This window comes from Chelon labrosus (genome assembly GCF_963514085.1).
Source record: "Chelon labrosus genome assembly, chromosome: 10".
NCBI classification, from domain to species: Eukaryota; Metazoa; Chordata; class Actinopteri; order Mugiliformes; family Mugilidae; genus Chelon; species Chelon labrosus.
In genome coordinates this window covers 15,941,520-16,075,493 of record NC_140360.1, presented here as the reverse complement: position 1 = coordinate 16,075,493, position 133,974 = coordinate 15,941,520, and the positions used below count along the sequence as shown (strand labels likewise).

Below are 133,974 nucleotides of genomic sequence, written 5' to 3'. Positions count from 1 at the left end.
AAAAAATAATTACTCTAACGGGGTAAATCAAGTAAGCATTGTCAGTGCACCCAGTTATTTAAATCTGTTAATGATGGTAATCATTACAGTCTAAGACGTTAGACATTTATATGATTTTAGTAGGCTTGCAACTAACAGTTATTTCTGTTGTCAGACATTTTTAAACCACAGTATGCTTGTTTTGTCTGTCCAACAGTCTAAAACACATAAAAAATGAAACCAGCAAATCTGTGCTACTGAGAGACAGGTGGGACCAAATGTCATTTTTGCTTAAAAATCTGATTGCAGATGAATTCTCTGTCCATCAACTAACTAAATAATTGACAAAAAACTTTCAGCTTGAATTTATTAATTTCATGTACACTGCAGATGTAGACCATGAATATTAATTTGGGAATCACTTCAGCAGTGGGTGATAAATAGTCTGCACTGCAAATATTTTAATTATGTGCAATCACGTGTAGATCAACAGCTGCAATTTATTTGTATTTCCAGTGATTCTGGCAATTATTATTATTATTTCAATGAAATTCTCACCGTTTAATGTCACAGGAAATGCACATCAGTGTTTTTTCCAAAATTGCCCAAAACCAAAAGACATTTCCCACTGATATAAAACAGATAAATGCAGCAAATCCTCCAGTTGGAGCATCTGGAATCTGCTTAACATGGACTAAAACATTTAATGGTTCATCGGAATAGTTGCAGATTAATTTTCAGTCAGTAGTCAGTTCATTAGCTAATCATTGCAGCTTTGAGCAGATTTTTTTCCTCCATATTTGTAAATGAAACATATTAAATGATCTTGTCAGTTTAGCCAGTTTAAAAACGATGTTGGGAGAAATGTGGATTTCAGTCAGGACGTAGTTCTACATATTATATTTACCGTTAGTTCCTGATAATGTGCAGCATTCTGTTTGTGCATGCACACAAGGAGGTTAAATACCCCACCCCCGTCGCCCTCTCGCCCACCCCCACCCCCCATCAGTACCCCTCCACTCATCTGTTCCAGCTCTCCCCAGCTTCACAAGGCTCACATCTCCAGCACCACCAGATCTCCCCTTTTTTCCTGCTCGCTCTTCACTAAAGTTTGGCTGTCAATCAGCAGTGGCCTCAGGCAACAGGCACTGATGAAAAGACCCCTGAGACAAGGAGACCCAAATTAGATTTCAATAAGGATGTTGAATATTCATATCAGGGAAACATCTAAAGGTAAATGCTTTTTGATCTCCTCGCACAAATATCACTTGTGTGCATTCCCAGGTCCTGGCGCTCTGGTTCTACAGTGTTTTCTCCCCCAGCCTGGTCCGGCCCCGGCCCCGGCCCCGGCTCTGTCTCGCTCCTCGGGGGATGCGGTGGAATAATGATGATGGAGCTACAAAGGAGAAAAAAAAGCCATAATGAATGTTTATACTAAAGGGACCCAATAGAAAGGGCATTCGTACTAAGTATTCAGTAATTAGTATTTAGCAGAAGTTGATCGCCGAGTGCACACATTCAAACACAGACACACACATTTAACGCACGCATATCCGGGGCAGAATCACTGAGGCATAATCATTTACTGTGTAAACTTTAGACAGGGGGAACCTCCCCTGACAGCAGCAGTCAAAACACAGTTTCATTTCTCCTGTCAACATGTTTACTTTATTTTTATAACTGACTCACTGGCTATTTCTCCCTAAAACGTCTGAAGAATTCACAATGTGCTCGTATATTTACCTGAGCATACCTGTGCTCTGTTGCTCATCTGCTCTGCCCAGAATTATAATTATCACCTTAACGCATTGCAGATGAATGTGTCTCCTAACCTCAGCGCTTTAAATGTCTTTTTGTCTTGTATTGATGTTAAACTGCAAAAAGGGGGCCAGCGTCCTTATAATACCCTGAAGAAATTGCCATCACTTCCATCTTAGTGGAGATGGAAATGTGTGATGGTGGGAGATGTGGGCCGATGCTTTGTTTGGGAGCGGGGGGGTGGGGGGGCACCGCCTTAGGCTATTTTCCCCCCATAGAGAGTCCGCTCGGCTCTGGAACAAACTAAGCGAGTCCTGAATAAGACCAAACGATGGATGCACCATCTCTTCTTGACGCAGGACCGTCCAGCTAATAGTCCCCGTCAACTTCTATCTTCAATAATCCTTCAAGAGCGGGCGCGATGGTTGCACGGGACGCAGCTCATGATGCAGGAAGACAAGCCAACTCATAACTCCGACTTTCAGCAAGGCGACTAAAAAGACATGCATTCTCATCTTACATTATACTTTTTTCTCTTGTCATTTCTCTCACTCCGTGTTCCTCTCAACCTCCCCCGCCCCTTCCTTACGACATGATGGTCAGTCCATTGCCAGGCAATCTGGTCTGTGATGTTGTTCACACCTCCATCGAGCCAAAAAGCAGAGAAAAAAAATATATTTGACAAGATATGATGACTTGCCCAGGTGGTGTGTTTCACTGGTCTCTCGGTCTTATGGGTGAGGGCAGCCAACCAAGGTATGTGTGTGTGTGTGTCTCTGCCTACAGTATATGATGGTGTGTTTACCCCAGGCCCTGTGCTGTGGTGCTGTGATGCCGAGTGTCACCCTGCTCCGGCCTGAGCCCCGCAGCCAGAGAAACCAGCTGTGAAACTGACAGGTTTGTCTTCTGCACTCACCTACACTCTTTCTTCCCCTGGTCACACACACACAAACTGATCCTTACACATGCAACCACACACACACACACACAAGATGAGGCACACACACAGACATGCACACTTTCATGGCCTGAGGTTTAAGTACACATGCATACACAAGCCCCCCCACCCCCCCACATCCACACATATCCACAGACCATCACACAAGCTGCGGGCAGTCTCTCTCATGCCAGCTACAAACACAGTGCAAAAGGAATATGCTTACAGAGCTCTGATATATATATTTATATATATATAGCGTCGACTCAGTGAACACATTCTTACAATTTGATAAAAATGGGCAAACAAAAGATACGGAACAACCGAGAGAAGCAACATCCCTCGTCGTTACAAGAGCTGTACATGTATTTTTTAGCATCATAAGGATGTGAGTTTGACTCAAGAAGACAAACAGCAATTACATTTTGATCAACTGAATCATGACCAAAGCAGTTTCAGGTGTAAATTCAGTCCAACTCAGTCCTGTTCACAAAGTCTGTTTCACACTGGTTTAATTTGCAGGGGAAAAACAGTGGAAAGTTTTCTTACAATACATTTTATTGCATAAATACAGAGATTTTTAGGTTGCAACCCTGAAAATAAATCTGAGAACATCCAGGACCTCTTTTTACAACCTTGTTAAGTCTAATAAGTGCATAAAGCTGTTGTCTTTTGCACTTTTGAGTTTCAGTGATTTGCTCTCTGGGAGTTTAGGTGACTTTAGCAACAAAACAAAAAAAAATCAAGCAAACTGCGCAAACACTGACAAAGCTTTGCATGATCCAGCGCGACTTCTTTCTCCCAAGTGACTCCATGAATCTTGCAGTTTACACATGTAGTCATGCATGTAGGTATGTAGCACATACATGTCGGTGAGTTTTCTGTATCATGTAGGTCAGTGAGGACACGCAACATAGCCACAAGCGTCTGAACTTGTGGTCCATCCAGGAAAAGCTACCCTCAGGAGATGCTGCCTTCTATGGCACCTTCCCCCACACCTAATGCACACCTAGCTTGCACACAAACCCTCTCTTGCTCTCTCTCGCTCTCTCTCTCTCACACACACACACATGGACTTTGACACACAGTAGTGAAGGATGCCATGTGTATCCAGGTGTCTGGCTGTGCAGTAGCGCCCTTCAGATGTCACAACGACAGAAATCAGTGTTCTGACCAGAAAGTCTGCAGGCGGCATGCTTGTGTTGCCGTGGCACGTTTGTGTACGTAAGCGTGTGTGTATTTGTGCATCTGTGCATGTATTTGCATGAGTGTAGTCCTGTGCGTGCTCGTGGTTGCCCATTCCTAGAGGGTGGGGGTGAGAAAAACAAGTGAGAAAACAGCAAAACAAGTTAAGAGACAATGAAGAAAGCAACACTGGCACCTGTTTCCCCTGGTGTGGAGGGCGAAGAAACAGCATCAGAAACTACACTGAGTGGTCTTTCGTCGTTGTCTGCCTCTAATAATACCACTGATAATTGTATTTGTAGATATTTCAGTTCGGTAGCATGCACTCCGCCACCTTTATCTCTCCCTCAAACCCTCCATAAACACGCTCTCTTCCCAACACACACTTTTTTTTGGTTCAGTTATGTGGCCAGATGTCCAAGTTGACATAGCGCTTAAGGCGTTTGACTGGATGAAACAGTGCATTGGCTGCGGGTAAAGAGGGATTAAAACAAGGCCTGAGGCACTTGTGTTATATTGAAAACATCCTGGGCTGCTTTGTATGGAGATTTGCATACATTGGGGTCTGTGCAGCGATGGCCCATCTGCTGAAGTGCATTGTCCCCAAACAACAAAGTGTGTTTAAATATTTCACATCTCCATCTACTGGGACAGGGGTACACAGAGAAGAACGGCGAGCGAGTGAGAGAAATAGAGGGAGATGGAAGGGGGGGGTGAAAAAAAAAAAAAAAAAAGCCAAAAAAAGGAACGAGTAGATTGGCACAGCTTTGAATTTGAACTGCTCCCAAATGTGCCTCAGTCAGAGCCACAGTAAATAACACTATTGCCGGCCAGAATCCGGGAAAATGAGGAGAATCTAAATATAATATTTAGTAAATCTGAAATCTACCGGAGAACGTAGCTGTCTGAATGCAGAAATGATTGATGATGCGTCTTGTCTGCGTGTTATTGAACAGACAATTTAACCTGATATTAATAAATTTGTTGTATAATGTATGCAGTGTTGTTAACCACGAAAGACACTGACGATGTTGGCAGATCAAAACTGGCAGAAATCCGTAGTGGACAGTTTGTTACAGATCGGTCCAGTGGTAAGTTATCATCCCTCTGGCCCAAAACCTCTTTATTGTATTAATGCCATAACTCTGAAATTCTGTGACATTTAATAGCACTGTAAAATTAGATAATTACTGTAATATATCTGTGTACTCATGCCCGTTTCCGAGGTCAGAAGCATAAAAATTAATAAGGAACAAGTAGGAGAAAGGGGGACGCGGAGAGAGATTAAATGAGAGAGTGCAAGGGGACTGGGGGTAGTTAAAGTGGCAAAGATGGCAAAAGTTAGTTTTATTAATGCAAAGAGAACGCAGCCCTGAGTTACTTTGACGTGCAACGCTTCAGCATCCTCTCTCTGCACCTTTGCATTTTTATTTTCGCTCTCCTCTCCCCGTGTGTCTTTCATTTCCAACCAAAACACACATCAAATGAAAAACATGCTCAGGGCAGTGGATGGTGGATGGAACAGTAAGGTGATTTAACGACGGGACGGTTTGTGTGTAGGCTGGACAGCCTGGTGCAGCCTCCGTCTTCACAACCCGCACACACACGAACCCGTGTGCACATTTACACGTACACACACACACACACAAGCGCGCTCGCAGACAGACAGAGACACACACACACACACACACACGCTGACACCAAATATCTGAAGAAGAAAAAAAAAAAAAAACAGCCAAGATGGACGTGAGGAACATGTTGCTTGCACGGGGGAGGATTTTGGAAAGAAGAGCGTGGTCAATCTGTTTGTTTCTCTGCCACATCCAAGAAGAGTGATAATTTCATTTTCTTTCATTATTTTCTCCCTTTTATTTTACTCCTAATGTCAGATTTTGAAAGCTGCTGAGGTTTATGTTCAAGAGAGGAGCATACCAGACAATGGGCTTTATTTATTTTGCAATCAAAAGCCTCTCTTTTGATGCCACATTAAGATAGCAATCGAGACGAGGCCACTGGTGCTACCTGAACCTTATACCTCTGCCTTGTCTTGCTGCATCGCCCTCTGTCTAATTACGCCTCATAAGCCGGTTCGTTTATGCAAACTATTTAGCAGCAGAAGGTCACGGTTGGAGAGTCTGTGAAAAAGTTCAACAGACACACATTAACCCCCATTTAATCAGGATTACAGAGAACAACCGAGCATTATTTAACACACATCACAGAGCATGACAGCAGTAGATAAATATGGGCCACGCACACATACACACGCACAAACACAAATCCAGCACAATCAATCTAATGGTGTGCATTAGTTAACTGCCAAATGTTGGGCTTTTTATGGCAGGATCACCCGTCCCTTGAAAAGATAAATACGGTGCACAGATCCCAGTAATTACAGCAATCCCCTTACAGCACACAGAGACTGTCCCCACTCAGCAGCCTCTCTGGAGGACTGTTGCCCTGTAGATTAAGTCATTTAGGACAGTTTTAGGGCACCGGGCTGACTGACAGAAAAGGAGCTGGATGGAGAGGAGACAAAGGGAGGGAAAGGAGTGCCTTTTAATCTGTGTTGTGGTGGGGTGTGAGAGAATTTGGGGGGAGGGGTTGTATTTGAAAAATAATATACAGGGGAGTAGCAGACAAAATGAATAGCAGCTGGCCGAGACAGTCGAATGCATGGTGACACACCTGTTGTACACAGGCAAACACATGAAATCCGAAAACTTATCCCTTATTTCAGGTTTATGTCAACCATATCTATAAGCTATAAAAAAATAAAGCAAACTAACATCTTATGCAGCTGTCTACGAAGGCGACACATGCCAAAGTGTGTCTTCATTGTTCTCTAACTATGCCGCTAGTCAAGCACTTTCTCCTTGCACTCAAAACAATGGCAATTTGAAAAACTTGAACACACTTAAACAAGTTTACTTTAATAAAAGTTGAACTTAAAATGTTAAATGATGGGTCGCTTTTACTGAAATCACTCCAGCGAGCAAAAAAAACAAACAAAAAAAAGAGAAGATGACTGAGTTTGTATGAGCCAGAAGAAGGGAGACTTTTCTGCGCTCGTCCGGCCACTGAGAAACGTGGACGAGGAAATGCCTAATTGGACCGATCGCAGTTGCTGTGGTCTGTGTCGCCGCGACGTGTAGTCAAATTTCTGGGAAGGCGCCCGTTGCGTTAAGGTGGAGGATACAGAGCGATGCCATGCCCGCGGCGCACGTCTGAGGCAGAGGCCTAAATGTAGCTCTATACCCCCATCTGACCCACCTTAAACAACTGCAAGGTAGAAACCAGAGCTCCTCTCAGACAACAGGATAGTAAATAAACTACAGACATTTTACACATATAAATAAATCTGTAGTTGATAATTAAATAAAACAATTGGAAACTCCTAAAATGTTACTGCAAAATTTTATAAAAACATAAATTGGTATTATAAAACATGCATAATTAAAAGGATCAGTGTTGGTCGGCAGAGTAGCTGAAATAAGTGTAAGTATCGTGTGCTTTCCTTGTATGTACGCTACACGGTTAAAACATTCCTCCCTTAGTGGTCAAAAACTCCACAGAGTACCTTAAAGCAGTAGATTCTTTACAGCTGTCCGTGCTGGTGTGCCCAGCCCTCGTATTTAGCGAAAGCAGAGTTCTACCACCTGCTTTCCTGGAGGAGCTGTGGTGATGCACTTCCTTCTGATATAGACCGCAAAAGGTTTGAACGGGATGCCTCGGCCGTGTCTGTGCTTGTGAGTGTACGTGGGTTAAGGTCAGCGATGTGCGCGGTTTAGCAAAGGGAACTGAGTAAAGCCTCCGAGCCTTTCAGGGCAATTGATGTCCAGCGGGTGGCTGAGGAACACTAACTCACACTGCAGCTAAAACTCTCATTAGTTTAAGTGTGTGAGAGTTCTCTGCCTCTGCACCCTTTAGACTACACAGAGCTGAAGAGGGCCTAAACCTCCTCGGATGCCTTTCACCACGGGGAAGACTTGCGTGGAGGCAAATATGCATTTATACAAAAATACATGTCTGTACACAAATTTAGTTTCTCTGCCTCTTCTCTCGTCCTTTGTTTCTTCTTTTCTTGCAGCATGCATGCATGCACATAGCCATGCAGCTTAACAGCAGGGCCCAAATGAGGTCTGAAATATGAGCGGTAAACATTTGTATGGACAGATGTGGATTAATGTTCATCTTTTCTTCAAGCCAGAGATTAAACCTGATTTACAGGTTCTATTTTTGTTCCATTTTATTTCACAGAGATAGAAAAGGAGAGCCGATGTCAATGAGGCGGACAGAGAAACAAAGGAAGAAAGCAGAGTGGTTGTGTCTCTTACTTGTGGGGAAGTTGCCAGAAGAAGCCAGACAGTGAAACTGGAAGGAACAAAGAAAAAAAAAAAAAGATGGATTGGATGGAAGGGAGGCAGAGGGAATCGTCAGATGCTCCTCAGTCCTGTTGTGGGTTGCTGAAGTGAAGGAGGAGAAATTTGAGTCATGAGGATGGAATCAGAAATGTCAACAGATTGAGTCAGAGCAGACCTGGGACCGTCTGGAAGGAGAGAGTATCAACACTGACTGAGGGGCACGCAAGATTTTGGGACCATCACTGAGCTAATGGCAAAATTATTGGACATTAAGTGTGTGCATGTGTGTGTGTGGATGTGTGTGTACGTGTTGCATGGGGGCGGATGTGGGATTGGCTTAGTCTGCTGTCTATAATGAATGGTTAATGTTAGTCGGGGAAAAAACGAATACGGTCACCATCTGCTCGATCTAAGTCTGCGTTCTGTGCATGTGTGCGTGTGTTCACATTTGTGTGTATGACAATCATGCAGACGCACACTCGCAGCACACACACACACACACACACACGCACACACACAATGTGCTCTTGGAGAGGGATTTGGAAATATGGAATGGAAGAAAAAGGAGGGAGGAAGAAAGACAGGAGGGAGCAGCTAACAGAGGAGACACATGCAACAAAAACCTGCACCGGCGCTAAGAAGGAGACAATGAAAGTGAAAGAAAAAGATTGTGTTCATGTGAGCAAGCATCACACGTGTTTTGAGGCGGCAGAGACGCAGATACAGGTGAGCACAAATAGGACACAAGTCACGGTTTCTCAAGCACATGTAGCCTGTGGCTGCAAACACACGCACATAAGCAGAAACATTTCCCAGGACACTATAAAGAAATACTGTAAGCTAAATATTAGCGTTACATGCACATACTCACTGGTAGAAGAACTACGCAGATACTTCACTTAAATAGCAATTAGATGACATAAAAAAAGGCTTTAAAAGGTGTGGAAGTGCAGGAATATTATCAGTAATTAAAGTATTATAGTAAATGTAATAATTATACAGAATGGTCTATAACACTGGATTGTAATCTTTCAGGCTATAAGAAGAATTTTAATATCATACATGTTTGATGAGCCTAAATATTCATAGTTACTACAGCTTTTAACCGTGCAATATTTACATCTAACATGGAATGAAGTGTAGGTATGTACCCTTTAAATATTTACTTTTTATTAGTCATTTAAATGATCTATGTCATGGATGATGTTTAGGCAGTGCTGAGTTATGAAAAATCCAATTAATAGTTTTAAAGGGTAGGCAGAGAAGAAATTTCACGACACAATAAGAAATAGTAGTTTAAATATCATAACTGAATATAGGACCTGTGTGCAGCTATCTATTACCGGACCACAGTTTGAATGCATAGTAACAGTATTTAAAGCTTTGGGGAGATTACAAGTGCCGAGGACACCGGAACAGTATCATACCCGCCTGGGCTCAAACACACGCTCTCTCTCGCCCACTCGCACACCAACACGAAACAAATCCATGATTTTTTTTCTTTTCTTTTTTCTTTGTCTGTGAACACATCGCACTTTCGTCCAAAGTTTGAAACATGAAAACCCTGCACTTTTCATGCATCATCATGCTCTTGGGGCGCTACGACAGAGAAAAAACTGCAGCACAGATAAAACATTTGTGATACATCTCTGAACACTGGGCTGATAAGTAAATACAGCCTACATCAATAATCCTCATGTCACTATGCACTCTGTATTATGCAGAGAGTCGTGCACACACACACGCACTTGTGCGCGCACACACACACACACACTTACGCACGCACACACTGCCAGGTTGTGATTAAATTCTCTGTGGCCTATGATCCGCCTCTAAATCTTTGCAATTTTCATTTTATGCAGCTTTAATATGGATCATAGTTGCTCTCAGAGTGCCCCATCTCCTAATCTGGAGCAATCTGAGCTGAGCCTGGCTGGGCCAACAGCTGACGCTAAGCCAAGCAGTCACACTCAACCAGCCAGCAAGTCAGCCTCGAAGCCTCCACGCAGCCAAGAGGCCCGAAATGCTGAGAGATGGAACAAGTTTGAGATATTTTAGAGGAAGTTTGGTGAGATAGCTCTGCAGATATGCAGACTAGGAAAGCTAAGACATACAAATAATCAAAGAGCAAAAGGCAATATGCAGAAAAGGGAGATGTTTGTGAATACATGTGAAAAAATATCAATGTTTAAAGATGCTACTCTAGTCGTGGCTGCTTTAATAATAATAATAAAAAAAAAATGTTCACATGCATTGATATAAATCCTGATCTGGTTATGATGTGATGGGCCTGGTGGGGTATTTGTAGAGGGGCTGACAGGAGGAGGAGGAGGAGGGAGGGAGGGGCTGAATAGTAAGGTTTGTTGAGGTCACGGAGCTGCGGTGTGTTTGGGTGGAGCTCCGTGTCTGCATCGGGGCATGTTTGAGTCACATGCAGCAAATATTCACATGATATTCCTTTCGTATACAAGCACATACAGCAAACACACACCCACACACACACACACAGACAGACACACGATGACCCTGTTTTTCAGATCACTGCAGGACCCATTAAGAGGATTAAGTAATTAAGGGTACACTGTTAAAAAATGCATATTAATATTGTAATGCTTAGATCCTGGAAATGCAACGCACAATCTCTGTTGAAATCAAGTGTCATTTGTTTCAGCAAAATTGTAAAAGGACACATTTATGCTATAAGATAAGTAGTGATTCGGATCTAGGTATCATGCATCTTTAATTAAACTGTCATGTCAGAATAGCACAGAGTAACCAGCTGACATGCCGTACCAGAAGAAGGCACCCTGCTGGGACTCATGTAAATAATACTGCTGCTGATGGAGTAAAGCCCACAAACTGAGCAAAGATAAAGCTAGGCTTAACTCTCTCTCTCTCTCTGCCTCTCTCTCTCTCTCACACACACACACACGCACACACTGTGGCACGATGCATTATATTTAAAGTTTGCTTTCCCAAATCTCTGCAACACCACAATTACGGTAAATACATTTGTTTTTATTGAGTGATAATTATCTTGCTGGTGTTAATGAGGAGCCCAGAGTGAAAATCTAAGAGGGAGAGTGAACATCAGGAGAAGGGGATCACGCCCCCCCCCCCCACCTCAGCTTTGTTAATCCTCCCAGTGGCAGACGGTAAGACCGGTTAGATATCAGGGAACCCTTATGGACATATTTAGAACACTGGTGTCATATGCACACATCGGTGGCCAAGCTTGACGCTTGACATTAATATGGTGACGAACGACTGAAGTAGAAAAATTAAATAGCATTCAACATTTTAGACAAACACGTACACCCATTATTCATTATTTTTGATTATATGACATGTCAGCGGCCGCTTAATTTAATCTTTGGTGCATTGTTCATGACACAGTTTATCCCCATGACAGTTGCTTAACCATAATCTGTCTATTATCTGTCCAGGGATACTCCAACTAATCCATCTTCACAAGCATCCTGTGTCACATTAAAATGTGAAAGGTCCCCCACCCATCCCCTCCCCAAACACCAAACCCTGCCCTCCCACCCAACTAAACATCCAATCCTCTGAACTCCTGCACTTTCTCTTGAACCAGTGCATCCGTGGCAGCAGCAGAAACTTAAAGTCCTGTAGAAGTCCTGGGCCACAAATCAAAATTGTCAAAAACAGTTAAAAGCAAGTTGCACCATTGCGCTGGGCAACATATACCTGCCATTACAATAAGTGTGATTAATTCGAGTTAATTCCACATCTTCTGCTGTAAATTTTCACTTGCGCGCTATATCTGCAGCTCCAAATAACCCTCCACAAATGCACCATTTATTTGTGCCGGATTAACATGTCCTAACAACGGCCAAGTCTTAAATAAGTGCACTGTCACAAGGACATGCACATTACATCACATCGTGAAAAGAACGGCACAAACTCGTCCCGTCGTAAACCATGTTTCTACAGTGCTGTGTGACATGCAGCAACAGAACGGGGTTAATACCAACAAACTTGTCCCCGTCTGTGCCGAGATATTAAGACCATTTTCTGCCTGTCAGGAAGTGGATGAGCGCAGGTTCACCTCAGTGAACATGATTAAATCACACAATAACCTCCTTCGCCTTATCAAATCCTCTTAAGCAGGCTGTATTACATATCTGCCAAACAAAGAAAACTCAATCAGAACAATCAACCAAGCCAGGCCAAGCCCGCCCCACCAGCTTGTCTGATCCCATTGTCGTGATTAAAATGAAAATGGAGCCGGGACATTACCAGAAATCCCATGTTCACCTTATAAGGAAGATCAGAAATTTGTGTGTGTGTGTGTGTGTGTGTGTAGGTGCGTTGTGGGGACCTAAATCCATTCACAAAGTCACATTGTGAGGACCCAGCTTTCGTTTGTGGTACAAAAATGTCCGAAATGTAATTTAATAAACTTTAATATGAAGAGCTGGTCTAAGGTCAGGAGAATGGCTAGAATTAGGCACTTAATTATTGTTAGATTCACAATAGGTATAAAGCAAGTTAGTGTGAGTCAATGTAATGTCCTCTGAAGTGAGGGAAATAGGACCGTGTGTGTGTGTGTGTGTGTGTGTGGGTGGGTGGGTGCATAAAAGGGGGATAATATAAATGTGTGCTGTGTAATTCCCCGGCTTGGATCGCAATTTTTATTGTTTTTATTGTCTGCAATATTAATAGAAGAGAGATTACGATTGATGGGATTGGATTAGAAACATTTAGAGTTTCTGTTCCCAAGCAGTAACAAATTAATTTGTTTGTGCGCAGCACGTTTGGAGGAAAAACATGTTTGTAACATGAGGTACGGCGGTGGCGGCGGCGGCACGGAGGCACCTGTGTGGACACACATACAAACTCAAAACAACGTGTGCTGCTGGATTTTTAGATTATGGCTTTTGTAAAATGCCAGTAAAAAAATAAATAAAGTAGTAGTTTTAAAGGCTGCTACTGGATTAATCTGCTTATTGTTTTGTAGGTTAATCAGAAAAGTTAAGGTACAAAATCATTTAGTCTATGACAAATACCCTCTCAGACGCAGACAAGAATAGAAAACAACTTTGAATGTTTGGTCTATTCATTTTGTTCTAGATATGTACCCATTTAATTAAATGATCAGTCATTCATCCTATATGATGAAAATCAATTTACAGACACTTATTTAGACACATATCATTCATTTAGCTTTACTTTTACCCAGACAATAACAATACGTTAACAAAAATATGAATCAAAAGCAGAGAAAGTTTGTAGAGCATTGAAAAATGACTGCCAAGAAAGTTGAAACGGTTGGAAATTATCAACAATATTTGAGGTTTTAAATATCTGATCACTAGCTGTAATGCAGAAATTGATGTGTATAATTTGTAGTTTACCGCCAAAATCAGGCAGCACCAGAACCAGCTGATACGTGACACTGATCATTAAACTATGCAGGTTTTTTTGTGTGTGTGTGTAGGGGGAAGGCCTGTCTTCTTCAAAAAACAGTGTGTGTGTGTGTGTCCGTGTGTGTGAACAACTCCTGGGCGGGCTTACAGTAAGAGGCACACTTCACATTACTGTTGCTCCAATTCACTTCCTGGGATAATCCTTAACACAACAGAGGGAACGGCAGGTGACCTGGACCAACAGAGATACAGTATGGGGCTCCATTAACAAACACACACACACAAACATATAAGTATACACATACTCGCGCACACGGAGGCATCCATTCATAAATAATATCAGTATGACCCTCCCTTCACCCTTCACTCTTTCCCTCTGCTTTATCGCGACTCCCCTCTCAGATTTCTCTGCCTTTCCCTCCCTCTTCAACTCTTAGCGAAACATATTGTATCGCCGCAGCCTGAGATGACGGAGTGTCATTCACGCACGGCCCCAAAGTCATCTCCTCCATTAACACCACTGTCTAATTAAACCTGTAAATGACAAACACATTGACACAAATACAGCCTCTAATGGCCCTCTGTAGAGGGAGACTGATGGGCAGCTGTCTCTTGTCCATTCTCTGTGCATATCAACCTTGAGACGGGAGACCTGGGGGACGAGAATTGGACCGCCGAGATAACACTGGAAGGTTAGCGGAGCATTGATAATTAATTTCCATACAGTAGCACTGCTCTTAGATAAGTTAATTGAGTCATTAGTTGAGAACAATATTGTCTTTTAACAAGGTGTTTTGTGTGTGGTGTTTGGTGTATCTCGCTCAGGATTTTGTCTCCTTCCAGATATCCAGACACAAACAGCAGGGGATACCGTGGGAACAAACAAGAGGTGTTTTTCTGTTGTTTGACTCAGGATCGAAAACAAATGGAAACAATAACTCTCTCTCTGGGATCATATCCGTCGTTATTATCCTCTTATTTGTATTCTATAAAAAAGGAATAACAAGGTAGACGAGCTGTGGCTTATCTAGAGCTCTTGTATTAACCACTATGGCATTAGCATTAGCAGCCAGACACTAACATCTTCACGTGGAAGGTGACAAAAATCAAAAGCCTTGAAAGGTGCTGTTTCTTACAGAGATGGGTTTATTGCATCTGATTTATAACATCTCTGCTGAAAGCGCCCCACTCAGTACAACACAGAGCCGTTTTGTCCCCGTCTCTCTTTTTCAATCACTAAAATCTGTCTATCGCAGTGTCCTAAAGAAACCCAAGCATAAAAACAAAACAAAAATCCATTTCTATATTAGTATGAAAATGTTAGAAAATATCAGAGGAATTATCCCTTCCACAAAACAGAATAAAAGCCCTCTTATTCCGACTAATCCTTTAAAGACTCTGATATCACCTGATAGGATGCTGCAGAGAGTGAATACTATCAACAAGACATGCTGAAAATAATGTAAGCAGGTCCCCATTGTGAAGATTACAGTGAGCCTGTCTCTCCACCAATTTATCTCTCCCCGAAATGCAAGGCCTCGTTTTCCTTGGATTTGACCCGCTCTCCCTGCTTGGTTGCTTCTGCTGTCACGCACCTTATAAAGCAGAAGTCATTCACGATTTGTCCGGGGGGAAAAGTCTCAGTCAGTGGAGAAATGCTAGTAAGAGGTAAATGATGAGAGAGTAATGGGAAGAAAATGTTAAAAGTAATATTTAATTTACTTTAATTTACCCTTTTCCAGGAAAATACCATTATACCTTAAAATAGCTTCGATATAACTCCATACATTTGCCTTATTATTATTAGGCACAGATGTATAATGCAATTTGGCCTCAGCTCCACATATTCCCCCACTGCTTGCTCAAGTCCCAAACATACCTCTCTCATCTTGACTTGTTCAAACAATGTAAAACTGCTTTCACTAAACTGTGGCAAGTTGTATTATAGCCACACATGATCGAACCACTGACTGTAGATGGATCGAAGATGACATCAGTCATATTTATTTTGCACATCAGTGTGGTGACTTCCAGTTGAAGCCATCTGGCCGGTGCCTGACTCCACCTATCTCCCAGCTAATTCAAAAACGGTGTGGAAAAAGGTGGCATGTGAGTGGTGGTGATTTGGGCAGATGATGCCAAGGAACATCATCAAAAAAATCACCAAATGTATACAAGTGTATAGATGAAAGGTAATATATCTTGGCTCTCTCTATATAATGGTTGAAGCATAACAGTGATAGAAAATACAACCCTTCAACTTGACTACATTGTGAACCAGCTAATAATATGTGTTTGCTAATGTTGGATAAAGCTTGTTTCCAAGTTATTTACCTAATAAAGATAAACACTAGGGACACTCTCCCATGGCACTGATTGCTTTTTGTGTTTTGTTAAAACACCATAGACTAGAGGTCTTCAACAGGGGGTCCGAGGAGGTACTGCAGGGGGGGTCGCAATTTTTTTTTTCCATAAATTTAAATGTCTTTAGATACACATATACATAAGTAGGGGGTCCCTGCTTCTTCTCTCCATCAGTTTGGGGGTCCTTGGCCTGGAAAAGGTTGAAGACCCCTGACGTAGACACATTAACAAGGTTGAAAATCAATCAACTCGTCATCATTTCTTTCTGTGAAAGTAAAACTCTTCCTCTTGCCTGCGCACCTTGTCCCAAATTGTTCCAAATTGTTCCAAAGTAAAATAAAATGAAGTAAATTAACTGAAAGTAATCACCTGCATGGAGGCTCAAAACTCTGACTGATGTACATGGAAACTTGTCACAGTGCAACAAAGCAGACACATGTTTTAGAGCAAAGAGCTCCAGCTGCCTGCATGTGGTAATTGGTCCTAGAGAGAGGAAAATCCCAGACTCTGAGCCGTAGGAAACTCAAAGCCCCTCAAGTCCAGCTCTTTCCTGCTCTATACATATTGAACAGTGGAGTCAGGGGGCTAAGAAGATTATCACAATGGGATGAAGAGACTCTAAGAGCCTTTGTAGCCTCTGTGTTGTGGGAGGGTTAGAAGTGCACAATGAAAGTTGTGACAGCGCTCTCAAGCCCTTAAACTGCTTGACCTTAAAAGCTATGTTTATGAGCTTTCAAAGAAAAAGCTGTGAGGAGGGAATAATAATAATAAAAAAACACAATGCACAAAAACAAAACAAAATAAAAATGGCAAAACACATTGCTGTTAATTCTGTGTGGCAGCGTTACACAAAGAACGGGGAGTCGCGTGTCAGCCGGATCACCTGAAGCGAAAGTGTCTTATGTTAACTTAAAATGTAAAAATCCTTGATGTACCTTCCTGTGTTCAGCACAGGATTATTTTGTGTGTGTGTGTGTGTGAGTGTGTGCGTACGGTGAGAGCGACTGAAGCATTGAAATGACATGAAGAGTTATTTGGGCCGTAATGAAGCTGCTTAATGAAATCAGTGCCCTTGAAAGTTCTTCATCAATTCCAGCTCCCTTGCTCACTTGCTCACACTCCACTATTCCGGCCTGTCAGCTAATCCACGTGCGCGACACAATATTAATTAAACACAGCGTTTCCTGAAGTACTTAAGTGAAGCGCTATCATTGATAATGAGCAGGTTTAAAGGAGTCACATCCCTCCAAAATTACTTTTTAAACCGGCCTTATTAAGCAGAAAATGAGGCCCAAATCAGCCTACAAGCTCCTCATTAAAAGCCACTGATCCTTGGCCACGCGCATGTTCCAATGGTTTTAATTAGGCTAGTGCAAGATCGTCGGCGACAGGAAGTGCCATTAATCTTGTCTTTTCATCCAGAGATGGGGGGGTTGGGGGGAAGGGAAGGGGAGCGGGTGGGGTGCAGCATGTTGCCGCCTGGTGCTCCAGCATGTACCCAGCGGAGCCTCAGACAGCCCAACAAAATGAGAATAAGAAAAATCAAGCGGCACACTTTTGAATTGTTCTTCATTTGAGCAGGCTGAAACACGCGGCGTCACACATCCCTCTGTATCGTTTTGTAATTACAATCCAGCCTTGCTCTTCAAGTGCAGAGCCAGACACGCACACACACACACACACACACACACACACACACACACACACACACACACAAACATGCTGAAGTGTGTCTTCATTTTCTCCCCGTGTGTTTATGAGTTGCACTCGCTGTAAAGGATGGTCCCGGCCCTGCCTGTCACACCGTCTCCGCATGGAGGATTATGGATGGCCAATTACATCGCTTTTGTCATTAATTAATGAGGATAACGAGCTCCCCCTGCTCCCCACAAAACCACGGTGCTCCTCAGCTGGTACTGAACGGGGAGAGGGGTGCTGGGCTCTGTGTGTGTGTGTGTCCATACTTGCATAACTTATATTGTGGGGACACTGGCAAATCTGTAAATGCAGTCGTATTGTAAGCAAACGTCAAATTCAAGCGTGAGGTTTAAGGTTAAAGTAAAGGTCGGCGTTAGGGCAGGAGCGGTTAAGATGAGGAAAGGCATTCAAGAAATGAATGTAAGTCCTCTGAGGTGATGGAAAGAGGGCACTGTGTGTTTGTGTGACAGGGTGGGATACCGTGAGTGAGTGGTCTGTGTATGTGAGTGAAAGAGGTTATTGCATGTACCAAAGGCTCAGTGCAGAGATGATTGTTGACCCCGGGGCTCTGCATGTACGTCCAGCGAGCTGAGGTGCGTTTGTGTATGTCTGTGCATGTGTGAGTGTTTGCTCACCACCAGTCCTGTATCTGTGGGGCCATTACAGAGATTAGGCAGTGGTACAATAACGGATGCCCCCGTTTGTCAGCTCATATCCTCTGTCAAAGACAACAAGCTAAAAGAGAAAGAGATGAGCACAGTGATAGGGAAGGGGGAGGGACCGTGGGAGGAGGAGGAGGAGGAGAAGACGAAGAAGAAGAAGAAGAAACACAGGGGTATGATGGAAGGAGAAAAGAGGAGGAGAAAAGAGATGTTTAACAAAGTGGAAGGGAAGTCTCGCAGCAGAGCTGGCCCCTTGAGAAGGCATGAGATCTCTGCAGCCATGTGAGCTTCATCCTCTCAAAAAGAGCACCTGTGTGGGCTAACTGCAGCCCTGAGTAGGACATCATATTAAACAATGGCTCAGACTGTTGTCATCCAGTGCTGCCTATCCCTCCTCCGTCTCCGCTCCCTCCCACCAGGCCCAATTTGGCCCCTGCCACACTGTCTGGGTCTACCATGCGTGGTGTCAGGTGCCTTGTGGCGATAGGCAAAACGCTTTGCATGGCTGCCATGTTTCGAGGCTTTTCAGCCATATGAGCACAAAACGCAGGCGCAGGCACACACGCACACACTCGGCGTACAAAAAAAAAACAACACAGACACATACAAACAGACATCCCCTCTTCACCCCCCCTTTGGACGTCTGATTAACGAATGAAGGGCCCCGGCCCATCCCGCTGCACTTGCAGCAACGTCGCCCCGAATCACATGGCTCCTCGGAACCAACTGACTCACCCGCTCATCCCTTCCGACAAGGCGGGGCTGGGAGGTACGATGGAGTGTGATGTCACGGTGAAGTCGGGGGACTGCATGGTGGGGCTTCCTTACAGTGCCACCGCTGGCCCCTCTTCCCTTCATCCTGTGCCCTCTTTCTACCACCTCAGACACCGACGAGCCTCTTACACACACACACACACTTGTCTTGGTCTATTGTTTATCTCACATCTTCACCCCTTCCCCCTCATGAACCTGCTCCAAAAAAAAATAACTAAGACTCCTATGCCACTTCACATCTAAAGCCCTTCTGTGAGCAAATTTTAATGCAGGGAAACCTCTAATGTTTCATAAACCCCTCGGTCCCACCACTGTAAGCATAATCAGAGCTGAAGCATGTTCATTTTCCTTCAAGGCCCCAGTTGCAAGTACAGTCTGCGCGTAGGGATGTATGTGTGTGGAGCGGAGTGCTACAATGTGCATCAGACACATGAGCTTGCACATGGAGAGAACTTAATTAGAGAAAACAGCGCTGTCAGATGCATTAGGCAGAGGTACACACTTAAGGGCATATGGTTTTAGTACTATACCATCGGGTTGGAGAAAAGCACACAAACATACCTCAAAGCTCCCAGCCATGCTAATGAAATCACTCCCTTTCTATCCCACTGAGAGCAAACACAAATGTTTACAGACATCACACAGTCTGTCCGTACTCCTGCACCACACTGGGCTGTCGTGACAGTGGTAGAGCAGTGACTGTATAGCGCCGTGTGTTTGTTTGAATGAAGACGCTGTCAACAAGAGACAATAGAACAGGCGGCGAGGTGTCCGTCTATAATGGTCTGTAATGTCTGTAATAGGATTGCAAGAATTCATCCTGTCAAATGTATGCTGCGTTTGAGTCTCATGTTAATATTCTTTTAACAGTGTGCAGGCATTATAATTAATAAAAGTCCCAAAAAACAATATAATTAGAAGACAAAATCATAATTATAGATGTAATTATGATCCCGTGCAATACTCTTTCGTGCAGTGCTGATGCAGGTTTTCAATGTGTCTATATTTCTGTGCTCGGCGTTGCCCTTCTGCCGCGATAAAGCAGATTATTTAGATGCGACTGAAATACAGTTATTGTGTATTTTAAGTAGCATTCACAGCTGTTAATAATAATTTTATAAATTGTTTCATTATGGAGACCTTCTCAGGTTTTTCGGAAAGCTTGGGTAGTGTTTTTATTGTTTTTGTTTTTGCATCTTGACACACATGCAGAATTTCTGCTTTGCCCAGGGCATATTTAGGAATTGATCTGGTTTCTGTGTTGCATACAGAAATTAAGATTTTGTATAGTTAATTATAGCTGTTTTACTAAACAAAAAGAAGAAAAATATCCTCTTTTATTATTTATTTATTACAACTTATTTACTGTATTTTCTAAACACAATTTATTAAGTTTCTGACAAGTTTCATTCATGAAAACAGCAAATTATATTAATCTGATATTGGACAATGATGCAAATCCTACAAGTGACATTGTCTATTCACTAAAAATAAAACAATATTGAACACTATGAGCCTTTCTCTACCAGCAGATTCACTGAGCAAGCAACAAGCACAATAAGGCAACTGTGCGTTACCCCTTAATTAATCTTCAAATACAAGTTTAAACATAAGAGAATGTGAAAAACATAAACAAAAGTCTTCTTGGGAAAGCCTAATTTACAAAATCATCCTCATTATGAAGAGAGACAAAGGTAACTGGTGATATTGTACCATTACTGGCCGGGTAAAGTGCCAAATCACAAATCAGTCTTAATGTATAGATGATGTAAATGACACGCTGCCACCATGCACACTGACAGCCATTAAGATAATAAGGTGACACAATACAACATATATCTGAGCTGCCCGACTTCAGCGACCTATAGGCGGGAAAAGTGACCACCCAGCTACCCGCGTCTCATTTGTGGCAATTAGGCTGTACACAGAGTGATGGAGCGCAGGGCCCGAGCCCTCACATCACTGGCAGCATTTGTCACATTTCATCCCCCCCTGCCCTCGACCGTCTCGTGGGGCCTCAGACAAGGCATGTGTCATCAGAGGGCCAATTTAAGATGCCATGGGTGGCCTGGTGTTGTGACATGTATCTAAATTGTAAGGGAGAGACCGCAGATCACTTAGTCAGCCTCTGACAAGCACAAAGAGACTGGCCTAATGTAAATGTCTGATCTAATGTATTCTGAACCATGTTCGTGGAGAATAAACACGAATGTCAAGTTAATGTGATATGTTGATGAACGAAAAACACCTGTGAGATTTAAAGTAAGGATTTCTTTTGTTATTTAAAGATGGGTTAAACTTTTCAGACTGGTGGCGATGGAAGAAAGACTGTTTACTGCTCCGTTTGAGAAAACAATAAATGTAATCCCAGTGTAAATTAATTCAACACTGAGTGGATTACATTGGAAAATAACTCCCATCTCTCTGGTGTAAGTTTGTAGGCTACAGATGCACAAACATTATCTTATTTATAAGTGTTTTATTTGCACAAAAAAAGCCCAAATTGAAATCTAACGTTATACAAAACCAGCTTTAATGTGCCACCAATATGAGTGTTGCACTAAAGACTACGGTTGACTAAGTGTCATTTTACAGGTGAAGTTGCTTGCTGTCAGACACATGAAGACCAAGACAAAGGAAACACACACACACACAAACTGGTTTTCAGGAATAAAGGTACCACTGCACTGTGGCCACATCCAAAATAAACCACAAATTCGTAAACGCTTCTCTCTAGATTCATTCTGCTCAACCTGCAAAAGGAAACTGGCCCTGTAACGTTCACTGAATTAAGTCTACTAAAGAGACAGGGGCAGAAATCGCGTTAATAGCCGTCCAGGCTATAAGAGCCCGCCAAGGAAGTCTGCAATCACCCAAATACCCAGAGACAGGTCCTGGGCGCCCCGGGCGTCTCTTTGCGCCCTTCCCCTCAGCGCCACCGACCCCACTGCGTGCCAAACGGGCCCCACCAGCCCCACTGAGCTCGTTTAGACCTATCTCTTCATGTCAGGGGCATGCAAGAAAAGAAAAGTTGCCAACTCATTTTTTTAAGAGAGGCACTCAGAGGCTGAGGAGATCGTTTTAGCAGACTACAATTCACAGTCCATTTCCATGTTTTCCTTATTTTTACCCGCTCGATCCGCTTTTGGCGTTTTGTAAACTACAAAACCTCATGTCTAGAACTTAATTACAAAGAAAAATAAATGTATTTGAAATAATTATTTTAAATAAAACAACTCATACAGCCTTATCTTCCGTGCGCAACTGTGGCTGGCATTTTAAGCCACCCAATTAAACGTGTGTTTAGTATGAAAATGTGTTGGAGCAATGAAACCGAAATGAAGCAAACCGGGTCCGAGCATAGATATGTGTTTTAATTATAAAGACATATAAACAATATATGAAATCCATGTTGCAACACAACCAAAAACGCTTCTTCAGTTTTATATAGGCTGTAGTCATATAACCATTAGTATAACCGGGGTTTGAAGCAAGTGACTTTTCAACAATACAATCATGAGAGATGTGCAATAAAATAAAAATTTAAAAAAACAAACACATCGTATCAGAAAATATATCAGCCAACATCACATCAGATTTTTTCCCTCTACATAGCATCACACTCATAGTCAAGGGGAAGTCGTTTCATGATTGCTTGTGTTAAATCTAAAAGTCGAGATTAGGTCACATTTCTTGGCATTTTTTTCTTTTAACGTTTTCGTGTTGTTGTCGTTGAATGTTGCATAGATCACAAATGAGAGCTGACAGCAGACGCTTTCCTAAAAATTTTACCCAAACTCATAATTTGGACATGGCCTGTACGAGCGACAAAATGACAGGGACGTCATCCTACAAGAAGGCCTAAACAGTTTATTTTCTATGTAGCGTTTGTTAAATCTGGATGAAACACTGCAGTATAATTACTTAACCATATCTTAAGATTATGCATTAGACTAAAATCGTTTTTTCTTTTTTTTTCCACAGAATGATTTAAAAATAACTAGAGTGGGAGAGAGACCGACATGGGCGCAGAATAGGTAAAAGTTCGGGAGAGAGAGTGAAAAAAAAAACAAATCAAGGCTTGTCGTTACAGTGTTTGAAGAGGGTCGACGGTGCCCCGGAATAAGTAGTGCACTTTTCGGCACAGGTAGCGAGCGCGGAACCCGAGAAGGGATAGACGGCAGCCTGTCCAAAGGGCGCCAGGGCGGTGGGCATTGGCGAAGTTATGGTCTGTCCTTGGTTCAGATACGCCACCAGCCGCCTCATCTCCTCCAGAGCCTGAGCCTGCATGAGGATATAGTTCTTGGCCAGGAGGAGAGTGGCTATTTTGGAGAGTTTTCTCACCGAGGGGCTGTGGGCGTAGGGGATGACGGCTCGCAGGCCGTCCAGCGCGTCGTTCAGGTCGTGCATCCTCCGTCTCTCCCGGGCGTTGATGCTGAGCCGCAGGGACCGCTGCTCCTTGGACTTCTTGGCTAGGGGCCCCCCGGGCTTGTCGTCCCCAAACGCAGAGCCCCTCTTCCGGGACTCCAGCGAGTCGAAGCCGTCCTCGTCGTCGCTTGTGTGCTCCCCGCCGCTCTCGTTGGACTTCGCGGTCTGCCCGGAGAGAAAGTCGGTGGCTGGTGTGAGCTGGAACCGGCCGGGACTTCCAGCACCATGGCCAGCTCCAAACCCGAAGGCAGACTGGCCGTAGCGCTGCGTCAGGTCGAGGAGCGCGTCGTTGCTGATGGACTTAAGCAGGTTCTCTTCGCTGACATTCATTTTCTCTTCCAGAGCAGATTCTGACCAGGAAAAGTCTACTCTTCCGATTTTCCTTTATCCTATCTTTTGCTTTGAAGGCTGTGGCTCGTACTCACGTTCTCTCCAAGAGTTGCTGTTTTCTAGGAGTTCCTCTCTTCCTTCACTCCTTTCCTCTGTCAGTGCAGTGACTCTTCAAGAAGGAGGCTGTGGATCTGAAGCCGAGCCTCTACAAGCATTCACCTCCTCTGTACACTGCGCTCCCCCCTTGTTGCGCGCATAGCCCACGTTCAACAACACTTCTCTAATTGTGCTCGGTGAGACCGGAGCGCTCGCGTCCCCTTCGTACACTCGATTTCCTCTCGCGCGTCTTTCGTGCCCTCCCTCGCCTTGGGCAGATTGTGACTGGCGCTCTGCCCTGCGCGCAAGTTAGTAGGAGCACGCGGCCCGTCGGGATTATCCGCCCGTCCAATCAGGGGGGCGTTTTAATTAACTCGGGAAGAGCGCAGGTCTGATCCCAATTTCAATCACAAAGTGATAACTGAGACGCAAACTGACGCGCGGGCCAGACGCGTCTGTCGCCGTAGCCACTGTCCACACAGGGACCACTTTCTGAGGAATTTAAATGAAAATGAAAAGAGAGATATTTAAAAGTCTTTGTGCTATGAAACATAAAACAAACAGGTCGCTGGAAGAACAGAATATAAGCTCAGCACAAGCCAGAAAACAGCAGTGACAGACAGGTAGGCTAAAGGTCAGTGGGGGGGAAAGTACTCACCTGTCACCTGGAGACTCGATCACGAACAGAGAGAGACATCAGGCAGGGGTGCAGGAGGACGCTGACAGGACATAAGGCTGGTGAGAGGTTTGGGAATGTGACCATCAGCATCCCTTTGGTCTTAACTAATGTTTCTGGGCTGGATCACTGGACCAACTGTGACAGACGAGATGGCAGGACAGAGACAGTTTTAGTTGTGGGTTCTGCTCTGGACAGACTCTCTAGTACCAAAAAAGGCTAAGTCCATCTGACTGGTCAGGCTGCAGGCCAAATAGATTTTTTTGTTTGTTTCAGTAAAAAATACTACTCATGGGGTCAACTCTCACAAAAACTGTAGACAATTATTAATCTATTTTATCGGCCAGTTTGTAGGTTTTAACACTAAAGTGTCAATCACTATTTACATCCTACAGTTATTATAGGATATCCAAAAAGTAAAACATCACTATAAACGCACTGCTTATAGTGAGTATAACACACACAGGAAATATAATAAAAGTCTGTACAGGTGTCCTGACTGTAACCAACTCGATAGTGAATGTAATGGTGCCACTCTGTGTCAAATATGGAGCATTACACGACAATTGTCCCTGTAAGGAACTACAACTCGACTTTCCAAACAACTTTCTCCAGTCACAGTCCCCGTTGCGTAGGGTAAATTCACGTTTGTGTAATGACGCCCCCTCGTGGGAGAAGATAAAAATTACAGCTCCAAGTGAATGTTAACTTGGCGAGGTTGTCCATGGTTTATGGAGAGAATTTCAGAGGTTTGGACTCTGGCGGCCATCTGTAGTGTTGACTGCTGTTTAAGTCCAACTTCACAAATAAGAAATATGTTTTATAACAGAATGACATATTTAGAGAGTTTGGAGCTAGATGCTTGTTTTTTTTGGCTTAAATCTGTCTTTAATGTGTCCGATTGTGATCACATGTAAATGCATTAATTCATCATGTGGCTGAATGTTGATAACTGTTGCTATGGTTTACAGCAAGATGTTCAGATATTTTTAATTTAATTGAATTGATTTTCACGTATTCAATGCAATTCATGTTTGTTTGTGGTTTTATCAGTGGTACAAACCCCAACAGATTAGTTGGCGGTAAGAAAAGACCATGCAAAATCAAACCATGACAGGATTCATTCATAAAAACTGGTCAAAGGTTAGACGATGACAATGGTGTGAATAAAACAGCTGGTCACAACCACCATCATGGTGTAAAAACACACACAAACTGACCTGTTAAAGATGGAGAGTTTGGTTAAATGTGCAGAAAATGTGGAATCATAGGCTAGATACTGGAAAAGAAATAGATTATACACAAACCACAACAACAACGGAAGACAGTAGGTCCGTCTCACAGCATAAGCGTAGTTTATAATATCAGTGTAAACTAGTGAGACATTATAGTGTGACAGGGAGCCATCATGCAAAATACTAGAAGCCTGGAAATTAAGCGGATAAATAAAATTCAGCCAATTTTATTATTTAGTTTTGTACTTTACCTGCGTTGACAAGTTAAATGTGTCTAGTGAAAAGAGCCTAGATTCATTCATTCATTCATCTTCTGTAACCGCTTGTTCCTGTGAAGGGTCGCGGGGTCTGCTGGAGCCTATCCCAGCTGTCATCGGGCGAGAGGCGGGGTACACCCTGTACAAGTCGCCAGTCTATCGCAGGGCTAACACAGAGCGATAGACAACCATTCACACTCACATTCACACCTACGGCCAGTTTAGAATCACCAGTGAACCTAACGGGCATGTCTTTGGACGGTGGGAGGAAGCCGGAGTACCTGGAGAGAATCCACACAGAGAGCCTACAGATGTAAACAGAAAAAAAAATCACAAGCTTAAAAAGCTGCAGGCTGGAGCTACATACATAAGCCGTTCATAAAACACAGGTCTTGCGTTTGCTGAGTAAAAGTAACAAAAAACTACACAACATCCATGCAAATGTAAATGCACCCACAACTGATCACTACTGCACTGCTGTTTAGGGGTTAAACACTTGGGCCAGCTGCACATTAGGCTGTTTTGTTTTTGACCACTGATGGAAAAAAAGATCAATCCCCAGTTATGTCTGTCTGTATAAGTTTAATCTTCACACAAAGAACTTAATCAAGTCCTCAGCACCATGTGTGATGGTTGCCAAGCTGATACTCAAATAGGAATATACTACACTTTGTCCAGTAGATGGCAGAAAAGTCCATGACTTGAAAAAAATGTCTTTGAAGACAGTTTTTTGTCATTTTTTTGGTGATTTAAATCGGTTAATTCTGTCCAGTGTATATTTATTTGTATTAATCAAACTTTGACACCATTTAACAACACATTTGTTAACAAGATGTTCATAAAACAAAAGGCGTTGAACACTTGTAAAAAAAAAAATAAGACAAAATTAAAGAACCTTATGCAACATCACTTTTAAACTACCATCTATCATTAAAATTAAAAAATCTAACACGTGTACACATAAGGACACACTGTTATCTCTCATCCAGGTGAGATCAGATCCCCTAGTGTTCAGCTGACAGCACTACACACACTTTTCTTTTTTCTTTTTTTTTTTTCTTCCAGCAGGACCGAGAACTAAAAGCCCTTGATTCACGGAGAATGGAAGAAAAGCAAAAGTGTCAACACACCAACTAATAATACATGATGTTTTTAAAGCCTGTGCTGCAGCTCCGTGTCGTCATGGCAACTGCGGGCTCAGCTGCCTGCCGATTGCTGTGGTGGCATACCACATTGCGACTGTGCTGCGCGCTGAGAGGCTTTCAGCTGCAGTGAGAGAAGAAGACCACCATGGGGCAGGAAAGTATTTTCTATCGCTCTGAATCGGGCGGCAGTCGTATCTAACAGGAACAATGCGTGTGTGTGCGCATACGCATGCACACGTGTGTGTATACGTGTGCACACGCATGCATTGTGCAGACATGTAGTTGCAAGCATCCATGCTGCACGTGTGCTGTGTCAACTTTACACTGTCATGCGTGCATGTGTTGTTTTCTTGCTGTTTGTTGAATGAAGTAGGATAAAAACAGTTTGGAAGAACATGTTTTAGTGTAAGGTGGTGCTAAAAATTTAAAGTTCGACCAGATTTTTATTATTATTGCTGCCATGTAATATATCAAGCACCATCAGGATCCACACATGATCTTCTCTTCAGGCTGTCTCTTATATCCTAATTTCCAGCCCTTCTCCCACTGTCTGACTCTATCTCTCTCTCTCCCTCTCTCTCTCTCAGACACACACACTCATACACACACAAATGCACACATCAAAGTGCTGCTCTGAGTAAAGATGGAACAGGCTCCTTTGATCTCTCCCTGCCGACTCTGATTAATGTGTGGATTTGCAGTGCAGACCTACAGGGACCTGGCAGCCATGACACCCCTCCGCTGCACTGGAATCCAGTTTTCTTTGCAAATAATTACAACCCTTTATTTTATTCATCGCTCCAATCAGGATGCTTTCAGAACTGGCACTCGTGAAGCAAGCCGAAGCCTCGCACTCACACAGCCCAGAGTCTCCAAAAATCCCACCGCTCTGTCGAATGTGAGGGCGCTCGCATACCTGTCCAATCAGAGAGATTTCAGAAAGTTTCTGCTTCGCAAAGCCCTTCCACCACTTTGCTGCTTCGACAGGAAGTCAGTTAGCACGAGAGAGCTGTGATCGGTGTGGTAAATGTTTAATTCAGCCGGTCTTGGCAGCGCGTGGAAATGGTGGGAACAGTGTTGGTGTTTGGTGGGAGGTTTGCTGACAACGGCGGAGCAAATGTTGGGAAAGAAATGTTGCATCGAGCATAAAAGGAAGCGTTTGGAGAGCACACATTGCACATTGTACTCTGTGCACCGCCTGCTGCACCTACGTTTTATCACGAGCCAAGCCAAATTAAGTAAACACAGCACCCGCTCTTGACTTTATCTTGGCTCTTTCTACCCCAAAATTTACTCCTCTCACTCCGTATTTATTCCCCTCTCCATTTTGTCTCCCCTCACTGCAGTGCGATGCAGATTTTTCACAGGGTGGAGGTATGGTAGAGATAGGCGGGGTCCCATGAATAATTGTTGAAGATATTTTTACTCTGACCCACTTTGGAGTCCCTTTCGCCGCCCTTAAAGGTGCCGCAGCTCTGCTCTGTATTAAGTCAACATAGGATGTTTAAATGAGCGGGACAAAGAACTGAACCACTTCGCAAGTGAGTTGGGTGGTCTCAGGTGTCAAATGCATCTTCACAGCCATCTAAGAACCTACATTAAGACTGAGTCCAATTAACAGTAATGTTGCATAGCCTACTCACAGCTTTACTGAAGTGTTTTCTAAAAAAAACACAAGAAGTGGCCCTTCAGCCTCACTGTGAACTGTTTAAAGTATTAATGAATTTTTGGCATTAAATCCTTGCACTGATAATTTAATGACTGTTATGTTGCCAATAGGTTACATGAAGCTGACAGACAGGAGGAGCAAATCTGGCCACAATCTGCAGGCAGTGAGGATTTGTATCCCGAGGCTAACAGACACCAAATCCACTGTCTGGTACATGGACAAGCCCCAAAGCTCTCAAGCGGTCTTTTTAGTATTCTTCGGCGTATAGGCTGCAGTTGGGCATGTTGTACTGAGGGTACTGGGTACATACAAGAGCTTGTAGCAGCTGATTTGAGATGGGTCAAGTCGTGTATATTTGCAGTGCTGAGTGATCTCATCAGCAGGCACATGCGGCTACGGCAAAGTCAGAGGTGAAAACGTGATTCGGTCGGTGACTAAACACACAGCACACAAGTTAGTTTGTAAGAGGGCTCAAGGTGGCAATGCTTCCATTTTAATGCTGGCAACTCATTTGGTCACATATAAAAGCTTAGCAGACAAGGTCTGCAGCGCATGCATGTGGGTATTGCCATGAAACTAAAATGTGAATGTTTCTATTTTAGATTTAGGTTTCTTGTCTTGCAAGTACATATGTTAAATATCATTGCTGTGCACCAGAAAAACAAGACTAATTTGTAGTAAGTGTTAACTTACTCTGCAATAAAACAGTGTTTTGATTCCGTCTGTCTCCACTGATGTTTGATTTTGTTTCTGCTTAAATGCGAGCTGCTCGGTTTTGGTGATTTGCCAAAAAACAAACAACAGAAGCAGAATCCTGATAATTGCAATTATAAAAAAAAAAAATAAATAAATAAGGAAACCTGGCATTCTGAGATTTTAAACCTGCAGAAGATGGAAAAGACAGTCAGAATCAATGCATACTGTTGCAGCAGTATGAAAGGACATGCATTGCTTACCAATGCATATTCTCAAATGCGTTTGAGTGGAGATGCAGCATGAGAACCAATGGTATAACTACAAAACTCTCATCTAAAGAAAACAGTACAAACCAGCAAAGGAAACCGAAGCTCAGCAGTGACATCCGATGTGTTACTTACTCACCTGGTTAAAAGCTTGCAGAATATAGCTGTTAACTTAATTTACTAAATGGTGCATTTACAAGCATTTTGCATACTGAAATATTCACAGACTAAATTTCTAACTGGAATAACAATTTGTCATAAACAGTTCCTTAATGATGATTCATTACTGATTTCACATTCATCTACACCTCAGTGGCAATGGTAACTGTGTTTGTGAGGACTGATACGCCTGCGGAGGGTGACTTTGTTGTTTCAGAAGTTCAGTCTCTTGTGGTGATAATGACATTTGAGAAATAGCTATTTCCAACATCTTTCCAACAAGGCACCTTGACATTATTCCATAGAAACAAGTGCACAACACACAGTCGAAACAACTCAGAGCAGGCTGATGCACCAAGACAGACGTGTGCAACAAACTATTGTCATTTTGGTTAAAGGAATTCAAATTATTTGAGCTGAAGAATTGATTTGTTAAGAGAATGTGGACAAAATAAATGATTATCTCAACATCCATCTTGTGGAATGAGACTTCCACAACTAACCAGCAATCAGCTGGGCACTAATGTCAGATTTGCTGCATATAGATTTGACAGATAGTTTTAAAGACATAATATATACCTTTATATATAGGATAATAACCAATATTGTGTGAATGTTGCTTGTTGCTGATGGGATCTTAAGTTGTGCAACTGCTGTCAACATAAAAATTTGTCTCTTCACAAGCGACCCAGGGCTTTTTCTCAACAGACTATGCTGTTTTTATAGTTACAGGATGAACAGTGGTTGGCCTCAAACTTCCCGGAGTGCTGTCGTCACAATATTTGTTGCCAAGACTTGGAAATCCTTGCACATGGAGAGAAACCGTTCGTCCCGTAAAACTAATCTGCGAGCATGTTTTCACTGCCGGCTGACCGCTACTGGCTGTGTTTGCTTAAAAAAAATCACAATTTTTTTTTAATTCCCTAATGTCTGTAAGGCAATTAGAATACTGAAAACATTTTTTTTTTTCAGGGAAAAAAGTTTTTATTTTTAAGATTTCATATAACTGATGGACGACACTTTCCTTAATGAGAAAGAGGAAGGACCCAAAGCCCCACCACTTTACATTTGGTATCAATGAAAAGCCCTAAATGTCCTCTATAGATAGCAAAAGGAGTTAATTCAGTAGTATGCAGTGGGTGGGGGATATTCAGTTTTACGAATGTCCTCCACAGTCGACAAATTTCAACTACTGGTAGTCAGGAGGATATAGTTATGAACAGAGTGCAGTGACTGGGTTTGAAAACGTTGTGTCATGTAACCGTCCTCACCTTGCAGGCCAGACCTGGAGATATCAGTGGGGTAGTTGACCTCTGTGTCCTACTGCTGGGTCTGTCCCCTCTGGCCGCTGGCTGAAAGTAATTAACATAATTTGCTGTTATATTGTCATGTTAAAATAAATAAATAAATGACATGGCTGCAAAATATAACTAGCAACCAATACGTGAGTCCCGTGAGGACATCGGCAGATATTCTACAGATAAAGAAGCAAAACACTGATGAAGATGTTGTCATGAAAAAATGGCTAAAACTATAGAACATGCAGAGGCTTACCGGAAGGCTGCAGCACAATCAGCATGTTACGTTCTTGTGTGCTGAATTCATTTTGTCAGAGTAGTTCATTTTTTGGACGGATCATGTATAATTAATCTGCTTCTTCACTGATTTGAATGGGCTGTGTTTTATTGCTTTAAGAACGCCTCTTAAAAATGCACATTTATTAAGTTATTTAATATTATGTGTTAAACGCCAAAAGGCCGACTCGTTATCATCTCAAATATTAGCTTCAGGTAGCTCCATTTAAAATGTGAACTAATAATTAGTGTTTTGGGCCTCTGCATCACTACTGGCCTTGCAGTGGCAGCGCAAGTGTCCTTGGCTGGTGCATCTATCCATCTATTACCCCAACCAGCCATGCTGTACTAACTAGCTATGACTTTTAGTTATTTTTACTGCAGTTATGCAGTATATCTGTAAGGCTGTGAGCAGCAGCCCCATCCCCAAAATTGGAATGGTCTCATCATTAAAGGTCTCTCCATATCAAGCATTTAAAAATAATAAATTTCTTTCCTTTCCTTTTGCAGTCCGTTTAGATGTCATCAAAGTATAAGCATGCCCCCAGCTGGTTCAAACATGTATGGCTGAGCTGTGTTTTTGTTTCCAGCCATATTGGTTCTCCTGCCTGTGATTTTGCCATGGCAGACATGACACAGGGGCGTCGGCAGCAAAAGCTAATTTGCATTTAAAGCTATAGACACTGAAACAGGCTGTTTGGGACAGGGCTAAAACCAGTGGTATACAGACAATAATATAATGAACTATGCGTCTTGTATTTTGAGCTAAAACTTAAAACACACCTTTTGCGGACACATGAGACTTATATTAACTTGTTTAAAAAGGGTATACTACGGGACCTTTAACCATTAGTAGCTATAGGCTGATCCCTGAATGGATTAAGTAAAAATGTCTAATTTTGCTTTATATCCAAAATCAAATAATTCCAGTTTTGTACACGGTCAGTAGTGTCAAACAGGATGTACCCAAATTTAGTGGAATTTCTAGAGAAAGTCACAATGATAAGCGGGATAAGCTCTAAGAAGACTTGACACTTGAACTTGTATTTGAAGCGTCTCTGTGTGAAAAGGGCTCAGAGAGGTGACATATTCACTTTTAACACCACTCTGTTTGTACACAAACCCAACTGTTCATAACAAATGATTTATTCATAATGCATCATTGAAGTGAACTCAGTGTTGCAGTCAAAGCAGTTCTGGCAGAGGCTTTGAAAAAAAAATAAAAAATAATACAATGGAAGCTATCAAATTTGAACATTTCTTACAAATTTCCGAAGAAAAGTCTTTAGTCTTTGAAAACTGACGTGATCACAGAGCTGCACTCATTTGCTTACCATAGCTGCTTCCCACAGCATCTTCATCTTATTCTATTCTTAAATCTTCGCCTCTGCAATGATTTTGTGACGTTTCTTTTTTTTATCTCAATTTTGAATAAAGAAAATGATGCAAAAAAAGAGCACACTATGAATGCAAAACTGACCCGATGAGTGCTCTGCGCAAATTTAGAGAGGCCTGACAGGTCGGCGCCAATTTCCACCTCACTGCTCATCTTATCTCGCCTTGCTTATCCCTTTTTTTTTTTCACCAGCTCTGCTATATATTTCTGCCCTTGTCTCTCTGAGCAGTAGTTTCTCTTTCTGCCTCAGTCTCCCATGAATGCCCACCTCTCAACCCCCCGCACTCTTCCCCATATTTCACCATATGAAAAGTCACCCAGAGTTTTCCTTCTAGGGTTTTTTTTTTTTTTTTTTTTTTTGCGCACAGGAAGTCCATATTTAATGAAGTGACTCTCTTGTTAAAATGCTTTTAAGTGCTCCTGTGCAGGGCTTCGGGCTGGAGGGGAGAGGAGGGGAGGGGAGGAGGTTGGGGCTGAGGCTTTTATTTATTCATTGGGCGGTTCAGTGCCTCTTCCCTGCTCCGGCTCTGTGAAGAAGGGAGAGGATTAGAGGAACGAATCCCCCCTCCCCAACACACGCACTCACACACACACCCTTCCTCCCTTGCTGGCCATGTTCCCTCCCTCGGGGGACACCCCTGCGTCAGTCCACATTAACATCCATCAGAGCACGGTGCTCTGGAGAGGGACGAGCCGCTATCCCACTGAGTCTCACATACATGCATGAATACGTGTAAGCTCACTCAGACTCACGCACAGCCACATCCGCAACTGTGCACGGCAAGGCGCGTGCACAGAGCGGCCGCAGGCACGTTCTCGAACCGACAGTCCCAGAACCCAAAGTGCCTCCTTCACCCTGGTGCAGTTCCCACCTTGAGCCACGCTCAAAATGCAGTTTTGTTTATACACTACATTCAAATTGGACTTGTTTCCAGAGAGCCCTCCAACATTTGAGTTACACAAGTGCAGCTGTCCCCTACTTGATCAGTGGGCGTATTTGAACAAGTTTGAACAAGCATCTGAAGACTGTCGGGGAAACAGACGGAGGAGATAGAAGGCAAGGAAGAAGAGAAAGTTTCTCAGAGTGATGGCTGGGATCGTGCGTTGCGCTGATTCCTCTCCTCCTCTTTGTGTGAAGTTTGGGGCTGTCTGCTCCCTCGTTATCTCTCTCGCTTGCAGTATAGGAGGGGAGCCGAGACTCGGGCTGGATGAGAGAGGCATATCATTAACCAAGAGTGTTTCTACAACAAAGCGCAGACTCCATCAAATCCCACTCATTCCCACACACTGGTGTCATTCTCATGCACTGAACTCCCGTGTGAAAAAAAAAATGCCCTCATTTGTCGTAGACACACATCATTTTTTATTTTTTTTTTGTCAGCAGGCCTAATAGAAATTCCTTTAATATTTTCCTGCCTCAAATCTTTGAGAATTTTTGAGAAAATCGTGCTCATATCTAAAATTGGATTATATTTGTTGGTGTTATCTTGACTGATGTGTGTGTAAGTGTGTGTTGGTGTGTGTGGGTGTTGTGTGCATACACATGGATCCTCATTGGAGGGCTTCGCTGTAGTCATGCAGAGGGATGCAGATTGTTTCTAATTCACTACGTTGACCTAGATTCCAAAATCAGGCGCATGAAACGGGAGATGAAGGCCCGTGTCAGCGCGCTCACACACCAACATTAGAAGACGACAAAAAGAAGAAAAAAAAACACATTAACCTATGTCTCACCCTAATGTGTTACAAGATCCCCTCATTTCCATTTGTCACTTCTTACCTTGTAAGATCCAACTGCTGATTTGATCCATTCACACCAAATTGCACATCTGTAATCCCCCCCTCCCCCCCACACCCACATTTCTCATTTCAGAGCCTCTCCTCCTTTTCTCTCATCTTGGAATCTAACATCAAAACGAAATGTTAAAATGCAAATTCATTTTCCCTGCCAGCTCAGTTCACAGAAACTTATAATTGGATTCTGCCTATTAATATAAAAGCTTTCTTCATCCTCATCATTGGATCTCGTATTAGTCTTACCACAATACACAAGAACCGTCCTCATTCCACGATAAGTCGGGGAGAGGAAGACGGAGAGGCAGAGGAGGACAGTCGTCTCATTAGCATGGAAAAGTTTCTCCCTCAGTCATGGGGTAAGCTGAAACCAAGGAACACAGCGAGTTAGGGATTAATCCGAGACGCAGCGAAGGTGTGCACATCTGTCTGGTTAACATGCGGTCAGTGATTTTCCTCTTAACACTCGGTCACATTAACTCTCTTGTTTTTTCTGTTTCCCTCCGAGCAGATGCTGCGTCAAAGCCAACCTGCACATATTTTTGTGGGGGATGAGAGACGTGAAGCTCAGTGAGGCAGAGGGAGTAAAGCTGCTCGCTCCGACCCGGGCTAACTAGTATGCGCAGGTTAAGAAACAGTGATAACCACAGAAAGAGGCAGAAGCAGAAAATCAGCGCGTAATGGTCGGGAAAGAGACAGACGGCCTGAGAGAGAGCACCAGATGCTGTGTGGGAGGGTTATTTAATTGATGATATCACACCTCTCTTTCCCTCTTTCTCTCCCTCTTGTTCTCCCGCTTTTTCTCCCTCTAACACACACATGCGCGTTCAGCACAGACACGCACATTGACACTCATGCACACTGTATTTGCCCTGTCACCTCCGTATCCTTGCATGACACGCCGCCCACGCTTCTACCCAGCTCCATCCTGCCCACCTTGGGCTCCCCAGAGATTTGCAAGGCCCGCGGCTTGCGTGAATCCGCAAAAACAAAAATTGAATGAGTGCCTTATGCCATAAGAGCAATGTTGTGATGGCGCCCTGTCCAAGGTAATGAGAGCTAGTTATCGATTTCTTTGCAAGCTGTTGCAGATAACACACAAAGCCAAAAACATCTCAATTAGAGGTTTTGTCTACTCTCTGCATTAAGTCATTTGACTAATACAGTGTGTAACAACATGAGTTCAGGAGGTATTTTCAAGAGTGCAAACAAACAACTCTCCAAGTCACAGTTTGTGCTTCCTTGCCCTCTTTTTTACTTCTTCTCCTCCGCCGTGCAGGTAGAAACTGTTCCTTGTGTTTCCTGCCAAACTAGAAAACCCCCAGAAAATGAGTCTCATTAATTAGCTTCTCATTTGTAAATGCAAATGAGCTTAATTAAAAAATAGACTCTCCTTTTGCGGGCTTCAAAGGGAGACAGTGAGGCCTAATCAGGAGGTTTGTTCAGCTGTGGCACTAATGAGACATATTTGGCCTAACGAGGGAGCGATGCCCTAATTTGTTTATGCTAATGATATGAAACAGTGCTTGTCCTTTTGGTGTATCTGGGAAGGGATCAGTCACACACACGCCTCTGTGTGATGTACCTTCAGGGTTTCGTTCTGCATTGGCGAGGTGGTGCAGTGGCCTCGCTGAATTGTTTCACTAGGTTAATTGGCTTAATTAGCCTAATAGAGATCATTGGGGCGATGACTCAATGTCAAGGCATATGTGGTTTTCTGAGGCATTTTCCGTGCAAAGGCTGCGAAGTGGAGACGAACGAAGAACACGCGTCTCTTCTTGCAGTGGCGGAGTTGTAACGTGCAGTGTTTTAACTATAAATATCCTTAAACGGTAAACAAAGCAGGTCCAGGTCAAGTCTCAGGTCTACAGCTTCAGAGATAATTGTGCTTTAATAAAGCCCAGGGTTTTTCATTGTTGTCGTTAGTTTTTTATCAGTAACAATAAGCTGATGCTCATTGTTATTTGCTGCAAACTGGGAATGTGGCCACATCACTTTAAAAGAAGTTCAACTAAGCAGAAAAACAACCTCGACGTGGTAAACGAGTTTTAGTGGAAGATTTATTTTAGATATAATTATTTTAGCCGCACTAGCAGCGTAGCTTCAGGGTGTGAATTGTAGAATTGTGATAAATCCTCTCAACAACTACTAGATGTATTACCAGGATATTTTGTAGAGATGTGCATGGTAGCCAGAGGATGAATCCTCTTGAGTGTTTTTTGGATTTTTTTGTGAATCTGAACAATTAACACTACTGAAATGAATGCAGGATTTTATTCAGCACCAACACCAGATCCACACTCATTTATTCATCAGACACTTTTGTTTACGCATCTCCAATCAAATCAACATGTTGGCAATCAAAACTAATGCTAATTACAAACAGTTTGCATGCCAAGATTCAAAGCTAAGATGGTGAACGTCGTGGATGTTACATTTTCAGCAAACAAAACTAAACAATAAAAACTTGCCCTTCACCAAAAGCTGTCATCGTTAGCAAGTAGCTGATGAAAACGTTAATGGAGACCAAAAACAGAGCTAAGACGATAGTGATATTGTCTCGAAAGAAAATCTCAAATGAGTGAAAATGTTGTTGAATCATTTGCACGCAATTACAAGCCACTCCTAACAGGTTTGCAACAAAACATATCTAAGTTGCGCTTTCAGATTGTTTTGTTGCCTCTAAGTGTAAAATGATTACCTCAACCAGAGGTGTCAAACATACGGCTCGCGGGCAAAAAATCCACCCCCCAGAGGGTCCAAACGGGCCCGCGCGATGAATTTGCAAAGTGCCCAAATTACATAGAAGACATTAACTGCAACGTTTAAATAAAACTGACACCTCTCCCTAATGTGTCCACTAAGGTTTGCGCTGTTTTAGCAAAAGTTGCGGACATAACGCAACACCGAGACCCAGAACTAAACAGCAGATGGCAGCAATGCGCTGAAGTTGCACTTAAGTTTCTTAAAAAATATAATTTGTAAAAGGATAGCTCATTAAATGTAAACACATTCATAATGTACATGTTTGCACTATAACAATATGAAATATCTGGAGTTAATTATAGGTTACTATGCTATTATGTTACTGGTCTGGCCCGCTTGAGATCAAACTGAGCTGCATGACGCCCCTGAACTAAAATGAGTTTGACGCCCCTGAACTAAAATGAGTTTGACACCCCTGACCTAGACTGTCCGTTTTGTATTTTATCACCGCTTACAGACAGACTCTCAGATTCTTCTTTGACCTACGTTACATCAAGGTGTCATTGTTTGCTCACTTGCTGTTTTCGATGATCTTGCTACCTCGCCAGTATGACCTTGTACAATGCTTTCACATCCCCGGAGCTCAACATTTACTGTGGCAATTAAAGCGCTATAACAGCCATAACCACAAAGACCCAAGCAGTAGCTAACAGGAATTATTCCTCAAGGCAATGTGACTTTAACTTTGTGAAGATGAATTCAGAAATGATGAAAGTGTGAGCGTGCTGTGTTAGAATTTTCACATCTAACCTGTGTTCATATTTAGGTGTATTTATTAGAACATGTGCTTTTGTGAATACTGTATGCCGTGTGCGTGTGTGTGTGTGTGTGTGTGACTGACAGGTTTCTCTCTGCTATTTAGTTCACCGTTGACTGAGTGTGAGGCCGAGTGAGACGGCAGCATGGCTGGCCCTCACTGATAACTAGGCACAAGCAGAGCTCTGTGCTCTGTGCTTCTATTCAAAACACACATGCACACCCGCACATACGCGTTAATTAATCCAAAAACGGAATGGAAATCAAAAAAAGGAAAAAAGAAAGAAAAAAAACACAGTCTCCACTTTTAATTGGACTGAATGTCGTCCAACCATAAAGAGAAAACAAGCTCAATCATTCTCCTCCATCTTGTCGCTTGTTGAATTATTGATAGACAGAGCACACTGCACTAGAAAATGAAAAGGGGGAAGGAGTACTGGGCTCGAGTGTGTTTGAATGTAGTGATAAAATTTGATTATTCATGTGTGATGCATGCTGTGCGGATGCTTGTAACAGAATGAGGAGGAGTACTGAGTTTCTCCATAGTGACTGTTGAGAAGCTGCATGTGCCAGACCAGCCAGCTGGTATCTTGTTGTCCAAGTACACAATGCTCCAGCAGAAAAAAAAAAAAAAAAAGAAAAGAAAAATAACTGATGTACATGAGTGCTCAGATAGTACTCAGTTAGCAGGCATTCATCATTCAGTCATATTTGAACTTCTACTGAAACGAGTGCACATTGCCTTTCAGGACGTTTTTCTCCTCTTTTGACCATTTGCCCCCGTATAAACTCTCTGACTATACTGTAATGATCTCTCCATTCTTACCCCTTGTCCTGAATTAGCTCGTCGTGCTGAATTGTGGATAAATTATATCAGATTGGCTTTTTTCCAAAGAAGATTTTGTGAGCTTCCTATTTGTCAAGATATTTGCTCTCTCGTAACTCAGCGTGACAGGAACCAGTAGGGTCTTTCTCATATTTAACTGAACTGTTACGCCTCTTCGAAATTAAAATACCCCGGAAAAAGCCCTTTAGAGCTGGCTACAAATTATACAGGTGATATTTAACGTGGCACATTAGACATACCATTAAATTCCCATTATTGACAATAATAGCCACATAAAACCCAGTAGCGTACTGTTTTATGGACTTTTTACCGTGTACGACTTTAATAGAAAGATTATTACATTTTTTTTTTGACCTCGATTTGTTTTGATTCCTCCGCCAGGTAACGAGAACGGGGAAATCCCTGAATAGGCGCCGGTGCTCTGACAGTGACAAAACATGTTCGACTTAAACTTCTAGAGGCCAAATAGAGACCTTGAAATATTCCCCTCATCAATTAATCTCCATTCAGTGACACACTGCTTTACTTAGCCAACCATTCAGCCTCCTCTGACTGCTATAATTGTCCCAGTTAATTGCTTTTCAACTCTCTTTGATTACAAGGTCGGATCTGAATGGCTGGTGTACATGGCTCAAAGTTGGGTGCTGCTCACTCCTCCATCAGCCCTCCTCCTTTTTCCATCCATCTCCTTGCCTCCTCTGCTCTCCTTCCTGCTTTCTGTGGCCCCTCAGCGCAAGGTATCGGCGCTGTCAGTGATTTTCACGAACCTATTCAATCAGGGCAACGTGCGTAGGGAATGCTGTCCCTTAACTTTGACACACTGATGCACAATAAACTCACTTCAAAGATGCGCAGCGCAGGAACCAAATGAACCTTTGTTGTGGCCGACTTAGAGATTCATGAAATATGTAATAAAATCTCCTGCAAGCTCAAGAAAATGTAGAGAAATGCATAATCTGCAAACAGAATTGTGCTGGCTTCGTGCACTGCTCTGCTCACCAAAAAAAAGAGTGTATTACTGAAAACAACAAATTCTAAGTTCTCCATAAAATGGCACAAAGGGGGAAATTGAAAATAGTACGCAGGGAAAGGTGGAGAAATAAATGTTAATCTATAGTCGAGCTTAAAAAGAGCACTGCTCCACCACTGGCCCTGGATTTATGCACCGTTCAGGCTGTTAAAGAAGCCCATGATTGCAAAATAGACGGGGGCTGGTATGTGTGCGTTTGTGTGTGTGTGTTGCTCCTGCGTCTTTCTCCTCTCCCTCCACAGCTCACACGGAGGCGACAGAGTCCCTCTCATTACTAAACAGTACAGCCCCCAAACAAAGGCTCACACACACACCGGCGGTGGCGCGTGTTCAATACCGATAACTAGTGTGGCCTCTCATCTGAATTAGCACGCCGCATAGGTCCTGACACATATTCACACCAATACACACACACAACAGTACACACATACGCACAAAGGCATGCATTCGTGTCTGAACAGACAAAAAAAAAACAAAAAAAAACACCACATACAGTACATGCAGACGTGTTCAGAGGTCCAACCTCATATGTAGTTATTGACACAGCTCTCACACACACACATACACAGGCACAAACACACACTCTTCCTCCAAACTCTTGTTTAGAACAGATAGCGATTAGCGGATTATTCTGCGGCAGCAACTCGAAAATGCGTTCAAGCTCTGCGTTGTCAGCACTGGCTTTTGTTCTCCGCGTGGAGAAGAGCCACACAAAGCCTTCCTGAAATCAAAGACACAGAACACAGATAGCAAATTGCAAAATACTAACTGTGGTTCCAAGGAACGCCGCCGGGACGCCGCACAGACAAACCATGCAAATAAGCAACGCGGCGTTATGCATGCTCCGCTTGAATGTAGTTTTTTCCTCATCTGGCCTTCTCTGCGTTTCACACCTGGCTGGTTAAATGTGCCACTGGGCCTGGAGATGTGTGCTAAAGGGTTGGTTGGGGGGAGGGAGGGGGACAGCGGGGAGTCAGTGAACGCACATGCACTTACCAGGTTGACCTTTTACTCTTTAAAGATCATTTTAGGTTGGGTTGTTGTGTTGCAAAGCACAGTAAAGGGGGTGTAAGATCGTCAGACAATAGTATTTATTTAACAGTATTTTAAAATAAGTAGCTTGTTGCTTTCAAAAACAGAAAAAAATACTGTTCTCCTTTTGTGGAGACCATGTGTGAAAGCAGTATAGAGATATGTTGCCTAATATCTGCAATCCCCTTGTCTCCCTCTCAAACCCAGTCACAATGCCTTGTGTATCTTGTCATATGTCTTTGATGCTTTGCTGCATTCGGTTGTGATTGGGCAAATAATCCCTACATACAGTGAGACAAAATAACAGCAGGGAGCAAAATGGAGGAATTTAAAAACGCTTTATGCTCCTGCACATGCAACCATACACATCAGTGATTGCACATTTCTGGCGAGCGCGGAGGATTTCGCCCCTGTTCGCCGCGCTATCTATATTTCAAAGGACACTTCAAGGCAGGAGGGAGTGGCCCGGTTTGCAAATGAGTTTGGGGCTGAGGGCATATTTACCGAACAGGTAGATAGCGTGTCATTTCTCAGGCTGATAATGAGGTGGGAAATGTGAGGGAGGCAAACATGGAAGAGGAGGAGTGGAGGAAGAGGAGTGACGAGAGGTGGGGTGCAGGAAGGGGAGCCTAAAATATGCGTGTCATCGTATGGATGACTGATAGGTCTCTGTGAACGCTCCTCTTGATGGGCGCGTACGAGGCGGGCCTCTAATTGAGCTCTGCTGCCAATCACAAGAGCTCGCAGTGTGTGTGCGAGCGTGTGTGTGTGTGTGTGTTCGAGTGTGTTTTTGTTTGCAGTGTCACATTCCCCCACTGAAGCACTGAGCAAACACACAGAACTCTGTGTTTGATCATCTGAGTGAGACTGTTCTCTCCATGCTGTAATTAGCTTGGTGTTAAATGTGAGAGAGGAGGACGACCAAGAAGGGAACTGAACAGATGATCAGCGAGATCACAGAGAGGATTAAACTATCACCCTATAAACTATTGATACCGGTCTGTTGTGGTGACCATCTAGTACCACTTACAAGTGATAGTCAAAGATAATGGTATATTTTCAGCCGTTTCTGGCTCTCATTGCATATTCTGTTATTAAATCTTACATTTTGGCACTGCTAAATTCAATATACAGGCAGAGACGTGTGTCTTTCTGTTTTTACATCAGAGCGCAACGTACCATCACTGCAGAATGACCACTATGTCGACTTGTCAAGCAAGCACACTGAGTTGCTTCAGATGGAAGAAGCTGATTTGACTTGAAACTAAAAGCTCTTGAAATACTCTCAATGTGTGCACTGAAGTCCAAACAAAGGTCACGGATGTAACGAGTGAAGTAAAAATACCTACAGATAAGTGCTGGGGATAACAGAAACAGGCTTTCCACATTTCCACATGCACCTGCAGGCCTCCCCGTTTTCCTCCCAGCTCTTCCTCCCTCTGCTGGTCCAAAGTCTCCGCACATATAGACCCGGGCAGCTCACAGAGGAGTAATATCAGTGTCTCCCACCTCCCCACCGTCCTTTATTACCCCTCTTTTTCCGTCTCTCCCTCATGAATAAACATCCCTTACATTCACTCAGTGCTGGCATGAAATGGCCACACAGCCCCTGGCACACGCAGGAGTAATGCCGCAATCATTATTCCACTGCAGTGGTCCCACACAAGCATATTTCACCAATCATGTGGCTCTCTCCCCTGGCTTTTGTTTGGATGACTTAAACAAATGATGTGGCAGTGAGGAGGGCCCGCGTACCACAGCTCCCCCTGTTAACACGGCAACCGTTGACACAGACACAGCAAAATTTGCATAAGAGTACGCTTGAGTGGTACTGGCAATTCCAACAGGGGTCCACGGATTTTTCCCTCTCTTTCTGGGAGAGGGTGGGGTTGAGGTTGGGGGTGTAAACGGAGGGGTGGTGTGTTATTTTTAGTCCTCTCGCTTTTCTCCTTCCTTTCATCCTCTCCTCCCTCTCTACCGTTCTCCCTAACTGCCAACTCCTCTTTTCTCTGGGGTTTAGTGTTGAATTGGAAGTAATGAAAGATGCACACATGCCATGAGACCAATTGGGCTTTCAGCAATAGAGATGGAGGAAGTCTATTTGGCAGAGCTCTTAAACACACACACACACACACACAAGACAATGGTGGCATCTAAGATTCAGCCCAGTCACAAGTAACTTATACTTATACGCTGAGTGACCAGATATGCACACGCAGAAGAACTGTGTGTACATTGCGTAAGGAAAAAATAATTGCTTTTTAATTACTGCTATGCTTATTTTTGGCTTAGCGGCAATCGCTGGGGCATTTCAGCGCAATACAGTCGCCCTGAGATGCCCCGGTAAAAATGCGTGGGACGTTTAGCGCAGTCTGAGATTTTGAAGAAGAGAGATGGCAACTGTTTTGTCTATTAGGGCAATTACACACTTAACAAGAAAGGTGCTGCTGACGAAGGTGAGGAAGAGGAGGACAATCTTGATAATGCTTATTTGTCGTTTTGGCTGATTTTTTTTGTCGGTGTTAATATCTGGAAATAGAACTAGGAGAGCTGCATTCAGAGAAGTTAATCAAGCAGCTTGAAGGGCCACTGCTCTGTCCTTTTATGTGCCTATCTCTCCCTACAGTTCTCCTATCTCTATCGCTTTTCATTCGCCTTATCTCGCCCTTCTTTAATCACGGCATATCATTGTGACTGATGCATCTAAGAGATCTATTTGCGTGCTGTTCACTTTGCGAGGAAAGTTCCGTTTGAATTCCATGATATTGCTCTCGCTTGACTTTCAGACGTCTCACGGCGAGGCGGCCGCTCGCAGGAATGCAGAACAATAAAAACAAGCAACTATGTCTTCCCAAGCGCTTACGCAAAAGGAGCTCGCCGATGGTGTGTGTGTGTGTGTGCTTCAACGCGTGTGCAGACGCACCAGTGACTCTGCTGAGTCCTTAGGGTGGGTGTGGCACGCCGCTGTTCAAAGGTTGTCTCCATGGTGATAGATGTGGGGTCATCTCCATGACGATGGATTGGAGTCGATGTTGGCCGCCAAGGTCGCGGACCAAGGACAAGGCGAGAGTGATTGCAGCCACCCAGACAGGAAATCGAAGAGGAGCACTCCAAGGGGGGGTCGAGGAAAAAGGTGCAATTTCACAAGCCAAATTACTTCTGGGATGGAGGAGAGAAAAATATCACAGCAATAACGGCACCAGGGATGAGAGGAGGCAAGGAGAAGGAGGAGGTGGGGGCAGCAGAGAGGAGGAGGGAGGCCCCAAACAAAAGCTCAATTATCACAGTCATCAAACGTGTGTGCTTAGACAAGCAAATAGACGGACACCCCCATTACCTTAATGCCAAACAAACTTCTCCCATCAGTGTGAGGAAAATTTCAGAAGTGTATCCGTCAGAGTTCGGCTGGGACTGTCCATGTGGTTTATCAAGCTTGCTTTATTTCTGAGACTGATGCCGGCTGTGACTAGAAAATATTGATTGGATTGTGCAACGTGTTTCGCTGCAGCTCCACTGACTTCTTTTTTTTTTTCTCTCTCCTCTGTTCTCTCTCTTTGCTCCTCCTCTGCTCTCTGGCGATTCCACAACATTAGTATGTGGAACAACAGCACATCAGTAAATTGTTAACGAGAACAGGCAGATTGAATAAATGACTACGACAACTTAAAATTTCTGCCTCGCTGCCTTGTCCTCTCCCTGCTCTGGGTTTCCCCCGTGCATTTTCTGTCTCTCTGAGTGTGCCCTCTATTTTCTGTGTGTGTGTGTGTGTGCGTGTGTGAATCGGCAGACTGAGTGCATTGAATCATTAAGTCCACAGTGCCACTGTGCCCATTGCCTCATTGCACCTAATTAAGCTCCTTTTGTTTCCTATCAATTAACATTGTAATTAAAACTAGTCGTGCTTCTGTTTACCCAGAGTCTGCTGATTCAGGAGAAATGAGACACAAGCAGTGACATGCAGGAATTTGGCTAATAAACACATGCGCGCACACACACTCACACACAAGTTACATACAGGTACAGTGCACATCACTACAAATATGAATGTGCTTGCGATACAGTACATGCGCACACATTCTCGCTCACACTTTTGCAACTTCGAAGCTCGCCTGGGCCTCTCGGTTCGTTCACGAGTGTGATAGAACAAGGGGTGCTGATGGAGCTGGGAAATGAGAGCAGGATGCTTCGGTGCGTGCGTGTGTGTGTGTGCGAATGTGTGGATGTCTTAAGTGGAAACCGCTGTTGAGTCGTTAGCAGAACCAAGGGATTCACCTCCCGATAATCTCACGCTAATCACCTAATCCTCTGTCCCTCAGGTGAGCTGACAGGAAAGGAGTACTTGACAAAAATGGAGGCTCGACAACATGAAACCCACGCGCGCACACGTATACATTACATAGTTATGCGCGTGTACATACAAGATGACAAATGAATAAGTCAAACATATGAGGCGCTACTCCACCCTGCCTCAGTCGGGGCCCCTCTTCCTCGACACGCAAATGTACATTTCACCAAAAAATATACACCCTTTTCGCTTGTTTCCATGGCAACTGACTGTAGAGCTGTGGGTATGTGAGGCAGCAGGCGGCAGGCGAAATCACTGGAGTGAGAGGCGTACCGGTCTGTCACCTCAGCCTCCCCAGAGAAACAACACCTCATACTGTACTACTGTACTCTCTCCTCTTTCTCTGCATCTATTGCTCTAATCTATAAGAATACACAGACATATGCAGAGAATTCGTCTCTACACACACACACACACACCCTCCACGTCGCCTCCTGTGCTGTATGCAGAGCGGGGCAGACAGAGCAACGATGTGTGTAAAACATGTGTGATCTTCACATTAAAGCATACTCATGACCCACACATGCCAACCGTCCCCGTTTCCTTTACTGCCGGGGTCGACCGCTCCTGCTGGTGGTGGTGGTGGAGGCCAACCTGTCCTTGGGTGCAGTAAAGGATTATGGCAGCATGCACCATGTGACCTTAATTCCCCCCTGCCTGCTTCTGCTGTGCTCAGCCAATCAGGATTAGGGATGAGCTGGGCATGTATGTTGTGCATATTTGTGTGTCTTTACATGGAGACCGCCATGTTTGTCAAGAGCGTTGGTCCCAAGCGTTCATGCCCCAATAGATGGATTAAGTAAGATATAAAGGGTAATGCCGCAGGGTTCGATTGTGTGCGTGCGTGCATGCGTGTGTGTTTGTGCCAGCTTGTGTTTTTTTTGAAGAGGGGGTTGATAGTATGAATCAGCAGCAGGAGCAGCCGTCGCCCCGGCACGTGTCACACATTCAGACGACCTCATTCATCCCCAGCAACCCCAAAATCCCTCTGCTCCTTCCCCTCACCCACAAACAGCTCTCAACCCCGACACAGCCGCCGCCGTCAGCAGGCTCAGCTGGTGGCTGGGAGAGGAAAGGGGGGGGTTGAGCTGAGAGATGAGGCAATGGATGGATGGATAAAAAAGGGGGGAGGGCAGGTAGCAGGAAGGCCATTTAGTGAGCAGCATTTTATTTCTCATTGGCTGTGTTGTGTTTTTTTTTGTTTTTTTTTAAAGATGGAGCACTAGAAGAGAACATTAAAAAAAAAAAGAAATGATGGAGGGTTTAAGAGGACAGTTTAGAAGGAGGCAGGGATGAAAGTCTGAAAATGAGATGGTAATGAGCGTGTGTAGTGGGGGTAGAGGTCAGAGTGTGTGTTGTGGGGGTTGACAATTAGATATGGAGATCAGACAGAATAAGCAGCAGTTTAAACATGAGCATTACATCAGGGGGAGACGTCTGGCTGTTACGTCGTCAGATAAGGCCCGCGAAGCTTTGTGTGCGCTCTTTGTGTCTGTGACGCGGCAGACGTAACAGACGCAGCACCTTGCCTCGTAAGACACCCGCTGTTGTTGGCGACCTTTGACCTTAACCAAACCTTGACCCCAGCAGAAGGCATCTGATTTACCCCGAAGTCCCCCTAAAAAAAAAAAAAAAAATGACAGATGACACGGTGGAGCCCGAAGCCGGCGCTAAACTCTGACCCCCAGGCCTCCAGTCCTGACCCAAACTCCATCTGAAGCCAAACACAACCCGCCCCACCGACACACGCGCGCACACATTCAGATAATGAAGCAGGGCCGATGCTGCACTCATCCATCAAAGTGGCAGAAAACCAATACCATCAAATACCATACATATGCAAGGGAAGCAATTATTGTTATGCTAAATAGGTCTGTTTGTTCATTGTTTGCAACTGAAATAAGTTTTTTTTTTTTCATATTTAAATATATATATATGTAAAAAAGAAAAGGCATTGTAATCTGAAGTACTGAAATTGCATAAATTGCATCATCATTTTCCAAAGATGTGAAATGTTATTTGAAGCAACACAATTTGGCAATTTAGGAGTTTTGGCTGATGTAAATGAGCAACAGTACAAAGTCACATTGTTTCATTTATCATCCATCTCACGTCACGGCGTGTCTGATCTTGTTTGTTTTACATAAAATCAATCTAAAACATATTCCTAGAGGTTTTCTCTCGCAGAGTGTCTGTTACTGATGCGTTTTAAGGATCTATGCGTTCTTGCCGGCAATTTTAAGACTCGACTGACAAACCCCTCGCAATCATTCGTCCCTTCGGAAAAAATGCAAAGCGGAAAAAGTTAAAAAAAGGAATGGAACATGTAGAATATGAGCGAAATGACATTGAGAATAAGAGCTCGTTGTGCAACAATTCATTCGAACAAATAATCTAATGCAGACCCTTTGATCCAAAAGCAGATTTATGTTATTTATAAAGTAAGTGGTCATGCTTATTAACTGCATATGGTACGTGGATGTGTTTCTGTCTGAGTCATGCGAAGTAAATGTCTGGCCCCTGAACTGCATGTGTGTCCATGACAGATGGTGTGTGTGTGTCTGTGTGTGTGTGTGTTTCCTACAAAGTCTGGCAGGAGCACCTTGTCTCTCCGTGATGCATCATGCCAACTGCTTTCGGCCCTAGCTTCCAGTCAGACCTGTTTTTCCGTTCATTCCAACACCTCCTGCATCATCTTCTTTTGACCTGTCCTGCAACGATGAGAAAGCTTTAATTAGGTGAATTTGGTGCAGCATACGGTTTTGGTATCTAGATGGTGAGGGAGCTGCTGGTGTTTCTCTGCCATTAGTTTGTCTGTTTTATTTTGTGCCTTCGGTGCGTTTAACATGTTAGTTTGGAGGCAAATTCGTATGATGAGACACTAAAGACACAGTGGTGACTTAGATGTTCCAAATTCTTCACACAATAGTTAATCACACATCCAAAAACATTTATAGCAAACACTTCCAGTGAAGCAGTACACAACTATATACACTTATAGGATAGCAACAGCCAACCCTTTGACATTAGCTATAAGTAAGTTGTCCTTGCAGCTTTTATCTCATCTATCTAAATATCACGTAAAAAACTAATCCTGATCCAGACCTGCATCCGTCTGCTGACATGTCCAGACATTCAGCATGCATTGCCTCCAAGAAGGACATCAGATCACATGGATGTGTTCCTTCCACCTTCATGAGGAAAACAATTCATCTACAGGGTCCAGAAAAAGAACATTGCAACGTGGTGATAAGCCATTAAGTGCTCACGGTCCCAAACAACAATAAAACGTTCTGGATTCTCCCAGTTTTCTTCACCAGGCATGAGTCTTATGAAGGCACTGGTTTAATATAATAGATAAACACGTGCAAAATGAAGCGTAAATACATAGAGTTTTGGTTGCCGCCGCCGCTGGTCATCGCTTTTGAGCAAGAAAACGGGCGAAATGTAAGACGTGGCCACTGAACGCACGCTGCGCCGAAGCAGTGAGAGGTTGTTCCACAGTTTAGACCGTGCTGACAGCTTGTTGTGCCGTAAAGGCTCCCTTCAGACGACTGATACGCATCTACCGCAAACACATTTGAAAGATACGAACCTGACGGTATCACCCGCGCTGCAGCTCAATGCGTAATGACAGGGAAAATGATATTGTCTGATCCTTTGTTGCACTTGTTCTGTGATATTTAATAACTGTCCTAAATGGGCTTGTAGAAATGACACAAGAGGTTTGACATTTCCAGATACATTTACACGGGCACGGAGGGAGAGGAAGAAAAATAAATATAAAAGATAGATAGATAGACAGATTGACAGATAGACAGATAGATAGATAGATAGATAGATAGATAGATAGTAATCTTTAGCAGATTTTGCTTAAAATTTGTTTCAGTTAACTTTGGGGATTCAATGAAAATGTGAGTGAAATCACAAAAATGAGGGCGATGAAAGGGGCCACGCAAGGAAGATCCATTCCTGCCTCTGAAAATCTATGAAAGCATTTTAAAATTCATGAGTGTTTCTTGGGGAAGACGCGCACGCAGATTTCATTTCATGAAAGCAGAAGATGCAGTACCCAGATGACGAGCCGCGGCGCTACCGAATTCCTTTTGGCAACGCTTTGGTACCATCAAGAGCCGACTACAAACAGCAAAGCAACGCTGATTTGACACGTGTCATGGGTGTTTTGTAAATACTTTGGATATTTTCCTCCCCCAACATTAGACTTTTACTGCCTCCTGCCAGTGTGCCGCCGCCGCAGTGACAAACACGCCAAAGCATCCTTTCTCACAGGTCAAACAAAAAAAAAAACATTTTCATGGTTTAATGTGGGGGGAGGAATTTTACATGGATTAATGAAATCTGGACGGATGAGCTTGTGGACTTCCACCGTACATACTTGAGCATTTCAGCTTCCCCACCTCCGTCTCTTCTGTCTTCTGTATGCAGACTCTGTCTCAAGGTCCTCATGCCGCGTTGCTACTCCTGCTGCTCAGGGAGGCAGAAGTAGGCATGGGCTGGGAGCAGCGGGGTGGGTGACAGGGCAGCATCCATGAGCAGACAGACCCAACGTCTCCTGGGTTGATGCTACCAACGTTCCTTGTTTCTGGAGACACACACAAATGAGCCCTGTCTGGAAACGCTACATTAGCCTCAGAGTGTCTGTGTCACAGTCATGGTGTGTGTGTGTGTTTGCTGTCAAAAGCAGAAAGTAATTAAGTACATTTACGCATGCATAGTACTTAACCGTCACATTTGACACGTGACGTCTTGAATGTTTTTAAATCATTCAAGACGATGATGAAATTTGTATATGAATGTTGTTTTACTGCCCACGAATTCTGAAAACAAAAGTGTACAATATATAGTCATTTGTTGAGAAGTAGTTGGCTAGCAATATGTAACACAGAATTAGGTGATACATTTTAATTTAGGCTTCATAAATAGTGAAACAGATCGGGCATTTTTGACCAGGGAGGACAAAAGGTGCATCTCCGACAGGCAGATTATTATTATGTTTGCAGTATAACGTTTGCCTATTATCTTGTGTAATTTTCTATATGAGAAAAGTTTTCAATTGTTCTATACCATATTGGTAAATGTAACACAAGTAGAGTGCTTTCTTTTTGTGCAGCTTATTACTTCTGCTATGCTGTTTTTCAGAGTGAAATGTACTTCTTGCTCAAGTACATTTATTTATGAGTAGCGGCGCTCTGTTTGTACAGTTTCCCATATCATCCGTGAATGAAATTTGATGTATTTCACATTTCTTATAGAAAGTATTTGCTACCTTGACACTGGTCAACAGATGAAATTGTTCAAATTCTAAGTGCTCTACAAAATGCTCTTAAACAACAATATATCATAAAATAAAAAATGACATGGTTGGATAACTGTTTAACCCTGGACACTGCTGAATCATCGCTCCTGCAGCCGGTTTATTTTAAAGGTCACATAGTTTGAAAAAGCACTCATTTACTGTATAAGTCCTATAAACAAACGTTTCTGTCTTGAAAGTCTCATTTTTGTTTCGGGGAGTGTCGTGGAAATATCTGCGTGCAACTCATTCCTCATGGAAAGGTACAAGTTGCATGCATTTACACTTTGCATTAAAGAGGAATCTTGTATTGTATATCTGTCTTGTAATTGGTATTTGTCCTGAATATATATATATATATAAAAAATCCACACTGAATCTACTTTGATTCAATTATCTGATAGAATAAACTTATACGATTGTACGTTTTACAGTGCTATTTTCTGAAAAAGACATGCACCCCTCCCATAGGTTACAGTGTTTGTGAACATACTGTCACTTCTAGTATGTTCACAAACACTGTAACCTATGCCTACTAGCTCTGGAAAGTCAAGAAGTATTAATCTGCAAAATTTCAAGACAATAATCCATTATTTAGGTTGAGAATATGTAATGGCTACATAGCCTACAAATATCTTACATATACCAACCTATGTACGAGCAGCATAGTTGGCACTGTGTCTTTTTTTTTTTTTGTGCTGTCGCCGTAGCTATGGCGTCAAATTGATGCAGAAGCCTAAACCACCCATTAGGCAACGTTGGTGTCCATTCTCCTAATTCCACACCAAAAGCCATACCAGTGATAATCCAGGCTGGTTGTTGTCGTCACACTCTTTCTGTATCATCTGGAGCATGCTTCCTTTGTTTTTCCACCACAGTCTTTGCCATCCTCTGAGTCGCTGTAGCCAACTCTGTTAACTGGCCCCAGCTCTGGCAAACTCATCGTTGCTGGAAAATACAGAGAGACTGACGTGATGCTGATTATCAGAATTAGTAAAGTGTGAACTTGTTTGGAAAGGACAGTAATGTAACAAACTTCATTTACATTTAAAAGTCCTGGACTCCTAGAATTAATCTAAATATATTATCATAACCCCATAGAGGCATAATTAGAAGCTTTTCTTTTGATTTCAGATAACTTAAATTATTTAATTTTTGTCAACTGCTACAACTTCTACTAAACCAAAGGATCTGAGTATTATTTCCACCACAAGCATTTACATATAAACTATGCAACAGTATATACTGCACCCTGACTAGCTACAACACAAAGCGATTGGTGGGGATTCATTCTTGACCTTGGAGACAAACAGTGTTTGTTCCACTGAAATCCTGTTAACATTAATAATAACAAATACACACGAATCAGCTGCATACTGCACAGTTTGATACTACGCTTTGTGGCTGAAACCTCGATGCATTTTGAATGTTATTGCTACTTTCGCTTAAGTAAAATATGTGTTCCTACAGCTGTGTCAAAACAGAGCACTCGGCCAAGGCATCTGTCTAAAAGAGTCTGTTTTTAAAGATAATCAACCCCTGCAGTACATCACCAGTGAATGAACTGTGGAGCTGTAGGTGAGGTGGTGGCGGCGAATAGCAAAAGACGGGAGGACGGCAGGGTCACTGGGAGGAAAGAAACGATGGATACAATGCCGCGGGGTCCTGGCATCGCCTCCTTTTAATGACATTACAGTGGAAAGAACAAGCGGCAATGAGCGACACCGTCATTAACCTCTGGCTGGGCTATAAATCAACAGCAGTTCACGCAAATTAGACCAATTCCCCTCGATCTGCCTCCAAAGGCCCTTGCTAGAACTATGCCATTATAAATCAAAGGGGTGGAGGAGACACAGACACACACACACACACACACACACAAATAAGCACAGACAGATACATGGAGAGAGCAAGCAGACACTTTTATTGGTAGTGTTTTACTGTGAGTCATATAAGCTAAAAGAATGAAATTTCTCAGGCTTGCCCTTGGTGATTCATACATATTTTCATCAGGCCTGCTTATTACAGATAGCTTTCGATTCTGTCTAGAGGCTCAAAGAAATTAACGTTATATGTACCCGTGTTATAGAAGAAGAGAAACTTTCAGAATAAGGATGACATAGGTTATGAAATTTCACAATATTATTCTGCACAGAGGAGCCCTGGGGACTGATTTGATGTAAATTTGAGAGCATACAACGAAGAATGATTTCAGCATAAACCAAAACACTGGCTACCAACAAAATACTCTAATTTACCCCAAATACGTCCATTTTATTATTTTCACAGTGATATGATTTTCGCATATCACTTACCTAAATATTCTGTATGGAAATTTCCAGCCGCATTTGGTTTTGGCTGTTGGTGAACTGCGCGTTTGCGTCCACGCAGGGCAGTGCGGGGAGAGGGATGGACAGCTGCCGTCTCTCCGTGGTCGTCTGCAGGAAAGAGTACATATTGCACGTCACTCGGAAAGGTAACAAATATGGCAGTATGTCCCTGCCATCTGTCACTTGAGCTTCACACATCCACACAGACAAAGGAGAGCCAGGCTGCCGAGACGGCAACAAGGCCCCAGCCCGCTATTGTCCTTCAGGCTCGTGAGTGAATGTAGGGCCCCTCATGGTCGGGCCTCGTCGCAGTGACGTATCCTTTTCTAATGGCAGCATTGTTCATCACACACGCATGCAGCCTAAATCCCAAGGAGACTAGGAATATGCATATGTTTAAACTCTAACAGTAACGACAAATCGATTCTTTTTTTAAAAATTTAAAAATCAGTTTTGCCCATTTTGATTTGTTGTCCCCAATTTCAACATTTGCTGTTTTTATCTCTTGAACAACACCCCAGATGCACACACCCATGTGAACACACACTTCCATCCAGTGCACACTCCAGCAGATAAGGTCCCAGGCTTAGTGGACAGGGTCGATTTTCCATTATGGAATTTTATAATAAAGATAAACTGTCACAGCAATCAAAGCATCACTTAAGGCAAAGCCAGGACCTCTGTTTTATCCCCACCCCCATCCCCCCCATCCACCAAAATAATCATCCTCAATCCTCCCAAACACAGCAGACCCTCCAAGAGTTCCATCTTTTCTTTTATCTCCCCCTCCGACGAAAGAAAAAAAGGAAAGATGAGGAAGGTCAACGATCTGTCAGCAGCAGATAAAGAAGGATAGACGAAAGAAGAGATCGATGGAGAAATTTCAAAAACTTTGCCGTTCTATATATGTGTTGTGCTCTGGAAAGAAAACAGAAAGGTAAAATGCTGTCAGACTGCAGACATTATCAAGTTTCTGCTTCTTTTTGTTCACTCGTTGGAGAAGGAAGTAAGCCTGAGCATTTTTTTTTTGTTTAGTGTTTGTCTTTTAAAGGAAATTGTCTCAGCAGTGTACTGTTAAGTCTGTGCATGATCTGTGTGCTTCTGTGTGTAAAATGTGTTCTTTGTGCCTGAGTGCAAAACTGTGGAAAAAAGCTGCACTTGTTCCTTTTTTTTTTTTTTTTGGACTGCATCACAGAGCAACGTGCAAGATTACACCAACTAATCCCTGTGTAATCTCTGTGTTCATGCTCCTCTGCTGGAAGTTTGCTCGGAAAGAAGGTCTAATGGCCTCGCAAATCAGCTCTTAGGATACTGTATGTTCTTAACAAATCAGGGCGGACTGGTATTGTGTGTTGTTGCAGGAAGATTAAAACCCCAAATGGGCCCTGACATTTTTTTTTTTAACCTTGAAATGTTGAAGATTAAATACACAACGCTCAACTTCCATCAGGGCTCTGCGAGTGTGATTAGAACAAAACTAACACAACTGTCCTCGGATATTAATTCAAACACAGTTTCATTTAAAAGTTTAGAACACAGGAAAACAGATCTGCTTTTCTAAATGAGATCCACTGAAGAAGCTACTTAGATGAGAGGCAAAGTGTCTTCAAGAAACTCTCCAATCCCGTTGCCCTTATTTCAGTTAGTTTTTTGGATTTCCATTAACAGTATTTTTTTTTTCTCCAACCTGATTGAAGTCATTTTGATTATCAATTCCAATTTAACTGTTTATCTGCACATTAAATACAATTACCCAATGAGATGTATGCATTTACCAGGATCCAGATATCTGTATCCAGAAACTCGTCACCTCACTTAATGTTTACCACTAACACAGCAACCATGCAAAGGAAGTATGTATTTGTTCCAACCAGAAACTATTGAATTAAGCTTTTAAATGCCTAAAACAAAGCTAAAACAATGGCAAATGTTTGATTTTGTTGCCTTAGCTTTATTGTAGACATACCTGGATAACTATGAATCCTCACAGATGAATATATACACATAGTTATTAGCTGCTTATATTTTACTACTGAATGGATAATCTAATTTGGCCACTCTGTTATGATTGAGATGGTTAGAGGATAATAGTGTCTGTGTAAATGCAGCAACTGAGAGGAGCATAGACAAAAATCTTTGGTTACCTGAAATAACCCAAAGTATACAAATTTTGGCCCAATATTTTGATCATAGTAGGCAAAGGTCATCTAGCTTTGGCAGCTTTAAAACTGCTGTGACTGCACAACCAGACCGGTATAGCTGAAGGGAACCAGCACATTGTGGAGGTCACGCCTCAAACCCCTCAGAACCCTTCTCCCTGTGTGCAAGGGCGGTTCCTTCATGCTTTGAACTTAGGGTTTCCAATCAGACAGATTGGTGTTGGGGCCCCATTTGACACAAGGGCCAAGCGTTGCTTCAAATCCTGGCGGGCCAACTGGCAGCCTCTCAGGGAAACGTATTTCAATTACCGTAAGAGCCTTGGCTTGTTTCCATTCATCCTATTCTTTAATGGGCTATGTATGTAACATCTTATGCAAATCACCTATAGCAAGGTCTTTTTTTAGTGGCGTTTCTTTTCACAAGGTTCCCTCAGTACGTGCCTCTCCTTGTGTGTCCATAGACGTACTAGTGTTTGCTTAACTATAAAAGATATCAGCTATTATCACTGACACATCTCTGACCCTGTGGCTGCAGTGTTTTCAGAAATTTGATGAAAACAAAAAGTTCAAAACCACATCATTTCTGAGACAGTCTGTTGACATTACACGAACGGGAGTGATAGCTGTAAACCAGCCAGAGCGTGCATTAAAAGCTGGAGATCAGACACAAGTCATAGCTGCCTGCAGATGACGAGGACAGCATGAGAGAGAAGTAGAAGAGCCAGGGGGGAGGATAAATATCAATCAAAGGAAGAGAGACTGGCAGAAGTTATACCGCAAATGATAATTTGCTTGCTTATGTTTGGTGGAGTGTTTAACAGATGAGTATGAGTCTGGCCATCGTCCAGTGTCGTTGCTGATCCTGCCTCTTCCTTCTTCAGGCTATAAATGCTTGTGCGTGTCTTATCTTAAATGCAACACATAATAAGCCTTGTAGCACAATGACACCATAGGTCTGCTGTTCAGGAGACATTTTGACTCACGGGTTTTATTAATGGCCCCGTTCTACTCAAGTATTTCAGTTACCAAAAACAGCGTGACAGAATCCATAATACCAGGACCTTTAACAGGCGGCTGTGCAGGGAGGTTTATTTGACGCCGGGCAAATGGAAATTAAGCTAAATGCTAAAGATAATATGCTCACAATAATGCTGTCAACATGTTGTTAGCATGTACAGTATGCTTACTGTGTTCATTATTTTATCTAAGTGTCATTAGTATGGCAGGTAGCTTGCCAGACCACGCAATCCAATAGTACTACAAACCACAGCCTCCAAAATGACAACACAATTGAATCAACAACACTCTCGGTTATTTTAAACAAATGCTGAATACCGTAACCTTCATGAAGCTAAAATTAGCTTCATGAAGGTTAGCCACGACACCCGTTAAACTATTTTACATGTCACACTGTGCAAGTTATTACTAATAAAATCAGTATTAATTCGAGACATGTCAGACTGTGTGACAAAATACCTTTTTTAAAATTAGGCTACAGTGTAAGACAAATATTTTTGTTGCCACAGTTTCATTGCTTTCATTCCCATTGGTTTTGGTTTGTGAGTTTTTTCTTTCCTTGAACGTTAAATATGGTATTGTTTTGTATGACATCAAAACGATATGAGTCCCTTCCTGTTGCTTTCTGATTGGTTGATGTCTTGCAGCAGTCGGACTATGAGAATTTGGTCGTACATTTCTGACGTTTAGATTACAGTTTTCCAACAGGCTTCCTTTAGATGCTAACGCTCCAAACTGTCCATCTGTCAAAGTGTCTTGTTCTGTAGTTTGATCTTTTTTGCAGCATTTCTCACACGATCATGTCAACTTTTACCTCTGAAAGACATAAAATATATGCTGTAAATGGTCCTTAAGACTCATAAGAGTACACCGTGGTAATTCTGTCGAACCGAACATGACAGCGCATTATACTAGAGGAGAAAAATAGAGATTAGCAATGTCTCAGTCACTCAGATTAATAAACCAGCCAGGCTCAATTCTCCGCAAAGGTAATGAAAGCGACGGAACACACATTAAAACAAACTAATAATTAATTATGTCTATGTCTTAACCAAATGTGCAATGAAGGCAAATTCTTGTTACATGTCTTGTACAGAAGCAGATGACTGATGGCTTGGTCGAAGTCTTTAATCTTTCCACACTACACAAAAGTGAAGTGAGAACAAACCTGAGAGCAGCAGCTCTGGACTTGTATATGAGATCCAATTACGAGGTGAACAGGAGCTTCGTGCACTCTCCAGTCCTCTCCCCAGGATGAGAGTTCACCTGCTGGTGTTGATGCGTGGGATTACCAGGCCATGGGACTGGTTTCCAGGCCACGGGAAAAGTCTATTAGTGCCTGGGTAATCTTCCTGGTTAAAATAGGCAAAGAACAGCACGCCAGAACAGAGTGCCTACTCAGGGCATTTTGGTGTTTATGGGTGTGTGTCCATCCAGTATTTCTGATTAGTATTCTTGGCCTATGAGGCTACTCTGACAGTGGGGCCTCTGAGAGCAGCAGCGCCATGAATTCTTTAGCATGAGGCTGCGTGTACCCTTGCTCTCATCACGCCTGAGAGGACAAGTCCAGTCAACAAGAGACAAGGAGACACACACAAAAATATACTTACATGCAAGTGCACACACGCGCAAAGAAACTTTAATTTGGGGCGTACATCTATGCCTGTGAGCCTACTCTGAGCTAACTGAAGGTCCCTCTGGCCTACATGCAAACACAGGCTGCATTTAACCATCTCATCAGCACACTCAACACATTTCCTTCTGACTCACGCCAAACATACCCGTGTACAACACACACACACACACAGACAAACGCGCACACACACACAAAAATCTGAGTAGGAATTTTCAATCTCTTCTTCTCCCTTTCTCTCTCCCTCTGCCTGTGGAGAACACTGGCAGGAATCAGGGAGAAGAGCGGGGTTGCTAGGCGACAGGTTGTGGTTGCCATGGTGAATTTAAGTGGAACAGCTGGTCCAATCAGCATAAAGTGCGGGCAGGCGGGGGCAGAGCCAGGGAGGCTCATGCCAGCACAGACAGACAGGAAGGAGAGGCTGCTGAGGCATGCAGGATGCACAGGAGAGGAGAGGAGAGAAGAAGAGGAAAGGAGGAGAGGAGGAGGAGAAAGTAGGCTAATGGGCAAAAAAAATGGAGAGATGAGAAAAATAAGTAGGAGGTCAGAAAGACAGGAATGAGCTTGATGAGAAACACCCTGGCTGGTCAGATGAACAGATTTAAGCCGAAAGAAGAAGAAGAAGAAAATATGAAGACGAGAGGAAGACAGAAATAGCTCAAACATTAGTCCTCCCATCAGGCCAAGAACAAACACGGCACCACATTTATGTCATGATATGCGCGTTGCGTTGAAGACACCTAATGCAGCAGCGACGGCAGCGGCAGCAGCCACATTGATCAGACCCTGAAACTATTTAAAGGCACAACACAGGCAAGAAAACAACGCAGACGCCATCACAGTTAGATACGGCTAATGACAAAGTGGTGATAAGATGGTGATAATGATAATGGGCTGGGAAAATGTGTGGATGTGGGGATCGGGGGATTTGTGATTAATGGAGCGTGTTTAAAAATGTCTCAAATGAGGGCGATAGGTTTAAGTCTGTCGGCTGTTAAAGTTTTCAGCCAAGTGCAAAGAAACCATGCCACGAGGGAGTGTTGGAAGTACGGAGAGTTTATACTGATGTTTGCGTGTATGTGATCCCGTTGTCGTAGCGGTGTCACCTCGTCTTCACTGTTGAATGTTGTGAGAAGTACTCTGCTTTGAGTTGCTTTTTGGCAGCACGAAAGGTGCAGGATTCTTTAACATCCTGATTATTTTTAATTAAGAAAAGCGAGAAGACAAGTACGTGCAAAGCTCCGCGCAAACTGAAAGTGCACCGGGAGTTAAACTCACATATCAGTAAGCCCTGACAGTTGCTCCATGGAGTCAGTTATTTCTGATTTTGCTTATCTGGTCAGTGTTCAGGAAAAGGTCCATTTCCAGGTCCTCACTGGACAGCGCTGCCTGATGTCTGATACTTTATCAGTTATTGGTTTCGCTCTTTATCGGGCTTCTGAGACTGAACCCTGCACACACACACACACGCACACACACACACAAAACGATTTGAAATTTAAGAGTAGATTGTGTTGATCTCAGCGCAGACACTTCAAAAGTTATTCACACATGTATTCTTTTGCAAACTACTGCATGAGATGTCTTTTGATGAAGCGCCCTTACACACAATGCGCGCACACACACACACACACACACAAAAACAAAACATGAACACACGCATAAAACGGTACGTAGACACAATGTGTTTCAAGGCTACTGTAAGTGTTGCACTTGTTCTGAGACGAAAGCCTGCTTGTGCGCTCTGGTGACATTCAAGGGGACACACATGTCTTCTCCTAGCAGGACACACTCTCGGAGTGTCTCGCATGAGCAAGCACAGAGGGGAGTGAGATGAACACAGGCTGCCACTGCTGTAACCAATCATGGCAGCCACTTATCCTGCTCATTCTCCTCAACGGCAAAATTATGTTGCAGCTATTGTCACAGAAAATTTGCACGTCTTATCCCCGAGAATGAGAATTTGAGCACGAGAAGAACAAGATAATTACAGCATATCTTTAAGGCTTTGGGTTCGCCTTGAACAGAGCGATGCAGCGGATTGACAGCATAAACTGTGGTTAAAAGTAACAATATTGCCTTCGGAATGTGAAAACACGAGGAGGAAACAGTGGGCGCTGCTGATGAATAGAACAGGCTTTAGCTGCTTGTCCGGCTCACAAGATGTCCATTCACACAAAGCTCTCACTCTGTCACACCTTCCTCCTGTCACTCACACAAAGCATGCTGGGAGGCATGGTTTCCAGGGCGACCGAGAGGCACCTTTCCTTGACGACAGTTCAGAATGCGGAGATGGAGGACATTAGCTTGCACCTCAGGTGTGGCAATATTGGCGCCTATGGCTCGACCAAGAGCAGAACAAAGCAACCGTGACCACTTTGCTCGAGAGGAGAAACACACAATCTGACATGAAGCAGGGAAAGAAAACACAACAGAGTAGAAAGGTGGGGACTGGTGTAACCTAAAAGCAATTGAAGAACTTTGCAGTTTTTGGTTTTGCAGCTAGTTAGGATCCTCCCGAGCTTGGTGTGACAGAGGACCTACTGGGAGTTGAAACAGCTCTCTGGGTATCTCCTCTCAGTGATAAATGAAGTAAGCCGCTTCACACTTATAGTGTGAATTAAAATTTCACACACACATACTCCCTCAAAAGACCCTCACACACTGTCCTAAATATGCAATAACACAGTCCAGAATCCCCCTCTAGGCTCCAAAATACATCTTCAAAGAAACTCTCAATCTGCTTAACACATTTTACACACTCCACGCACACATGGACAGTCATAGCTGCACACGTGCACGCACAAAGGAGCGGACCCACAGATCAATGCAAGGAATGGGCAGACTCTGTGATATTGTGTTGCTTTCAGCGAAGGCCAAACCCATGAAATTCATGAAGAGGGGACAGAGGCAGAGACGGGTGCGTCGTGTGAACGAAAAACACACTGCACGCTGAGAGGAGACAACACACGGTCGCTCGCACACCTCAAGAGAAGCACATGGCGCGGGGAAAGCAAGAGGGAAAAGGAGAAAACGGCTGGGTGTGTTTGTAGGTGTATGTGTTTGTGCGAGTGAGTGAGAAGGAGACTGAGTGCATAGAGAATTGAGTGCAGTTAGTAGTGTTTCCCCCTCGGCTGAGGCATTAACAAGCCTATAATGGACCCTCTTAAAAAGCCGACTAGGATCTCCTCCAAAACTAACTGATTTAGAGTGGCCAGGGCCCCCATGGGCAGTGGCCAAGTCCCCCTCTGTCCCTCCCCAGCACAGCCACAGCCAGCCCCGGTGGCAGGCGGCACAGACACACATTGTGTTTGTCTACTGAACCACAAGCAATAGCAGTTTATAACACAATAAAACACCATGAGGAGGCATTAATTGGATATAATAGCCAGGGAATGATTTAGATGATTTAACACCTTTTTTCCAAGACGAGTACATAAAAGAGGGAGAAAAGGAAGAGGGGAATAAAAGGGAATTAGAAATGGACTTACACCCCGTTTCCAACTTTGATTTCAAATGGCAGACCGCTTCAGGTCCACCCACACACAGAGAACGCGAATGCAGATGTAAACACTGGCTCACATACCGGTGCACATATCTCGCAGTTGCTACGTATTCATTTAAATTTGTAATCAGACATCATTTAAAATAAGTTTATATGCCATTAATGCACACATGGAGGAAAGTAATGGGTAAACCTAACAAGTGAATGAACCCTCTGCAACATCCATCTGTAATTTACTAACCTCTGAACTGATCACAATAATCAGCCCATCACAGATGCGGCTGATGTTGATAAGATATGACAGGCCTGCGGGTGGAAAAGAAAACCAGGCGCGTGGCCTCTTTATCACTCATCGATGCTTCAATGTCGGCGCTTTATTGACAATAAGAGGATCGGGGAAAATAACCGACACCTTATTCTTGCGGCAAATTATCCTCAAGACCCCGCTCGCCAACCCTTCAAGATATTCCTTCACCTTATCTCTCCTCCCTCTCCTCTTCCTCACCTCCCCGTCTTTTCGCTCCACATAGAGCTGAAAAGGAGCGGGGCCTTGCATGTATGTACGTAATTGGCACTTTACTGTCATATCAAATTCATATCAGCGCAGGGTCTTGGGCTGGGAAGAACAATGAGGGCCGGACAAAAGCGCGGCTCCGTGCTCCGAGAGTCGCCCTGATAACCGCAGCATAGGCCGGTCAATAAAACCAATCATCTCTAATCTTCTTATGGGGGACTAAACAGTTCCCCATAAGAACTCCACAATGCCCACTAGACACAATGCGCGCCGCACTGTAGCAGTATGAGGACTGCATCATCCGGGGGTAAAACAATGGCTGAATCGCAACCCCAGTGTACGACCTCATCAGTTTTATCTGCAGCAGCACTGGTGCCATCTAAGTTCTTTAGGATCAGGTAAAGTTTATAGGATACATAGCAAGATTTAGAACGTATATGTAAATATATATACATTTAATTCAGCTTGTGATGTGCAATTTTGAAAATCTAATATCCATAAACAATGTTTCAAGCACAGTGCACGGAGATGTTTAATAATATGCAAGTGTGCAGCAGACTTTTAAAACCACCGCTGATATAATTTCAGTGTGTTTTGTGTATATCCTCATATCCTTTGAGCTACAGTCTTGAGGAACGTGTAAATATACACTGTCGTCCCCTTCGTTTTGCTTTGTTTGGAGTCAGATGCCCAAAAAAACACACATCAGAGATGATTAAAGGTCAGCACCTCATCCTTTTAGCATTTAGCTTCTGCTGTTTCATCGAAGACCACCCTTCAGATATTCAGCGTCGGAGAAATTCGACCACGCGCGATGTTTATTTTGATGACAGCTGCAACAAATTGATGTATTAAATTATCTGAAATGGTATGTTTGACCCCCCCCCCTTTTTTTTTTTTTTTTTTTTAAATCTCCAATGTATCCGTTCGACAGCCTGTCAGCGAACTTGAATACAGCTGTATGCAAAATCTCCCTGGTGCTCCAACGCCCAAACCTCTCTACAGAGGCCTACCCAATCTGAAAAAAAAAAGTGGGGGATGGGAGAGGTCATGGGGCGATGCTATATGGTTAGTGTAGCTCAATTATTCACAATCCATTTCTGAAAAAGATACATATACTGCCGTGCATTCAGAAAAGCATAAGATTTATGTGTGAACATTAAGAATTTAGAAACTAAAACTTCCTCTGGTGATATGCTTGTTTTTTATGGTTAAATCTGCCACATATTGATGTCACTAATGCATGTCATTTTATCTATCGTTCTTCTTCTTCTCCTCTCTCTCTAATGATGTTTGGCTGAGGTGCGGGTTAATTGCAGGGTTAACTGACAGCGTAAGAGGAGCAGTGTGCTGCGAATATGAGACGAAAGTGAGGTTTTAGTCACAGTGTGCAGATGGGGGAGTGGGGGGCTGTGCATAAGTTTATTGAATTGTTGCAGGTTTGCATGCTGTGTGTGTATGTGTATGTGTGTGTGTGTGTGTGCGTGTGTCATCCGCTGGGCATGAATGAGCATCAGTAAGAGCAACGCTTTGAAGGGAGGTTAAGCGTGTGCCTTTGTTTTCATGTGAACGGCTGACATGCAAGATTTGTGTAAAACTCACCTCGGCACCGGCGTCACCTCTGCTCTCTATCTCTGTCGAATACAAAGAAAGAAAAAAAAGTCTGTGATGCCAGTGTGTTACGTTCATTGGAATTTGACTTGTTTTACAACAGTAATAAGGAGCTATGGAGGCAGTTAATGTTCAGGAGTCCATGTCCTCTCCAGCTGAAGCTGCAGTACATGACCGGGCAGCAGTGATGTACAGGCTAATTGCAATATGTATGAATAGAGGGCATACATGTATGAACATAGACACACAATCAAATAAAATTTTGCCCCACTAATTGTATACTGTAGTACCTCAATATGTGCCACTCACAATGAAGAACATTATCAGCACCCCAATCCACATATAGTACAGACTATATATATATAACTACAGACACTAAAGCTTAGAGATGTCGCTTCAAAGCTATGTGTTCAGTGAGTACACACGCATACGCATGTGGGTGCAGACATGAATATGTATGCAAACGCACATATGCAAGGGAGATCTGAGATTCAACAACCTTTCAAACATGCAATAAATGTATAGAAACAGACAGGATAATGATCCTTTTCTACTGGCTGTGTGACAAACAGATCAATGCAAACAGCTCATGACATTTATCAGATAGAGTCAAGGACCTCCACATTAGTGCTGATGCTCACCGCGCTATAGTCAAGTGGCCCAGCATTATTGATATGGAGTCCACAAAGCAAAGGACATAAGTAATTCATTCATCTATAAAACATGATAATTTGAGGAACTTTTTGTCTTTGCAACATGACAACGTGAGTGTGTGTCTTGTGTGTGTGTGTGTGTGTGCGCGTGAGAGTCATTGTTCTGAGAGGCACAAATGACAGGCCATCGCCAACAAATGTACAGTGTCATTTTTGTCATTGTGAAATGATAAATACTGACAACCGTCCACCTCAAGAGTTGATCTCGAGAGTAATGCGCGGAAATTACATTTAGGGCAACTTTGAATGCAAACACACACACACACACACACACACACACACACACACACACACCACTCTTTGCTCTTGCATTTTATCCAAGTTTGCAAATGTACTTCTGCTTGCGTACAAAATAAATGAGGTGTTACAGCATCGTTTTTTTTTTATTGCAAGAAAATCTAAATTAAATTAAACTAAATTAAATCAACTTAAATTAAATTAAATTAAATTAGCAAACACTGGATTTTTTGTTACACAAGAAATGTTAGCAAGTTATGAATAATTCAAAATAATTCATTTTGAAAAAAAAAAAAATATTGAAGAGCAACTGAAGCAATAACACATTGTTAGCTAAACCTTAACGTGTTATCTTATATTATTTTAGGCTACCTCGCGAATAAAAACACCTTCGGTAACAGGATAAGCCTGTCGTGTAAATTAACTTAAACCATATTTAATTTCCTAAGAGCAGAACTAGGTTGCATGTTAGAATTTAAATATATATATAAATAACTGAAGGCAATATTTCTGCATCGATATAAGCTTACCTGTGACCACGTGGTCCACAGTAGCGTTACTGAGGCTCTACGAGATACAGAGCAGGTGTAACATCCTGCATCCAAAAGTACAGTAAAGTTTCAAACTTCCAGCGTTCACCTTGTCCCTCTGTCTGTCTACTGTGCGTGTGCTTGTGCGTGTGTACAGGACTTGGCAATAGCTGCCCCGCATGCTTTAATATAGGCTAGTGTTTGTAGCATCTCGCCATATATTACCATTTCTCCTTGGAGGGGCCCCTTGCATTCAAATCAGCGGCCGGCTGCCTGATCGCGGAGGACAGCTTACTAGGCCCCTTGAATTGTTCACTAGGAACAATGGATTCCTTTGTCAACGTGTTTCTCTTTCTCTCCCTGGACAATACTAGAGGGTCCTTCTGGCTCTCTGCACTTAAGAAATGTTTGCAAAATTACACCTCTTTATATGCCTCTCAAAACAAGTAGCAGTGCCAGTATAAAAGTGTGGGAGGTTTAGAGGAAAAATGCACCGGAGATTCGTTTCTTTGCTCTTTGATAAACTTCAGCCACTGTTTTAAAGGAAATTTCCTGTTTAAGAATGGCTCAGCATCTCGAGGTTTTTTTTTTTTTGTCCTCTCTCCTGGAGCCCTTCGCTAATTTGAAATGTTTACGTCTGCTATAAGCTAAAGTAAAATAATAGAGAAAGGTACAAAAAAATAAATGCAAAGGCGAGATAAATAGAATATTTATATTATACAAGAAGGCGAGAAAGGAAAAATAAAATAATAAAAAATAATAATACAAGATTTCAAAATAAAATATTTTACAAGATATTAGGTTACCTCTATAAATGATTGTGAGATAACTGATCAGTTAAACGAGGGGGTTTATTTTAAACTTGACGTGTCTCCCTCCCTGTGTTAAACCGGAGTCCTGTTTAAAACTATAAGCTGTGTATCTGCATAACGAGCTTATACTGCGGAGCTGCCCACCGGGCTGCAGTGCTGACCTCTCCCTCCTCCTCATGAATAGGCCCATAAGCAGATGCCCAGCTGTGCCTATTCGGGCCTTCAACAGCATTTCGGAAATCGGTATGATTTCCCTGGGAAAGCTGTCTCCTCAGATCGGGACAATTTCTTCACTTTTGCAGCCTGGCTCCAATGCTTAACGATTTATTATTATTACTATTATTATTATTATTATTATTATTAGTATTACTATTATTATTAATAATTATTATTATTATGTGCAATGTGACCGATAATATTTATCATTTCAGAAATTATTTCTTATAGCTATAAATACAGAAATGGCTGAAAAAAGAATGCATTCCAATGAGAAGCTGACGTCTTCGCTTGCCTGGCGTTTACAGGTCAATAAGTCAGGACACATGCTGCAGAGCAGCGTTTAAAAAATTCACGATTGCTATGGCACAAATATTTTAATTCCTCGTGTTGCTGTTTGGGCTGCAGGCTCCACTGATTGGACGTTTGTTTTTGCGCAATTTGATCTAAAAGCACTATGTTTGCCAAAGCCTTGCTTTAAATGAAACTCTACAATATATTTATGTTGTGATTCTGCACAGAGAATGGGCTGTGCTGGTGTATGCTTGCGCCTGCAGCCTACTGCACTGTGCGCACGGTCGCATGTTACACGCGTCCGTTTGCGCCAACTTTGCGATACATAAGATGGTGCACGTTTATTGTCACTTGCACGCTGCAATTAAATGTTTTTTGCGCGTTACATCACACCTGATTTGAACCTTAACGGGCAACCTAGCTGCACCTGCTGCAGAGAGGCTCTGAACCTCACAGACACAGGCATGGAGGAATTATAAACAGCATACAGCAAGTTTATTTTGAAATGCTGCAAATGGTAAATTCAAGCTAAACTCCACCGCGGCACGTTTCCTAATGTAATTCAAATGCACAGGAATATTTTCCCAGCATACCTCAAAAGTCCAGGGGCCGCCGCTCGCACAACTGGGGCCGACTCTCCTCTCTCTTTTGTTGGGGCTATTGTGGGGGACTGCGTGTTGGGATTGGGGGTGTAATGAGGGGGCTGCGACCCCCCGATGGGGGTGCATTTGCTGTCCAAAGACCGTTAGACAGTGGCTGAATGAATGGGGCCTGAATGTCATTGTAATGCACAGGGACAACTCCCCCTTCATTCAGCTTAAGATGTGGAGGCCGCTCAGCTCGGCAGAGGGAGAGACGAAGAGAGAAAAAGCAACTGCAATTCAATTCACAATCTCGCTCTCTGTGCTTCGTCGTGCATGTGGAGAGACGCGGAAGGCATTTTTTGCTAAAGTTTAGGCGTTATGCTGCTGCACTCGCATGCATTTTTTATTTATTTATTTTTGCCCAGATGAAAAACTGCGGCTGCACAAAATGGAGAGAAGATGTGATGGAGCCACAGTATGGTGCATAGCTGGAGGATGCCAGCAACGACGAGAGTAAGGCACTGAACAAAGGATTTTGAGTCCAAACCGGCGTGGATTTATCATATAGGCTATATTTGGACAGAGGACACATCTTCTGTAGCAGGTGGCCGCTATGCAGTATGGGTTATGGCGTTTTTTTCTCTCTTCTTTTGGCAGCAGGAAGCATCAGATTTACAGGCCTAACAAACGAGCTGAATTAGTGTATTGACTTGCATTAATGTTAATGGAGGGAGCTCGTTTTGAGATGCAGATTGCGACGGGGGTAGCGATAAGGCAATATACATGCCAGTTAAAATAGTTAATAATTGTATTTGTTTGAGAAAGACCACATTTGCGATTCTATAGGCTCAGTTATCGAGAGTAAAGGGCAGCTGTTACATCCTAAACACCGCTGACGGTTCCTCCTCTCCATCTCTTTGTTCAGCCAACAGTGGGAGGTAGACACAAGCTACGGAAGAAGGGAGAAACATTTGAAAAAGCAATGACATTTTCTTCCGGTAGAGAAATCAATGTATTCCAGACGGGTTTCACCGGAACGGCGTTAAAATGCGTAATATGCGTAATATCAATACATGTAGATATATGGCGGTGTTAAGAGAACCTGCCTGTTTAAGGAAAATGTCATTTAAACAATTAAATTAGTCCAGACTAAAAGATTAACATAGCAGCTACAAATGTAGGCATAATCTTCTTAATTTGACCCGGGGTAATTGGAGAATATTTTAAACAATCTCGAAACAGAAACTGAAATATGGACAGTGAACATGGAAGCAAAGGAAAAAAAAAATATCTGCTTAAAAAACTTAAACCACAATCATTAAGTTAGCTGAAAACTATGCACCTAAATGTCACAGCCTGTCAGGTCAAGACCTCTGAAATTAACAAAATAATTAAATAGTCACTGCCACAAGAAAACCACTAAATTTGTAACAACGTGATCAGTTACAGTATGAAGAATGTTTTCCAATGGTGCATGCCATACAATAGGCTGCAAAATATATCCACATTCAAGTACCACACTGTATAACTTCAATTTGTGTTTTCTATATTCACTTGTTAGGCAAAACTACAAAGTAATACATGCTGAAGCAGAAAGTGATGGTGGTCCTGATCACCTTGGGTCATAGGCCACAGGCCTTAAAAGACTAACCGTGAACGCTCTTTTTCAGATTGGCAAGGATGCAGTTGATGTGGATGTTACATAAAATGTTTAGTCCCAGAAGGAAAAGAACTGCAAGCTGATGTGGGCCTGCGCCAGGAATGCGGTGAAGGGTTAATGCATTTACAGCACGAGAATCAGAAAACCGATGTTTAATTGGCAAATCGTCTACCTACTGCCTGGCATTACATCTCGACATAATTGGAAGTGTAGAGGCCGGTGGCTTGTGCTTTGGGGTTCACATGCGAGAGCAACTTTATTTGATGCCTTTGTAAATCAGGTTTGGCTCATAATAAGAACAGGATGTGACCACAGTTGAACCTGTTCACCTCTTTATTTACGACAGGCCCGAAACATTATTTGAAGCAGAAATTAGCAGCTTGACATACACCTGCAAAGGCTGAACCTTCAAGGTATTCAGGTCCACACTAGCGACATTGGAGCTCTCTGATATTTTGGCTTCCTCTGAGTGCACGGTGTATTGTATTTGTTGGTGAATTCCGGCCACTGGCTACAGCTAGACTGTTTCCCACAAGAATAAACAGCAGTCTGCACCGATGCATGCATGCATGACGCGTTGCAGAAAGTCAGGTCGTTGGTTTCAAGGACATTTGGGGCTGATGAGGATTTGGTTTTAATGGGGGGAGGTGAGGAGGGAGGGGGTGGCTTGGGCCCGGGGCCATGACGTCATTGTGCGCCCATGTAATCCTCTCGCGCTGAAGCCCAATCAGCAGAGACTCGCAATTGTCTAGGATGGGAAGAGAGGGGCGCTCTAATCCGGGAGACAGTGGATCACACAGCCCGAGAGAGAGAGGAGAGCGAGAGAGAGAGGGGGGCATGCATCCAGGGCTGGATTGTGCCTGAAATGGGTCAGATTAAAAAGACACGAACCAAAAGGAACCGAATGACTCTTGGTGGAGAGGGGACATTTCTGAAGACGAAGAAGCAATTTTCCAAAGTCAAACGCAAGAGAATCAGCCTCCCGGCGGCACCAGCTTTAGGGATACGCTAGAAAGCTGTAGAAGAACGACTTGGGGTTTCAAGATTTAGCCTGCAGTAGCATAATGTAAAACTAGCTTTCTGTAGTTTGTCAGCTGCATGAGAGGCGAAAGGAAGCATCGCGCGTTTTGTCCGAGGGCGTTGATCGTGGACAAGTCGAGGAACTGCATTCAAGCCAAGTTAAATGGAACATACAGTACTCTTCGCAGTGGGATGTATGGCATCAAATAGCCTTGTGGCGTGCTACCATCGTTGATTTTTTTCCTCTGTTTTTCACTCTTGTCTTTGTGTTTTTGGTCAGGCTTAATGTTGTAAATTGAGTGGTTTTGAGGAAGGACAAAGCGAGGGGCTGTGTGTAGCTTGAGCTGTCATTCTGTGCAAGGTAACCTGCCAGGAGATGCGTAAAGACGCACAACCGCCGAAATAGGGAGTAGTTTGCAAATAACATGAGGAGGTTTTTTCCAGGTGTAAGCTTTTCATCCTTTGAGTATGGGTCGTATTCTGAAGGGGGCTGGTGTCGAGCTGTGGCGCAGTGATATCAATATTTCTTTGCGTGGAATCCAAAGAGGCGCAGGAGAGGAGTGTGGCGGCGCGTATTACTGCTGGAGTAGGCTATAAATCGGCTTTAGATTTGAATGTCGAAATGTGTGTGCGTGTGCGTGATTGTGTTGCAAATCCGCTTTAGTTTTGTGTGCATGTGTATGTGTGTGCCGGCGTGTGTGTGTGTGTGCGCGCGCGTGTGTGTACACTCGAGCGCGCGCACGGAAACGGGAGCTGTACTTAAATCGCAGTCGTGCAGTCTTGCATCCTCCTTGGCGGAAGATGCCGGGGTTTGAGCTGTGGAAGTCGGATGTAGGGTTAGGAAACCGCTCGCTTGGCTTCATTCTGCGCCCAGCAGCAGGGTGAGAAGGCGACTTCTTAAAGGGTTGTCACTCTGCGTGTTCACAGCGGACCTTGATTTAATGTCCATACAATTAAGGCACGCGGTGAATGCCAAGAGAGGAATCTACACGGCATCACGCTTCACATTTCGTCCCTTCATCGTTTCACCAGGCCGCAGGCTTTCGTGCACTACTTTGACCCTTAAAGGCACAAAAATAGGCCCCGGCTGCCAACCACAGCAGCAGGATAAAGCTGACTGCTGTACTGTCACTCAACTGCGCGCGCGTGTGTGTGTGTGCCCAGCGCAAGCATGTGTACGCGTGCCTGTGTGTGTGTGTGTGTGTGTTGCTTTGACTGAACGGACGCAATGCGTACTTTAACAATGTATTAACATCAGCTTACAGTGATTAACGTTACATCGCGTCTTTGGTCAAAAAAAATAATACTTAAATGTCGGTTTAGTCTGAGGCATCAAGTAAATGTTAAACCTTTCACTGCAGCCTCGACGGAAAACAACTGGACTTTAGCCAAGTGCGTTTTACGAAAACACATTAGGGAATCATTTAAATTTACGATGTCCTTTAACGCATCCTAACTTTATTTTTGATTTAGGACTTGGCGAAAGCTTCCGTTATCAAGTGCGCCATTCTTATCTTGTCTCTTCTCTGTAAAATCAGTTTGTTGGCAGGCAACGCGTCAACGAATCTAAAATTAGGAGTTCATCTAAATGAGAAATCTGAAAATCATACACATTTCCATTTAAACCGTGGGCTAAAATCAGGCACGGGCTAAGACAAAGGCTAATGGTTTTGGTGCACCGGCTGCAAAGCCCGCCTGCAAATTAAAGCCAATCCGTATGTGCCTGACAATAGAAACATCCATCGCTCTCTTATAGTGCATTATGGTAATTTTTATATCTTTAGGAGCCCGTGCGGCTGTTTCTTTAGTCTACAGTCCTCTTGCGACAATATTTCACTCACACACAAAAAAAAATGGAGGACACTTTAGTCACAGTTGTTGCTGCAGCTGAAATTGGTGTGATAAATTATTTCATGAGGAAAAGTAGGCCAGCAGTTCCAGTCCACCACACCTTCAGTGCGCGGCTCAAACCACAGGCCCAGAGGGGAGGCTGAAGTGCCCTGGAGGAATACAAACTGGCGACGGCTGCGGTGTTTTATTCGGATTGAATCAGCATATAGAAGTATAGGCGATTCAATGCCACCTACAGGCGTCACTATCTCAACGCATCGTTCAAGCTTCATAGCAGTGAGCGTTGGGTTAAACAATATAAACACGCACAAGGTGGACTGCTGTCTTTAGTCCCTCTCCAAAGTAGAATATTGTTTCTGAATAGGTTTAGTCCCCGCTGAACATTTAAGCTCAAGGTCGTGCATATTTCTGAATAACGGTTACTTAATAATGCGACAGTGAATCAACCATATTCGACAACTTTCATGTTATTTAAATTTGCATCCGCATATATGAAGAGCCACTGTATTTACATAAATAAATATACTTATTTCCTATTATTTATACAAACAAGAAATTATCAGGAGAAGAACATGGATCACGTGTCTTACTGGTAACGTATTTAGGTTGTTTACAGCACTGAGCTCCACATTACTACTCCAGTATAGCGTATAGATGTGATACTGTTTGCCTATTTTTCGTTTTTCATTTGTGCTTTGTAATGATGTGTCAAACAAATAAAGCCTGAGCTACTCTGAGTTTTCCACTTGTTCCCGTGATTCTTTTATGTTGAAATGTACGTGGCCATGCCAGCTTTGCACCACACATTACGTATTTGCTGAACTTCATTTAAACTGCTTTCATTTCAGAACTGAAGTCATAAATTAAAATAATAATAATAACATGTGCGTAGACAGACTTGTACCAAGGAGCCGCTCTGCTGAAGCTTCATCCTTTTGCTAGCATAGAAATTCTGATGCAGCATAAGATATTATGTTATATCTATCTGAGATGCAAGAACATTACTATTTCTGTTTTTATGAAAGGCCGCTCAGTGTTTCCACTCCACATACCGTTCCTGACTTCATTTTTGTGACAGGAACATTCCCACCGGCAACTCTTCCAAATCAGGAAATCAGCACCATGGAGAGCTCCTGTAAATGGAAGAAAAGAAGATCCACTGACTTGTGGAACAATTATGTTATTAACCAGTGCTGATTACCAAAAAAATTCCACATTTTCAGCAACACCTAAGACTGAATGTGTACAGGAAATATCAGATGGATCCAGTTTATAATTTTTTTTTTGCCCGTTGTCTTTGTCCACTAAAATGGCCAAATCTGTTTCATACATGGTAAAACCTGTGAGCCTGCAGACCACTTGAAGTTGCTGAAACACATGCCTGATCTGATGACGGTACAGTATTTACAGACTGAGAATACACAGCTGTTAGGAGTGTGGAGAAAAACGACAACAGAAAGAAACAATTCCAGCCTAGAAATCTTCTCGCTGACATTTAACCACTACAGGGCTTCCCTGCTTTGTATAAGGTCACTACAGATGACTGTTTAGTTACTAACAAAGAATTGATGAGCTCAAGACAGAGTAATTTCTGAACGGACAGTTTATTAAGGCTTGACTTCTTTGATAAAGAAAAACCAAGATAGATCTCTCGAACAAGGTACGTCCACTACAGCTGTGGCCTATAAGATAATCAATATTTATTTAGTATTTCGTGTCATTGATCGTTTCGAGTTCATAAATATTCTTTGTTGGCTAACCTGACATCCGTCTTGCAGAAAACATCTTCAGACAGTACACGTAAGCCCTGTGCCAAAAAAATCACAACCAGTTCATGCTTCCCGAGGCGCAAACACGGCTGTGGCTGCGACAGTCTTCTGTGCCATCCTCTAGCTTTTCATCTCCCCTCGACTCAACACTGCTTGGACAGAAAAGCGGTCGTGAAGACAAAACACGTGAAGGCCGTTCAGCGTATTGCTTGGATCAACCTAGCTATTGATTAGTGCAGGCAGGAAGGAGAAGAAGGGCTACCGTTAGTGGTCAGTTCTCTAGCTTGCAGGGGACACGCTGCAGGTTCAAACACAATGCAGCTTCACGCGTCTGGAAATACTGATGTGAAGCCTCAGCAAAGAGCAGAACGTCTGCCAGTGTTATGAGAGAAATCAATACAGACCGTATAACATACACATTTTCAAACATCTTCTGAAAACACAAACAACTTATTCTCCAGGAGACATAAGCTAAACAGGTGCATCTCACGTTAACCTTTTCAAATATTTTAAACAGAAAACCGAATGGGGGATCCGAAAACTGAGTTTGGTTACAGCGAGGCTACATCAGATTGAAACCCTTACACAAATTCACAAACGAGCAACAATCCCTTACAACGAAAGAGACAGCTCTGTCTACAGCAGCATTCCTTTCAGCATCGTAAACTTGCAACCGACAAAGCACTGAATTGACGACCCCAAACTAATCAAGAGGAGAGAGCCTGCTTATCTCTCAAACAAATAATCCGCACCTCCAAAACGCTCTGAAGTGAGTGACAGCAAAACAGGGGCACTGTTATTTTAAACAGACTGTTAACCAAACAACAGCTCTCTCACCTTAAAGACAGCCTGCAGGGAGGATAATAGTGTTAACATCTCCAGCAGACAGTTTTGCAGCTTGCCATGCATGGCCACACACACATCTATTAATGACAGTATGTTTTTAATAACCAATCTTTTTCTTTTCTTATTTTTTTCTTCATTAACATACTTCAGAAGTACTTTATCAATAGAATCAGTCTAAAACAAACTATAGTTGAAACAACCGAAACAAAAAAACACACAGAAACCACATTTCATTCTTATTTTTTTCTTACTCGATAGTAAATCAGTTACATTAATTTTTAGGTTATACATTTTTAGGCTTTCTCCATGAATATATAGGCTCCTACGTTAAAGCTTAGCATTACGACCAACATGATAGACTTAGCAAAACCAAATTCAAGGGAAGAAAGAAAAAAAACACAAAAAAAACTGAGGATTAAGACAGAATGACGGTGAATGGACAAAATGTGAACTCTCCCCCTTTTCTTGAGGAACAAAAAATGCAATAGCAACAATTCATTCAATGTAGCAGTTACATCGTTACATAATTCTGATGAAGCAATTTAAAATGGTGGATGCGACAATTCTCTCAGACTGGGTTGTGTGCACAAGTAGAATCTCCTGATGAAACATACAAAAGACCGCATTCAAGACGAACACCAAAAGAAAGCAAAAGCATAGGGGTGTCAAAGATGTCGATAGTACAATTTTTGATTTAAATGGTGAGAGTTCTGGCTGTGGAGGACACATCCGTTATTTCTTTCCCAGAGGCCTTTGCAATTCCTCCTCTGAAATGTCTCAAGTCCCGTGTGACTTCACACTATCCCTGATTTCTCCAGCAGTGTCACTGTTTGAGCAGTTCTTTTGAGAAGTCATCAATAATTAGAAAAAAAAACATTAAGGCTCCAGAAAAAAGGTTTTCTGAAATGAAAATTGTCAGTAGTAAGCCAAAAAATAGAGATTTTGTCGATTTGAATGAAAAATAGATAAACCATTGAAGTTTTATTATCGCACAGTTCCAAGTCCGACATTGCCTTTGGGATCCTCCAACCCTGTTGGCACAGTTAAGCCTCTGAAGCATGGCAATGTTGCCCCCAAATGGACAAATAGGGGCAGGACACATCCGTTCCTGATTGTACTGAAATATAAAGTGGCAGATGTTTTTTCTCCATGGTGCAGTCAAACCCTGATTTAATTGTAGAGAAGAGGGGGGTTGGAGCAAGAGAGAGAAAACCAGTCTGATGAGAGAAGAGTACGTTATGGAACGGGAAGAAAAAAATATATTTAAAAAAAAAAAACTGAACCGAAGAGTGTGGAGGCGACTAGGTAATACATTAAATCAGCTTGTTATCCCTGCACAAGAAGTGGTGGTACATGGGGCAAAAAAAGCACAAGTCTCGACAATGGCAGAGATTCACCAGGATTAAATAGAAAAAAAAAATGAAGGGCTTGTTTGCATTTTCATATTCTTCTGTCTCTTAAATCAAGTCCTAGTGTAACTGTTGATCAAGCCAAGAATAAATGTCTTCTATTGTTTATTCCTGTTTTGGCGCTCCTGTTTTGAGAAAGAACACAAAAAACAGAATTGATTATAAATGGAGGAAGCAGTGATCCAACAGTGAAATAACATCTTCACCATGTCAACTCATCAGTGACGCAAGTAAATATGGTAGGTCTTTACCTGATCCAACCGAGAGCGGTTCTGTATCTGAGGAGGTTCAAAAGTCTGTGGAAATGAGCAAATAAGAGGACAAACACAAACATTAGCCTCTCATAAATCAACAGTCAAGTATACAGTAAAGGAGGCAGCATCTATCCAGGTAAGGTTTGATTTTCTAGTGAAAGGAACCATAATTTTGCTGTATTTAAGGAAACACCGTAAGAAGACTGAACCCACCTTGCGCACCACCTCCTCCTCTTCCTGCTTCTTCTCATAATGGGAGAAATCATCAAAGATGGAGGTGGTGTGTTTGTAGGTGGCGATGATCTTTAGCACCTGCTTGGCCTTCTCCAGAGGCACCTCCTGGGTATCACGGGAGTTGGTCACTGGCTTGTTGTCGTTGTTCTCCAGGCGGATGTGGCGCAGTTGGCTATTAGGCACGTCCTTAACAAACAACCAGTCCACATCAAACTTTCCCTTCCACTTGTCTTGTGCCCACACACCAGCACTGGTCCCATAGTCCACTGGTGAACGCATCTCTGCCACGCCGCAGAAATGACCACTGCCGTTGACACTGAACAGCAAGTACACAGGACCTTTGCCATTCATGGCCCGGAAGGCTGAGTCCAGCCGCTTGTTGCCATGCTCCGTGCTGCACCAGATGGAGTACTTGATGGATCGATGAATATCGTCCTCAGAGTAGCTCTTAATGATGAAAACACGACCGTTCTTCAGGTTCCATTCAAAGTCCTTGGGGTTGTAGCTATGGGAGGCACGCAGCTTTTCCAGCACTGGGTGGGACTCTGCACCAGGTCCCTGACTTGCAGATGTTTGGGGGCCATTGGTCCCACTACCAACCACACCCATGACACCACTACCGTCATGGCCAGGCCCGCCCTGTCCATAGCCTTGGTTACGGTTGCGTGGGGCAATCCAACGGGTCTGGGATTGTGGGGGCTGGGTGTGGTTTTGATAGGGCTGGGGCGGAGGCTGATGGTGCTGGTGATGGGGGTGCTGGGGCTGTAAGGCCATGGGCTGCATCTGGGGTTGCACCAATGACTGGTGAGGAGGGGGCTGCATGGGTCCTTGCTGCATGGGGCCTTGAGGTGGCATGCCATGAGGCAGGCCAAGCGGCTGCTGCTGTTGCTGCTGCAGCGGGGCTGTGGCTACTTTAGTCACTGGGCCCTTGTCCCAGGTCCCAATGTTCATGTTATGTTTGATGGGTGGTGGGGGAAGAGCTCCTCCCGGATTGGGCATCCCTGGCTTCACCTTAGCTTTCAGCTGCTGTGGTTTGGCAGGCTTGCTGGCAATGGCCGCCCAGGAGGTGGGTTTGGGAGGCATTCCAATAGGTGTCGCTCCATTTCCCGTGGCCGCCACCGCAGGTCCGCCAATCACAGATCCCACCGCCTTGACTCCAGAGCCCTGACCAGTGACATCCCCACTGATCTTCAAACCAACCATACCCTGCTCAAGGCTGTTCATACCAGGGGCTTTGTTCAGGGTGTCACTGTGAAAGCCCGTCTGACCATCAGGCACCAGAGTACCCCCCAAGGAGCTGGGAGGATAGCTATAGCTGCCACCGTAGGCTGAACTTTGAGTCTGCTGGCCCTGGGAACCGCTTGTGCCCCAAGCAGAGAAGGCAGGGTTTTCAGGGAAAAAGTTAAACCTGTGGGGGTAGATACTGCTTCCCAGGCCCCCCGGTTGGCCAAACACTGTGTCCGGCATGAAGTGATGGTCTCCATTACTCAAGGGTCCATACGGGGTGAGGTATGGAATAGGGGGGTCCCCACCTGTGGACCAGGGAGCCTCACTGAGGGGGTATGGAAATCCAATGGAAGGAGCGTAGTAGCTGGACAGGTAGGGGTCGGTTATGGACTGGTAGCTGTTGTTCTGAATGAATGAAAGCCACCAGAATCACAGGATTAGCAAGTAAAATACAATTTATTTAAAAACATTTAAAAGGTCTAAAACCTGTAGTTCTTATTTACAGATAATAGAAGTATTATATCAGATAAAGTTAAACCATGGAAAACAGTGTTTTTTATGCAACTGTGTACACATTTGCCTCATAGTGGCATTTCATAATAAACAATATCCTCCAAAATAATGTACAGCAAGATGGAGAATGGACTTTACCTGAGTTGATTGACTAGTGAGGTATGGCTCAAAGTCATTGTCATGGACAGTCTCCTTCTGATGCAGTGAACCATTTTGCACTGCAGAAAAACAAAATTAACATTAACATCTAAATTTACTTGTATGGGTGACATTTTATTATTTTTTTTTTATTAGGTGAGAGACAGCAGCAACTCATATAGCTTACAACAGATTTGATGCTACTAATAATGCTACTGAAATATTTAAACCATAATAAGTGTATTTTGTTATATTATTTTTTTAGTGGTGCACAAAGCCATACCGATTATATCAAGTTAAACCCACAGTTTAGTGCTCAGATCTGTCTATCCCTACTGCATGCGCTTTTCCAATAAATAAAAATAAAATCAAAATTAGTATGCCATGTCAGGGATCCCTGTGGCCCTTGAAACAACCCTATTCTGGAGGTGAATCAGGCTGTGGCCTGCTGCCTGCCAGACCTGTAGGTGAAGGATGACTCAAGACCTGCCATTCACTCCACCTCTTCCAACAATAGCACTAGATCAAACACGACTTGTGAAATCACAAACAACACAATAACAAGGCCTTATGTACTGACAATAATGGATTACCTGTAAATATTTGTACAGGTAATACACAAAAGTACAACACAAAGTACATGTAACTGCTTGTTTATATTTAAAGCATCTGAGTAGATTCTCACCCTTCCAGGTCATGGTATATCTAAGACAAAGACAACTGGACTTGAGTTGTTTTCTTGAAAATGTTTCCCCACTCATCATGACAAAGCTACACGGATGAGTGGAGAAAAGTCTTTAAGAAAACTCAAACAAGTCCAGTCAGTTGCCTTTCCATTAAATACATAGATTCAAAAGAACTTAAATGTTTATTGTATTTAAAGTTACACCTAGATATTTTGGATCTGAAATGCACAACATCTGTAAGCTCAGCTGAAAAGAGACTGTTGTCTGGTTAATTTTACTGCAGCTGCAATGGATTCTGTGGAATATGACGGACCATCATGACATGACAATGACAATATGGTTATTCACTGTCATCCATTGCTATAAAGAGGTTTCTAAACTCAAAGACATTTTCAATCACATTAGTCTGTCTGAGACATCACATATTTTTACCACTAGTAGATAACCTTAAAATATTTTGTATGTATTTCAGACTATCAGCAAAATTATTCAAAGAAAAGTCATCTCTCTCCAAACTTGGGCATTCATCCACTAAAGTGACAGATGATGCCAAATTAACCTGTCACTAAGGTTACATTATTTCATCTGTACCTTTTCACACTGTACCAATCTTCATTATAATAACAGCATAATGTTATTTGTTCTTCTCAAATATTGTGAGGCCTGCCAGAAGTGTATGTTAGAGACAGAGAATAAGATTATTCAGATTAATTTGGTGAATGTAGGCCCAGAATAAACATATATCTGTACTTCCCAACTCACCTTTAGTTTGTCCCTTTGATCTCTGCATCCAGGTTGAATCATAAAAAGAAAAAAAAAAAGAAAAGACTGGGTTATTTTCAGCTGTCTGAGATTTCAATTGTATGTTAGGACTGGGCACAGTCCTAAATGTAACCAGTTTTATGCCAAGAGGCTGAACATAAGACTACTTCCTGAAGAGAGGCAATGCAGAACATTTACCCGAGGCTCTCTGTAGTTTAAAGGACCTGATGTTTATAGCTGGCTGCAGAAGTTACTGCCAGTTATTTAGTGTATTACACATTTTAGTGTACAGCTAATGATAGTTTATTAAGCAGCTAATGCTAGCGTTGATTCACGCACAACTTTGCTAACAAACGTAGACCCCTTAAAATGGCTTTCCCTCACGCCAGTGGCGTTAATGCAGCTTGTAACCGAGTTTTTCCAGTAAAAGACTGAAAGCAACTCGGTCAGCTCAGACAACATAATACCTATTCAGTGAATACTGAAACTTAGTATTCACTGAATAGGTTAGCCTGAGCATTTCTGTAAATCTGTTTACCCTAACTAGCATTAGGTTTCTCGTCTCAAACCTTAAGGTTGGGACTTTTTCCTCTTATGTCGTTAACAAAACAACAATTCTGTTAAATATGCATTTGACAGTGGACTGCGTGCTAGATTATATGTGTAATCTTTCTAACAAGTTAATTAAAACATATAACAATTTCACGGAATGTGGCTAACTTGCTAGCTACATGCACCGGCCAACGCTAGTGGCTAGCTAGCACTTCCGAGGAATAGCCGTAGCCCAATAAATCGTTAACGTTAGCAGGTAGCTAGCTTGAAAGCTCTCTACAGGCGAGACACATCGTCCTTCCTACCTGAGGGTCAATGCTTGTGGCAGACATAATTCATTAAGCAAGTCCCTGGATTCGCACAGAGCCTGAGCTTGTGACTGAATTTCAACCCCCGTGATTTGAAAGCAAGTTCACAGCTCAGTTGCAGTTAGCTTCGTGGCTAGCTGTGCCGCTTAGCGTGTGGCTAGCAGTAGTAGCGCAGGCTCAGCTGTAGATTTTCCGCTGTGTGGACGTATCCCAACTTCCACAGTTCAAGTCTGTCGCCTCGGATACTGTGTCCGAAAGCAATCAAGTCCTTGTGCAGGTCTTCAGTTTCACGGTACGTGTCGCCGAATTGACCTTTCGGATGTTGAGTATTTCTATCTTCGGTTGCCTCTTACTTTGTCCTTTTTTTATTCCACAGAGACAGAGAGCCCTCTTCAGTTACGTTAAAGCCCAGTACACTTCCCCAATGGCTGCTCCATCCGGGCTTTGAGCCGCCGCTGTAGTTCACGTCGTTCCCCGCGGGGTGGCAAAAGTTTGAAGCATCCTCTCCATTAACTGGACACACAAGCTAACGTCTGTGATTTAACGATACAAAAATAACTGATGGGCCCTAAGTCATAAACATCGACACTCCAGCTGAACAAGTTTACTCTTTTACTGGAAACTAGTGCTATTTTCTGCAACATCTGTGGGTGTAAACAGAAACAGCGCAAAGAGGAGGTGTCAGCAGACTGTGTGTGATTTTTCTACAGCCTTGGATCTGACACTGCAGCTCAGCACAGTGTTCATATTTGTGGAATTTAAACTACAACATAATAAGGAGGCAGTCGAGTAAATGTTTAAGGTATCAGTATTTGTCCTCACGTTATTAGGTGTCCAGCCTGCACCCAGTTCTTTTTTTTTTTTTTTTGGCAGGTAAAGTAACATAACACCTGTGTTGGTCTTGGCAATCAAAACATGATTAAGAATAGATCATGAACAGGTTTGACTGAGCTGTAATAATAAAAAAAAATAAAAAAATAAAAATAAAATAAAACATTACCCCCTTTCACCAGCAGGGGGTAGCAATGATAGATTCACGATCCCCCAAATTGAGTCAAAGGTCAACATTTTTACCTGTAGCCTAAATATGTGAATATGAAGATCAGATCTCTGTATTACTATTAATATTAGCAGTAACGTGTTTGACTTTATTTTTCAAAAACCCATGCACCATAAGAGCTATTTAAAAACTGTTTTGTGTAGATTATGTTTTTACTTGGCTTTACTTGGCCTCTCATCGCTGGTTGTCGAGAATTTTAAAATGTACTATAGCCAGAATAGAAAGAAAATCTGTCATCTTACAATTAATCTTGCAAGCTCAAGTCAAAAGCCGATACCTATAGAATAAACAAGAAAAATAAGCTTTTTCTATTCGCTATCAGCTGTATTCTTATACATTATAAGTTAAATGGTTTTCTGTTATTCAGCTGTGAGCTTTTAGTTCTTGTGCTTACTTCTGTTTTTAACGACTCTTCATTTATTAATCACATTAGTTGTAAGGCTACGGCATGCTTCCGAAGTGATTTACATGCTGAGCCTTTTTTTCCTGAGAGGTGGAGCTACGTGGCATGTTCAGGTTGTCATTCATTCAAGGATCAATGAGCATACGTTCTGGCATTCAGGGGATTTTCTGGAAAGCAGTCTCCCGTAGGCCACGGTGCAGGCCCCCGCAGCTGATCATATTATTTCAGCTGGTGTGCTGCACTCACCTTCAGTGTGCGCTCCACTATGGACTGCAAAACGGAAGACTGGCACAGGACTAAACGAGAAAGGAAAACCTATATGCCGCAGAATGACGGGTGACAGGAGAACTATGCTGCACATCCTCGAGGAGCCTCGGATGCGAGGAGAAGCGGAGAGACTTCAGACGTTTCAGAGCTGGCCAGCAGATGCACCTGTCACATCTGGCGACTTGGCCAAGGCGGGCTTCTTCTTTCTAGGCCCCGGGGACAAAGTTCAGTGTTTCTGCTGTGGAGGGATTTTAAGATGTTGGGTTCACGGGGACGGCCCAGTCCAGGAACACAAGAGACATTTCCCTACTTGCGGTTTCATACAAGGTCGATCTGTGGGAAATATTCCTCTCCAGGCTGGGTCCTCTGACTCTGTAGATGGGCAGCTGTTGAGTCAGCTCCAGAGGATGACTATGGATGACCAGGGAACAGCGGGACAAGCAGTATACCCTGAGATGGAAGCAGAGGAGTCCCGCCTCACCACTTTTCACAACTGGCCAACTGACGCCTCAGTCCAGCCAGATATTCTTGCCAGAGCAGGATTTTTCTACACAGGTACTCCATATCTCACTACAAAGCCTAAAAACATTTGTCAAATCATTTCTTTAATAGTTTATTAGCAACATGTAAGTATCCATTGGTGTGTTGCATTCCACGCTGACCGAGTCACTGCTAGAGTGTCCCCTCTATGAGAGTGAGTTCATTGTACAATTGTCCTGCTGAGTCATGATGTTGTGGACAGAACAACCTGGACAAAGCTGGGGCTGCTAAAGAAGGAGGACTGGACAGCGGCAGGCAATACACAACACAGTGTGGACACAACATCACAATCACCAAAACAAAATAATGTAGTCAAATAATGACCAATAACGTGTGAATATGTGGTCATTTTGACCGCGTCATAGACGGGTCAGGTCACCTTTATTGTAACTTTTCCAGCTCGTTGCTTGTGCACAACTTTCAAACATTACAAATTTACCTGTTTATTTATTTATTTATTTTCATTTATGACAGCCTTGCAAGTGTAAAGATAGTTTCTGTGTTCACTCACGAAGCTGCAAAGATTCCTTGCCATGAGAGCGTTTTCACAGTAGCCTTGTATCACAGGTCACGGTGACAACGTCAAATGCTACTTCTGTGACGGCGGCCTGAGGAACTGGGAGACAGGCGACGACCCCTGGCAGGAACACGCCAAATGGTTTCCACGGTAACAACACTGACTTTCAGCTGAATACATAATTTACCCCCACTTTTTACGTATACAGTACTACACATAAGTTTTAGATGCTTTCGATGTTAACAATCTTGTCGGTCGTCCAGCGCCATCAGAGAGAGTTCATCTGTTCACTCCGTCTCATATTCATTCTCTGGGATGAGATAACAATCCCAAACGTACAGCAGAGAATAAACAACTATATTCAGTCACAAGAAGAACAAAGAGTCCTGTGACAAATGGCCCCAATAGATCAGTGACGTCAACAACCTGGAGTTATTTTGAGATTATATATAGAGAGCGAAGCAATTGAGAGTCAAGTTTGCAAAATACATCACTGTGTACACGCAGTCAGGACGTGGAGTTATTGCATGGGCTTGGCATGGCTATAGTTAGGATTTTACAGACACAAGCATCTATAGAGATACTGCTTACCGGTATCTGTACTGCACAAATACTGCTGTGGTTTAAAGGCAAATGGTACAAACTTCATAAACATGTGGATCTGAGTTGGGCTTATTTTGGTTTGCTGTAGTTTTATTAAATTCATTGATTAAAAAGAAACTATACAGGCTTTACGTTTAGATATTAATATTAAAATCTTTGCACAGCACTGCATTTATATACACACAGACAGACGCATCCCCATTACAGATGACATATATAGTATGTGTGTATATACATACATTATATAGGCATTGCAGATTATAAAGAAACCTCTTTTTTTCTCAGATGTGAGTTCTTAATTCATTCAAGAGGGCAGGAGTATATCAGCAACATACAGGATACTCATTTTCATCTGGGTGAGACTGTGGTGAGAACTTTATTCCTCTTATTTAGACATTATAACCTCTACTGTTCGTCATTGTTGCATTTAAATAATCCTCGACTTTGATTGCAACTTCAAAATCTCACCTTTCTTCTAGGGAGGATCACAGACATCCGCAGGCAGAGACATTGGCTCCAGAAATGGTAAGTCAAATAAAACTAAAATGAGGCAGAGAATCGGCGCCACGCACCAAAAACCTCAACAAACCTAATTCCTTTCTGAGCAGCCATGAAAAACAATCTAAAAGCCTCCTGATCTGATGGCGGTAATTATCTCTGCATATCCTGTACTGCAAGGAATTAAACTGTCAACATGCAGTCTTGCTTGTTCACACAAAAGGCGCAGGGTTGAGGAAACATTATGACTCGCACAGCAGGTGCAAAATGCAACGACTTGATTGACTCACTCTTAACTCAACCCGGGCGTAACACTCAGGTAGGAATGCAGATCTGATGGATGAAAGCGTACCGTGCACAAGATCTATTTAAAATCTCTAATAAGCCACTGAGCCGACCCTCGTTGGGAGAAAGCAGGTCTATTTCTTTGTGAGGCTGCTGAGAATGAAATTAATGCATGTTCAATTACCTGAGCTAATGTTTGCTCTAGGATGGCAGTAATTAGGGAGCGCTATGGAAACCTGATGACTATTGCTCATGGTTGCAGGGCAGTCATGAGAGGGCAATTATTCCATACAATGAAGAAAGCACAATTATAATCCATTTTCGCAGAAGTGTGAGAGGGTTGTGTGTTTTGAAATGTTAAGATATTGGCAGACAGAGGTAAGCTGGGTGCTTCACTCGTCTTACAGAATCATTTATGTGTGGTGCATGGGCCAGCGTAAGCTAGACTGCTTCTCTTATACCATATTCCCCTCTCCTCTCTATCCCCCAGATTTGGTCGTGGGACTGGGGGCTTCATCCGCCATGCTTTCACCTGTGGTGCAGACTGTGCTCCAGATGGGCTTTGAAGCCAGCGTGGTGGAGAGCTTAGTCCAGACCAAGTACCTTCTGACAGGCCAGCACTACACATCTGTATCTGATCTGGTTAGTGATGTGCTGCAGGCTGAGGAGGAGGACAGACAGAGGGAGCCACAGAGCAGAGGTAACAGCCAGCAGTGTTTAAATTTACTCAAGTATAGTACTTACTTACTATTTCAAGGTATTTATACTTTACGTGAGTGAGTTAATTCTCTGCTACTTTATACTTCTGATCTATTACAGTTCAGAGGAAAATATACTGACAGGGGTTGCCTACATTGTCTTTCTGGGGTCCCTTGTCACATTTCAGATGGCTAAAACTTCTCAGATAATTTCATTTAAATAACTGTTTAGATCCTAGTAAGATACAATTATTCAATATTTTGCAAAACAAAAGTTAAAGTGACAAAAATTTGTATCCTTGACAAGCTATATCAGTTAAATGCTGTTAAATATTACATCAAAAAATACATGAGATTTCTACAGGACCAATACTTTTGATACGATTTACAAATGAATCTTTTTTTTTTTTTGCCTGATAATTGCTGAACTCACCAGTCTCGACAGGAAACCCTTTGAGATTCAGACTACTACTACAAGAGCCAGTCATTTCTCACGAGTTAATTAAAATGTATTTTTCCTTCAGAATTGTCACATCTTTTTCCTGTGAACAAATTTAATTCAGTGTTACAATGGGTGTTACTGAGTTCATAATATGTCTGGTTGACATTTTCATGTGTGCTTCAGAGCCAGAGACGAGGCAGGGCTCTGGTGCAGGAAATGTAAGAACACCGGCACCCATCAGAGAGAAAGGTCAGTGGACAACATCTGTGTGATTTACAAGAAATCATATATTTTGTGCTTGTAGCAGTTAACCAAATTGTTTGTTTGTTGTTTTTCTCCAACAGTTAAGAACCCCAGTCCAGAGGAGCTGCTGAGGCAGCTGCAGGAGGAGAGGACCTGCAAAGTGTGCATGGACAAGCTGGTGTCCATCGTCTTCATCCCCTGTGGTCACCTGGTGGTTTGCGGTGACTGTGCCGCCAGCCTGCGCCACTGCCCCATCTGCAGAGCTGTCATCAGAGGCAGCGTCCGTGCTTTTATGTCCTAAGGCAGGTGGTGAAAATCCGCCCTTATACAGGTGTTGCGTGAGTGGCCTTGAGTTTTCCACTGCACTCTTTCCACCCCCGTTAAACAAAGAGTGCCGGTTGCTTGCTGACAGATAATTTTCTATATTAAAGCTGTACCACTTGTGTATTGTCGTCATTGTGTTTTCACTCAAACAACAAGAAAACACTAAATACTTAATGACACACAAAAACATTAAAAGAACACATTCTTTTTTTTATTATTAACAAACACCTATTTACATGAACACAAAGCACAGTTCTGGATAAATAGGAGTACACAATCAGGTCACATGAGTTCGGAGCAACACAGGACGCGAAACAAAAGATGACAAAAGATAATCTTTTCCACTTTCTATACAAAGAAAAATATATCTACAAAGAGGTGGAATCTTTTCAGTGGAGACTAGCACATACACAACCGTAACGGGCTTCAACTAATACCAGTCACCGAGGTTTGGGAATAGGATGTATTGCACTGAGAGGAAGACTAGTTTTTTTACATTAACAATTTTTCGTAGCATTTTACTACAAATACTGATTATGATACAGTTTGAGGTGCTTTGTGTTTCTTCTAACACATACACAGACCGGTTAGCTTACCAGGAGCGTGTAAACCTTAAATTATAAAGACAATAATGACATACTGTAGAAATGATTGCATCTCTCCAAGAGAGATGTGACCAATCAAATCAAAATGGGTTCATTCTCATTGTTGCGAAATTGGCCGTCAGAGTTGGTCAGATGATATTGTAACAGTTCGGACAATTGGCAGTGAAGCATATTTAAATATTACAGAGGAATCTGACACACACTTGATATTTTTAGCTGCGGATAAGAGATTAAAAATAACTGGGAACGAAATGAACAAAAACGTCTTTGTTCACAAAGTCTTTTGACTATAGACAAACAAAAATAATAATAATAAGCTTAGCGGTTTGACAGCCTTGCAAGTGCAAAGTTTCTGCCTTTACACCAAGAAATCAAACAAATGTCATTGTGATAAGAATCTGCATTCAAACGTAGAGGGTGACAAAATCTTAACCTTAATGCTGTAGCATGCGATGTAACGGTGAAGACACAGTGGAAGAAATAAAAGGTGGTCAGGGCAGAGCGCTGACCTAAATGTGGAGGTTTGCGCCAGAAACTCAGTCGCACTGCAACTTGTGCGTGACCACTTTGAACACCAGAGGTCAGTGGTGACTCACACAAACAGCAAGGTGACAGGAGCTCTGACAACGTCTGACTTTGTTGTGACAAATCAAACATGAACACACACAAAAAAAGTGCCAACGACCAGTATTGGAGATGTGATGCGTGTTTGTGCACTTGAGCCTAAAATAAACGTTGCTGGGTCAGAATAAAAGACATCGACAGCTCAGAAGAAGCTTTAAGTTAAAGCTGAACCAACGTATACACTATGAGTTTAAGATGCCAATTTTGTATTTTTCTAATATGCTGTACACATAATTACAATGCAAACCCTGTCCAAAAACATGCTATTAAACAAACACAACTGAGACTAGCATCATGGAGAGTTTAAACTGAGAGGAGACGAGGTATCCAGGTACAGCTATGCTACTTCTGCACCAAAGGTCATACCCAAACATCTAGACAATGGGCTACGTGTGCAATATGAAGAGTGAAACAATTCCTATTGTTTGATTCAAGTTAAACACATGCAGTGTAACCTTTGCACGGGAGTGTGTAATGACTGTCTTTGCCAGATCTCAGTAATTAAGAGGAGAACTGAAGTGAAAACAAAGCTTTCAGCGTATTGTCTAACACAAATACCCGACACGTCAAAAATACTGCCGTTGCTGTGGCGAAAATAGTCACAATTATAATAAGACTCCAGAAATAAAAGTAAGACTTGCATGCCATTCCGTGTGTTTGAACACCTTTTACACTCATTTGAGTTCTTGATAGTTCACATTCAAATTTCTAAATTGAAAATTCTTCCCCTCCTAGTTCCATTATTTACATTTTCTATTTCTGACAGATGCCCCTGTAGGTTTGGCGCTTTTGTGCTTTTGTTCCCTCCCAGCCCTCTACCTCTCCACTCCCCTGCCCCTTCCTGCTTTGCTTCTGTATTTATGCACGCAGATCCTGGACTAAAGTAAACAGGCAGTGCACAATAGCTCATTCCACAGGCTCCACTGTAATTCAGCCCTCTGGCCAAGATCTGAGCCGAACCAGCAATAATATGCTAAATCACTGAGTCCTCTAAGACACTGTACCACAGAGTGGGAATGCTGGGCAGTCCCTGATTACATACACAATGTATTTATATGCTGTACATGTTCTATACAGTCACGGTCCTGGGGAGTATTAGCTCATGTTGGTCTAGCAGGTCGTAACGGTGGGGCGCCAGCAGAGAACACAAAGAAAAGGATGGATGACTCTATAAATACACAAATGCTCCAAAATACAAGCATTGTTTTACCGTAATTCCCCAGTTCCCTGAACTCGTCACAATGGACCCAAACTGAGAAATGTTGGCTTTTCTGGGCAGCGCACCAGCAAATTACATGTTTAAAGTACAGAAATCCAGGAGGGGAGGAACGTCTGGTGTGCAGAAGTGCACTGGGATGTTTGTGTCAAAACAGGCATTTCGTCTCCGTGGGAATTTGCTGCATCACCTTCTAGCTGGGTGCTCTCCTACTTACGTAGACCTGGAGAGGACAGAAACATGGAGGGCGGAAAGGGGAGAGGGTTAGCACTTGTTGGGTAACTCACACAAAGAGATGTACACATTTAGATCCACACACACACACACACACACACAGACACTTCCCTGGATACATTTATCCAGGATATAACTACCAGTAGGTTCTGGAGATGAAAACTTCCTCCCATTAGAGACGGAGCTGATTAAACTGTCAAGAAGCTAATAAAATATTCATTTCATGTTGGCAGAGAATTATTACATGACTTCGCAGGCTTATTGTTATTAAGTTCCCTGCACGACTTAATTGATTAATCCAATATCAGAGAGAATTTTGTATGTTTTTCTGCATGTGTCTCCATTAGTAAATGCCCGTGGCGTGAACACATATATAATATACTACACACTAACAGAAAACACTGCTATGAAAGAACTTCATATTCCCTAGGCCAATCTTACAGGATGTAGGACATTTTAACCGTAGTTTATGATTCAAATTTTTAGTTGCAGGGCAAACAACTCCCTGCACAATCTCTACTAGACAACGCTGTGTTGTAACCTAATGGATCTTGTTCAAATTAGAACAAACGAACAAATATAAACTCATGAAATGCAACCCTGTCTACATGCATTTACAACACAACATAAATCCACTCTCACAATGACATTTTAAACACAGGTACTAAGACACGCACCGCGGGATGAGTGCACACTCATACTTACAGGTAAACAGGCTTTAAGAGGAGATGAGATGGTTTCTCATTGACATGGTAGAGAGGGAATGGGTCAAATCCACCAATAAAATCAACTGAAAACGAAGGATTGAAAACAGAAATTATGGAGTAAATCAAAAGACAGACAATAAGACACTGAAGTAGGCAAAAAAAAGACACGCATGAGTTGAAAATTAAATGATAAAAACAACTTGAATGAGGAATGAAATGGAAACAAAAGACACAATGGGAACAGATGTTATGGAGGGACGTTGATAGGTAGGCACGTTGCCAAGAAACATACATGCTTTGAGTCTTACTTTTGGTTTTAACTTTGACAAAGTCAACAAAAGAAGGAAAAAGGAAAAAAACTCTGCTTTAACTTTTTTCATCTGTGCATCTGCCTCAAGCCAAAGGGAAAGCTCAGGAACAGGTGAACGCTTGCCAGCTGTCAAAACAGCCTAAACACTTTTTATCGCCCAGCAACAGAGGTGACCTTCAGCCACCAAATGAATGCTCGATGCTTTCTGTTTATTTCCCCACTTAAGAGTTCACACTCTAGGCTAGGAGCGGATGAGTGAACGAGTGGTTACAGTATGCCGAGCGAGGAAGAGGAGAGGCTTGTGGCGAAGAGCCGTGTATTTTTCACAGATGCTGAGAGAGATTTTTTTTGAGATGGCGGAAAAGGCTGGCGGCTTTTGAGGGGGACACAAAGGCTGAGTGGGAGAGAGGGGAGAAAGAGAGAGGGAGGACGGGGTGCGTCACGCTTGTCGATCTGATTGACAGGGGGGCCGGGGAGATTAAGTCAAGGCAGTGCACGTGAAAAAGGGCCAGCATGTCCAGGAGCTGCGAGTCTCCTGTAAACACCGTGAGGGGAGCGTGTTCAGTGGAAAAAGACACCAAACAAAAGCACAAGAGAATAACAGAAAACAGACAGATCGGTTACTTTTTGGAAACCAACAGCCGTGGGGGGTACAGCTCGAACCAGCCATGGAAAACTACTGTAAGGCCAAATCAGTTCCATCCTGATAAGAGGAGGCTGGGGTGGTCTGCTGAATGCTGATAGGTAGGCAGGATGAGCACATACAGCCAGGAGGGGTTGTGTTTGCTGTCCCTTTCCTCTGACCCTGTCCTGGTTTCCTGGGATTCAGTGTTTCATCTGCGCACAAGATACACACACATACTTTCCACCCACAAAAAAACCCACTCTTTTCTGTACCAGTGATTTTCCCATTATAAGCAGGTGGGGATCCATCCCCTGCCATGATAAACTGTGCGGAGGAATACACTTTGATGATAATGATGGTTGCCATTTTTAGACACACCAACAGCTCTGGGGACGGCAATGTCGGTCTGATGATCCCTGCATCAGCTTGTTAGTCTAATGCGCGGTTTTTACTTCTGCCTCAGTTTGACTATCCTAGGCCAGACCTTAACGCCGTAGCCTGAGGTGCACCTCCCCAGAAATGTATGTAGACCACAAGAGCTGTCCGCTTGGTCTGCTTGGTAGCAGCATGTTTCCGCTTTAGTATTTCTGGCTGCTTCTCCAGCTCCACAAATTTGAAATTTGACCATTTTTGGATCAATAAAGATGGAACACAACGAGGAAAGCTTAACTGAGGAGACTCAGAGATACAAACATTTGTACGAATCGTTTTTGGCAAAATTTCGGCAAAAGTTTCAGTCCCAATTTTGGAAAGTAAAGCAGGAAGTAGAAAAAATTTAACCTGACTGGCAAAAAAGACACAGCGCCGACTACCGTTTTGGTGGCGTTTTTACAGAGCAAGCCAGACCGACGGGCGCACAAATGTAAATGGTTCACACTGGCGTCGGCTACGTGCGTAGGTTACGCCGTCTATGTCCTACAGAAGCATAAACCGTGCTTACTTTGGTTCAGAGTGATAAATCATGACCTATATTGGATATATTGTCACAAAACCTGACACTGATATTCATAGTCTCCAGAAGGGGAATCCTAATAATGTGTAGCGCTACCAACAGGTCAACTTCTCCACTTTGAAGATATTTGAAACTCAAATTCCTGCCATGCAGCTTGTGCAACATTTGCAGAACAACCCGATCTGAGGCCCAACAGGTGCCACTTTCCGTTCTTACTCTAATGAAGATAGCCAGTGTCTAGTTAGCATCGCATTAAATGCTCAATTTATAACTCTGATTTCCATCCCTCCTACACACTATACAGTATACTAAGCAGTTAATTGCTTTTTGCCTGTTGAACCATTTTCCCATTAATTATTACATGCATTGGTTTGACCCTGACCTTGAGGTCGATTTTCTAAGCAGCTCACTGAACCTCGCTGGTTTGAGAAATCAGTGAAAACAACCATGGGTAAACAGTAAAAACGGCTTTTTGCAAACACAGACATGACAGGTGATAAACATCTCACTGTAATCTGCTCCATTTCCATGGGAAAGTTTCAGAATGAAGCATGCTTTGTCTGTGCAACGCGTAAAAAAAAAAGTATGAAAGAAACTGCAAGCTCAAATGGCTTGTTTAATCTGGTGATTAAATCAGTGTCTTACTCTTTCGGTCTTCTAGGATAGCAAAGATTTCAAACTCGATCTAAACCGCCAGTGTAAAGACGTTGCACCCAGAAATACAGACAGCGAAACTGGAGAGTTGATTGATGCACGTAATCCTCTACTAGTGAAATAGGTGAGATCGGGTTTTTCCTAAGCAGATTTTCCCTTGTGTGAATACATGCAAGAAATGAAAGGTATGTAGGTCAATAGTTAAGGCATCTATGTGGTGCCCCTAAACAAGCAGGGAGTAATGCAAGACGATTATGTTTCAGTTCACATGGAAACTGGCTGAAATCAGAGGACCTGTACTGAACCATGAGAGACACTGGCTGGCAGTCTGCAGTATACTGCTGCATCTCTCATCCCTGTGTGTGTGCGTGTCTGTCTGTGTTTGTGTGTGAACGGTTTGGCAAGCTGACAGTGAAATGAAACACAGGCACCAAGATAAAGGAGAAATGACCAGGAGGGAGAAATGGGGTTGGAGAGAAGAAAAGAGAGTGTGTGAGGGGGATCAAGAAAAAACAAAGGGGAGGCAGGGCAGACACAAAGACAGAGAGTGAGATAAAGAGCGGGCAGATAGCTGAAGACATCAGAGGCTGTCTGTAATGCTGGAAAAGGTGAGTTACAAGAGACGGCCGTGCTCTCTGCCTCGCTCTCTGTCTCACACGCGCTCATATTTGGCTCAGCATCTCGGTTCTCACACATCATTACACAACCATCATTTTATACGGGCTACTCATTTACTTTAAAGACCAGTTCAGCTGTTTTATGCTTTGTTATTTTTGCATATGAAAATGCTGTAAACGTTTGACTGGGAGTCTATTTAAAGTTAATCATCCGTGCAAAGATGGGAAAGGTTTCAGGCAAAGATAGATGGATTTTGTGACGTTATCGATCTCCTTTTTGTCCACATTCACCATATTTCCAGTTATCTGTACAATATACATTCATAATGTGCATTCTCCATACAAATAAATGCATATCATAAAGAAAGTAAGTAGTTTGACATGTTTATTGCCTGTCTAGGTTTGAAACCCTTTACATGATGATGCTCTAAAAAATAATGCCATGAATAGTTAATATTCATCAGGGCTCCTCGTGTGATAGCGCTACGGCTGCATGCTTGGAGTCTTTGCCATGCTGCAGAACGAATCTGGGACCAATCAGACCACTCCCTCGTGTTATTCTGTGATGGATAAGAATCTGGCGGTGCCTCTCAGCAGTGAGGAGGAGTGAAAAGACCGTTAATTGAGACTTTATTCTCAACTCCATTTGAAGAAATGCATCCCAAAAAGGAACCTCCACCATGCTTCACTGTTGCCCGCAGACCCAGGCCTGCAGCATCAGCTATTTAAAATCACTCCAGACCAGATCTTTTCTTGTTGCTTCTGCTTCTTGGCTCCCTGCCTCTACGATGTAATTTATTGCTTAATTTTTTCATATTTTATTAGTTCAAACGTAATATTTTTGGGGTTCCTTTTTTTAATGACATTTTATGAAGCTTGGTTAATCAATTAATTTAAACATTGGCATAATAAGCTGTAATGAAATCAAACTTTTATTGCACCCCTGAATTAAATAAATGATGAGTTCCATTTAACTTTTTCAGTTTCAGTTTTTTTTTTTAATAAAATTTTGTAATTATCTGTGCTTTTTGCACTTAGACAAATCAAAATGTTAAAAACCCTGCCAGGATTGTCACATTAATAAGTCATTTTGTGAAAAATTTAGTCAAAACGGTCTTCTAATAAATGTCGTGATTTTGTTCCTTCTCTCTCTAATGTAAATCATCACATTAAAACAAGAGAAAATATTCCCCTGAAGTAATTATTTTGATGAGCCACAACATTAAACTCATGCGGCTAAAACCCCTTTGATCTGTCAGGGCATGGACACGGGACCTCTGGGGGCGTTCTCTGATGTCTGGCACCGGGATGTTGGCAGGAGATCCTTTGGGCCCTGTGGGGTTGCGGGGCGGGGCGGGGCCTCTGTTCATTGGGCTTGATCAGAGGCTTCCCGCTGATCCTCAGTCAGATTGGGATCTGGGAGCACGGAGGCTGGGTTAATTGTCGTGTGGCGGGGTGCACTGTCCTACTGGGGGAGGCCACTGGCTCTACCATGGTGGTTCTTCGACAGTGTTTAGGTGGGTGTATGAGGTGTCAAAGGCATTTCACCTGTCAGCGGTTTTAATGTTACGGCTGATCAGTGTATATTTAGAATAGAAGATTTTTGCTATGTAAAAAAAAACTAGCTCACAATAAAGAATCTATCAAGAATGAAAACATTAAAGACACAGTACTAAAAGGGCTTCTATTTTGACCTTTCTTTTCCCACTGTATACAGTTTGAGGACACCGTGCACATCCATCCATCCATCCGTCCGTCCAGTTGCCCCGTCTGCTGTGGAGGATTTTCTGCGGATGTGACTCAGCACAGAGGGCGGCAGCATAATTAGCAGACAAGCTAAAGCGAGCTTATCCCGGCGCTAGGCAGCTAACTCTGTGACCTACTTTACAAAGAGGATTTTCCCCACCACTCACTCTGCCGGTGTGTCTGCTCACCACAGATAACTGAGTGTAATAAATTCATACACACAAATACACACAATCTTCCACACTCGGTAAGTCAGTCAGTCACACGCTGTCAGCTAAACACACAAATATGTGCAGCATACAGGTACGAGCGAGTTCGCGCACACCGACACATGTACAGTACTTGCAAAGTGACAGAGGAAGAGAGTCTCGTGGCTCACACACATACAGTACACACACACACACACACACACACACACACACACACAGTATCAGCAATAAGCTTGAAAGCCACGTCAAACACTGGGCTGAGTATGATGCTCGTTATTCTGCCCATTGTGTCTTGTGTGGCTCCTTGCAAGTGTGTGTGGGCACGTGTGCGTTTCGTTCCGCTATTCTGTACGCAAGTCTGAGCACTCAAATCTAACTCAGCCCGCTCCCTGGAGAGTGAGAGAGTGCTCAGCGTGAGAGGAATTCTTGTCTTATCTCCTTATTCGTGAAAAGCTCATCTTGTCTTGTGTTGTTTGTTCCTGCGTGTTGCCTTCCTCCTCCTCGACTTGTTCTTAATAAACTCTCCGCTCTCCTCAGGTGATCCTCTTTCTCGTCTTTCCCTCTCTCTTTCCTTTCTTTCAGCCTCTCTCTCTCTCTCGGGGGATCCTGCACCTTCCTCCTTTTAGTGAGGCGCAATCAGTTCTGGAAGTTATTGACCAGCAAGGCGATTAATGAGGCCGACACAACGAGTGACCAGAGACCTCTAACTTTTTTACAAGCACACCTCATTAAAGCTCCAAAGCCAGAGCCGAGGTGAAGAGGGAGAGTGACGGTTTCTTAAACTCAGAAAAAATGGATTCTGATATGAGATTATTCCTTCTACTTCTGAAGAAATAAAGCAAGAGAGAGAGAGAGAGGGAGGCATAGGGAAGGAAAAGTTCTGAGTAGGAGGAGAGATGCTGAGACAGCCAGGGAGCTCAGTGCAGAAACTTGCTTTAATCTACGCATCAAATGAGAGGAGAAAATCAGAGGAGAAAAAGTGCCTTAGCTGGTTTTTTTGTGTGTGTTGGGTCTGTGCACCTGTGTGTGCATGAACAAATATGTGTGCAGGCAAAGGGCTGATTGCAATAACAAAGAGCTAGCACTTGATGTAGCAGTGGCTCCCCTTGGCACGGACCATACAATTAATTAAAACCAAGAGAAATCACGTTACTCCAATATTTCTTTGGATCTGACTCGTTATTTTGATCTGTTGTTTGAGTGAGGATGACTGACCGCTATGATTTTTATACAATCTATGCCAAGAATGAAAGGACCTCAAAGGTCATGGACAACAAAGGGATAAGGGACTTTTTTTGAGGGTGAAAGTCTTTTTTTTTAAATGAAAACAGAAATGGTATTCCCTTCCAAGGATTACTTATGGGTGATTAAGCGGTACTGCCCGGCACCGAGGGGCGAGGCAGCTGAGCGGTGATTCTAACCACTCACAGCCACTGAGTCTCTGGTATGTGACCACCAAGAACTGCTTGGACCTCTGTAGTACTGACGCCCAGGAACGCACACAGAAACCACATCACAATACCCCCAAATTACAGCGGTCTGCTGTTTAAGATGCAATTAGTGCATGTACTGCTTTGTTCATTACTCTGTTTTGAAATCAAATTAGAGCTCTGGTGTCTACAAGGGAGACATGAATACAGTCAGACTCAGTCTGTATTTCTTGATGATTAGTATTTTAAAAAAAATATGTGTATGAATATGTACTGGTGTACATGATAAACTCCACAAAGTCCTAGCTAATCGTCACAGAGAGTGATTATCCTTTGAGCCCATGGCTCCGCCTCCATTTGGTTTTTAAACCATTAACTAAAACATTTGTAAAGGTAGATTTGCACGCATGTGAACATAGCTATGCGTTCCGTGCTAATCAGATATTTACGACTACCACTGACCCTTAGATCAAATGTTCCCTGACCTTCAGTCGGCTAACCTCCAGAAGGACCTCTGACCTGCTGTCTATGAGGTCACAGCAGCTGGGTCATTTATCACAAGTGTCCGTCTCTGGTTTCTCCGTCTTCTCTCATGACTCATTTCACGAGTCCCCTGCTGTCTTTTCCCACACCCCTTTCTCACTCTCTGCCTGTTTAAGCCTGACAGAAAAATGAGGATGAATGAGAGTCAAGTATAATGGGCGGTTTAGACTTCTGCGTTTAGTTGACGCAGACGCTACGGTGACAGAGCAGAGCATATACAGACCCTGCGATAGAACACATCAAGGAAAGGTTAACTGAGGACGTTTGGAGATACAAACATTTGTATGACTCGTTTTCAGTGGAATTATGGCGAAAGTTTCAGTTGCCATTGTTGAAGGTGAAGCAGGAAGTAGAAACAAAAACTAACTAAAGGTGGCCGGACTGACAAGCACACAAGGGTAAATGACTCACACCGGCGCAGTACTCTAAAAGAGCCTTTACATTTGCCCTCATCTCACTCCTTGTTAAAAAAGTAACACAGACCAGAACACACCAGCACCAACAGAGAGTACAAAGGTAACACAAAGGTAACACAAAGTCGAATGTAATATGCACGTGTTTGCAAACAACACAGCGATGGAGGTGCAACGCTGGAGGACAACAACAGCCATCCTAAACAGGAGACGACAGCTGGAACGGTAAAACAAGGGGCACGTGTGGAGAAGAAAGTGAAGAAGGCCAGAGTGTATTAAAGGAGGCAAGTAACAGGTTTACGACAACAACAGGGACCACACAGACAGCGAGGAGGAGAGAGCGCACATGTAAAAGGGAACGGGAAGAATGGGCTGAAGGAGGTGTGGAGAGGGAACACATGGCTCCTTTGGTTATGCAGGGAAGGAGAGAGAGAGGGGCCCAGCTGGTGTGGGGGAAGAAAGAGGAGGGAGATAAGGGAGAGCTGGAGCAGTGAGACTATGGGGTGGGACAGGAAAAGGGGGTGATGAAGAAAGATGCGTCTCTTTTTTCCTCCTCGGAGTGAGTAAGTGAGTCTGGGTGTGATTCACTCATTGTTGACTCGTTTTCAAGAATGAGTGTGTGTGTGTGTGCGTGTGTTAAGTCACTCACAGCTGTCCTCCTCCTCAGTGATAGCGCTGACAACATAACAGGCGTAGACGAAGCCCAGGAGCTGTGAAACACACAAGCAAACAAGAGAGGTTAGACCGTGCAGTTAAACAGCTGTGTGTTTTCATTAATGGACAAAAAGATAATAGAGGCAGAAGATGTGTGTGTTCCCCTGGATCCTCCAGTGGGCAAATGATGCAACACTGTGCCAAGAGCAAAAATAGAGCTAAAACAATCAGTTGATTAATTGATACCAAATGGCTCACTGCCAGCTATCTTATACCGATCAGGCGTAACATTATGACCACCATCCTGATATTGTGTAGGTCTCCCGTGTGCCTCCAAATCAGTTGTGACTCATCAGAGAATGGCCATGGGCCCTCTGAGGGTGTCCTATAGTGTCTGTTAACATAATGTTGTTAGTGGGGGCCTTTGCGTCCAATGGATTGAGGGGAGGGGCCTCTGTGGAGCAGGCTTGTTCCTGTGCATCCCACAGATACTTGATCAATTTGGGATCTAGTGAATTTGGAGGCCAGGTCAACACCTTGTTCTGCTTTTTCATGTTTTTTGAGTTGTTCCTAAACCGTTTTTTGTGCCTGTGTTAGCGTGCTGGGAATGGCTGCAGTCATCAAGGAGTGTCATTGCTATGGGGTTGGGGTGCCTGGTCTGTTCTATGTGGGTGGTACATGTCTAAGTAACATTCACTTAAATGCCAGGTCCAAAAGTTTCCCAGCAGAACACTGAATTCTCACAAAATGGTCAATGTTATTTACTTCTCCTATTTTAATGTTGTGGCTGATTGGTGTATATAAAGAATGTAAAAAATTATCAGATCAAGTGTTTACATTGTTATTAAGTGCTAACATTTTTCTCTTGAACAGATCATGAAAGGTTTAAACCAACCCCCTCAATCTGATTGGAAATACCTTCTAATTAGGTTGGCTCGGCCAGACTGTTCCAGTTGAGGTGGTGACATGAAGCATTTCATTGTTATTGCGATTGTGCCACTATTATGATTATAAGCAATATAATTGTACATATAAATGCATCAACTCTTTTGGCTTGCATGGCTGTTTTAATCATCACATAGCATTATGGAAACAATACCCACACTATAGGTGCCTAGCACACAAAGGAAGTCAGTGACTAGCTTGTGAACAAAGAGTTGAATTCAGTCACTAAAGAACCAAATATGCAAAAACAAACATAAGGAGTGTGAGCACTGGGATCAACATATCAAGTGCCTAGAAACACGACTCCAAGTTAATGATAATGATGCTCTGTAATGGCTGGTTGTGTAAACACGAAACTCCATAATGCTTCCAAGTTGCCGTGGGTTTTGGATTGTACGTACAGTAGTGGCGTGTGTGCACAAACGCACCAGAAAGAGACAGAGCAAGCACACAAGTGACTACGTGGACACATGTGGGCAAACACGCAGCACTGAGAATAGCCCGTGGAACTGGCAGATGGCTGTCATGGACTCAGAAAGAGACACAGTGAGTCTCTCTACCCGCCCCGCCATCCATCCTTCATTTGGCTCTCTGCCATGCCAATTAAAGCGCCGTCGGGCACGCTGCCCTCCTCGCACACTGGGTTCACAAACACACAACCCAGGAGGGTAGCGACTCTGTGTGATGACAGCTATTTATGTAACATTCATTCAGCCTAAAACTTGTCCTAGGTAATTATAAATGAAACAAGATAACCTGCGCCGTAGGTCTTTCATCTCAACAATAAATCCGGCCTATGCTGAAGTTCATCCAGATGCATATTCAATGTTTTATTTATGAATGAAACGCAGGTGTCACATCTTGTAGAAAAAAAAAGGGAGTGGTTCGATCTGCGTGTGGGCTAGATAAGATATATAAATCTTCTCTCTCGCTGGATTTTTTTCTCTCTAGTATCTAATTGCTGGTCTCACCCCATCCATTACAGTGGTGGCGAAATGGAGGTGAATTAGCATATGTATAAAGCCAGTGTCAAACACAAGATGGTGTTAACAGCGGGGGGCACACACTGTTTTTACGGTCGCTTTGTGTCTCTGTGTGCATTTTTCCTGTGCTAAGTGTGTGCTTGCTTAGCTTAATTTTTAGCTCTGATCTCTGTTGCAGTAGCAATGAGTAAAGTGTTTGCATAGCAACCATACAATGAGTCAAAAATTACAACAAAACTCAACATAAAGTGTCAGTGTACTGTGTCAGGTGATCACGAGCTGGCAGAAAAGCTTCAATGTGCTGTATCCTTGATTTTACGAGGAAGTATACTGAATGGGAAAACACTATTCCTCTCTTAACTACTGGCCTTTTCTTCTTACGTTGCATGTTACAGCTGATCTTAAACCTTTTGTACGTTCTTTTATATGGCTTCCATACATTTAAAGCAGAGGTCTTCAACAGGGGGTCCGCGACCCCTAGGGGGTCCGCGGAGGTACTGCAGGGGGGTCGCGAAAATGTTTTGATTGATTAGACATTTTTTTATATTCACCTCCACAATTTTTTTTAAACACACATGAAGTTCTTTTTAAATGTTATACAGCTTGGGGATTATGGGGAAAAGAATCAAGGCTCTAACTATTATATAACATATATTTATGGGCGATTTCCTGATAGTAGTGATCATAAACGGCAACAGAGTCAACCATCTTGATGTAAATAAACGATCTATGCTGCTGTGCCATACTATAGGACCGGTTTAATATAAAACACAATTTTATACAATATATATATATAAGTAGGGGGTCCCCGCTCCATCTCTCCATCAGATTGGGGGTCCTTGGCCTGGAAAACGTTGAAGACCCCTGATTTAAAGTGTTGTACAGGGAGTTAATAAGAAAAAAAAAGCCTTGGCTTTTGCCGGAGGCGGCCAGCAATATAGGTCAGTGCCCTGAATAACAAGTGACAACTCCACTTATATACTGTTCCAAATCAAGTGTCCTTAAATGAAGCCGATAAAAGGCCTGTCTCCCTCCATCACTCTCACACACATACACACTAACACATACACCTCACAGCTTTCTTCGCCGATATCCTCCCTGTCACTCCTGGAGTTCAGGGATCATTTAAAAAAAATTAATGTCATATTAATTAAACTCATTAAGCCCTTGCATGTCCTCTGTGGCTTGATCTCAGACGGTCTTATGGGGATGTGCCACACTAAAGCTAATCCTTTGCTTCTTTCTTTGGACGCTGTTTGTCGTTAGCGATGTTAGTCACTTAGTAAACACAGTTCGCCAAGAAACATAATCTCCACTGTCCCACTTCTCTCCAACTATGTGCTTCTCTAAGGTTTATTTCATCATCTCCTAGGTTGTTAGGGAGTTAACAGTCATCTGCACAGTAATAACTGATAGAAGGGAGAAAGTTGGACACAAAATCTTAAGTGCTTGATGCAAGAAAACCAAAAATAAAGCAAAGCTACCTTCCAGTAACGACAGTATATACTGCTGCATAGGAAACTAATGTAGGCATTTGCGAGGGTTCGGCTTCATTAGCGTTTCTTCACAGATAATGAAGCCAAGAAGAAGTTAAAGGCACCGGCATTCATGTGTGTGTGAGTGAGAAGAAGACCAGCTGCTGAGCTATATTTGCATAGGCTAATGAAGGTCAGGTTTACACCGAATGCGTCACTCCAGAAGGACCCATAACCACCTTTGACAACGCACATTCACTCATAGCCACTAGCTGGCATGGGCTCGCACTCTTAGGTATTCTAGGCAACATGATGAATGAGGGCCACAGTGAATGATTTGGGTAAATGTGCAGAGCCTTTAGGTCCAAACATCCTCAAGGCCTTTCCAGTTGCTCCATTTCAGACTAAATTAACTGATCAGTCAATCGTCAGAAGGTTACTAATTTAAGACTACGTTTCCACGGGCATGCTAGCAGTTTTGTGAGGCTGCATGATAACACATTTAAGTTTGTCGTGTTAGCCTTTTGGCAGACCTAAACCCAGTGATTTCGAAAGTGACATAAACTCAGGGGACACAATTTGAGCAGCCAATGGATATTATTGGACATTAATAGATAATGACATTACCCTTAGATAGCAGTTTTAGCCTTATATGTGTCTATGATTTCAGAATGCTGCTTTCTTATGGACATGCTGTCCGTCCGCAACCGATCGGCCTGCGCACGTGTGGGGTGATGGATATCTGAGTCGATCTAAAAGCTAATTAACACACTATTGATTGTGGCTCAGTGTCAGGAGAAAACTCGCTGAGCGCACGATGATGAAAGGAATTCGTAGGTAAAATATATCACAGGGGAGGGATGAGAAGGAGGGGAGACGGCGGGAGAGGGACAGATAGAGAGGGGTGGTTGCAGATGTCCTGTAGGTTAATTACACAGGACTTTCTGCCTGACAATAAGGTGCAGGCTCCTCTGCAGAAAATTAGATGTGTGTGTTTGTGTGTAGGCAGCTGCATGTTTAATGACAAACCATGATGAGATGGGGATGCAGAGGCTGCATCCACCTGTTCTTTTCTACCCTCCCCCATGTCCAAATGTGAGCAGACGGGCACACACACACACACGGAGCTGTGTATATACGTATATATATGTAACCACATGGGGTTGTTAAGAGTCTGTGCTGCTGATTTGCATCCTCCACAACTGCACATAACAGCCTGCGGATGCCGCACAAACACAGGACGCTGCACAAAAGCTGTCAGAGGAAAGAAAACACTTCTTGCTCTTTACATGCAGCCCTACACGGAAGACTTTGCATGAGGTCTGAGTGAGTGAAAGGGAGAAAATTGGGCACTCTGGGCCAAGAAAGTAATGAACTAAAGGGAAAAGAAGAAGGTAAAAAAATACCCAGTACACACTCAAGAAAAGGGGAATGCAAGCATGGAGTTAGAAATGTTTTTTTTTTTTTCACCTCCAAGTTCTCCTCTCTTCACTCTTCCTTTTGACCAAATATTCTAGTAAAATTAATCAAAGGAAAATCCATTTCCCCGCAATACAGATTAACAATTAAAGCTCTTGGCCGAGAAAGCCTTTGAAGTATAATGGCGAGCAGTCACGTTTTTATGATGTACGGCAAGTAGCCAGACACAATATTCAGTGGCCCACTGGAGACTAATGCTCTCCTCTGGTTTTGAGGTCTTTCCCTTTTCCTCCACGTTTGAGGCAGCAGCCAACAGTCCTAATAACTACTCACTACAGCATCGTAAGTCTTTTAATCCTGGGATCTTTATAATCCTTTGAAGCTGATGCTGTAAAACTTACAGCACAGTTACAATGCCATGTCAGTGCTGATATACTGCAGAAGTGCTTTATGTTATTATTATACAAGACAATGCACAGCTATTTACTGGACTTCAAATAGAAGCACATCAAAGGTGGTCCCCAGTGCTGCAGAAAAAAACCCCCAACACATTCATCCCCAGCAGTGACGGCTGTTCAGCATGAGAGTTTGAACACAGAACATGGACTAATGGACTCACCAAAGGGTGAACCCTGACCTCTTGGAGGGATGAGGGGGTGGACGTTTTCATGCCGCCGAGTCGAGTGAACCTCGACAACCACTGAACACAAGCCGACCCTGTTGGCAAGCACACCCTGGAGCGGTAATCACAGGGGTCTTCCCAAGTCAGGCCCGTTGAAGGTACCCCTCTAATCAACCAGGAGCTATTTTTCACCCCCTACATTACCCTGGCACCTATTGTTAAACAAGCCACGGCCTGACACAGAAAGTAGAGTGACTAGACAGAGCCATCTAAGCTCAAGAGAAAATGAGAGCAAGAGCGAAAGTGACAGCCTGTGAGCGAGGCGGGGAGGGAAAAAAATGCATTTTTGTCGTTCAAGTTGGCAAGTTGATGGACATGAAGGTCAAACAGTGTGAGATCTGGTCAGGAAGAGGAGACAGAAAAAGCAGAGAGATTGTGACGCGGGGGAAGAACCGGAAAATAGAGGAAATGAGCAGTGGAACGAGAGCGTGACGCAGGCTCCTGTTATCAACCTCCACCCAACGCAGGTTTCCAGGGAATACAGATGCAACTGAAGAAAAGCACCGCCCGTGGCAGCAATAACCCGCGTTAAATGATATGATATCTGCGCGTGTGCGTGAGAGCACTTTCTTCGGCTGCTTTATGGGAATCTCAGCAGCTCCGACAACCCCTTGACACCGTTCACTACTCCCTTCAGCGTGTAAAAGTTATGCCTACAGATGTAAACCGAATATCATATCATGCACCACTTTTCCTCTTCTCTCATATACCCATCTTCCTAACTACCCTTTATTTCACTGGAGGCGTTTTCTCAGACTTGACTCTTTTATTTAACAGTGAAGGTGGTAAACAGCAGCAAAAGGAGGATGAAGTGGGAGGAGAAAGGACACGTGGATATTCTGCTGACTACATTGATGAGATAATTAGTAATTATCATGGCAGTAGTACGAAATGTAAAGCCACTCAACAGCAACTATGGATTCAGTAGAGGCATCAGAAAATAGAAGGGTAGAGAATGAGCAAAACATTCCCCTCTGCGTTGAATGAATAATACATTATCCCAGTTTGAAAAGGCTGCCTCCATTTCAAGCTCATCCTTTAAATTGTGAAGTTACTTTTTTTGGCTGAATGTTGCCTCCAGCAGCAATAAGCAACTAAACAAGGAAGGACTTCACTGATTCTTCACGTCTGAATTGCTGCCTTCTCGTTCATGACAAATCTGAGCAGAGAGATGACAGTGACGCATCCATTACTGGCCAATGGATCCACATTTTTCATCTTAATGAAACATGCTCCTTGGAGCCCAAACTAAATATTTAATGGCCTCTCACTGCGACCTTGAAAGCCCCTCTAAGAAAGACAAAGGGACACCCCGCTTTCTTCCTCCCCTCTTCATTCATACCTTCAAATCCCTTCCTGTCTGGCCCTCCTTTCAACCAGAGAGGGAAAAGAAACTAACCAAAACAAGAGTGGACATCTCAGAGGACTTCATTTACCTAAGCGCTGCTCCGCTTTTAGCCTGAGAGGAGGCGAGAATGCACGAAGAATTATGTCACTTGCGAGATTGGGGTTTTACAACCAATTTCCCCGCTCCTCTAGGCAGCTGCTCCCATGGAGTTGCAGCCAAATGCTCGGTTTGACAAGATCACGTAAAAATGCAGGCTAAAAAGGTGTTGCCATCCCACCTGGAGGGGTGGAAGAGGTAGAACACCAAGCGTGGGCAGACAAAAACAGCAGCAATTCATTGCCTATAGTGCAAGGGCCAACGAGGTTCAGTGAGAGTGTCATGGCTATTAAATGAGGTCAGCCATTTTATTACCTTTCTCCAAGGGGGTGATGGGATGAATGATACAATCCATCGGTTCTCAATAATCCCTCTGCTAGAAGTTTAGTGCATTCACAGTGGATTCCCAGGTGTAAATTATTGGTACAAATGAACACTAACATGACTCTGAAACCCACTGGAATACTATAGAGTGCAAAGGCTGATTAAACCAATGTGTCTCCACATATAATAAAGTGACAATGGAGTCAGAGCGTAAGTAAATGTTACTATGGGTTAATATGTGCCATGTGAACGTCTGCAAACTGCAGTTTGCTTGCAAGTTTGCTGTGAACTCTGAGTGTCCTGGCTCCCATTCAGGTTGAGGTTACTCGTTCATACATGAGTGTGTGCAAATGTGCGGGCTGGCAGGATGTGAGCTCCTGGTATATTGATGAAGAGCTGTATAAAGAGGACAATAACAGTCCTTCCAGTGTTTGAGTAACCTGTTAGCAGCTGGCAGGTCTGAGCCCCGGCCAGACAAAACAACAGATCAATTTTTCATTCAGCGACCGGGGCAGAGGAAGGGAGGCTGACAAAATAACAAACCATCGTGGAAGAAAAGAGCTTGCAGGGAAACAAAAACATCACTTTCCTGTCCATCATGTGATGAGTTCCCGGGACATGTACATGCATGTGCTGTATGCACACTATCTCCGTGTGAATGTGTCAGTGCTGATTTTACGTGGGTACTGTTAGCTACTCACAGCGACAAGAATCTGCGTGCCGCTGTGCATGACCTCGATGTACTGGTAGTCCATGAAGCACCCCATGACTGTGATGTAGGAGTGGCTCTCTGTGGTGCGGACCCCAGGAGCTTGTGGCATCTCTCTCCTCACACAGCCAGGGCCGTGTTCACTCCACCAGGAGTGGTGGGCTGAGATGTTAAATGTCAGCAGGGCGCTGTCCTGAAAGAAGAAGAAAAAAACATTTACTTCTTTGCTTGGATTCTGGTATTCTCTGAAAGGAAACCAAGGTCATATGACAAGTTGTTATACAAGAGCTCAACCTGAAAATGTACAGCACATATTAAGAGTTTTTTTTTTTATTGTTCAGTCTATGGTTTCTTTGTTCAAAAGGTCGGTTCACTCAATTACAAGCAAGCCTCTGCAAGGCCTTAGCCATGTTAGCACTACTTCAAGCTAATTATTAACACCTGCACAAAAACACTGTCAAACTAACAGTACTAAACGGCCAGGAAGTATAATATATCCCATGTTCACCATCTGTCTTTAATGAGTTTGCATGTCAGCAGCTAGAGTGGGTGCAAGAGGAAAAGTCAAGGGATCACCAAGGTCGTTAAGATGACTTCTCTGGAGACCATGAATCTATGGACAAAACTTGATGAACTATTTCAGTGGATAATAGTGGGGAATCAAACTCGCAACCAGAGCAAGATGGATGCGTTAAAAACTGCAGTTCTTTAAATGGTCACTTGAGGCTCGCTCCAAACATCACATCAATTTATTCATAATAAAGACATAGAGTCATCGACTGGGCGCCATCTGCCATGGTGTCACCTGCACGGTTCAGCCCCATCTCTTTGCCCTTTTTTGGCTCAGCGAGGAGATAGGTAGAGCCCTGATGGTAAGAGCAGGAGCCACCACTTATTCAAGAAAACTTACAGGCGATATCCCGGAGGCTTCATCCATCTTTATATACAGTCCATGCCTGAACTATGAGACAAGAACTTTTAAGAAGCATCTTCTTGCTTACCATAAAAGGTATAGTTTTGCATTTGCCCAGTTTTCGTCACCATCCCTCTGACAAGTGAAGTGGATGAAATTGTTCTGTTTGCAATGCTTAAAGCATGAAAAGTTTCATTTCATTTAAATTAGTAATGTGCCTATTCAGAAACAATTTGTCCACTTCTCAGGATAATTTACAGGCTTCACAGTCGACAGTTTACTTTGGAATTACTGCCTCGTGAAAACATAATCCTCCCTGAGTGATGTTGCTGCATTTTATTAATGTTTTTTTTTTTTTTTTTTTTCAATGCTGCAGGGAATACAATTAAAATATAATTTACTTCCACTGTTTCGTCGAGGCCAGACATCTTAAGAAATTGATATCTCAGAATCAGGGCAAATAAACCAAAAACATCTGCAAAGCTAGATTAATAATATTTATAAATTTAGATGAACTGACGCTGTGTTATCATTGATATATAATACTGAAAACTCACACAGCTGATATAATATTACATGCATAAATCTAAGCCAACAGATCTGCAATTTCGGAGTACAGTTTTACAACTTCTGCAACTTTTACAGCCTGCATTTTATACATGTAAATCTTGTACAGCGTGGTGATGTTCAATTTGCACACAGCCATACGAGACCGCACATACAGACGTACAGTCACTCTCACCAATCAATACCCCAATACAGCAATCTAACCCCGCATCTGCCCCTCAGTGACAAGACATGCATTATTAACAGAGCCAAGTGCTGTCAGGAAACATCTCTGATTCCTATCAACCCCCACTCACACGTACATGCACACATGGGGACCACATAATAACACGGGACGTAACAACTTTCAACGACAGATCCACGCGGCCGCTAGAAAAATATCCAGCATGATTTAATGTGAACATAATGATATATTACCCCCTACTCTTCTTGTTGATCACCTGACATCACCCTCGGCCTCTCATTTTATTTCTTTCGCTCTGTCATTTTGTCATAAAAACAAGGGCGGCTGAAGGTCAGTAGGAAGGACTGCGAAGACTAATGACTTGACAGATGCCATTGATTGATCCCGCGAGCTAGGGAAACCATCTCTACCCAAGCAGTAGCCGCACTCGTGACTGCAGTGCATCAACAGTCGATACTGAAGAGGCTTTTGGCAACCTACTGTCAAGAGTGTTTTTGTTATGCTCCCATGCACCCCAAAGCTCGAATCAATCCCTTCTTATCATAGTTTCAAGGTTACTGAATATACTAGTAAAACTATGTTTCTTAACAAAAGCCAGTTCATGTTTTGAGACAGTCCTGTTAGTGGAATCACTAGAGACACAAGGCGATCTATAAAGCTAAACATCAATTGATTGTAACCTTATTCTGCATGATTTAGTGTTTCTGAGTCCCAGAGATGGTGTAGACTATTCTGTCTCTGATGAGTCTTACTTGAATTCCACAAAGTTGTGCCGGCACAGTGGTTGCGTATCGATTCAGGAGCTGGATAGACTTTGCTCAAGGTGGTCTGCTATCATCTCCAAAACAAAATACGTGAGAGAAAGGCAGAAACTAGAGGCTGTTAAAGACTATGGCCACACTAAGGCAAAGTAATCTGCAAATGTGCCAATGCCAAGGTATCAAAGAAATGGTTAAATTTCTTATTGGTTACAACAGAACAGTTGGGTTATGTTCACCTATTACTCATTCAACTTCACTTACGTTTTAATATGTCTGAAAATTAAATTTAATCGTTTCTATCAATACATTTATATGTTTGGGTTTCTTGTCTGACACATGATCCCGACTGAAACTTTAAGTTGCGCACACACAACATCCTAATCCAAGTAAAACTGCCAAACCTCTTTTTATAGCCACCAAGTTAACCGACAAATTAGCACAGGTCCATTTGTATCAGTGCTTACAGTGCTGGCACATGTCTAATAGCAAAGCCAGTGTTTTTAAATGTACTACTGCATAAGAGTTAGTTTGATCAAGTCAAACTGAATGAGTATCTTTTCAAATCCATAGCAGATCAAGGATTAGCTTTTTAAAGTTTTAGCAGTAAACAGGGTTCCCACTCCTGACCTGAAATTATTTTCCAGGACATTTTCAGCTGCTACAGAGACAAGTTATCATGTCATACACTAATACATTCCCCTGTCCCGCTCATTCTTTGGAATGATACTAGCGACACTGGCACTTTTCAACTTACCGTAGTTCCGAGTTTTGTCTCTAGGCGCAGGGTCTGAAAAGCCGCTAAAGCCAGAAATTCTCTGCTAAAGCCAGTGACAAAATCAAATTTGATTTGCTGGTAGTGTCACGTGGGGCGCTGCACTGGCTAGAGGCAGAGAAACTCTGTGCCTTATGTTGCCCAGAAGACATGCATGCGCATAACATTTAACCCGTTTGCATTTGGTCAGAAGGCAGGGGGAGGATAAATAATTTTCCAGGATAACTTAATAATTTCCAGGACATTTGACCTTTTTTCTAATTTTCCATATGTTTTCCATGACTGGAAAATTGGTCAATCATTTTCCAGGTTTTCCAGGTTTTCCAGGATGCGTGGGAACCCTGAGTAAAGAAAGTTACAAAGTTTGAAATAAAAAGTTACCTAAATCTATAGTTACAGAGGGAAAGTGCCAGAGGGAAATTATCTTTTTCATATTCAGACAGCTTGGTGTGGACATGGCCGAACTCTCGATATCTGCAGTCCCTGTGTGCAGAGTGTGAGAGGGAATGAATAAAAAGAGAGGAGGTGGGTGACTGGGGACTGTTTAAAACAGAGGTGTGTGCAAAGTAGCGGGGGTCTGTCTGTCAGTCTGTCTTACACTGTGGGGGAGGGGTAGGGGATCAATGGGAGGTGACAGAGCATGTGGCATATGACTCTGACAGCCTGCCCCCTCACTATGAGGGCCTGGCTAGCACAAACACCACTCACACACCCATACATGCACACCCTCCGGTACAGTCCTGTCACCATCGGCCAAGGCGAGCCAGACAGAATTAGCTGACTCTGTTTTATCATAAAATGTGTTGGGGTCCTCTCGGAAAGCCGCACGTCAGGTTCGGTCGCACATGTGTGTATGGGGTGTGTGCGCCTGTGCTCCATTAGCCAGCTTTCCTCCTGGCCACCATATGCAGGGCTGGGAGCCCAGGCTGGCTCCATCTGTCAGGTTAATGCCTAGCCCCAACCCCAAGCAGCTGGCCCCTACAAGCCTCATTATTCTAGCAGGAACCATGCAGGAACACACAAGCGCATACATATATAGCGGACACACGCAGACATATGCAGTGAGAGACGGGCACACTTGACGGAGCCAAGGACTATCACACAATGACAAAGTAGTTGCCAGAGCCCGAGAAAGGGTTTCTGAAACTCATTTTGGCTGTCTGAGCAGGTGTCCCATGAACACTGAATTCAATATTCTCAGTGGTCAGACAGGCAAGATGCCCAAAAAGTGAGATGCAAACTTTAAGAAACAAGTGGAGTAAATAATTAAAACCGAAGGAGCTGAGAACCGAGTAAAAAACAAGTTGGCAGGAGGAGAGAGGTTGGATGAAATTACAGGTTTGTTGAGCGGTGACAATCCAAACACTTGCCTTTGTCTGGATAAATTACGCATTTAATCTGCACTCGGGAACCCCAGGGGGTGCACTGAGATTTAAGTGTGTGCGTGTGCATGTGCTGCACAGAGCTCTAGGAGGGGGATTGTTCCTGATTATTTACCTATTAAGTTTTAAGCCTCCACTTGAAACTCAGCAGGGAGGTAAGTGTCCCCCACGGGTCAGCAGAAACACAACAGTCAAACCCGTTTTTTCCAGGCCATGTTATACACCTCTGTTGATGTATTTGTAAAGCACAGACTTCTAAAACTCAGGCACGGCCATGATACACTGCAAGTAATAGCAAGCACTTTGTTCACACCAAGGCTTGCGTGCAAAGACATGGTGGCACAAGATCATATCTGATTATAGCTAATATATATATGCTGATAAATCTCAAGGAGCCTCAATTATGCTTTTGTATTTCACAACATTTTATATTGGTAGTGCAATGAAAACGAGACTGGCACAAGGTCAGAGTTAAGCTGAATATGTTTGAGGTACAGAATAAACTCTTGACTTGAAGCTTTTTACATGCAAAGACGAGCGTGATGTGTTATTTTGCTTCCAGAGAAGCATCACAGCCTTCACCCGTCCTTGTTCTGACGAGAACTGGACACATATTTTTATTCTCTTTGAGAGCAGTAACTTGTAGAGGAGATGGTTTATACTGGAATAGTTAGTGATAAATAAAAGTAAAAAAAAAATGCATAAGGTGCTACTGTAGAATTCTTGTGTAAGACTATTGTGTAAATTATTGCTTCAGTGTCTAATAAGCCCATGTGGGCTGGGCACCATGGTGTTTGACACTTAAATAAACTTAATCAATCAATCAATCAATCAATCTTCAAAAAGTGCATCTTGGGTGGTGAAAGAGCTTCACAAACTCACTCCACCAGCATTTTTCTGACTTTGTAGTTTGGGATTAGCTTTCGTACAAAATGTTCTGTTATTCTCAGAATCTGACGGTCCAGCATTCTCAGTGACTTTACTTAGATATTGGTGTGTGGGGATAAGCCAAGTTTAAAGGTAATTTTCCATCTTACACAATTTTTTTTTGTCTCTTTTCATGTGCATGAACCCATGCAACTCCATGCCTCAGAGACGTTCTGAAAATGTTCAGCACGGTTAAGCAACTTTTCAATTTTTGCGGTACACACCCATCTGTACTAGGAGGTTTTCAGGTCAGGTCAGGTCGTGCCGTTCTCTGACCACGTCAGAAGACACAGAACAGCACAACCTGACCCTTTGGGCCCTGCTCCATCTTATCTTGTCTACACTATTGACCCCAGATTTAGACAGGTCGCAGCTGAGCCTGTGGAGAAGTCATTGAAGGAAAAAAGTAGCATATATTTCAACGGGCTAAAAAAGGGCATCAGGTTTGTGGCTAATATAAGGAAGAGCCAAGAAGTAATTCCATGTAAAGACACTTTCTGTTTTTCCTGTTGTTGCATTTACTGTATTTGATGGCTCACTTTCATGGGCAAAAATGTGAGCTGTATTCAAATCATGAGCCATTTTTTGGTTAGTTGGATGGTTAATAACTGCTGCGTGTATTATATAATTTCACTTCTGATTTAGGACAACTGTTTGACAAGAACTATGTCTGAAGTGTCCTGTTATTCAACCTCAGTGTCCACTTTGGGCATTAATCAGAAGCAAGTATTTTCATTGTCTTCGCCTGCGTTCATAATGATTCACCTAAAGACAGCTACAGTGTAGGTGGCACAGCTCTTAGACACAGGAATATAAATCAGGCATTGTTCCTCCACTCGCCTGCAGCCATGACCTTAGACTGAAAAGAACATTCATCACGGCACAGACAAAGCCATTCGACTTGGCTGACAGACGCATGACTAAAAGGTTCAGAGATAATGGCGGACCGAAAGTTTGAAAGTCTCACCTTGGACAGACCTCCGACGTCCAGGTAGAAACAGATGATGAAGACGTTCCAGGCTACCCAGAGAGCGGCCCATACCGTGTACTGGAGGGCAAACACACAGACAGATTAGCTCCAGGGAAACTGGATGAACTGAACAGAATATGACAACGACTGAACACATGGCAGGCTGAATGAATAGGCTCCAAAACTAAACACACACACACCATACATTTTTTTTTTTAGGGATGCCAGTAAGTTCAGCAGGTCTATTTAAGCCCCGAGGGTGATTCAGTTTTTTAGACTGCCGAGACTGAATGAAGTTCACAACTCAACCATTTATAAAATTGTACAGCCAGAAAGCCAACTGCTGACAGACACAGAGAGACACTGAGTGGTATTCATCACGGTGAAGGTTGCGAAATCGTCTGACTCACAACGAATTGTGTGCCTTTAGAATGTCAGAGGAAGAGCGAAGGGCGAGACGGCACATTCGTAAAAACATACATGTTGAATCACGAAAGCCCTTAGCTTGCACTCTCCCATTTTCCATTTGACATCGGAAAATAGCTCCAACCTTCCCCATCCCTGTGCACGGATCCCTTCAAATCCTGCTACTTCCTCGGTTTCTTCATCTTATCCCATGTGGCTCCCGTTTATCCTCCTTTATCTCCCTTGTCTCTCTTTATTTACTCTCCTCCTCTATATCTCTTTCGCACTCGCCCAATCTTCTCCTGTCATTAACATCGCCATCTGTGCCTCCACTAATGCCGCTCAAAATCGGCTTTTAATGCCTCAGATGAACGTTATGGTGTCAAATGAAAACTGAAGTGTGTCAAAGCACAGTTATGGTCCTGTATGGGGCGTGCTTTCTAACAAAGCATGGGGACAACAGGCTGCACATGTTTAGCATTGTGCTTCAAAAGAATGACCTTCTCTGTCCAGAAACTTGGAAGCTGAATATAAATCTTATGAGCTCCTTATCCCACCCACCCCCCCCCTTCCCCCAACACCTCACCCCCCTTTAATTAGCCCTAATTATCAGGGGATTAGAGTGATTTAAGGGTGTCGCACAATGCACAAAAGAGCGCAGCACATTTTGCAATTAGAGAGGAAAGGCAACAACACGTCCGATCTACAGCAGAGACAGAGCGCTAACACGAAGTGATGTGACACTGCTCGGCTAAAAAACATGAAGAATAGAATTGTGTGACAGACTCTACAGAGATAACAATAATAAGTGATTTACACTGATCAATCATAACATTATGACCACCATCCTAATAATGTGTAGGTCTCCCTTGTGTCTTCAAAACAGTTGTGATTCATCAGAGAATGGACATGGGCCTTCTGAGGGTGTCCTGTAGTGTCTGGCAACAGAATGTTAGTGGGGGTCTTTGGGTCCTATGGGTTGAGGAGAGGGGCCTCTGTGGATCAGGCCTGTTCCAGTGCATCCCACAGATACTTGATCAGTTTGGGATCTATTGAATTTGGAGGCCAGGTCAACACTTTGTGCTGTTCTTCATGTTTTTTGAATTATTCCTAAACAGTTTTTTTGTGTGTGTCTGTGTCAGGCTGCATCCTGCTGGGGGTGGCTGCTGCCATCAAGGAGTGTCATTGCTATGGGGTCGGGGTGTCTGGTCTGGTCTGGTCTAGGTGGGTGCTACACGTCTAGGGTCTAAAAGTTTCCCAGCAGAACATTGTATTGTCACAAGATGGTCAATGTTATTCACTTCCTCCTTTCGGTGGTTTTAATTTTGCGGCTGATCAGCGCAAGTGACGTGTACTTACCACTACAATGTAGCGCGGCCGGTACTGGATGGTGCCGAAGAGGCCGAGGATGACGATGATGATGTGGAAGAAGTTGGCAAGGATGGGGGCCCACTGGTAACCCAGGAAGTCAAAGACCTGTCTTTCTAAAGCCAACACCTGAAAGAGCGAGAGGTAAAAGAAAGAGACAATCAGGTGTACTGAAAGAAAAGAGAACTGCAGCTGTGCAACTGTGAACTGCAAGGAAAATAGGGTTGTGAGGTTACCAATGCTTCACAGTTTATAAAACTACCCTTGAAAATGTGTTTGGACAGTGGACACTAGTATTCCACTAGTAACCGGAATAATAGCGCAATCATAACATGAAAGTCCCTTTTAACCACCTCAACTACCTCACCTCTAACAGATTGACCTTATAGGAGGGCCAAGATTTCTGTGCTTCTTTGCCCCACCCCCAGCCCCATCGGATGGCATAATATTCTTACTTAAGCTGTATGTTCTGCAGAAACAATGCCTAACAGCGGGTAGAATCAATTTGCGCAGAATAAAAGTAAAAAAAAAGTAAGGCAGATTTGCGATTAGGTAAGTTCGTTTGTCGATGTAAACAGTTAAGTAATGTCTGAAGCCATTGACCAACGACTGGGTGATAACTAAAAGTGAACACATCTCAACATGCACTGTTCCGAGTTTATTGGAGACAATATGTGTTCACCTCCCGGCAGTTAGCCATCCCTTTATTGAGCTACTAGACGTGAACAGCTTGAGTGTTTAGCCTCTGACAGTGGGAGCGCCCGGAGGTGAAGACTAGAAGTTTTCTAAAACAAACAATGACAGATTTATCGATTCAACCCCTGCTGAGCTTAAGAGGAGGTCACCATTTCCAACCTCCGTGCCAGCGGCTGCCAGGAATGAGAAGGCTCTGGGAAACTTTATGGGAGGCGAGGGCCTTCTTTAATAATACCACTGCAGTCGGCTTATGTGCTTATTAAAATATGTGCTCACGAACAATGCGTAAACACACATTCACATGGGCAAATTAAACCCTCCACGAGGAAAAGAAATTCCACAGTTTTCCCAGTACAGGTTTACCCTTTCCAAGCCTACAGCAGTCGTGGTTTCAGGCTGGGACTTTTTACATGATTACACTCCCTTCCTTCCTTCCTTCCTTCCACTTTCTTCCTGTGCAACGTTTGCGCAACAGCAAAATACTAAACAAAGCAATTTGAACCCTTAAGACTGTGACTCTCGATTTGCATCAACTCAGTTAGCATGCCATTTGGGGGGGGGGGGGGGGGGGGGGTCCAGGCAAGGGGTGCAAACCATTTAATTAAAATTCCATTGCCAATCCAATTCCACTCCGTTCCCAGTGTGTGTTTGTGTGTTTGTGTGTGTGTGAGTCTCAGACAACGGTGTGCTTCGTTGTGTGTTGACATGTCATTTACAGCCGAATGCTTGAAGATGGATGAGGGAGAGGGAGAGATCTCGTCTCTGCCGCACTGATAGGGACACACCGACGAGCATGTTCATGCAACAACACACACACTAGCGACACACAGCGTAGCTGCTTTTCCTAATGTAATGGAAATGTTACCGGCATCTCGATGAGGCATTGTGACAGGCAGGGGAGGGAAATGATCAAATACAGAGTGATAATTAAAAAGGAACACTTCTTTGCATACAGGGCGAGGGCAATAACCCAGGTTGAGAAGCAACAAAGGGCAAGGTGAGTGAAGTGACGTGCACCGAGATTTATCGTACCAGAGTAAAGGAAGAAAACAAAAAGACAAAACCTAGACCAGGCACCACCAAGAACAAAAGAGGTGAAATGATGCTTGGGAAACAAAAGTGAAATGGACGGGATGGATATTATGAAAACCATGGATAAAACAGTGAGAGATTAGGAAAAGAAATGCAGAGAAAATCAACTATGGCATATGCTAAAGCAGAACGACTGAGCCCCGACCCCCACCCCTCTCTCTTAATAACCTCTGTCTATCCCCTGGATAGAGAAAGGACTGAAGGAAATTAATAAAGCCAAAAGAGTCATACATCTTCTGGTCAGCTCTGGGTCATGGTTAGGGAGCTCAATAAAACTCAGGCAGCGGGGGACGTCAGCAGAGATGAGATGCAGGCTGCAGTTAATTTGGGCGGGATGTTTACAGGCTCGACCCTTTCGAACGGACAACACCCGAGGACTTATTACTCTGCTGTGACTTTCAGAAGGATGCATAGACATCACTGTGTGAAGACATAAGGAAGTCAAGCTTGCGTCAAATTAAATTCAAGGACGAACCGTGGGAGAGGCAGATTTATACACGATCAACGATATTAATGAGTAAACACAAGCAGATTACTTGCAACCTTAAATTTAGATGATAAACTTAACGGTGGAGAATGCCGTCAGCACAATAAGTGATTGTGTAAAGGTTATGCAGACCAATCATGGTCAATGTGGAGATATTTCAAAAGGCCTCTTGTTCACTTTTTTGCTGCCAGTTTACAGCCGTAAGTATTCGTACACTGTGAGCCGTTTGGTCAGGACAGGTGAGTGTATCGCTCTTTTGTATGTTGTTGACAGGTTGAGGCCTCTTTGCCTGAAAGCGCCGCAGGGGAAAGCTGTCATTTTTGTTCCATTCCCTTTTCTCCTGATGATTCTGCTGACAACAAGTCAGGATTGTACCATTTCTTTCTGGTTTCTTTCCTACTGCTCATTTAAAGTTTGATTTTTCATGCTCTTGCCTTGTCACTGAACAAATTGACCCTTCCTCTTCCTCATCTAGTTACATGTTACTCGTCACTCCCCAACTACTCTGTATCTTAAAGGGGAACTACTGTTTTTTACAACCTGGACCTTATTTCTGGCATAAAATACGATCGTTTACTCACCCATATAACTTTTGTGTAATTTGTAGTCCTTCGGGAGATATTTAGATCTGCGTACATCCATATAGTGGGAGTGACTGGGGCACCAAAACGCAGCCTCTAAAACTTGTTCATTTCACCAATATTTCGTTACGGCTAGTTTTTTGCAACATGGTTGAATATTTTTCCGATTCTGAGGTTTTGGACAAACCATAGCAGTAGCAAATTACATGTAAACAAGCCGACCGTTACGGATGCACGTGGCGCCCAGAGATGACATCATCCAGAACAGAAGACATCATCCGGGGGCTGTAGGTCAATCTACAGACCCCGGATGATAACAGGTAACTCCGGACTCAACGGGGAATAGCACTAGCGTACGATAACAAAATATTTATCGTACGCTATAAGTAAGTAAGTTATTTAGAGGCTGCGTTTCGGTGCCCCAGTCACTCCCACTATATGGATATACGCAGATCTAAATATCTCCCGAAGGACTACAAATTACACAAAAGTTATATGAATGAGTAAACGATCATATTGGAAATAAGGTCCAGGTTGTAAAAAACAGTAGTTCCTCTTTAATTATTATCTAACTGGGCTGGGGAAAAAAAGCAGAGGAGCAACGAAATAACAAGAAAAACACAGGATGCAGTTTCATCTTGCTGAAGAAAGTGGAGCTGAGCTCTAAGAATGTCCTCTGGTAATCCTGGTGGGGAAAAAGAGAGATCCAAAGGCTTTGCAAAAATTATTAAACAGCTTTTGTTCTATTTGGCTAGATGAATGCAAATAGCCTCAGGGTCTTCTCTGGGTGTGCACTTTTTCACATCACCATATTAATAAAAAGCTTAAAAGAGCGAAGACATTTGTGGGGTAACGTTACATATTTTCTTTCAACTAATCAGCGACAGAAAACTGTTTTGAGATTTTCATATTCATTAATGACAGCTTTAGTGTGACAGTTGGTTTTGTGATACGTGTTCAGTGGACAATGTTTGGTTTCATCACATCAAACTAACAGTGTCGGGTCATCGCTGAGCGCCTGTGGCAGTAGTTTTTGCAAAGTGTCCCACACCTTCCAGCCGATTAAGCATGCTGAATTGATGGTGGAACGAGACAGTCCGAGAGATCTCTCCGATTTCCCAACTTAACAAACCGGACCATAAGAAGACATACTATATCCTAGCATAAGCCCCCTCCATCCAGCACACACTCGTCACATGCCATGATGTATTCATTACACACCCATGGACCCTCTCCCTGAAATATTTCCACCAGTCATTGCATTAAAGATGTCTATAGACGTGAGGGACGAGCGAGCGTGTGCATGCATGCTGCAGTGAGCTTATCACGTGCAATGCTAATTCAATAATCCGCCAAGATGACAACAATCAATCAAAGATAGAAAAGGCCTCTGCCCGTTCAGACACACACGCAGGCACACACACACAAACGCACAAAACCCATATGGCACAATTAGCCCACAATTCATTGGAAGCAGGTTACAGGAGAGTGGGGTGGAATTTGATCAAAAGATACCAATGCTCTTCCAGGAACAGTGAGCCGGCTACATAACGGCCCGTAAAAGCCTCCCGCAGACCTCCTGCGAGCACAAATGACTCCCTCTAGGGTGACGGAATCTCTTAGTGTGTATTTTGGTTTCGGGTGTGTATATGTGGAGGAGCATGTGCCCACACATACCGCTCCGCCCACCATAAATACTGAGCAATTAGGGGATGGGTACGGCAGCAGGATGCAACAAGCCCCTCTCGCATCTCCACTACTATCCATGTTTCGTTCTCTCGTTTCTCATTGTAGTAGCTGTTTTTTTTTTTTTAATCTCTATTTCTAGCTCTCAATCAATCGCTCCATCCTTCAGTCATTTGATACCAGATTTGAATCACAGACCTCAATCCTGCAGCTCCTGTCAGGCGATATTAGCATCTGTATATATTCAAATGCAAACAGAGAAGTGGACACAGACTTCTAATCCCTCCTTTCCTCAATATAAAAATAGAGAATATCAAAGTCCCGAAATACATCAATCACCCCCACCTTCTTTAATACGCCATGAAGAAGAGAGGGAAGTAAGTTACACATAAGAGTGATGAGAGGATCAGAGCGAACACGTCTGATAGAGAGAGAGAGAGAGAGAGGGAGAGGAAAAAAAACATTTGATCTGCATCGTTTTGAGAGCCAATTTAGACGTGCATGCGTGCTCAAGATAAGTGGCTGAAATGCATGAAAAACAGTTTGCTTTGACTAAAGCATCCAGCCGGGATTTCAGGCCAAAACATGTGGCTGGCTGTCTTGATGCTTGCCACGACGCAGTGATATGCAGAAGTAGGACACATTTCTGATGAGGTGTTAGGTGCGAAAGCGAGAGAGGACCTGATGCTAGCCCGGAGCGGGAGCGGCGAGGTGACTGGTGGCCCTCTCATTTCCACAGCTCTCTACCTTAGCCTCCAGATACCATAAATCACATTCTCTTTCTGCGTGTGTGCGTCCTCCGTGAAATGTCCTCTGATAACATGTTGCTGGATGTGTCATCAGGATGTGTGTGTGTGTGTGAGTGCTTGCGCCCATTCTGTATGACTTTAGGCTGCATGAGTCAGTCTCCTCTGTGTTCAAGTGTATCACTGTGACTCACGCAGTCAGTCTGAAGGACGACTCTGAGGGGAAGTGGGGAGTGAAGTGAAGACAACTCCTGTTCTTGTCGTTTTTTTAGCTGAATGGCTTCATTAATGTGTAATAGTTAACTTTAGTCAACTATTGTTGCATTTAAATGTGCTTTATTAATAAAATGGACTCGATTAAACAAATTAACCAACGAGGCCAAGTCTGATAAGACAATATCTAACTGACCGCTACTGTTGCACGCCTGTCTGGTCCTTTAACCGGGTACCTTGCTGCTTTAGAGACTCACTGGGAACAAAAACAGGTTATGGCAAAACATGGCACACTTTAAAAAGCCTTCTGATTCACGCTTGTCTCTTTCAATGCATTTTAGTTTTGCTTTATTTTCCTTTCCGTAAATAAAAATATCCCTGCATTACCTCCAGTTTTCTAAATACCTGCATGGCCTTGCAAATCAGAGCTTCCACATTTGGGTGCTGTAATCCCCCCCAGGAGATGTAACACAAGTACGAGGAGTTCAGAAAAATAACTCTGCTGCACAAAATCAGAGCAGACAAACACCTCTCGGGGTACAAATTAGACCTAGTCTAGGCTAATCTGTTAATCTAATCTGGTGGAGGAGGGTCTAATTCGATTGCCACAGTTGTGTGCGTCACTTTGCATAAAATGTGCGTGGTCCTCGACTAAAATGTAAAACTAAACAAATAAAAAGACAGCAACAGACAGCATCAGTCTGGGCTGGCTGGCTATTTTTAATGTGCGATGCTTTGCCCTGACTTGTCTTTACTCTGTGACTCCCAGCAGGCAGTAAAGCACTTCTCAAAAACTTTCTTTCAATCCAATTTTTCACCTCGCGCCTGGGTAAAGTTATTATACTCTGGTGTCTGCCTGGTCCTTCTGTAACTGTGTAACTAATGGGGCCCATCTTACTATGTGTGTGACGGGGTGTGTGTGTGTGTGCGCGTATGTGGCTTTCATTGGGCACGTGGAGAGTTGGATAGATAGATAGCCCTTAGTGGAGCCTGGTCTAGCAGAGCTGAGAAAGGGATTAAGAGGCAGGGTGCCTTCATAAACCACTTTCTTCTTCACTGTTTGAAATATGGTCTGCACACTGAAACACTCAGCAACTTGTCCCTTTAAGTGCCGACTGACTTTACGGTGCTGAACAGACACTGAGTGAAGCGCCGGTCGTCGCTGTGTTCTCGATGAAGCAGTTTCTTAAAGCCGGACCAAACAGCTCTTTATTTGGGATGAAATATGTTAAACTTCCAGGGCTCTTAGTGCTAATAACATGCTAATCTGTCAGTGCTATTGGGAGCACACAAATCCACCCCCACTGAAAGAAACACAATAACAGCCAGTGCTTTGAACTAGCTCCCTCTGGACCCTGACAAACAGCTTTAAACTCTTCACTTCTGCAGTCGGCCCTGTGTTGCAATGTTCTCTCCGTCACAGCTGGTTTAGGATCAAACCGGAGTCAACACTCATTTTCATCTAAATTCAATATAGAGCAGCCGAGATTAGTTCATTTGAGGAGTTCGGTCAAGGGAAGCGCTCGCTTTTTAGCATAAATTCATGCAGACTGGCCTCATCTGGGGTTAAGGTTGTCCCACTCTGAGACACTCTGATCTTCCTTTGCAGCTCTCCATCTGCTATCGACTTTTCTCATCCCACATGGCTCCTCTTTTGCTTTAGATTTGTTTGTCCACATTTAGTGGATTTGCTTTCAATCATGTTACAACTTATGCAGCAAAAAGGAAAAAAAAAGCTACAGCTCCCTTTAAAAGCTACTAATGTGGCAGAGCAGATACTTGCAGATGCCATCTACTGTCTATTCTGATGAACTTTCTAGAAATCTCCCGCTGCCAAAAAACATGAAGTATTCTGTAAATAAAACATCTCAATGTAAATAGTCCCATTGATGCAGGTATGTATTAAGAAGCATTGGGGAACTTTTAGGAGGATGTTTAAATGCAAATATGCCTCCCACTCTCCATCATCTAGATTAATAAAAGTGCCACAGTTGAGTTGTGGTGAGGTTTGCCCGAAAGATAAAAGAGGATAATGACTAAAGTGTAAATCAGGCTCGATATGAACAAGTATGAACAGTTCAAACAGCTTTGGGTATTTCACATGGGAGTTTTCTAACTGGTTTGAAGTGGCTGGGATTCAGAAACAAATATGATGTTACACACTTATGTTCTACATTTGAATCAAACTCTTATAACAGAGGGGTAAAACATCCATGCAGGCCTGGTTAAACAAGTTTTGAGAGTTGAACTCTTAATATTTAAAGAATATCTAGTTTTACAGAGATGATCTTAAAACTATGTTTACAGGGGCTTTAGGAATTTCATCTGTAGCTACAAGGCCATCTCACTGTTTTCTGATTCACAGCCTGGACAAAACCGGCCTGCCAGCATTTAGAGGATTTTAGCACAGACGTCAATAGCCGAGCCGGTGATGAAGCGTCTTCCACTGAGATATGACCTAAATTCGTCCCCTGTGACAGCGAAAAAAAAAAAAAAAAAGTTCCTCACACGGCCGTTATCTCGTAAAATGCTTATCTTGCTCGATCTCGCTTCCTCCCTTTATCTGTCTTCCACCACTTTGCCTTCAGCGAGTTTATCTGCAAAGGTGTCAGCTGCGTTTGGTTTGTTACAGGTTAATTGAGACTTTGCTGCATCGTCTTGAAGAAGGATGCAGCAGCAGTGGATGTTATGATGTCGGCCTCAGCAGAGGGGGATTAATGTCAGTCGTGAGTTGTTGTTTTTTTTTTTTTGCAGCTCCTCACTTGTTGTTTGATGTGTGGGTGTCGCCTGGAAGATGAGGGATGACACATCTCGCGCAAATCCGCAAACAAAGTATATCAGGTAACGTTCAAGAGTGTTTATCTACAAATAGAGGAACGTGAAAGAGAAAGATATTTTGATTTCTCAGAAGGAAGGCGAGAACACGGTTGCGGATAAGACCCAAACACGCCAACAACTGGGATAGCGTGGAGGAAAAGTGATGAAATGAGAGCAGCTTAAACCAGCCAATCCTCTCCCCACTTCAGCTTCATCATGTCCCAGATTTAACAAAGAGCTGTTTAGGGTTCGCCCCAATTAACAAGTAGGCAATTGAGCAGCGACAGAGGAAATTCTCATCAAGAACATGCAGTCGAGAACGGCAAACAGCTGTCAGCAGTTCGCACCCTCCAGCTCTGCTTTCCATAATTGAGTCAGTAATGTTGCTCTTTTCATCATAATACCATCACTCTTAATCTTTCCTCCACCGCAGAGGAAGCTATGCCGTGTGCGTCAGTGCTGTCCAACCATTTGATCACACTGCACAATTAGAGCAAAAAACATCTGTGAAGTCATCAGCCGCTTGTAGAACAAGGACTGAATGCCAGAAAGTGCGAGGGAAAATTTGAGTGAGATGAATTTGCATCGCCGCCATTCAGCTGAGTGTGATCTGTCAGGATAGTCATCCCAGCTGCGGTGCTCCCAAAGCAATTTATTCCATGCCACACTATAACAAATGACACCACTGGAACCGTTGGAATGGAAAGAGAGAAATGGGCTTGCAAATAGTTCTAGTTTTATCTCCATTATAGCTTAATATTGCAATGTCACTGATGTGGAACACACACAGACACACTAACAGCAGCCTGCCCGCAGACCGGTAATGTGAACGCACTCACATTTGCCAGCCCAAGGTTTCGACTATAACCACATAATTAATGGTCTGTTAAATTGAAGACGTTAAAATGGCCAACAGTTGTAAAAAAGGGCCACCAGGGACAAAGAGGATATAGGTTTTCCATGAACACACATATTATTATAAACCAACATGTACTCTGAGGAAGGTCGAAAACAAAAAGTACCGTCGCCACCTCTTTTTGATTAGCATGTACGCTGGCAACTTCCGTCTCTATTTAAGAAGCAATCTCACACTAAAAAGAAGATTTCAAATAAAACTGGTGCTTTTGACTGATTGCTGTGCTGCATTTTAGGGTGGGTCATTTTTGTGGTGAGGTTAAGGGCTATATATGTAGGCAGAGCTATCTTTGGAGTGACAGTTGTCTTGAGAGCAGGATGCACCGAGACCCATGTTCTTGGCAGTGTAACCCCCAGAGGTCATCCACCAGCGCTCTTCTCTCTTCTCAGCACGCTAGAACTGATTTGCATCATCCGCTCCCATGTCTCCTTTTGACAAGCCGGTTTTCATTACCTGCAGGCTCTTCAGCATCTTGTTGTGTACGTAGAGGTTTCCGTGGTAACACTGCACCAGGATGAGGGTGGGAGGTGGGGGAGAAAATGAAAGAGGGGGCAAAAAGCGAAAAATAGAGATCTCAGGTCTCTGGGGTCATGCTCGTAATTGGCCCAGTGAGAGGTCGAACCACCGCCCACCCCCGTTTTCTCTCGCTACCTCTCTCCGCTTTTCCATCTGTATCCCCCCATCACCAAATCTCCAGTAACTCTGGCAACGCTGATAAATCAGATAGTGATCAATAATTCAAACATTTTCCAACCTGCGATCCCAGCAGGGGTAGAAAACAGGGCAAAGGATGGGTGGAGTAACACAAAATGGGAGAAGGAGATAACGCCTTGCTGTGTTATCATAAGGGATACATGCTAAAGATGGAGAACGAACATTCATTACACATTCAAGCAGTGCTTCCCATCCCTGGGTATCCAGGTTACACTAAGCACTAAGGTGAGATGATGACACACTGGAGTCAAAGAAGTGAGTGCGAATTCATTATGGAGTCACCTTGCCCTGCGACTCAATGTAAGCTGTTGTTTAATCAACAATAATTTTTTTTTTTTTTGTGACGGGGTTGGTAGCGCAGCTAAAGCCAGGCATGACCTGTCAGGATCTGCTCTTCTGCGAATGAGCGCTGCTCAGGCATGGCAATCAACACAGTCTGGGTCAAGACCACAATCAGCACTAAACACCGGGGGTCTATTTGACAGCACCGGCTCAGCACTCACACACATACACATGCGCCTAATTGCGGCAACCTGCGTGACCTTCAGAAAGAAAAGAAGGCCTGGAGACAAAGTGAGTCGAGGTTAAGACCTTCATTTTTTTTAAATCATCTGAGCTATTGGAGCTTCTGCGCCCCACAATCGCATAATGTCATAGCCTTCTGCCCTTTGTCTCCAACACAGCATCTCAGGAAATAAAACAAATAGGTCGCCAAATGAACTCTCCCTTAATGGACTAGAAAACCAACATTTGCTGCTTTTATATATTTACCTGAGACTGACTCATTAAAGCAGAGCTGTATTGGCTTTCCTGATAGCCTGGGCAGATTGTAATCACACTGCATATCATTTTGCCTCAACAACAACTCACCAGGAATTCATCTAACAAGATCCTAATGGCTAATGACCAAATTTCTATCAATTATTGTGCCCTTGAAAATATTAAGCTGCTGAACCATTTTCGCCTGCAGGCTTACCAACAAGGGCCGTGCAAACTACCAAAACGGTACCTTGGGAAATAGGACTAATACGTGGAATTCCAATCTAGGACATGAGTGAATTATTATCAGTCTCATTACTCTATTTTTAGTGAAATCTTTCTCACATCGGTTTATCTTCTCGTGCACCGGTGCACTAAGGTGAACGGTCAATCACATCGATCTCTCTCTCATCACTGCAATCAACACACTCGGTTGACTGAAAAGCCGCCATCAAGGTCTGAGTAGTGGTAATGGTGAGGGACACAAAAAAAAAAGGGTCATCGACGCTCACCAACGGCCAGACACAAGCAGGCATCCAACCGTTGGCTGGGTGTGTCATGGCATAAGCCAACGCACGATCAGTTATCTGGAACCAAGTGAGCAGCTTTAAACCAGGCCATGAGCAACAAAGTCAACGGCAAAGTCAAGAGGGCAAACAAAGAAGAAGAACCACGATCATCTAGAATGAATAAACAGTAGATCGTCAGGTATGCATGAGTCTTCCTAGCTTCTTAGCTAGTCCTAGCTAGTCCTAGCTAGAAGTCCTAGCTAGTCCTAGCTGTCCCGGTTTCCCTTTTTGAACAACAAATACAGACTACAGCCACATGCTGGTATGGAAATTTCCTCTCACACAGACACAGAAAGTCAGTGCTACCTGGCGGATGGCCATACGTAAGTCTCGACACAACCCTTGGCCTTCGTTGCCAGTATTTCTTTGACTTTGGTTTAAAAGCTATGGATCACAAACCCAGAGTCTAGTGTACGTGTAACCTGTTTGTTAAAAGTGATAACATTTTAAAAATCTAAGCACAGCTCAGTTTGAATCTACACCTCCCTGCCAAAAAAAAAAGATGAATTGCTGTTTGTATTCAGTGCACACACCTAGTTTACGGGGAGTCTATCTCTGTATAGCACGCTGTGTCTAACACACACAGACACCACGTTTTGTTTCTGCATGGCTAATTCAAATAGGGGTGCTATCTTAGTCTGCCACCATCTGTGCAAGCCAAAGCAAACAGTAAAAAAAAAAAAAAAAAAATGCATTTGTGCCCACAATGATATGAATCACAGTCCAGAGAGGCTTTATGAAAACTTAATAGCGGGCCTAGAGAGGCGAAGCCAAAGAGAATGAAATAGAGAGATAAAAGAGCTGCGACGGTCCACTCTATTCCTGCTGGCCCATCTCTTCCATCAACCTGGCAGTGCCAAGGAAATACAGTTCATTATCATTGATCACACCAGACTCCAGGTTCACACAGGCACTCTAAAGAAGTTACAAGCATACACTCAACGAAACACCCACCAAGCAAGTTACCCAGATGTCTGAAGCATCTGTAACCGGTGAAACTGATGTATTCCAGATCTTGCCGGCCTTTCATATATCTCTAGTTAGCAGGTTTTGATATATGGTGCCTCCTGAGAACTGGCAAGGCACAAGGGGATTGCACAGTAGCAGCAACCCTAACGCTCCCGTCTGCTGGCCTGATGGCGCACAGTGCTTTATGGCCATGCAGCTCACTCCAGCTGCAGTAATTATTCTTAATTACAGCTGTGTGATGCATTAACATCAAAACTATGGTCCAAGACCGTATGTATGTGTGTGTGTCTATGCACACGGGCACAGGTACACAGAAACGGTATGTTGATAGACGCGGCACTTTCATGAATATTCAACAGGAAATTTGAATGTTAGTGCGTTCACACAGCAAATGATTTAGCGCTAGAAGCAAGGTGGAAAAAACAGCCGAAATCCTTTGTTATCTGTGGGAGATGACGCCTGCCAAGGGATGATGCGCTGCCGTTATAAAATATACTCTTCAGGATAAGTCGCACCGCTTTTTCTGCCGAAACTTTCTTGGAAGCACTCTGGTTGAACCCGGTCTTCTTCTCTGAAGCCTTTACTACAAAGTTAGTATTCTCTTGCTCTGTCATCAAAAGAGCAGAGGAAAAGTGGGCAGTGTGATGCAAGATATTACACACACCCAAATGGCGCTTGAGGGTCGGGCTGTTAGTTTGTAAGGGGGAAAATGAGGTAAATCCTCTGCCTCTGTGCGGTGAAAGCACTTTGTCCTGATTACGCGCAAATTAAGTCACTCACTGTGACAACGCGGACGTCTTTTTCTTCTTCTCGCCTGTGATCAGATATTATCCCTTCCAGCTCCTTCCTTCATTTCCCTCATCTTGTGTGAGGCCAACAAAGCTGCCCAGCTCCCTCCCCTTATGCAAAGGCTGTAATCTTTACCCCAACACCAGACCCACTAACCTATAACTCACGGTTTAGAATGCGCAGCTGTGAATGCGGGTGTGTCTGAGTGAGAGGCGGGATGCATGAAATAGTGCGTGTCTGTGAGGCTGCATCCGTCACTGCTGCCAGCACAGTTATGGCCCGGCATTTTCAGGGTCAGCGTTCAGTTGTGAGCTCATTAGCCTTGTTCGGTGTGATTGTGCGCGCCCGTCTGCCCCTTCCTGAGAAACCACCATGACCACTGAAGAGGCCTCTGTCATCTATCAGCTACTGTCTGTGGGACCACAATAACCATCAGCTCTATTAGGGACAACGTCCTAGTCGTGGCCAGTTGCTGACATTCGCAATATGTCTAGACGGGGTTTTTTTTTTCTTTTTTTTTTTTTTACGTCAGGTCAGCTTTAGGTCAACACCTCGCACAAACAACCCGTTGAGACAAAAATGAGCTTTGCCTGCGTCTCGGAGTACAAACAAATCATTACACAGACAGGGCTTCCTGCCAACGCTTCCTATTCTCTGGGGCTGATCAGGGTTCTGACAACCATCCAGCCCTACTGTCTGGAACAGTTAGGCAGCAAAGGGAAGAGGGAACAGAGGCGTTTCGATCAATACAGGCTCATTATCTGTTGCCTTCTGTCCCAGAGAGATGAGTCCCACCGCTCGGCCATGTTGATGAGGAAAGCGCACCACAATTCAATTAGGGGATGGCCGAGATGCCAAAAGAGGTTTGATCAAAGCACTCTTGCCTGGCTAATTAGCACACACAGCGGTTCACAGGGGCTATTTTTACATCTGAGGAGCGGAGTATGTTGTTTTGTTAATGGTAGTTTTACCCTGTAATGGACTGGGAATAACCTGGCTCATTGTCAATGCATAGGTTTCCGCCAGGGGAGAGTGGAGATCCCCGGAGCTGCTCGACGCGCACGCGCACATGTATATTCATGTGAAATGCACACATATAGCACGCGCGCGCAAATCCGGCGACCTTTCCGAAAGGTCATGCGGGGTTTAACGCAACCCCTCTTTGCGGGGTTAAACTCATCAGTGTGCAGGTGTGTATGTTTGTGAGTGTGTGTCGCTCCAGACAGGAAGCGTCGGGTCATCCAGAAATGGTGCCGGGGGAAATAAAGCTGCTTCCACAAGTCTTTCGGGACTTTTTTTAAGCAGCCGGTTGACAGCTTTATAAACCCTGTAACAAATGGCCGGCCTCCTTCTCTCTCTAATGAGGCAAAAAGGTCTGAAGCCTGCGAAGGAAAAGCAGGTGTGTAGCTCAAGGTGTGTTTGTAGCGCTCTGTGTTTGTGTGAGTGTGTGAGTGTGTGTGTGCCACCAAGGAGAGAGAGTCAGAGTTTTAATAAGGAAGCAATACCGAGACCATTCTGACATAATCTATGAAGACACAACCGTCTCCATCTAATGTCCGAGTTCCCGGGGGTTCGTCATGTACCAGCTGAACAGGTGCGACGCACAAATACACACCAGCGCTCTATTAATTTTGAAGATGAAGTGGGGAAAGAGGAAGTAGCAAGTAATTCAAATGACAGGAAGAAATAACTTAATCCAATGACTGGTTAATCTTTTTCTCATCTAAAAAAGCACCGGGAGTGGTTAGATCTAAATGAAAAGCCTCTTGTATATCTGAGCGCGTAAAAATTGAAACAAATCAGCAGCCAGAAACCTGTGGAGGGGTGTAGAAATAGTGGCTTGGGGGAAATACAGCTTTACAAAATGGTAGGGGAGTGTTTCGTCACTTAAACTTGGGCTTAAGTCAACGAATTCTAGCTCATGCTCAGCTGTTACTTCCCAGTTTAACTTTTTTAATCCCTCTCATATGTGATTCAGTACACCAGAGCTTCCCCGTTTGACTTTTTCTTCGGAGGGGATTTTTACAACTGCCGTAGTTGTTAAAAGTGGCATTTACTCTGGGGGCCTATTGTGTGAGCACGCTGGGTTTTAATGCCGTCATAAATAACATTGTCACAGCCTGTCAAGTAAACTCTAGTCGGGGACCGAGGCAGCGGCGAGCTGGCTGTGAGTCAATGGGAAGAGCCATCTGAAACCACACGGCTACCATCAGTGAAATGTCACAGCTCACACTCCAGCGATTAGAAACTGAAACGCTCCAACAGGCTAGAAAATCTCTGGGTCTGCTGCTTTTTTTTTTTGCGATCAACGCTTCCCAGCGTACGGCTGGTTTGAGGAAAACATTTGTGAAGTATTTATATGTATTAGTGCAGAAGCATCTCTTGATATGAATCTGAAACACAGGCATCTGTTTCAGACCAGGTGTGTGACGGTGACTGTATTTGAACACAGGACAGGGCTCAGAGGAGTCAATCATGAATTTGCATCACTGTGGTGAGGCTGAGAAGAGTTGCCTTCTTCAGACCAAAGCACCACATGTCTTCTACTCTGCCAACAGTCAATTTCAAATGGCACTCCTTAGTCACTAAAAGACAAAGTCTAACAATCCAGAGTTAGGACTTCCATTTAAACTAAATTCATTAACTGTTAACGCAAGCAAAGAGAGGAGAAAGAGAAATTATAACAACATGGGGACTTGTGAGCGAGTTAAATAACTTTTAGGATGCACTGATTGTCATTTCCTCTTTCAACATGTGGATATCCACCTCAAACAGGAGTCAGGGTCCTGCCCAGTTCTTACATTAAACTTGTATCTCATTCTTAAAAACAACAACAACAACTGCTGCTTGTCTTGCATTGTTAAACTTGTTGATAAAGTAGAGGATGCGGCAACTCACCAACTGTAAAGTGCAAATAAAGATGAGAGTGCATCGTCCGCTGCAGCAGCCCATTGTGTCAGCGGTGAAAACGCGGTGACTCTGAGAGAGGAGAGAGAGAAAGAGAGAGAGATAGAGGGAGGAAAAAAAAGGACTTGGAAAACGAGGAGCTCTCAGCGTGCCGACCAGACTCAGTCCTGATCCATGCACCGGTGTCCCATTCTCCTCTCCTGCTTTGGCGTCTCTCTGCTGAGCTTTCAAAAAAAAAAAAAAAAAAACAACGCAGCGGCACGGTCCCTGTGGCAGGTTAGGATTCTGTTCGTTCGCCTTGTGCGCTCCAGCCGACCGGTCGCACTGGAGGTGACTGGCTGGGAGGATGGTTGCGAGCCGGTGTGTAAAGAGGAGGAGGAGGTGGAGGAGGAGGAGGAGGAATGGGTGGGAGGTGGTCGCAGTGGTGTTGGTGGTGTATTCAGGCTGAGGTGGGGCTGGCTGAGGGCGTCAACTGGTTTCTGGGAGCCGCCTGTGGTGTGTGACAGTCGAGAAATTGCGCGCAGCTCAGTTCAAAAAATGTTTAGACAGAGGCAGATAATTTATTACCATGGTGAAGGAATACATTTCTATGAGGGCAATTTAATAGGAACGGACCAATTAGATTTGCGGATAAGGCGGTTAAGCCAATTTGTGCAGATATTTGAGAGGTGATGTTTAAGATTCATTACTGCGTTTGTTAGAAATTACAGGAAACGTCTCATTCAGTGGTTTAGACCAGAGGTCTTCAACAGGGGGTCCGCGACCCCTAGGGGGTCCGCGGAGGTACTGCAGGGGGGTCGCGAAAATGTTTTGATTGATTAGACATTTTTTTATATTCACCTCCACAATTTTTTTTAAACACACATGAAGTTCTTTTTAAATGTTATACAGCTTGGGGATTATGGGGAAAAGAATCAAGGCTCTAACTATTATATAACATATATTTATGGGCGATTTCCTGATAGTAGTGATCATAAACGGCAACAGAGTCAACCATCTTGATGTAAATAAACGATCTATGCTGCTGTGCCATACTATAGGACCGGTTTAATATAAAACACAATTTTATACAATATATATATATAAGTAGGGGGTCCCCGCTCCATCTCTCCATCAGATTGGGGGTCCTTGGCCTGGAAAACGTTGAAGACCCCTGGTTTAGACTAATAAAACTCGTGTGCTCGGCTCCTAAACGTAAGGAGGTACACCGTGTTGAATTACCTCTATTACTGCTGCTGCAGAAAAATGGAGAAGTGGCGCCATCTTGCGGCTATTTGATGACACACACTCTGAAGTTTGAAATAGTCACATGGGGCCTGTGTTCAAGAGTCAAAATGGAAGCTAAACTTTACTCAGGGATAATTTTAAAACTTTCAAATGCAATAATGTATTGTTCAGCGGGGCAATAGAGTACAGTTGCCTGGAAACTCCTCTAAGAGACGCCTTTTACACACAAACTATTTCACCTTCCCCTCCAAATCAAATAGCCTTTCATTTCTTTCTCCATACACACCTTTTGTTTGTTTGGACCTATATTTGCCTCCTGGGTAGTCACTGGCTGGAATGATTTATAATAGAAAAGATCATAAAAGCAAGTCATACGCCCTCCTCCGTCCTCCTTCTTTCTCCCCTCTCTCTCTTTCTCTCTTTCTCTCTCTCTCTCTCTCTCTCTCTCTGAGTGGTCCCACCTCTTTCCTCAGCAGCTTGATAAATCTTTTACGCGTCCGACGGCCGAGAGAGGGAACACTTCACATCTCATTTCATCACACACTCCTCCGCTCGGCTCTTCCCCTCTTAAAGAAAAGGCCTCGCTGCTCTCTTGCTCTCTCTCCTACGCCGCCCTGCCCACCTGAGTCCAGCTGGCCCGGGTGCTCCACCCACCCCACAAGGCCAAAAATAACTTCAGGGTTTTTATGGATGCAGGAGAGTAGGCACAAAAAGTGAGCATTATTACTTTAAAAACAGATTCCGTCTCGTTTTAACGCCCTGAAAGACTACAGCGATCGAGGCACGTGCTGCATCTTAATCTGCGCGCAGTCAAGATGTGCATCCTACATACAGTTATACTACAAATCCCTTCAGTTTTCATTCAGTGTGATATGTTCAGCTATGCATATTGCGTGCCATTTAAATCTATGTCTATGGCAGCACTTAACCCTCGTGCTACCCTCTTGCATAATCTCTCTCTGTCTGTCCATTCGCTTGGGGTCCCAGAGACCCCAAAGGTAGCACGAGGGTTAAGTGACTGTTAATCTAGTATTTACCTGTGCTCCGGCTTCATCCCACAGTCCAAACACATGCATTGCCCTTTGATAGACAGGGTGTACCCCACCGCCAGCTGAGCTTAGCTTCAACCCCCTTCCACAGCATTAGCGCTTAAAGATAATCAGTGGATCTTTAGAAGAGTTTTAGTCTTAGCCTTTAGTCTTAGCCACATTTCCTTAAATAAAGTTACTACATGCGGATTCCTACTAAGCTCGGGCCATGCACGTGTTACACTCACCTCACGCAGGTATAAATTTGAATGTGTGCAGTCAAGTGGCATCAGCCAGTTCATTTGTAGAGGTCGTGTTTTACTGTCACACTTCCAGCAGGTTAGGGCGAGGGCTACTAGTAGAACACATTAGTGACCATCCTGCATGTCTTCCATGCATGCAGCTCACTCTTTCACAGCTGAATTTCTTATGAGAACATGGTTCTTGAATGTGTGCCATAAGAATGTGTGTGTATGTGTGAGAGAGCGAGTGGGTGTGTGTGTGTGTGGGGGGGGGGTCTTGGTTAAGAGTTGGAAGTGAGACTGGAAGGCAAGGGCAGAGGATGAAATAAGGTCACTGTTATAGTTCGATTCAAAGGCTTGATGGAGGTTTTACTTGTGTTCTCATTTTGCCCATTTTGCCCAACACCTCCTGATCCACTCTCTCTCTGTGTGTGTGTATGTGTGTGTGTGTGTCCAGAGCACTTCTTTCATGACAAGTGAGGCCCTCCGGGGCTGCTGTTCTCCACAAAGACACTAATGTGAAGTGACAGGACAGCCAGTGGTGCACTGCTCTGAGGGGACCTGCATTGTGGAGGAGACCCGAGAGTCTAGCTCGTAGTGGACAACAATAGAAAAAAGACCTCAAAAGGACAAGGCTTTTCTCTCTTTGAGAGCGTCCGAAGCCGTAGCTTCTGTTCCCTTTCTTTCTTTCTTTTTCTTTCTTTTTCTTTCTTTCTTTCTTTCATTTTCTGTCTGACACATTTTGGCGCTCAAACCCATTCTTGAAAATCTCTCATGCAGACCTGCACTCAGCAGAAGTCTGTTTCACTATTATCAAACAGCCACTTCATCATTTCTGAGACATGAAAGCTAAACAAATTCTATCCGTTCTTATACTTACAGCGGCCTGAATGACTTGATCTGGCCAAATAGTTATGGTGCAACAGTAGCTTGCTTATTCCAAAGGCTCACAAATGATGCTATTGCTCAGTCTGAAATACTGTGTGTCACCTGGGGAAGTGCTGTTGGTAACAACACAGGATACTTTGCATCGGTGCGGCTATAATCGACTCACAACCCAACCTTAAATCATCAGCAAAATGAGACGCTCCCTTCAGCGCTATAGGACATTCATCAACACAAACTACCCCACAGAGCTGCAAAACTGCAGCCACCCCTGCCTGTCAGACAAGCATGTGGATGCTTTCTTTATTTAGGCCCACGCTCATGAAAGTTTAACGTTATACACGTGCCCTTGAAAGCAGAGTCTCATCCGATTTTCTTTCCTCTGTTTTGCCGTGAAGAACGCCCCGGAGTCGATGAAGGATAAACACAGAGACTATTATGAGGAGCGCGTCAATAATTTATAACGGGATTAAGCTTTGGAGAAGAAACGCTGGTCGCCTGGATGGTTTTTGAGGAGCTGCAGTTATTCTAAGGGCGACCGCTTGGGGGCACTCTCCGTGAGGTCGGGTTTAATTGAATGGTTGTCATCACAGGTGCGTCAAGACGAACAGAAGCTGGAAAATACAGGAAGTAATGAAGCTTTCCTTCAAGATAAGAGCATTCTCGCTTGACCTCTATTTAATACATAGTAAA

The 133,974-nt window shown here is 43.3% G+C and overlaps 4 protein-coding genes across 4 annotated transcripts; 1 reads left to right on the top strand and 3 right to left on the bottom strand.

Moving 5' to 3' along the window:
- Positions 1-22,421: 22,421 nt before the first annotated feature.
- Positions 22,422-24,205, bottom strand: bhlhe23 (basic helix-loop-helix family, member e23). The gene has a single exon (XM_084553659.1). It carries the CDS (start codon positions 23,870-23,872, stop codon positions 23,189-23,191), a length of 684 nt encoding a protein of 227 aa, XP_084409785.1. The 5' UTR covers positions 23,873-24,205; the 3' UTR covers positions 22,422-23,188.
- A 50,249-nt stretch (positions 24,206-74,454) lies between these two features.
- LOC311494360 (YTH domain-containing family protein 1-like) lies at positions 74,455-81,131 on the bottom strand. The gene is made up of 6 exons (XM_084553373.1): positions 80,307-81,131; positions 79,450-79,471; positions 78,002-78,081; positions 76,103-77,755; positions 75,887-75,931; positions 74,455-75,760 (listed from the first exon to the last, which is right to left on the bottom strand). Exons 1-6 carry the CDS (start codon positions 80,331-80,333, stop codon positions 75,734-75,736), a joined length of 1,854 nt encoding a protein of 617 aa, XP_084409499.1. The 5' UTR covers positions 80,334-81,131; the 3' UTR covers positions 74,455-75,733.
- Positions 81,132-81,768: 637 nt separating this feature from the next.
- birc7 (baculoviral IAP repeat containing 7) lies at positions 81,769-88,175 on the top strand. Its single transcript, XM_084553035.1, has 7 exons — positions 81,769-82,594; positions 83,147-83,246; positions 83,985-84,066; positions 84,179-84,224; positions 84,973-85,182; positions 85,806-85,871; positions 85,967-88,175. Exons 1-7 carry the CDS (start codon positions 82,102-82,104, stop codon positions 86,164-86,166), a joined length of 1,197 nt encoding a protein of 398 aa, XP_084409161.1. The 5' UTR covers positions 81,769-82,101; the 3' UTR covers positions 86,167-88,175.
- Positions 88,176-88,181: 6 nt separating this feature from the next.
- On the bottom strand, positions 88,182-130,070 carry nkain4 (sodium/potassium transporting ATPase interacting 4). The gene is made up of 7 exons (XM_084553036.1): positions 129,891-130,070; positions 113,950-114,087; positions 112,183-112,263; positions 105,702-105,902; positions 97,724-97,784; positions 89,574-89,658; positions 88,182-88,857 (listed from the first exon to the last, which is right to left on the bottom strand). The coding sequence occupies exons 1-7, from the start codon at positions 129,942-129,944 to the stop codon at positions 88,848-88,850; spliced, it is 630 nt and encodes a 209-aa protein (XP_084409162.1). The 5' UTR covers positions 129,945-130,070; the 3' UTR covers positions 88,182-88,847.
- Between the last annotated feature and the right edge of the window lie 3,904 nt (positions 130,071-133,974).

Coding starts and splice junctions, on each gene's coding strand:
- LOC311494360 (XM_084553373.1), bottom strand. CDS start 80,333: ATGTCTGCCACAAGCATTGACCCTCAG. Junction 77,756..78,001: donor TCACTAGTCAATCAACTCAG/GTAAAGTCCATT, acceptor TCATTCATTCAG/AACAACAGCTACCAGTCCAT. Junction 75,932..76,102: donor AGGAGGAGGTGGTGCGCAAG/GTGGGTTCAGTC, acceptor TCATTTCCACAG/ACTTTTGAACCTCCTCAGAT.
- bhlhe23 (XM_084553659.1), bottom strand. CDS start 23,872: ATGAATGTCAGCGAAGAGAACCTGCTTAAGTCCATCAGCAACGACGCG.
- nkain4 (XM_084553036.1), bottom strand. CDS start 129,944: ATGGGCTGCTGCAGCGGACGATGCACTCTCATCTTTATTTGCACTTTA. Junction 105,903..112,182: donor ACGTCGGAGGTCTGTCCAAG/GTGAGACTTTCA, acceptor TTCTTCTTTCAG/GACAGCGCCCTGCTGACATT. Junction 97,785..105,701: donor GCACGCAGATTCTTGTCGCT/GTGAGTAGCTAA, acceptor TGTGTTTCACAG/CTCCTGGGCTTCGTCTACGC.
- birc7 (XM_084553035.1), top strand. CDS start 82,102: ATGACGGGTGACAGGAGAACTATGCTGCACATCCTCGAGGAGCCTCGG. Junction 82,595..83,146: donor AGCAGGATTTTTCTACACAG/GTACTCCATATC, acceptor CTTGTATCACAG/GTCACGGTGACAACGTCAAA. Junction 85,872..85,966: donor GGCACCCATCAGAGAGAAAG/GTCAGTGGACAA, acceptor TTTCTCCAACAG/TTAAGAACCCCAGTCCAGAG.